The 144,179-nt window shown below is 39.4% G+C and overlaps 4 protein-coding genes across 11 annotated transcripts; all 4 read left to right on the top strand.

The window, feature by feature from the left end:
* Positions 1 to 14,652: 14,652 nt before the first annotated feature.
* On the top strand, positions 14,653 to 42,680 carry myo9b (myosin IXb). Of its 5 annotated transcripts, XM_051398710.1 has the most exons (42): positions 14,656 to 14,793; positions 15,210 to 15,258; positions 15,570 to 16,412; positions 23,103 to 23,197; positions 23,347 to 23,409; positions 23,835 to 23,934; positions 24,548 to 24,645; positions 26,081 to 26,204; positions 26,526 to 26,615; positions 26,764 to 26,880; positions 27,304 to 27,438; positions 27,765 to 27,886; positions 28,601 to 28,742; positions 29,072 to 29,261; positions 29,346 to 29,421; positions 30,208 to 30,300; positions 30,421 to 30,460; positions 30,660 to 30,782; positions 31,653 to 31,733; positions 31,841 to 31,951; positions 32,329 to 32,451; positions 32,773 to 32,922; positions 33,154 to 33,293; positions 33,962 to 34,285; positions 34,435 to 34,513; positions 34,746 to 34,943; positions 35,786 to 35,892; positions 36,016 to 36,092; positions 36,476 to 36,660; positions 37,180 to 37,287; positions 37,432 to 37,602; positions 37,693 to 37,734; positions 37,836 to 37,947; positions 38,054 to 38,127; positions 38,228 to 38,420; positions 38,867 to 38,995; positions 39,430 to 39,535; positions 39,701 to 39,832; positions 39,959 to 40,082; positions 40,440 to 40,540; positions 40,628 to 40,752; positions 41,549 to 42,680. In XM_051398710.1, the coding sequence occupies exons 3-42, from the start codon at positions 15,636 to 15,638 to the stop codon at positions 41,830 to 41,832; spliced, it is 5,661 nt and encodes a 1,886-aa protein (XP_051254670.1). In that variant the 5' UTR covers positions 14,656 to 14,793; positions 15,210 to 15,258; positions 15,570 to 15,635; the 3' UTR covers positions 41,833 to 42,680. The 5 variants fall into 5 exon arrangements, with proteins under 5 accessions (XP_051254659.1, XP_051254670.1, XP_051254687.1 ...); XM_051398699.1 differs by lacking the exon at positions 15,210 to 15,258 and having other exon boundaries at positions 14,653 to 14,793; XM_051398727.1 differs by lacking the exon at positions 14,656 to 14,793 and having other exon boundaries at positions 14,814 to 15,258; positions 40,628 to 40,764; positions 41,549 to 41,639.
* A 1,864-nt stretch (positions 42,681 to 44,544) lies between these two features.
* mfsd14a2 (major facilitator superfamily domain containing 14A2) lies at positions 44,545 to 64,270 on the top strand. The gene is made up of 12 exons (XM_051397538.1): positions 44,545 to 44,790; positions 48,074 to 48,169; positions 51,130 to 51,192; positions 52,450 to 52,577; positions 52,809 to 52,923; positions 53,109 to 53,327; positions 54,915 to 55,028; positions 57,293 to 57,364; positions 58,018 to 58,130; positions 60,212 to 60,309; positions 60,461 to 60,618; positions 60,706 to 64,270. The coding sequence occupies exons 1-12, from the start codon at positions 44,707 to 44,709 to the stop codon at positions 60,916 to 60,918; spliced, it is 1,473 nt and encodes a 490-aa protein (XP_051253498.1). The 5' UTR covers positions 44,545 to 44,706; the 3' UTR covers positions 60,919 to 64,270.
* Positions 64,271 to 72,794: 8,524 nt separating this feature from the next.
* Positions 72,795 to 123,141, top strand: insra (insulin receptor a). 2 transcript variants are annotated; one of them, XM_051399138.1, is made up of 23 exons: positions 72,795 to 73,213; positions 74,126 to 74,288; positions 83,095 to 83,643; positions 99,750 to 100,086; positions 103,954 to 104,093; positions 104,678 to 104,822; positions 105,134 to 105,348; positions 106,281 to 106,407; positions 106,947 to 107,200; positions 111,036 to 111,203; positions 112,450 to 112,648; positions 113,571 to 113,857; positions 114,033 to 114,059; positions 115,384 to 115,523; positions 116,119 to 116,278; positions 117,070 to 117,169; positions 117,272 to 117,339; positions 118,384 to 118,613; positions 118,934 to 119,044; positions 119,910 to 120,069; positions 120,501 to 120,630; positions 121,057 to 121,191; positions 121,573 to 123,141. In XM_051399138.1, exons 2-23 carry the CDS (start codon positions 74,183 to 74,185, stop codon positions 121,928 to 121,930), a joined length of 4,146 nt encoding a protein of 1,381 aa, XP_051255098.1. In that variant the 5' UTR covers positions 72,795 to 73,213; positions 74,126 to 74,182; the 3' UTR covers positions 121,931 to 123,141. The 2 variants fall into 2 exon arrangements, with proteins under 2 accessions (XP_051255098.1, XP_051255105.1); XM_051399145.1 differs by lacking the exons at positions 72,795 to 73,213; positions 114,033 to 114,059 and having other exon boundaries at positions 73,254 to 74,288.
* Positions 123,142 to 126,102: 2,961 nt separating this feature from the next.
* On the top strand, positions 126,103 to 143,544 carry arhgef18a (rho/rac guanine nucleotide exchange factor (GEF) 18a). Of its 3 annotated transcripts, none has more exons than XM_051399170.1 (21): positions 126,104 to 126,386; positions 131,354 to 131,419; positions 132,164 to 132,292; positions 132,558 to 132,664; positions 133,500 to 133,640; positions 134,047 to 134,297; positions 135,725 to 135,850; positions 136,154 to 136,271; positions 136,417 to 136,668; positions 137,540 to 137,616; positions 137,814 to 137,995; positions 138,501 to 138,556; positions 138,991 to 139,170; positions 139,432 to 139,575; positions 140,000 to 140,112; positions 140,208 to 140,270; positions 140,368 to 140,415; positions 140,592 to 141,044; positions 141,361 to 141,667; positions 141,813 to 141,917; positions 142,544 to 143,544. In XM_051399170.1, exons 3-21 carry the CDS (start codon positions 132,228 to 132,230, stop codon positions 142,696 to 142,698), a joined length of 2,943 nt encoding a protein of 980 aa, XP_051255130.1. In that variant the 5' UTR covers positions 126,104 to 126,386; positions 131,354 to 131,419; positions 132,164 to 132,227; the 3' UTR covers positions 142,699 to 143,544. The 3 variants fall into 3 exon arrangements, with proteins under 3 accessions (XP_051255148.1, XP_051255130.1, XP_051255139.1); XM_051399179.1 differs by lacking the exon at positions 126,104 to 126,386 and adding an exon at positions 126,668 to 126,694; XM_051399188.1 differs by lacking the exon at positions 140,208 to 140,270 and having other exon boundaries at positions 126,103 to 126,386; positions 140,000 to 140,157.
* Positions 143,545 to 144,179: the final 635 nt, after the last annotated feature.

Raw genomic sequence — 144,179 nt, 5'->3', positions numbered from 1 at the left:
TACGAACAAAGAACATTGATAACAGCATAATGGTACATTTTCTACATTTACACTAAGTTGAAGTAGTTTGCATTATTTTCCTTTATTTATTCCAGGCACAGTGAAGAAAAGGAATAATAAAGCAAAGATTTATAATGTCTGCAACCTGCAGAACAGTTACAGTTACAGCTAACAAGCTACAATTACACTTCTTGGCATATTAGCCTATAATTTTGGGGACAACATAAATAAATCAGCATCATCCTTTATGTTGTTATATACTATGAGGCCATGGCTCCAACCTCAGATAAGTCACTAGATAAACTTTGAGAGGCAATTAAAGCAAAACTAATAAACTAGTGGTTCTGTGAGGCTGTACTTATTTTGTTTTTGTTGTTGTTCTTGTTTTGCACAAATAATTAAGTCTTGATAAATTAAGATAACAGGTTTGAGGACCATAAATGTAACAACAAAATTGCTTGTAGGGCTGAGGAGGAATATACAGAATAGACAGACCAAGACCTGGCAACATGCTTGTGGAAGACCAAATTTCATGGCAATCTATTCAATAGCTGCCGAGCTATTTCACTTCAAAACCAAAAATATCAACCTCATGGTGGCGCAAGAGGAAAAGTCAGACGACCACAGGAGACATCAGGGTTCATCGCCTGGGAACCATGAATGTTTGTGCAAAATACTATGTTCTTGAGGTAAAGACCGACCAGTTCACAGTGCCACCAATATTTTATTAGACTTTACTTTTTTCTTTGTGAAGGTAGTTTTACTTCTAAGTTCCTAAAACCAGCAAAATCCCTATTTTGTTATTCATTTTTTATTTGTTCGCAAAGGTTTGGGAGCCACTAATGTAAAGCATCCACACAGTTACATGCTAAGAAATCCAAATATTTAAAACTGATCACGTAACATGAGGGGAATTAGAGGCTCCGCTCATTAAACTCAGTAGACCTAACTTATTTAGATTTGATTGAGTCATTCTCAGATGCGGGCGAGATATAATTACATCCTTGCTGTAATACATATTAAGCAGAAGGTATTATTCTTGCCTTTTTTTTCCCAAGCCTCTTGCAGTTTTAATATTTGCTTTCAAACCAGACAGAGCAAGTGTTGCTATAAACATTCAGTTTTGCCATTCCCCTGACCTTCAGGTTCACGGCCGTCCACTTGTTCAAAGTAATCTCTCATGTTTACCTACAAACAACAGCTGAATCATTCATTCTCCACCACTGCCTTTTAACACAAACCGTGAAGCCTCCAGCCTTCGTCTTTTCCCATTTTAGATTTAAAAGCGATGCTCTTAAGCAGTGCACCGAGAGAGGAATCAAAGCCGGCCTCAACTTGACAGCCGCTCACTATCTATTGTGTTTAATTTCACATCCGGTATGATAATATGCAAAACCCTCCAAGGTAACCAGTTAACGTCAAAATCATCCTTATCTTCTCACTATTTCACATCTCCCTCAAACAAATTACTTCAAACCAGCCTGAAACAAAAGCTCTCCTTTGAAAATATATAAGTGCTGTTCTTTTGTGGGTGTTTCAAGTAGCTCTTAGTGTCTTTTATTATGTAGATAATGAAAATGTACAGCAGATGGCAAAGACTAATCTTCTTCTGATATACTGTAGAGACGCTTTAGAGCAATAGTTCCTTGCTGCTGAGACCATTACTTGTTTCACGTATAATCTGAGGAGAAATGTGCCAACATAGATCAGCCATCATTAATTGGGCCTTGTGACCTCATTTATGGAAAGTTTCCAAAGACTTCCTTATGTAGCCTTTGCGTGGGAAGAGCTACCGATGGTCTGTGAAGGTGTTTAGAGGAGGTTTTATGCTTCGTAAAGTGCCATTAAAGAAAGATGGGCAGTCCTGCAAGCCCTTGGTTGAACCAACTCCAGAAACAGCCAAGCCTTGGAGTGTGGTTTAACACACTGTGCTGACACAACGTTCAATCTTGGCTGCCGCTATGCGACCTCTCTTATTTTCCTAAGTGGCAGTGTCTTATTTAGTGCCGCAGCTCTCATATAGCATTGTCTGCGAGAGCTGGGTCTTTTTTTGCTCTTTAAATCCTTGTTGTTTGAAACTGTAGCAAAGACCTTCTGAGGCAGCTTTCAAGCTCAGGTTCAGTCCAGTTCAAGTAGAGACTGGGGCCCTTATACATCAGACTTCTAAAAAATTACACATAAGAGGGAACACTCTTCAGTAAAGTAAAGATTAAGAAACATTTGTCCTCTGAATTATTGCTACAGTACTCACAGGGAAGTGTCTTTAAAGAGCATTTATCATGTAGGAACCGAGGACCATGAAATCAGAGATAAGAATTTACCCTACAACTGCCCCATTTATTCTCTTTGTAAAAAACAATAGTTACATTTTCTCAGTGATACTGGTTGTTAAATGCAGATTGATGATTTAAATATTGTGATCTTGTATGTGCAATCTTTAATATCTTCAGTCAACAACACTCTAATAATACAGGGATGAAATGATAGGAAACAAGCTGGAATGGAAGAAAAAACAAACGAAACCAGGAGAGACGTTCTGCTTCTTAAATAAAACATATAATAATGGGAAATTAGTTCCGCAGTGGAAAGTGCAGACAATTAAAAAAAAAAAAGGCAAAACTCAAATAACCCAAATAATATGCGTTGTTATGGAGACATGGTGATAAGTAGAGTAATATAAAAGAAGGGAGACGGGGGAAAAGAGCACGATAGTGTGTTTGTGTGCCATCTGAGGGCATCATTTCACTGCCATCTACAACAACAGGCAAATCTCGCTGTGTGTCTGAAAAATAAATGAAATCCTCTCTTTTTCTGCCATTGTCCACCAGCAGCTGGCCTCAGTCAGAACAATGATTTCCCTAAAAGAGCTTTTGGAGGATGAACATCAGAGTGAGTGAACACTTTGGATGAAAGCAGTTTGTTGTTGGAGCCATTTTGAGACACTTTGAGAGATGTTTTGACTTTTTGTGATTTGGGGCACTATTTCTTTGAAAACAGAAACTTTGAGTGCTGAAATTATTATAATTGAAAATATCATAATCTGTGGAACCTTTTGGGCATTCATGCAAGTAAATGTAACACAATTAAGTATACTTAAAAGGTTGAGTATAAATACTAAAAACACTTATATTAATCCAATGCATAAAGGAAATGGAGGTCAGGTGTGGAGGTGGTATTCACAGCTGCAAAACATTAAAATAACAAAACATATGTTGACATATTGAATACTATTAATAATAATAATATAATAATAACAGTAATAATAATAAACCATTTTGCTTGTGAAGATGAATTGTTAGAGACATTTTGCACCATTTCCTGTATGTGGTAAATAATAAAATGTTGATTTCTTATGCACTAACTACAATAACAGTATTCTATAAAGATTGGTATAAATTATACAGTTAGCATGTAGTATGGACTTGGACTATGGATTAGCCGATTAGTCAATTCACAGAAAATGTATCAGCAACTGTTTTTTTTTTATTATTATTTGAGTCATTTTTCAAGCAGCATAAATTCCAGCTTCTCAAATATGAATATTTGCTGCCCTAACATTATAGTAAACTCAGTATGTTTGAATTTTGAAATATTTGAATTGTTGAACTGACAAAACAAGACTAGAAAACAGTGACATTTTACACTTTTTACTGATGTTTCAGAAAGCAAACAATTAACCGATTAATTGAAAAAGTAATTGACAGATTGACTAATTATGAAAATAGTGAATGGAACTGGGAAACTATGATACACAGTATTTATGAGAATATTGTTGTTTCTTTTAGATTTGTCAGAGAAATACAGGAAATTTTCTTAAAGCCTCAACAAGGGACTCTCATGTTAATTTTGGCGGCCCCTGTGGACAAAAGCAGTAGTGTTTCTACCTCCTCATTTCATTGATTTCAAGGGGAAATGCAACCTGGTGGCAGGCATTAATAATAACTACATAGAAAAAGCCAATCTTCTCGTTGATGGTCTTGTTTATTATGTTACGTAGAGGCATCAGCATTAAACTGAGGCTGTAAAAACTGAAGATCAAGATACCCACCCTTTGAAAAACAACATAGTGTGACCTAATTTCCTGATGATCATTTATATCCTTTCAAAGTGAAACACTTTTCTTTGTAGCGAGACACTTCAAACTTACTCATATCGTATAATTAGCTCCTCTGCGTTTCCTGTGTGAAACCACTTGCACCACAGAGGCTGAGGGAGAGGCCGTGCAGCAGACCTGACAGCTTGGTATGCACAAGTGTCACTGACTCCCGCCAACCACTGGGAGGGGTCAAAGGTCGCAAGGCCATTTTCACAGATGTTGTTTTCCTTTTCCGTAAGCAACTAGATATCTACTGATCCCTCCGAGGGTCCAGGACATCGGGGTAAATGTGTTACACGTTCTGCAGCTGCTCACAAAGTAAATGATCCTTTCATGAGAAACATTGTTAAATTGTTGTGCTTCTCCTTCATTATTTAACCAAGCAGGCATGAAATTGATTGAAATGATCTCTTGTGCCTCTGAAATACATTAAAATTCTCATCATGATCAATAGGTGGCACTCATGGTCCTTGACAGTTTTGCAAAGTCATCTGTTTACAGCAATAATTTATTGCTGCAAACAGCAACTCATTTTTTTTATTCACCAGTTTTCACATTTTTGACCCTTTTTATTTAAAAATATGGATTTTTTTTTTTAAATCTTGCAATGGAATCTGTTATATCCTATATAATTCAACATAACTTAAATCAAATATAGAAATTATGTTTCTCAGCTTTTTCATCCATGGATGTTTTTCTGAATAATCCTGTTGAGTAAAACAACCTTTTCTGCCACTAAAACACTGCCCATCCCTGTCCTTCATTCTCATTCTTGGCTGCTGAAGCTCTTATTCAGGCATTTATCACCTCCAGATTTGATTAATGCAACAGCACCCTCTATGGCACATCCTCCAAAGTCCTGCAGTGCATCCAAAAAACCTGCTGCCTGAGTGCTCTCTCTCTCTCTCTCTCTCTCTCTCTCTCTCTCTCTCTCTTCTGATCTATTACATTACTCACTCCCTCCAAAACGCCTGTTGGCTTTGCATGCAGCAAAGGATACAGATCAATCCACTTCTCTCTACTCAAAGAGCTGTTCATCACATGGCTCTTTCCCATCTCTGTGGCCTTTTTAAATATCTTACACTTTACTCTAGAGCTGATGCCAGGTGACCTGTACCTCACTGCAAGGACAGAAAACCTTCAAGTCCCTCATTATCCACCTTCAATCAAACTATTAACGGTCACCTTTTCAGTGAAGCAGGGAACATTTCACTCTCTCGCAGGCCATGTCTGATTTGTCTCGCCATTTTTTGTGAATGTCAAATGACATACAAATGACAGATTGGATGGAAATGATTTATAGTAGGCTACTTTTCTGGTTCTTTTCCTCTTAAATTGCATTGCATTTTACACTAGTTATAGGCCTATTTGTTATGATAGATAGATAGATAGATAGATAGATAGATAGATAGATAGATAGATAGATAGATAGATAGATAGATAGATAGATAGATAGATAGATAGATAGATAGATAGAATAATAATAATATTTGCTAATTAACACTAAGCACAGAGTACAGCTGAGCCTGATGGGAGTGTTATTAGTTTTGCAGGTATTTGATCATAAGCTGTAGTTTTAGAGAATATAAAATGTACCTGATGATGGCACTAGTTGACAAAGTTAAGGTATCAACTAAGTTTCCATGTCTGTACAAAATGTATTGAAAATTCATCCCATAATTGTTGAGATATTTCAGTAAAAGTGGTGGACAGACAGACTCACACTGCCATCCCTACAGGCATGCATGCATGGCTGGAAAGCCAAATAGAAATTAGTGGAGAAATAGAAACAATATAATAAAGAATAATAAAGAAACAATAAACAATGTTTGTGTCCAGTAGAAATTATACATTTGTTATAAATTCAAACCTCACAGACATCTGTATCACATAATTATATGAGAGTTAAGGGGCTCGTTGGACATCAGAGCAGTTTACCTTCAGAGTCTTCCAGCCATAGCCGCACATAATGGACAGTCAGGCCTCTCGGAGCCAGCTAGCCCATTAGCCCGGGCTAATGCATCCAGGACTCCCCGCCATGCACTGCCCATCACTCCAGACTGGATCTGGTTTCACACAGAAGCCGCTTCATCTCTTTGTGCTCGGGGAAACTCTCGCTCCAAAATAATGACCCCTGAGAAACAGTTGCAGAGAAAATGTGTGTTTTCTCTCTCATACTAATACGTTTGTGTGTTTAGTAGCTGAGGTTAGAAGGTCAATGACAGGATATGAGGTATTTGGCAGAATAATAAACTTTTCTGAGGTTTTGCAGACAGATATAGTGGGACTGGTTACAGGTGTAGTGAATAACGTTACAATAACAGAACGCAGAACCTGTGTATTATACATGTACAGTAACACATATCAGATTTCCTGTTTCTCTTCAAAATGTTAAGTGGTTATTGGCTCAATCAGAGGGTGAAATTGTTTTTGACCATGCCTGTGATCTTGGGTTTCACAGCTCTGCTTTGCTAAATGGACCGGGTGCATTAGGGGCCAGAGAGCAGCGCGCTGCAGAGTGCTCTTAAAAGGCGAGGGGAGAAAAACAACTCGAGACAGCCTCCCTGTTTTTTTTCAGGACCGCTGCCCTGCTGTAGAGGGACAGTGACATGTACCAACCATGTATGGAAGCGCTGCGTATCGGGTTGCAGCCGTCAAATCAAAACAATCACCCTGATTGAGAGGGGGCAGAATGTACATGGAGGGTATGGTGACTGACATGCAGGCCCTCGTGTGATGGACGGTGAAAGTTTTCCATTTCTTCTGCTTTGTTACAAATGTTTTGCTAAAGAGAAAAAAAAAAGTTGCCACACAGGAAACAAAAAGGCAAACATCTCTCGTCTGGCATCCCAGGGAGGAACAAAGACAAGTAACTTTTTATTTTCTTATGAAAACATGAATCTTACTAGGTACACCTTCTTAAAAAGAGTAAAACCAACTATGTGTCTGTCTGTCTCAGCTCTGTCTGTGGTACTCAAGTCCACTGGTTTTCTAAATTGTTTCCCAAAAGAGTTCTTCAGATCACGTTCCCAAAACACAAGTCAATGTTGCACTCACTGGGGGCTGTTTTCTGCTGCGGATTGATACACATTTGGTTCTCTAGTGAGCATTTCTGGCAGCAAGAAAGTGTATCAACTCAAAATAAACTGTGGCCATGTTCATTAAACATTCATTAAACTGAAGGACAGAGGAGGAGTACAATATACCAGGCTTTAGCATATTATTTCGTAGTACAACATGTTAAAAAATACTTTAAATTCAGTTTTATTTATTAGTTTTGTCATAAGGTACATGAAGAATATATTTGACATTACATTTTGTTCCCAATGTCAAGAATAAATATCTATGCTTTTGTTTGAAAGGAGGTCATGAATAAGACCTGTTGGGGTTCTTTTATTTCTGCTCTTCCTGCACATTTCTTTCTATTATAACTTTATCTCATTTGTTTGATTTAACTTGCATGCTTTATACATACTTAAATCTTGACATATACTACTTTATTATTAAGTGTTTTAATACTATTTACTTCTCAGTTAGTTCTCAGTTTGACATTAAAAGAAAAAAACATAATGAAGAGTTGATTTACAAAAGATAAAGGCAGAAGACAGTCATTCTTAAAATGAATAAAACATCACCAGTTTGATTGATATTCCCTGGAGTGCATAAAAACACATGAAAAAATAAAATGAAAATGTGAATGAATTTGAACCCTTTTGTTGTTTCAAATGTTGTCAAACTAGTTTTTATCAATATAACTGAATTGGAATCAATATAATAATATCAATTGAATTGGTTTGCTTCTTTTTTTAACTTAAAACTAAAATCCTGGGCTGTTCCTGACTGAAACAATAAACGCACCCTCCAGGCAACATATTCCTTTATATTTCAGTCTGTGTCTCCCTCTCACTCAGAAACCCACATTTTCTCCCCCTTCCACCATAAGACGGTGACTCATCACGCTGAGGCAAATATGCCAATAGTCCACGTTACCAGCACGGTGTGTAAATTCCACACCTGTCCCATCATCCTCCCTCCCTTCCCTCCGCCTCCCCTCCCCTTTTGTGCCTTCTCTCTTTTCACACATGCTCCCCCCCTTCGCTCACCCACACCTCACACTGAACAGCTTGAGGAGCAGAAAGCAGCACTGCCTTGCTAAGAACATGCAACAGAAACCAGAGGAACCAGCAGAGAGTGGTCGGGTTTGACAACGCAGAAGGCCTCTCTCTCTGTCTTGTCATCCCGTTTTCTTCTTTACAAACAGGTAAGATGAGATTCTTAAACCTTTACAGGCACTTTTATGACTAGGTGCATGAAGGCTGGTTTCTATACTCTTTGCTCAACAAGGGAGGAATCAATAGCATTAGTTGGAATTATACTCATATACACATTTAAGTGGATCTTTTCTTATTTGGAATAGTTATGCTGAATAAGTTGCTGACAAATTGCTTGTATAGACTGTTTTACTGTTTTAGTCTGTGCCGCACTTTCCCAAGCTTTTCAGCTGTGTGTTCAGCTATTATTCTGCCTCTCTCCTCCCTCCTACACCCACTTTTTTCTTCTAACAACTTCCACCATCTCTGAAATGTTTTGCTTGCTTCTCCTTCCTAGAAGAGACCATTAACCTGAGCAGAACAAGCCTCAAGAAGTTGAATAAAGTCATGTTTGAAGGTGATGGCAGAGGCTTTGTTATCCTGCTTGTTTAATCCCAAAGATGGATCATCACACTTCTTCTCCACAGGGAAGAAGGAGGTGGCGGGATGACAAAGGCTGCAGCTGCCTTTTCTTCTCCTGAAGCAGGGTGAAAAATGACATAATGGCAGTCGAGCTCAGGTAACTTCACTTGGACACCGATACCCTTGAAACTAATCCAACTCTTGGGTTGTGTTGACAAGATTTGTGCCCGCTGCAAGGCTGTGAAATCCAAGTGAATCCAAATGGGTAACAACAAAATAGAAGTGATGAGGAAATTACAGAATACTCTAATTAACACTGTGAATAAGTGTTATTATTTTAACATCAGTGCTTGTTTATGAATACTAATATGACCCTTAAAGTCAATTACTTCCATTTCAATGACTGAGGAAATTATAAAACATCATGACACAATTGATGCATGTGTGTGCTGCAAGTTTGCTCATAAGGCTGCAGATCGAGGTGGCGTGAACGTGAGAGCGAGTTGTTTTCCGTCAAGCGGTGATGTCATGACACCTCTGTTTGGGTGGACTAACAGTTTATTCTGAAAACTGAGCCTGTGTCCTGAGGCTCAGACAAACCATCTGAGAACAAATGATGAAGGTAGAGTCGGGAAGGGGAGAATATACCCACTGTGTGAAAAGAGAAAGCTGATATCTGTGTTTAAAGTCTGTAAAAGACCCAGTGATCATGTAATTAATGTATCATCATGTATTTAATAAACCATCTAGCAACGGTCTCCGTCTGGGCCGGGTTTGACCCACCACTGTTTTCTTCTTCAGAACTAACTAAAAACATTTACTCTAGTTCTGTACTTAATATAGAAGTACTTTACTTAAGTATTTCCACTTTCTCCCTCCCTTTATATTTCTAATACTGAACTTTTTAGTCAAGTACTGTTATATGAAAGCTATAGTTTCTTTTTACTTAGGTTTACTTACAAAACATAGGAGGATTTAATAAAATATAATGAATTTTTAACCTTCCCAAAAGTGTAAAAATTTGATTCGCCTTGAGCAGCTGCAACAAAATCATCCAGTAATATCTTATATAATAATACAACACTGACAGTTGTCTGTTGCATAATGAGCAAATTTACTTTTCATACTTTAAAAACATTTTGCCATTAAAACTTCCGGACTTTACTTAAAGGACCAGAGTTTAGGATTTAGTGTCATCTAGTGGTTTAGTTGCAAATTGCAACCCAATCGTTTCACCCTCCCTTTCCAAGCATGAGGAAGAAAGTAGTGTCCAGTGTGTGTCTGTAGATAAAAACGTCTCATTCTAAGGAAACCAAAACACACACATTATTATATTATACACTAATGAAAACATACCTTCAGTTTTATATATAGAGAGAGAGTATTATATTCATTTCTGACAATAGATCCTCCTAAATGTTGCACACTGGACCTTTAAGTACAGTTTTGAATATCAGTTTTTACTGCATTGGAGTAAAAGTAAATAATATAACTTCTCCCATCGCTGGATTTGAGGAGTGATGTGGCACAATTAATTTTATTTCCATGCATGTCATAAAAAGAGGTATTAATTTAAAAGTAATAAACTATGGTCTAACTCTTTGGCCAACCTCTCATCTTGTGTCTCCACACATCCTGCATTCATATTAGTGGCCAGTGTAATATATTAGACTAATACAGTTTGTTTTTTATGAGCAAATTTCCTCTGTTGTGTTTTTTTCCATATTTAATGACTTCTTTGCCTGCAGTGGACCTGGATTTCTCATTTGGATAAGTCACAGCATGAAAGCAGCAGACATTATTACTTTTACAGGACTGAGCATGACTGCAACATCAATTAAATCCACAATCTCATTCAAAAACCGTGTAATTTTACGAGTTGTGTAAAGATTTTTTTGCCTTGCAGAATGAGACACAAAAAGCTCAGATTTCCTGCTGCGAATGCCACTCTAGGATGACTTTTCTGAAGATGCAGAACTTAGCTCATTAGTGAGCATTGAACCAAACAGGAATTGTTCACAGTGGCTAAGTTCAGTGTCTGACATGAAAGAATGAGTTCTTGCACACCTGAGAGGCCACGGCCGTCCCTAAACAGAGAGGTGAGGGACGGAGGATGCACGGGAAAGAAAAAGACTGGGACACCTGTTCTATAAAACAAAGAGGAATGCTGTAAAAGTCTTTGCATGTCTCGACACACTGTAAAGTAGTCAGCTTCCCCTGAGTTATGGGGCGTTTGTTAAGAAGAAGAGGAAAGGTCAATGATGGATGACAGAGGTCAGTGTGATTTGTGAAGCATACTAATTTTTCAACACTGTTTTTGGAAGAAGATTACTACATAAATTCAGTCAATATGAGCAATATCAGTGTGTCGACCATGGACTTACTTTGCCTCTCATAGTTTAAAATAGAACCATAGCTTGTTAAATTTTCTACTCTCAATAATTTCGGGATTGAGTTGTGTACTCCTGTGCCTACTGAACTGGATTCAGTGTGTCTTTGCAGAACTGGCTCAGTCCAGCAGGAACAAGAGTGACACCTAATGTGACACCAGCAGTGCTAACGAGGCCGCCGTCATCGTCCCAATTAAAATAATCAGAAGGAACACATTGGAAAATGACCACAAACATGTTTATCACAGCACCTAGCAGCGGGTATTTTGTCAGGGGTGATGAATTTGCAATTCTGACACAAAGTGTGTGTGTGTGTGTGTGTGTATGTGTGTGTGTGTGTGTGTGTGTGTGTGTGTGTGTGTGTGTGTGTGTGTGTGTGTGTGTGCGCGTGCATGCGTGCGTGCGTGCGTGCGTGCGTGCGTGTGTGTGTGTGTGTGTGTCTCTGTGTGTGTGTGTGTGTGTCTCTGTGTGTGTGTGTCTGTGTGTGTGTGTGTGTGTGTGTGTGTGTGTGTGTGTGTGTGTGTGTGTGTGTGTGTGTGTGTGTGTGTCCTCTGCGGGTGAATCTGGCTGCCTCTGCAGGTAGTCGTTATCAACAGCAGCTGATTTGTGCTGAGTAACACTTTATGTTGCCTCTCTTCATTCCTCACACTATAATAAGCTGTCAGTGTGTCTGCGAGCCTCCTCACTAAATTGGGACACACCGGCTCAACACCTCTGCAGTCATTATATAGCTGAATGGACAGGCACCGCATTAGCATAAGCAAAACTGATCATCATAAGAAATGTTATTGATTTTGGATGTCGTGTGAACAATTACTTTTCACCTTGGGCCTCCTTCCTGTGGACAAAAATCTGCAGACCTGCAAAAATGAATATAATAATAAAAGATATAAAATATTGTTGAATCGCTATAAGATGTCACATTGATTTCTTTCTTTTCTTTACACTGCATTTACATATCTGTGGCAGCTAACTAAATCCATGTTGAGGAAGCATAAAATACAGACCGTACTGTGCTGCTTCCATTATTATTATTCTTACCTGAAGGTATAGAGTGCACATCTAGAAAGTGCACAGATTCTTCTTTCTTATTCTATTTTTATGGTTTGAATAATTCAAAAAATTAAGACATTTCTCCAAAACTTGTTTTGTGTGATTTACTTTAGCTCGATTAGTTTTGGTTTCCACCTTGCACTTTTATTTATTTATTACTTACTTACATCTTTATTTCTGTGTTTTTTAATTTTATTGAATGTAATTGTTTCTCCCCCTTTCATATGCAATTGAATATTATATGCTGTATTTCCTCTGTAATGTTTGTGTAAATCACTTTAAATTTTCTAAAGAAAAGACTTTGTTGTTGTTAATGGCAGGGGTTAAATTATAAGAATATTGTTCCAGGAAGAAAAGGGGGAAAAAAATGTGTTCACATGTGAAGGTGAGATAATAAAACTGGCAGACCTTATGTGACCTTTATGTTCACTATAAAGCTATTCGTTTGCATGATGCTGCCACTGCTGCACCAACAACAACACAATACGCTTCACAAAATGTTCACTGCAGATTTGCATTATATTGCACAGGATTGGACAATAAAAGCATCACCTGTGCAAAATAAACTAAATAAAGTATCCAGTGAGAACAGTAAGGCCAAATTATAATGAAACCCGGGCATAATAAGTCATTATAGACTCAATATTCACGGCCACATGCACATTTTCGGTCCGTGTTGAGCATTATAATGGATCATTTATATCATTTACAAATATGTTATTGAGATTTATCATCATGAGGAGCAGCTCTACAGGACACATTCTGTAAACATAAGCATAAAATAACCTCACATAACCCCTCAATGCTGCTGCAACATTCACAACATTTACACTCTCTCTACTCTCTACTCACTCTGTTGTTAACACTGACCATCTTCTCCACTCCGAATTTGGTACTTCTGGACAACACGATGGATCTCCAGGGGCAAACAAAAAGAAAAATAAGGGGTCCTTTGTACCGTGTGCAATCAATATAAAGAACAAACAGCATTAAAATATCTCCATGACAGGACACTTCAATAATTTGCATCAACTTCTGTTCACGTATTTCTGTTTTGTTTTTTATGAGGCAAAGACTCATTTCCTGCCCTGGTAGAACAATAAAGTTCTAGTTAATCTTGGTCTATTTTTTCTATTCCATTCTGTTCTTTGCCAGTCTTAATTTAAACTTAGTAGGAAATACTCAACACTAGTGGAAAGTACATTTAGTACAGAGAAATATTGTACTTCTTATTTTATACCTTCAGTTACTAAACTCTTTGTAGATTTAGATTCATATTACAAAATATAATCAACAAATAAATTATGATATATTATTATTATTGGTTAAGAAAACTGATCCCTTGGAGGGAAATTCAGAAGCTCTCCTATTAATAATTAGTAATTCAAATTAGCTCCAACTTTACCAGCTACACCATTAAAGCACATTAATGCATCAATAATTATAACATACATTATTCTGAAATGAGCAATTATGCATATTATGTACTTTTACTCACGGTACTTAAAGAACATTTTGATGATTATTTGTATTTTTACTCAAGTAAAATTTTGAATGAGAAGGAAAAGTATTTCAAGTATAAAAAAAGCATAATACAGACAGAGAATTGTGTAAAAGGTTCCTAAAAATATAAGGAAAACTAATCTATTCACTGTAAATAATCTGCACAAAATTCATCAAAATTACTCAATTTACACAAACTTCCTGCAGTTTTGAGTTCATTGTACTGTTATTATAATGCATTGAGTATAATATGAAATATCTGTAACATACGTCACTTAGTCTGAGATTGTCAGTATACTCAATGATAGTGGTTCCTAACCTGGGGGTCAGGACCCTCACTAGGGGTCGCCAAAGCCTGAAAAATATACACTGTAGGCTAATATCTCAGCATGTGGTTCACTTCTGTGAAGAAAAGTAAATTGTTAATCAAATTGTCTTAAAGAACAATGGCCAAGTATCAGTCACAAGAAAAGACTGAATTTGCCAAAAAGAAGCCTATTAAGTCTGAATTATTGTTTTAAAAATACATAGTTCAAACAGAAAATTGTATAAAAAGTTCCCAAAAAATTCCTCCAAATCAGAACTATGGCCCTTTGCTGTGTGTCCACCTCCCCATTTCCTGTCACTATCCATTAAAGTCAATAAAAGCACAGAAAATACAGTCAATTAATACAGTTAATTGTACAGTTTATTTTATTATATTATTTTAATATAATATGAAATATCCATAACTTTATTAACAAGTTGTCAGCTGTGTGTGTGTGTGTGTGTGTGTGTGTGTGTGTGTGTGTGTGTGTGTGTGATGTGATATTGACTGTAATACCTCAAACGTCCACTGGGTGGTGCTCAAACCACACAGCTCGACCATAATGACAGATGAAGTGAATTAAACTGCTCACTCGTATCTCTCTCTGCATTAACTTCTCCTCCTCGGTCCTGTGAAAGTCTATCTCTCTCTCTCTCTCTCTCTCTCTCTCTCTCTCTCTCTCTCTCTCTCTCTGTTATAAAGTCCAGTGATGTTTTTGAGTTTTCTCTCAGCAGTTTTATCTCCTGTTGGCTAAAGAGTGACATCTCTCAGGTCAGTGAAGGGAAACGCATCTATTTATTATCGACGAGTGTGTGTGTGTGTGTGTGTGTGTGTGTGTGTGTGTGTGTGTGTGTGTGTGTGTGTGTGTGTGTGTGTGTGTGTGTGTGTGTGTGTGGAGAAAATAATCTAGGAAGTAACATTAGCCTGAAGTTTTTCGCCCAGGACGCCGAGGAGACGCTGCACCTCCTCAAGAAAAGAAACAAAGTCATTTTATTTACGAGCAACAACGTCGCCGAAGTGCTGGAGAAAAGTTTCTGTTTCGCCATTTAAAACCCGTGAATAAGCTTTTATTTGTGGTTTCCTTTGGTTCACCTGTTTGTTGGGAAGCTCTGGTGAAGAAAGTTTATTTTCTTCTTTAAATTGTGTGTTTGGAGTCCGTCAACGCTTCCTCTCCTCTTCGCTTTCAGAAGTTTTTCGGCTCTTTAGAGATGAAATTTGTGGTTTTTTCCTGGAAAGGTGAGACTTATTTTGACATTTTTAATACCGCTGGAAGTTTGTTGCTGTTATTCATTTGTCACCTGGACGGAAGTGTATGTGGGAATTTTGATTAAGAAGAGGAAATGTTGGTTAATGATCGACTTGTTGTGGGAAACGAGGCAAACAAAGAGGTTGTTATAAGAAGAAATTATTCTTTTTTTTATTTTACTGTAAAAATGTTTGTAAAAGTGTCCAGGGTGTGTGAGATTAACCTGTACTTTTACCTTTATTTCTACTCTGCTTTTCTTCATTTTGAGACATTTGGTGACATTATGTGTGTGTTTCTGCAGTGGGAGCTGGCAGAGAGTGTGTGCAGTGAGGTATGCTGAAGCCTCCCAGTATATCTGTAAATCAGGATGAGCACTACAGATGGAGCCGGGGCCCCTGAGCAGGAAGAAGAGTCCCGTGTTGTGCAGATCTACCCCAGGCTGCCCCTGGACACAGCCGCCTACTGTCCCCTGCAGGTCTGCAGTGGGGACACTGCGAGGACAGTCATCCACAATGCCGTGGTCACTCTGGGCCTGGACACCAACCAGACGTACGGCCTGCTGGAGGTCAGGGAGAGTGGCGGAGAGGAGAGGTTGCTGGAGCCTGGGGACTGCCTTTTGGAGCGAGTGCTGCAGTGGCCACCAAAGACACAGAAGTGGCACCCTCAGAGCCAGGGGTACTACTTCATCCTGCAGCAGCAGCAGAGCAAGAATGGAGGCAACCACGTAGAAAGCAGCCAGGACTACGATGACCTCTGTAACCTCCAAACTGTGAGCGAGGAGAGTATCCTGGAGGCTTTACGCCAGCGCTTCTACAAACTTAAAATCTACACCTACGCCAGTAACATCCTCATCGCCATGAACCCCAATAAGTTCCTTCCTGTTTACTACAATCCCAAGTACGTCAAGATGTACGAGAACCAGCCGCTGGGCAAACTAAGCCCTCATATATTCGCCATAGCAGACGTGGCCTTCCATGCCATGCTGAACAGGAAGGTCAACCAGTGTATTGTCATATCTGGCGAGAGTGGCTCAGGGAAGACTGAAAGCAGCAGTTATCTCATCCACTGCCTGACCGCCCTCAGCCAGAAGATGTACTCCTGCGGGTTAATACGCCCCATCCTCGGGGCCGGCCCGGTGCTAGAGGTAGGTTACTGTGAAGCTGGACACCCCCCACACATCTGTTGTAGCGCTCCAAATCATTATTTTTGTTGAGGCAAAAAGAGTTTGGAGACAGTTTGTGCCATCAGACATCTAATGCTAATGTTAGGATTCATCACTTAAAGGTCCAGTTTGTAACATTTAGGAAGATCTATTGGCAGAAATGGGATATAATAACTATGTTTTCATTAGTGTATAATCACCTTTAAATAGGAATTATTTAGTTGTTGTTACCTTTTTAGGATGAGCCTTTTTATATATACTGACACTGCAGAGTCCACCATGTTCTTACAGTAGCCCAGAAAGGATAAACCAAACATTGGCTCTAGTTAGAGGTGTTTCCCAGCCACTGTAGTTTCTCCTTCGTGTTTGGAAGGGGAGGGTAAACTACTAGATGCCACAAAATCCTACAGACTGGCAAAGACAAGGAATGGGAAGATGTTGCACTGGTTCTGGGAAATATATTTATTTATTCTAATCTTTACTTCTTATAGAGGTCAAGCCGTCCCTTTTATTATGAAGAGTATTTTTGCACATTCCTCAGCTGCAAAACCAGTCGATTAAAGGTGGGGTCAGTCAGTCATTCTGGAGAAAGCTAGTTGATTAGTGTAATTCCCTGGGTGTCATATACAGACACTTTAGCAATCCAAAGTGTCTGTATTTGACAACCTGGGGGCACGAATGTCAATTGTTGTGTTTTGTGGTTCTCTCCCAGCCACTTTGTATGTTTCTCACTCACAATAACACAAAGTGTTGCTATGTGACGACCTGGAAATGAGACTTAATCAACTGTCTTTCTCCAGAATGACTGACCCCACTTTTTAATCTGATTATTATTTATCATGATTGAATCTCATGATTCATAGTTTCCAAGAGCCCAACATGACAATTTCACATTTTGTTTGTTCCCACAAACAGTTTCAAAACCCAAAGAAATGTAGTTTACAGTGATCTAAGACAGAGAAAGCTGGAACCAGAGAATGGAAAATGTCATTCATGAAGCTAAACTGCCAAAATGTTATGGCTGTAGCCTCTCAAATGTGAGTATTTACTGCCTAATATTACTGTAAATTCTATTTTTATGTTTCTTTTGGACTGTTGGTTGGACAAAACAAGCTATTTGAAGTTACCAATATGGCCCCTGAGAAATTGTGATAGATATTCTTCACTATTTTCTGACAGACACCTCCGGTAATCAACAAACTAATGATATGAAATATAACTCGATGAAGTTTGAGCCATGGAGAGCACATCAGTCTGACTGTAAACGTCCCTCACTGTTGCTAACTTTCACCCTACCAGAAACCAACTCGTGTGCATGGTTTAAGAAACCCAAAATGATGCTGCGGCTTTTTTTCAGTTGATATAGAGATCGATTATCTTACTGGCACAGCGTGATGTGTCACGAACCAACACTCTGCCATCCTCACTTAGTGATATGAGTTTGCTGATCACCAGATTAATGTGAACGTGTTCTTGTTTTGTGTCTTTGCATTTGCATTATACAAAGTGCCCACTCTTGTTTCATTATTTATTTTTAGTCATGTTGATCACTTCTATTTTAAAGCAGAAAGTAAAAAAAACAAAAACCACTCCCTTTTATACAGAAAGTATGTATCATATTTGTATGTTTTTCACTTCCTGCATTGGAAAAATTGGTGTAATCAGCAATAACCACAAAACAGCTGCGTAATCTAAACCATGAGGGGCTTTGTGGGATTTATTAGTCATTCATTTGTAAGAGGAAATGTAACAAATTACAGAACATAAAGGATCACAGACATTTACCAGCTTGAATAAGAAAGGCAGAAAACTCTGTACAGTTCACACTGAACTTGTAGTATATTTAAATAATCTGAAACTTCCTCAAATCAAAAAGCACCAAAAACAGTTAAAGAGTGTCTGTGAACTGGGAATTTACCACATAACCTCAGTTTCACTCTCACACATGTAGGTTAAAAGACTTCTTTGTTGGCTGTCACACTGGTGTTGTGCTACAGTAAGCGTGTCAATGAGTAACAGGACGACACATTTGCCCCACACTTCCCTGCGATGTGCGCTTTCTGTTTCAGACGTCTGTTACGTTACACAATGTGCAAACGGCAACTGCCATGAAACTAGGCCAAACGTGTTTTTTTATGGAAATACCCGCCTCATTGGGACAGCACAAACCTTGAGCTTTTACTGTTATTTAGTTTTTTCTAGGAGCCTGTTTTCAGTGCTCAGAACCTGAGGACAAATCAGGAAGTTTCAAATCCACTATTGTGAAACCAAATGAGTTGATTTATTCACATTCTCAGAAACTTGTGGCTCTGTGCACCATTTCAATCTTGTTCCTGCAGCAATATGTAGAAATTCTGTTGGAACAGAAGGCACACAAGTGGACGGTTTATCTGTCGTATCTACAGACCAATACCCTTTTTGCACAAAGGACCCTCGCCTGCTGTGTTAGTTACTTTTCACACACCCACGGGGACACACAATCCCATGGGGGCAAGCCTTTCGTTAGAATATCTCTAAATATGGATTCTTCCTCTCTCCCTCTGAACAAGTCCAACAAGTTCCTCCTTGAAATAATAAGCAACAGCTTAAGTATTTTTCCTGTTAACTGATCTTTCTGGCATTCAGTTGTGCACTTGTCTTAATAGGCGTTAAAAGAGGCAGAGATTTAGTTTGAGGAGGAAATGTGATTTTTTTTTTTTTTTTTTAAACGGATAAATAAGGAACAAGCTCAGTGAAGACAAAGGTCATGCCCGGCAGTTAGCCTTAGGTTAAACCAGAGGAGAACTTGAACAAGTGTTTACACCAAAGCTGAATATCAATAGAGGCCGAGTGGAGACGTACTGACAAGATAGCGACTGTAGCAATGAGAATCAGTGGATGTATTAATCTGTTGCATGGGGGTTGTTTGGCTGCTTTCCTAAATGCCTTTTGTCATCTTGGGTTTTCCTTAACATACATGAGTCACACCTCTACATACAAGTTCCTTTTTGTCTAAAACCAGCAAAGCGTGAATTCTTTTTCTTTGCTAACTTTTAATTCAATGTTATCTCATTTCACATCAGTATGTAGCAGGAAATGGACATGGCTTTAATCTCCCTAATGCAAAAATGCCGCCACTGACTCATGTATTCAGTGCCCCCTTTTTAAAATGTTGTAAGCAGTTCATATTTTAAGGTTGTAGGTTTTTTATTATTATTTTAAAATCAGGAAAAGATCTGCATCCAGTAGCCAGCAGGTGATGGCACCTTGCTCTCATTAAGTATGGCGGGAACCTGACAGACTGAGTGTGTTGCTCAAGGGTTTTTTTTTGTTGGGTGTTGGTGATCAGGAAGCTGAGAGCCAGGCTCCACAGGGGGAATGTGCAGGGCGTTGTCTTTGAGGGAACACCAGAGAAAGGGGAGGAGAGTAGGAACGTGTCAGAACAGGCTCAGCCAGGTCTGCTGTAACCTACACAACAAAGTAAAAAATCACCTCAGTTCGCCCTCTTTCTTTCTCTTTGCTGAAACCCTGTTCACACAAATGCACTCTTGCTCCCTTCCCCTCTCTCCCCTTTGTTCAGTTGCGTTTTAAGTCAGGGATCGTGGATTCTCTGAGGTCTGCATTTCAAGGTGGAATTTAGTCCCATTTTTCATATTTTAAACTGTTTTCTATCTCAGTTTCCGGGTCTTTTGTCTGAATTTTTTAGGACACAGCTGTTGCATATTGTTTGCAGCGTCCATTATCACACCATCCATTTTGATGTTTAATGTAATGTTCAGGTGAGTCAGGAAGTCAGGAAAGTCAGAAAATATCACATGATCACATCAATGGTCATCTATCCCTGAGAAATGTATTACATAAACTAGACCAGTAGTTCCCAACCTGACTATTGCAAAACATTTAGTTTTTGAAATATAAAAGGGTAAAAATCCCTCTTCGTTTTATCTGGTTAAAATCCATAATCATATGCAACAAGTGATAATGAGTCACAGATAGATAGTGCTTAAGTGTTACGAGCCAAACAAATTGGTAACCACCAAACCTGATTGACCCAGGTGGTTCGTTACACAGAACCATCTGGGAAGTTGTTGTTGGAAACTGTTTGGAAAAGGGCAGGCATATTTAAAATAACTTTGCAGGTGATTGGATAAACCAACTGTCTATCACCGTTTATCATGAGCGATCTTCAGCCAATCAGATCACAGAACCATATAACATCTTATCAAGGCCAGTCGGGAGAAGAGCAAAAACATCCGTTCCAGCCTTCAGTGTCGTTCTTTTATCTTCCTTCCATTAAGAAATACTCACCACTACAGTGTCTTCTCACTGCGTATGACCTAGTGTCCACCCCCCTGTGGCTGCCAGTAGTTCTTAAAGGTCACTGATTGATCCAGTAAACACATAGATTGAAGCCTGGCAAGTCCAGCTGTCTCACACTGTTACAAACTAGATGAATGAAAGAGCCTACGCAGGATGCTGGGCATAAACTCTATTGTTTGTTCTTTTTAGCAGCCTGGCTGATTTTCATTGTCAATGACGATATAGAGTATTTGTTTGATTAATTACCACAACTCTCAACAGTCCAAAACGCAAGGGTATTTCATTTTATTCATGATGTAAATAAAACCGAGCATAGAAGCAAATCCTAACATTTGAGAAACTGGAATCAGAGAATATTTGACACTTTTTCTTAATAAACCAGTTTCCAAAATAAACGGTTCGTCACTGATCAAGGAAGTAACATTCGCCAACAGGTATCCCAAACCTTTCCTAGTGGTACTTTGTCGGCTCTTTGAGACCAAATTCCTTGTAATAAACTTGGAATCTTTTGACTTTACGAGCAGACTGGGTCTACCTGAATACATCAATAGTTTTTGTCTCTGTTGGGAAAGAGGAGCAAGTTCAGCCTGGCCCTCTTCCTGATAGTGTCCTTCAGAAGGATCCAACCCCAAAACTGGGACATTCGCAAACACCTGTTTCTCTCCCTGTTCCACATACCATATTCACTCTTCTCTCCACGTGCCTTTCATTCTTTTCACGTTGCATTCAGCTTATCTATAAAAGTTTGATCCATCTGGCTGTAAACGAAAACCGTGTGTGTTTCGCCTACTGTATTTACATAGGTGCACTGGAGAGGAACATTCCAGCAAATCAGAGCCTTACCTGCCTGCGTGTGATCAGTACAGCATGCTCGCTGTCTGCGTAGGCATTGCTCTGGCCTGTTCAGACAGGACCCCTCAGCATAGCTCACACTGGAATGAGGGGGAACATACCTTTTTATAAAACGCTGACATAGGATCAGTTTGGATTTTTCTTTCCCTGTGCCAAAGGTTCAAGCCTGGGAAGTAGGAGCTGATCCAGAGTCAGCTGCAGCTAATGAGCGTCATTATACCTACTGACTTTGCCTGGGTGGAGTCTTTTGTGTTATTGATAGTGAACCATAGTTACTGTCTCCAGTCACAGAATAACAATCCATGCAACTGTGAGATTATTTAGGTTTCCAACTAATGATTACCTTTGTCTGTTTATTTCTCTGTTGTTTAGGCTCATTATTTAAATTAATTTGTCTGAACAACAGTTGAAAAATTAAAGTATTTAATATATAATGATATGAAACAGATAAGGACATTTTTGAGTTGCAGGAACCAGCTAACGGTGGCCGTTTTTTACTTGATGAATTATTTAGAATAATAAATAAATCAGTTGTTAAGATAGCTGTCAGTTTTCTATGGTTGGTCTCACCAACTGATTAATTTATTGTTTACCCAATCGCAATATTTAGGGCAACAGTAGCAGTTTTCTTGCTCTGCTCTGTTGGCCGTGTAGAAGAGAAATAAATCTTTTATTGAAATGTAATAATGTAAGGTACACAGATAAAAAGAGCACTTGCATAAGCAGAGCAGAAAACATCAGCCACTAAAGAAGAAACTGTGTTTTTAAATGAGAGTAAAACTCCACTCAGTTTATTCAGAAGCTTTATTAACAAACTTAACAAAAGGCTGCCTGATGGTGCTTTTATTTTCAGTGCCTGTGGCCACTCAACTATGTGCATAACGGATGTGAGTCTCCAGGTTTTAACTGCATTATTGATGAAAACACTGAGAATGCATTGCAGATTACAACATCAAAAATCAATTTATATTTCAGAAGAGCAAAGCTAACCCTAACCCATCAGTCAGGCAGTAGATACTAATATGGTTTTCAATTATTGTCTAATTTGTCTTAATGTTGATTCATTCACAGATGTTGTTGAAAAAAGGTCTAAAATTCTCAGGTTCCAGCTTCTTAAATGTTAATACTCTGGTTTCTTTCTCTTTTTAGCCTGCTGCTCAGACCAAACAAGCAGTTTGAATTTAATACCTCGGGCTCTGGGGAGTTGTGATGAACATTTTTCACCATTTGCTGACATTTTATAGACCAAATATTGATTAATGAACCCAGACAGATTAACTGATAAAGAAAATAACTATTAGTTGTAGCCCTAGTTCAGCGTTCGACCAACTTGCTCTTCAATGAAAATAAGGTTGCTGATGGAAACAGTCCCATGCATCAACAAGTAAAACTGATTTATTTGGTATCTGCTCTGCAAACATTTAAAGTGTTTGGGTCTGGGTGCCAGTGTCTGTGAGAAACGTGCCCACAAATTTGTCTGTTTATTTTAGTGAAAATGTATGTACCTTATGCTTTAAACAGGCCTTTGGCAATGCCAGGACTGCAGAGAATAACAACTCCAGTCGCTTTGGGAAGTTCATCCAGCTCAACTATCTGGAGAGTGGTGTCATCAGAGGGTAAGGCATCAAAACAGTTTATCTTGGTTGATATGTTTGTTTCATTTAACAGCTAATTTTTCTTCCTATGTCATCCTTGAACAATGTTGGCAACCCCGCCAACGCTTCAAAGGTTCTGTTGACATTCTGTGCTTGTGTGTTTCTTGCAGGGCAGTTATTGAGAAGTACCTCCTAGAAAAGTCCCGCCTGGTGTCCAGAGATAAGAGTGAGAGGTATAATGAAGACATTTTAAATCCTCACAGAAACTTTCTTAATTCACATTTTATTGTCAAACTCTGGGCATTGTAAGGGCGCCCTGGTAGCTCACCTGATCATGCATCGACCAGGGGCCATGGGTTCGAATGCAACCTGTGGCCCTTTGCTGTCTATCTTCAGCTGTCCTGTCTGATAAAGTAATAACAAAACCCCACAAAAGGTTTAGGGTTATCTGTCTGGGCATGGAAATTAATACTTCACGGATACAAACTTTGTATGACAAAGTTCAGGTACAAAGTTTGTACTAGTATAAGCAGACAACACTCACTCACTTTGGATGAGAATTAACCTAACCACCTTTTACAGTGCTGTGTGCAGTGAAATGTTGAGTAAACAGCCCTGATTGACTGTATTGGCCCTCTGTGACCTCTGTGACCTGCAGGAACTACCACGTGTTCTACTATCTGCTGATGGGTGCGTCCAAAGACGAGCAGGAGGAGTTTCATCTATTAAAGCCTCAAGATTATCTCTACCTCAAGCAGGTACCTTTGATCTGCACATTTACAGCAGCACTCACAGAGAAAAGAGAGTGTGTCTTTTACTGTTATCAAATGGGGAAAACCGGTGGTAGATGTTTTATAGAAACAGACCCACAATATCTAGAAACTTCTCAACAGTAAATTATAGCGTGTCAAAGTTTCCCCTCTGTTGGGAATAAACACACTCTCATATAACTGTAAAACTGCACTTTAACTTGGCTAACAACTGCTGCTGTCACCCAATTTCACCCATCAGTTTCTGATTCAAAATCCAGTTTTTAGTAGCTCTTGATTTTTTTTTTATGATACATTCCAGCTGCAGTCTCAACTAAATCTCATAACTAACTACTCCATGTTTTTGTTGTTATTGCTTTTCTTTTTTTTTATTGCACAATAAAAGTGTTTTATTGATAGAAGACAACTGAAATTACATAAAAAATGAACACAACAAACACAAGAGTTGTGTTTCATTTTTCAGAGAGGGTTCAGTTTATCTTGTTTCTACATTATTGACTATGTGTTTAGATCAACAGTGTTATCTGTATCCATGCACACGCCTCTGTGGCTGTCCTTAATATTTACCCCCTCTTTCTCTCCATATGTTATTGTTCCGCAGGAAGACCTCAGCTTAGATGAGGAGAAACTTGAGCAGGAGTACAAGAGGCTCCATCAAGCTATGGAGATGGTTGGCTTCCTGGCTTCCACCAAGAAACAGTATGTAACACAACCAGAATGCTGCAGGGTCTCAAACTAACCAGTGTACCTGTATCTACCTTTTATGGATAGTCAACAGAAGGAAAAAACAATGTGAAATATGACTTCAAGGACATAAAAGTGCCAAGAGTGTCTCAGGAATGTATGTTATAATAGTAGAGCACTTGGTCTTCTGAGAGGGGGAAAGAAAACCAGGAATTACAGAAATATTTGCTGGACATGGGCCAGTGACATTTCACTGTTTTCAGACAGTGTTTACAGTGTTTAAAGTGACGCTGCACAGCTCTCGGTTAGCTGTGCCAATCTAAAAACAACGTATGTAGACAAAGCAATTTGTAATTCTACTGAACGCTATCGAAGAGTTTCTGCTTTCTATACTGGTGTCAGTAACAGGTCAGAGCTTGTCAAGTCAAGCAGGAGAAACTATGCAGCAAGCATGACGATGAGCCTCGGGACAAAGCGTGGACATAAAAGCGACAGCAGCATAGTTTCTAACCTGGTTCCCTGTTGAATAACCACACTAAAGACACAGTAACTGTTAAAGTCTACAGAGCAATGTATGGTAATGTTGCATCTTTAATAAAGGTGTTCAAACATTCCTTAGCAAACGCCTCTAATGCAGTCACAGAGATCCAGGGGAGAATCAGTTGTGCACGGAGTAAAGTGCATGAAATAATACAAATAGTGTGTTAAGGCATATTTTTTATTACATTTACAGTTGGTTGAACTAACTCAGTAACTCTTGTACTGCATGTTTCTGTAGCTGATGAGTTACATGAATGTAGAAAAACAGATAGTACTGTTTCCTTCTACAGTACTAGATGTGCTTTGTAGAAGGCAACACTGATATGTTTACACAGCAGTGTTTAGCCTACCAGATACTGTTGTCAGTTACAAATGCACTAACTGGCGAACTGCTCATAAGGTTGAAAGAAACCGAAAAAGAGAGTTAATAGAGATAAGAAAAGATACAAATGTGCAGTATTCAGTATGTATGACAGTGAGTTATCAGTCAGAATAGATGATAAACTGCTAAACTGAAGCCTGGTTTGAAGTATGTTAGTCAGATTTGTTGTTGAAATTGACATTGTTGTCTTTCACTAAATATACTCAACAGTGCAACTAAAGATACACAGCAAGTAAAAATTCAGTCTATGCATTTCAGACGGAAATAATTGGGGTTGATGGTTTCCTGTGTCTGCCCCAATCTACTTCATTCCTGTAGCAGATGAACACACAGTGAAAAAACATTGCAGTCAGTTGTTACATCACCTGTTATCACCTCCATTATAGCTTGTTAATTGAATTCCACCTAAAAAAAAACACACGTATGCCATCTGTTTATGTTTATGTATGCCATTTGTGTGTGTGTGTGTGTGTGTGTGTGTGTGTGTGTGTGTGTGTGTGTGTGTGTGTGTGTATTTCTACTATGCAGCATATTCTCCATCCTGTCTGCCATCCTGCACCTGGGCAATGTGACGTACACACTGTCAGAGGACACTGAAGTCCTGGAGGTCGGACCTGCTGAAGTTTTGTCCACACTGTCTAACCTGCTCAAAGTACGTACCTAAAGTGCAACAGCGGATTATGTTAGCTAACCGGTGATACACTTATACACACTGCTAAAAAATCATCTTGATTTATTATCTAGAATCTCCTGTTGAGTTCCAGTTCAACAAAACTGTGTACTTCCGATAAAGTCACATTACCTTCACTCAGTGAGCAGAGATTAAATACGTCATTGCTACACCTAAAATAGCTCTCTGTATTGTTTAAGAGCGAACATGTTTCAACCCGTTCTGTTTGTTAAATACAGTAGTCAGGAGTGATTTTATGGTGGACTAATAATGCATCACTGTGAACTGTCTGTTTATTTCTAGGTAAAAAAAGAGCTACTGGTGAAGACTTTGACCAAGAGAAGAGTAGTGACTGCCAACGCTAGCGTGGATTCACAATACACGCTACAAGAGGTACTGAGTTTTAAATTTAATATTCATCCTACGTAACACTCAGTTGTGTCTGGTATTTTGGTTTGCATTAAATTTAAAGTTATTACCACTGTATTTTAATTTCCGTTGAAGTTGTAATTTGCTTTGTTTGATGTTTCTGCACGTTTAGGCCCCCACAGTGCGGGACTCCATGGCCAAGTCTTTATACAGTGCTCTGTTTGACTGGATCCTCCTTCACATCAACCATGCAATGCTCAATAGAAAAGACATGGAGGAGTCAGTCTCTGTAAGTCACATGATGCACTATTAACACTAAGTGCAAAAAACTGCTATATTGACCGCAGGAGGCCTAAATTGTAAGTTAACTTTTAAGTGTACTTTTAAGTCAAAATGATTTTGACTTAAAAGTGAATTTAAATGTAAAACTTAAATTATATTTAAATTTAACAAATTATCAAATTTTTCCACCACTAGTTTTTAAATGCATTTCTGAAGCACTGAAATGTATGGTAACAGTTAACTGTCTGTTAAGACATGTATCTGAAGTCGTATTAAAGTTCCATTATTCATCAAAAATACACTGTAGGTTCAGCAGTAAATCTGCAGCCTTAAAATAGCCAATTAATTACATAATCCTGTTTGCTGCCTGTTGTATGTTCGTTATGAATTGTCCTGTTTGTTGTTGTTGTTTGGTTTTCTTTTTTTTTAGTGTTTGACCATTGGTGTCCTGGATATGTTTGGATTCGAGAACCTCGAGACAAACAGCTTTGAGCAGCTGTGCATCAACTACACAAATGAGAAACTGCAGTATTACATCAACCAGCATATCTTTAAACTTGAGCAAGTAGGTGTTTTTCATTTAGACACTCAGAGGCGGTTTGTGTTCATTCTTTATTTGGACTCGACATGGCCGGCACTTTTTTCAGTTCCTCTCAAAAAGTCTTAAAATATCTAGAATTTAAATCAAATTTAAAAGTCAAAATTCATGCCTTACAGACAGATATACTTTAGTGTTTCTTGGCTTTAAGTAATCCTATAACTTGCAGGCACTATGGTTACTATTTTAGCTTGCACTCGTACATCTCTTCATCGGTGCCACTGAGACAAATTGATTTACATTTATTCACCTGAGTAACCTGATTATATATTTGTCAATAAAATGTATTCCAGGAAGTTTATGTGTCAGAAGGCATCAACTGGCAAAACATCAGCTACACTGACAACAGTGGCTGCATTCAGCTGATCAGGGAGAATTCAACTGGGCTCCTTGACCTGCTGGATAAGGAGAGCAAGTAGGTGAACTTTGTTTTTCCTGCTGTCATTTCTCACATTAAACATGCAATGGTATATGTGGAAATATATACTGTACTGTATGGAAATCAAGATGTGAAAAGAGAGGAATAATTCCTTTCTTGAACAATAAATAATCATCACTCACAAGAAATCTAGCTGAGCTTAAATTAAAGAGTCTGTCCTAGGTTTCCTTAAAGGTCCAGTGTGTAACATTTAGGAGGATTTAATGGAAGAAATATAATATAATATGCATAACTATGTTATTATTAAATTAAAATTATTAAATAAAAAAATTGTTGTGTTTTGTTACCCTTGAATGAGCCATTTTTATCTACATATGCATGTCGCCTTTTGTTTCTACAGTAGCCCAAACCAGACAAATCAAACATTGCCACTAGATCGGGCATTTTTCACACCAAAGTAGTTTCTCCTTTGCACTTGGAAGAGGAGGGTAAAGCAAGGGAGTTGTAATCTGCAATTATACTGCTAGATGCCATTAAATCCTACACACTGGACCTTAAAGCAAAACTACAGCATTATCAAATATAAATGTATATCGAACAAAACTATAACATAATATATATATATATATTATAACAAACAAATTAATATTGTCCTTAAAAGTTTTTTCAGCTAAAAAAGTCGGTCTTGTTTCTTTCCCAGATATTACATTACTACATGTGTTGATATTGATATTCTGTCCTTCTCTTCAGCCTCCCTCAGGCCACAGATGAAACCCTGTTGGACAAGTTGAAGGAGCAGCATCAGGAAAACCCATTCTTTGTGTCCTCTTCAAAAACAGAGCTTACTTTTGTCATTCAACACTTTGCTGGGAGGGTCAAATATCACATTAAGGTGGAGTATATTTCCCACACTGCAAACGTCTTTATTCTATAAAGTCGATCATGTTTGTACTTTCCACCATTGAGCTCGACTACTACAACGTAGTGAGGCTCTGCAGTAGCAGTAGCTATAGTGAGGGAAAATCCTTGAAAATCTCTGTGAGCAAAGTGAATGATTAATGCTGCTCCCTCCACAAGAAGACTAGTGTTGCACTGTGAAGTTTAAAGTGGTGAATAAATGTAACAAAGATCTGTAGCGCAACAGATTTCTCTCCTGTATGGCTACAGAAAGAATAAAAGTAAGCAGCATGTTAATCATAATTCTTTTCCTTTGCTCTTCAGGATTTCCGGCAGAAAAACACAGAGCACATGCGTCCTGAAGTCGTGTCACTTCTACGGAGCAGTGGACGGTCGTTCCTGCATCATTTGGTTGCTTCCAGCCCAGAAGCACTGTTCAGATGGGGAGTCCTCCGAGCCACTATTCGCATTCTCACAGTATTCAAGAACATGGGACGCCACCGGGCAGAATTGAGTAGGTATCTTTAGCTTTGGTTACTAATCAAACTGCATTTTTAGCTGCATCCAGAAATGTTCTAATGATTGTATGTCACCACAGTTGCTGGCAGAAAAGGCCCCCGCAAGTCCCTCAAAGACATGAGAATGAGCAGCAGTGCTGTGAACAGACTGTCCAGGTAAATTTACTATACTGGTACATAGTCGACATATCTCTCTTATGTCAGTCCACTTCTACTTGATTTTCATTGTGATACAACCAAATATATTCAAACTGACCAATGAATCAGGTAGACATTTTCTGTTTCATAGCATTAACAACTGTCCAGGTATTATTACATAAATTCTGTATTAATGTACCATTTATTATTTCTTTTACATTTATGCATTCATTGTTCATTTATTGATTCTTCATCAGTTAGTGAGGTAGTTAGGTAGTTAAGAGAGACCTCTGAACACATAACATATAAACTTAATCACAACAATTCACAAAAACATCACACTAACTAATTAGAACAATCACAAAATAAAGAAATTTAAGCTTGTAAAGCTGTAAGAGGAGTGTTTAAACATCAAGCTGTGTTGGAGCTCATTCCAGTAGTGAGATATATATATGGTAGTGGAAACCAGTCTTCCCCAGTTCAGTATGAGGAATGAGGAACTCAACTAAGGATGTTAGATATCTCGACACTTTATAAAGCAAGGCCTTTATAAAAAAGAGGCACAGGTATGTTGATGCTGTCTAGATGCCAGTGATAACTAGAGATTTCATAGAACCCATAGTTGACAGACATAAAGTGTTTCCTGAAACATGAATAATATTGTTTGTGTACATCTTTCAAAGACAAAATGGTGACCAAGAGTGAACAACATGAACACCTGTAAACATGCTTCTCAAAAAGCAAATTCACATTAAAAATGTATTCTTTGCTGATGAAGTTAAAGTAAGACTCTGACGTTTACAGCACCAGCCTGACTCTGGATTTCTCCTTTGATCGCTCTGATGAACTGCCCCTTGACGTATTTGAGGACATCTTTGTCAGTTATGAACAGAGAAAGTAAGTGGGCCATATGGTTTTAGTTTAAACATAACATCATCTGTCATGCTTCGCCATCTCACATTGTATTTGTAGAGCTGTATGTTAAATGGAGCCTCATTTTGTCTGTATTTTCTGCAGGAAAAGTAGAAGCGGTCGACAGAAGCAGCTCATTCCAAAGGTGAAGTGTTAGTAATGGGTGCAGTATTGATTTAGCACAGTGCCTCTGTTTCTACATAGGTGTTTGTACATCTTAAAAGTGAATGCACATCCATTCTGTTAACCTATGTATCTCTCTCCATTCATCCATGTGTCCATCCAAAGGGCTTTTGTTTTAGGAGTCCGAAAGCTCACAGACTTATTTCTGCTTTATTAAACAGAACCTCATGGATCTGCACTCACTCCAGCATACTGTCGGTCTCACCGCGCATGACCGAACCAGCAAATTCATCTTCCATCCTCATCGGAAGACAAAGCCCCCTACAATCAGCTCTCAGTTTCAGGTTTGTCCTCTCTGTACCTTTTGTTTACTCTTATATATTGCTGTGTCTTATAAAGTGTAAACAGAGATTATCACAGCCATCAAGATGCAGCTTAACAGATTTTTTACTTTTTAAATTCAAGTGTTCAGTGCAAAAATACCTTTTTATACACGGTGGCAATTGAATGGAATAAACTTCCAGGATCTCTGAAACTCACTGAAGCAAAGAGGCATTTTAAGCAGACTATAAAGAAATACTCCCTCACAATAAGGGACCTTGCACACATTTTGTGTTATTAAATGGATATAACATTTTTAAATCTTACTGTATGTTTAGTCCTTGACAGCTTGTAAATGTGTGTGATAACCCTCTTAAAAGCACTGTTATGTGCATTTTATGCTTGTCAAATAAAACTAACCAAAGTCCAACTTAAATCATGAGATACATGTGGAAGGGAAAGTTTGGATTCGTTTTAAAATGAGATATCCATTATATGAAAGTGAAAGTAAAAGTTATCAGCTTCTTACTTAGATAAACGTAAGGCATGATATTTTTTCCAATAGTGGCATTTTCAAATGAAACCTTTACCAATAATTTTTTTTAAGATATTTATAATGGAATGTGTACTCACTGTAGTACATAAGTAGGTTTCAGACTCAGGTATCCGAGTTTTGACATGTTTGCTTAAGAAATTGAGCTATTTAACAAAAATTAGACAACATGTATTGAGGTAAAGCTGTACTCTCTGGTATCCACGTTACAAACTGTAATTTTTGGACAATATTGCCAACCACCAGTGCATGCTCTCTAACTTGTTAACTGCCTGTTTTTAATCTGATATCATAATGATTCAGCACCAAACATCACTCACTGAGCGTATGTATCTCACAGGCCTCACTCAGGAAGCTGATGGAGACGATTGAAAAAGCCAAGCCTCTCTTTATCTTCTGCGTTCGCTCCAACGCTGAAAAGGTAACATCATCTGTGAATCTGTACCATCATCCTGAGTAAATGTAGTCCTACATGTTTGAGTGTGTAACACAGTACACGTCACTTCAGGAAATGTTCTGTTTCTACAGAGGGAGCTGCACTTTGATGATGAACTTGTGCTACAACAGCTCAAGCACACAGGCCTCCTGCAGATGGTTCATATTCAGAAGTCTGGCTACAGTGCCAAATACACATTTAAGGTGGGTAATTGATGATTAAAGAAAAACTCTCCGGTCAACAGTTATATGAATTTATTTTATTAAAAGTACTAGTGCTAGGAACCAAAACTCTACACACAGATTCAGCTTGGGAACCAGTTTTCACAACAAATGTATTTGAAAAAAGTGAGGTCTTCTGATTAACACAGCTCATCAGTCTGAACCTCCTCTGGAGTCAAACGTCATAAAGGTTGCAGAGACCCTTTGGAGTTATTGAATAGATGATTTATCAGTGATTCAGCAATTTACATATACATTTCAGTAATTTCCTAACACAGAAATCATTTGATAATGTGTGTGTATATAAATATTCCCTTTCTGTACCTGTCAATGAGAAGAAAGTTGATCTGCACTTACAGGAATTCGTTGAGAAGTTCCGTACGTTGCTTCCTAAAGGAGCTACAGGAACGCCGGAGTACATAACGGAACTGTTTGATAGGATGAAGCTGGATAAGACCACCTATCAAATAGGAAAAACACAGGTAAATATTCTGTATCATACCTGCAATTTGTTCATTAACAAATCAGACTTAAACTTGGAGTTAAAATCAATTCTAAGCCTACAAGTACATTATATGACTGTTTGTGAGCAAGTGCTGTCCTAAATTATCAAGAAAAGTCCTGGAAACTGCTTTATTTTCACTTTTTGGAGAACATGTCGTAAATCACAGAACTCTGTCACTTACTAAAAGGTCATTGCAGATTTCATGCTCTACAAAAAGTCACATAACCAGTAATGCATGTACTGAAATATACTGCAGATTACACATCATCATTTGTATATCTCTCTTTCAACTACTCAGGTGTTTCTCAAGGAGAAGCAGAGGCAACTGCTCCAAGACACTCTTAACAAAGAAGTGATGCGTCACATCATCATCCTGCAGCGCTGGTTCCGCACCTGTCTGATAAGGTTGCACTTCCAGCAGAAGAGAGATGCCACCATGATTATACAGGTACCATTTATAATATAAAATACTATAACATGGAGTAAAAACCTCCTCATGGACACTGCCAGACAATAAAAACATTCATCTCATCACAGATTTCCAAGAATGTTGTAGAAAGTCAGTCTGTGCTGTGCCTCCTAAGTATCGCAGCAAAAATAAGAAATTAAATATTCCAAAGAAGAAATAAAGAACATGACAACAAACTGAAGTTGACAGAGGATTTCTGATGTTTTTCAGAGGAGCTGGCGTGAGTTTTATGAGAACCAAAACCGAGCTGCTACAGTGATCCAGACAGCCTGGAGGAGTTCCCTGAAGAGGCCACAGAATGAGAAAGAGGATGACGAGAAGACATCCAAAACCCGGCCTGGACGGGACAGGTACACATACCACTAAACCTATAGTGCCCTTTCACTGTAGGAATACAATGTCACTTTAGTAGAGTTTAACTTGTTTTTAAAGGATGTAAAAAGGCAACATGATTTTAGAATAGAAGCTAACTCATACCCTGTATTATAGCAGGTTCCCAGAGCCACCTGGAAATTAAATTCCAAATTAAATATAGGGTCTATTTTGTTAACATAAAATGGTATGTGTACTGGGCTAATGTGCAAAGTTCAAGTGCACCACCCTACTAAAATACAGCACCTACCTATTCCACACTCTCAATAGCATATTTTGCATTAGGCGTGTCTATCTAGCAGTGAATGTTGTCTTCAGGGGCCTGTGTGCAGGTAGAATATTATTCAAAGACAATATTATGAGCCAATAAAACAAACGCATAACGTTAACATACATTTTTGATGAAGGATCCCTTAAATTTTAGATAAGATGAGCACTGCACTGCATACATTTTACTATTGACATATTTATTGACAGTGCTCTCTGGTGGCCAATTATTATATAGCACAGACATTTCTTGTTACCAATGTACATATCAATAGCAGTATGTGTGTGATAAGAATTAAAACCGAGTAAACCATCACCACTTGTATTATGGATACAGTTGCTGTCATGTCGGTCTGATTTCATCGTTTTTACATAACAGCTTGTCAAAAAAAGAGTTAAAGAGGCAGAGCAAAGTGGAGCTCAGCCCCAGCAGGAAACAGCAGGACCAACCGAGGTCCAGGAGCAGGGAGAAACTAGAGGGCAGAGGATCCCCTCCCCCTCTCAACAGACCCCTCTCCCTCCCACTGGACCCAAAAGTTGGCAGTGATAATGACTCAACCAGCAACTCGAAGAGCAGCCCGCTTCAGCGCTACAAACATGTGGGGGGCATCAAGGAGAAGGCAGAGAGGTGGAGGGAAAGACAGAGCGATGATTCAAGTCCAGAATTGCGGCGACGAATAGACAATAAGAAAGATGACTTTCAGTAAGCATCCTAAACTCTCTATTTTTCTATCTAATACAGCAATAATTTCTGAAAATATGGATGTCAGTGCTGTTACCAGTAATTGCAAGTGAGTTTTATTTTACTGCCGCAGTCATCCACAGTTCTGCTCCTTTGCTTCTACAACACAGGTTCAAAAAGTCCATGTCTGTTGACGAACTGTCCAGGATCAGCTCATCAGGCTCTGATAGCTCACCCTCTACCAATGAGGTAAACTTTGTTATTAGATAATCCAAAACACTGTCATTCAATCCATTCATTGCCTCTCATATGGTTGTTGTTCGTGTCGTGTACAACAATAAATGTTGCCAATAGCTTTTTGTAGTACTGTAGCGACAGTATGTGTGTTGTAACCTGACAAACACGTGAATGGAGGCCCCTTACACATGAATCAAAGAAGGTCTCCCAGTCTGTGCCTCATCACCTTTCCTGGCCCAATTAGGTCAGGGTACGTTTCCGCAAGCTGCCCAAACGCAAGCGGCGTTTAGCCTACGCCCGCAGCGGTTTGATGATTAACTTTGGGGGCTCCAAGGAGAGCGAGTACTGGAGCTTTCCGCTGCCTCCCATCAGCCCCCATATGCCTAGCCTGAAGAGCTCAGCCAGTAGCGTGGATGTCCGGGCCCACAAATCCCAGGTCAAGGTACTGACCAAAGAGACCTTTTGACCGACCGTGGCTGCCATCTGCATGCAAGCCTTGCATGTGTATGCCCCAGATCTACTGACGGTTGCATTGCTCTGGGACTTCTTATTGCTGCCCCGCAAACCCAGGACAACAAAAAATGAGCTAAAAAAGAAATGTCAAAGCCACTTTTCCAAAGCTCATTTCTGATCTTTTTTGTCTTTTCAACCAAAGTAGTCTTAAGGCAACAGGTATAGTTCAGACTCACTACAGAATATCATGAATTTCTTGTGTTTTTTGTCACTTTGAAATTAAGACAAGGATTGTTATTTTAGCTTATTGGCCTCATTTTCGTTCATTTAGATTATATTTTATTGAACAAAAATACTAAATACAATGTTACAAATTCATTATACATTATTTAACCCTAACTATATTATATAGTTATACAATTAGTGTTAATCACATCTAATAATGAACATATAATAATGGGAATAAGATTCAGAATCTGCAGATTTGTCGATTAAATCTCACTTGTGTGTAAATAATAAGTGTTCATTACACACTGCCACAATGTTAATAATATATGAACTAACTTTGTTCAAACTAACTAAAGCAAAAAAGGTCAAAGCTCAGTTGGTGGCAGGTGATAGTGTGGTTTTGCATGATGAGTAAAAATGTACTATTGCGCTGATAATATACCACGTATACTGTCTGTGGTCTGGTTTGGTGGTGGGAGCTGTGGTGCAGCTGCTGCAGGGGGACGTGGTGGGTAAGGAGGACTAACTCTGTGTACCTAGCTTGTGCACAAGTTTTATACTTAAATAAATATAGAGCACGTTCATGTTTTTATACTGTTGCAGATACCAGCAGAACCTGATGGATCGAGGTTCAGTCTTCCAGCCAGGAACAACCATGAGAACTCAGGACAACAGGGGTCTAACCAATCACAACTCACATCCCCTGAGAGGTAAAACCCTTCACTCAGTTCAAAGGAAATTGCTCAAGTTTTTTGCTTTTTCAGGACCTAGGTTTGCTGTTTTTAACAATACTTAATGTATTTGATGTTACTGATACAGACTCTTTTCTACAGGATTTGGTTTCTCAGTAAATTCCTGAAAAAGCGGGCACCTAAATATTCCCCGAACACTGACTCTACATCACTGGCCGGTAACCAAAAGACTTATTCCCCATAACGACAACTTTAATGTACTTATTTCTACAATGCAGGTATTTTGAATTTACACATACTTTAGATGGGCAGCAGATTGTAAGTACTGTGAGGGAAAAAGTGGAATGATTGTAAATGAATGTTTGTTTACAAGTGGAGGTCACAGTTTACTATCATAAATCACTGGTTTACACACTTCCTGTATTCACTGCCATCTAAGGGGTCTGCATAGCATGCCTATATTATTCTGGGGGTTTGAAGAGACTCATATAGAAACATTATTTTAAATCTGATTTTTATTTAAAGTACCATCACCAATATCACCAGTAGATATGGTAGATAGTGTTTAAACCTAACGCCACTTCTCCCTTGTCTGACTCAGTCACCCTGCCCAGCTACAGCCCACATCCCTACCACAGGCCAAACCAGGACAGCGGGAGAGTCAGTCGAAACCCGACCATTCGAATCAGTCGCGCCACGCGGGTGACGCAGTGGGACGCGTCTCTGGACCGTGAGATCACTGACCCCAAAGAGCTGCGAAACCTGGACGAATTCCTCGGCAATCAGGTGAGATAGGAGGGGAATTTATGGCTCTCATATGTTTGTACTGTAGTGTTGTTACATACTAATAGCTCAGTTATTACAGTTTTTAACTCTGCACATACTGTACATAGATTTTTGAAAATTACATTTTGAAATATATAAATCATTTCACAAAATAAAAGGTAATTCCAGTAAAACATTTCATGAGTTGAGTTTGATAATTTATTATATTATTCAACCATTTTCACTTTTGATCTAACTGTTTATATAGATATTTTGTAATACATCATTTACAAGCTTTATCTTGTTTCATTCTTGTTTCATAGTTGAATAGTTGTGTGTTTTCTCCAAGATAGAAATTGTTTTATTATTTTCCAATTTCTTTTAGCATTTTGGAAACAACCTCAAGCAAGCTATACAAAATGGACAATAAATACTGTACATATTTTAAAATAATCCGGGGAACTTTTATTGCATGTAATAACCCCCTCTCTCCCTATCCAATTAAAAAAATCCTGTGTTCTGCGTCGTCTTTGTCTTCAGGTGAATGAGCTGCGAAGTAGAATAATAGAGCTGTCACAAACAGAGAGCATCTTCCTCACAGCCACCATGCAGTTCAGAGAGACCATCAAAGGCATGTACTCTGTCCAGGTCAGTTAAGCTTCCTCTGTACAACATAAAGTTTAATCGAGTGGGAAAGAAAGTAAAGGGAACAGTCTTTTACTAGCACATTAATGTAGGAGCATTTTTATACATGTTAGAAAGTTGTCACTAACTTTACTTTTCATATAACAGAAGCCCCAGATTGGCTACAAAGATCTGATGAAGGGCTACCAAAACAAAGTGAACACACTAGCTGGGTCCAAAAAGAAGGCAGAAGTCTCGCTGGTGGTCAACCTGTTCCAGTCTGTGCTGGACGGCTTTATTAGGGGCGAGATAAAACGAGTAGAGTCTGAGCCAGCCAAGGTAAGTTTTAATTGTAATCAGTCTGTAAAATATTTGATGAGGATAAACTATCACATCACACACTCATCTCTCACTTCTGTTTTTTCTCAGACCACCAAGACAGCGAAGAAGAGGAGGAAAAAAGACAAATGTGTACGCTGAATATCTTTACTGGCACTGTGAACTTTTTCCATTATACAGCCACATTAATCATCCTAATGCATTGTCTGTACGTCTTCTCTCTCACGTTATAGCCTTACAGTCCTCTGGATCACCTGTTCAGCACGTACCAGGTGAACATTATGCAGTCATGTGACTTGTGTGGATCCTACATCTGGGGAATGGAGAAAGCCTACATGTGCAGCGGTGCGTTCAAAGAGATGCAAGACCTCATAATGTAACAGCAATCACAAATAAATGAGAGATATGAGAGGGACACAGTTAAATTTAACTCTTTTTTTTTTCATTTTAGCTTGCAAGTTAATATGTCACAAGAAATGCCTGAACAAAATCATCACAGACTGCTCGACACGATGCGCCAGGCAGGTAGGAACTCACATTTTAAATGATGAACGATTGTAAGTCAAAAAAATATACACATCACTTTCTTTAAATCTCTGACCCCTCTTGTCGTTGCTTGTGATAGGACAACAGTGTACCAGGCTCCCTTCACTTCGGGGTACAGGTGTGTGTCCTCACCAGTAAAGCCAACCCTGTTCCTAAAGTGGTGGAGTTGCTGCTGATGCATGTGGAGCTGAACGGCCTCTACACGGAGGGCATTTACCGCAAGTCAGGCTCGGCCTGTCGAGCAAGGGAGCTCCACCAGATTCTGGAGACTGGTGAGACATTCTTTGAGCAGCTGAAACTTGAAATGCAAAACATTTTGTATTAGGAATCTGACAAATCCTGTCAGTTACAGTCTGCTTCACAGGTTAGAGATCCACATAACATTGTGTACCTTGAATTATTAATTGGTATCATTGGTGTGGAGAACAAGAACAGCTATAGTCAATGTAATTTTAAGTTCACAGGAACCTTTTTTATTATCTACCAGGGAGAAATGATATGACATGATGAATTATCTCTCTTAATTTCCCATATTATCTCTGTTTTCTTTTCTTTTTATTTCCTTTTTGTCATTCTTGGTCTTATCACTTCTGTTAATTTGTAGGTTTACTTATTTATTTTCTAATAGTTCACATTCAAATTAAGGAAAATAATAACTTAAAACTGTATAACAATAATAAATATTTTTGGTGCATTTTGTTCTTTCCTGTGGAATCAGATCCTGAGGGAACATCTTTAGACAACTACCCCATCCACACCATCACAGGTCTGGTTAAACGTTGGCTCAGAGAGCTGCCGGACCCCCTCATGACCTTTTCCCTCTACAATGACTTTCTGCATGCTGTTGGTGAGTATATAATGATTGTATTTTAACTTTAAACCAGTCTCATTACTATGTTTCAGTCCTTATTTGAAATGAGTGTATTCATCATGTAATAAGAGATAATGATACACACACAGAATTAGTGGGGTTTTTATGTTATCTTTGCAAACTAAATGGAGTTCTGGAGTTCTGTTTTTTGTCCAACCAACAGTCCAAAACCCAAATATGTTCAGTTCAATCATATAAAAATAATACAATATATAGAATAACACAATAATATAATATAAAAGTTTACAATAAAATAATATAAAACACAGCAAATCGCTTCATTAAAGAAGCTGCAACTTTTAATCGTTTCTGCCCTATTTGTAATCTTCTTGTCCTAAATTCCTTGATATGTATGTTTACTCATGTTTGTTTTTGTAGTTTATTGATCTCCATGTTTGTTTTTCCCCCAGAGCTGCCAGAGAGAGCTGAGAGAGTGAGAGCTGTATACCAAAAGGTTGATGAACTTCCTCCTGCTAATTACAACACGTTAGAACGACTCATCTTTCACCTTGTCAGGTAGGATGATGTTTATTATCCACTTCTACAGCTTCTGCTCTTTGACTGTAATACTCATGTCTTAAAATGATTTCCACTATATTCTGAAATATAGGTAGCACAGAATCATCCACTCCTCGTGGTGATTATTTGACCCTTTTTTTGGTTTGTGTGTGTCTTTTTTAGGGTTTCAAAGGAGGAAGAGCACAATAAGATGTCACCAAGCTCTCTTTCTATTGTGTTTGCCCCCTGCATCCTGCGTTCACCTGATGTTGATGACCCCTTCCTTGGTATGAAGGATGTGTCAAAGACTACAATGTGAGTCATACAGCACGCTTTCATAACTTTTCTTGCATAATGAAAAAATCATAATACAGTACTGTAGTGTACTATACTGTATGTATTTCTAGAGATGAACATTGTTGTTGACTGTGTTACGTGCAGGTGTGTGGAGATCCTGATCACTGAGCAGCTGAGACGATACAATGAGAAGATGCAGAATATCCAGAAGCTGGAATATGCAGAGGCCCTGGCTGTCAATCAGCTCAAACTGAGGAGACAAAACACGGTATTAAATTCACTCTCAAGCACTTTCTTGATTATCTACATCTGCCAGCAGTTATCGTTTAACTTACTATGAATCTGAGGAAAGTAACGTTCAGAAAATTATTTTAATTATTTTTAAAATTATTATTATTAATCCAAACATTAATACCTGGCAGTAGTCTAGCATAAGCCAGAGTTAATGCACAGTTTAAACAAAGAAAAGCTCCAACTTTTATGCATCTAAATGACACTGTAGAAAGTAGATTACATTAGTTGAATAGTAGTTAATTTTTGGAATGAAGTTGGAATAACATCTGATTTGGGGCCAGTTTGTTTTTATTTACCCACTGACAGCCAACCGCTACTCTGATCTCTGCAGATTGTTGAAAAGCCCTCAGAGCTGGACATTCCAGAGCCAATGCATACGGATGAAACAGAGAGGACCCTCATCGATAGGATCAAATCCATCAAGCAAGAAAAGTGAGCTGAGATTTTTTTTTTTTCATTACAGCTAAATGCACCGTTTAAATGAGTTTGAATAATGATATCTTGTTTTGTTTATTTCAGGGTGGACTTGGCCTGCAGGTTACCCGACCTGGAGCAGGAGAATTCTGACAATGAAATCCTTGACGACTCGTCGTCGATAAGTTCAGAGAGCCTAGATGAGCGCCTGGGGAGCATAGATTCGGAAGGTCAGTAGGGAGGTAAGGTACCTTCACCTTCCTCTGGGGTTTAACAAGACAACTCACTCATAAACTTCATGTGTTTTTTTTTTTTGTTGCATGCCCCCACAATGGCAAATGGTAAATTGAATAATATCTCCTCATGATAGAAGATAAGAAACCAACGATGACCAAAACATCATAGTCAAGGGTTCAGTATGCTTCAGACATACTGTCCAACATGTCATTCAACCTTGTCCAAAGGCAAAAGTATATGAATGGCCAGACTCTAAGCCTGCTTTCAGCTTTCATAGTTGTCAAAAAACTATGATCCAGGAAGCCCGGTTCAAAACTGTGTAAAGTTTTCATGGTGGCAATTATTTCATCTCTTATAATAATGATTATGAGGTTAACCGTAGAAACACGCCGTTAGAAAGTAACCTATGTGCCAGGAATGTGTGCTTGATTGGTCATCGCAGCATCGTGTCGGATGGCAATGTGTACAAAATGCTTCGTTTAGAGCATACTGGCACCTTAGACTATTCAACAAGCACTTTATTTGAGGCCCTTACAAAGGAGTTACAGCATAAATGATCTAATTAGATGTTAAGCATCGAAGCTACTCTAGCTACATATCCTCTTCAACCCTACAGGCATGTGCCGTCATGAGAATACCAGCTTCTTTTTATATCTTATTCATCTTCTGTTTATTGTTTCCTTTAGTAAGCTACAATATCAAACCAATGCAGGAACTTAGGGTTGAAAGTAAGTGTGTACTAAAATTTCATAGCAGATATTTTTACTAGTCTTATTTTTCTATTTCCAGGAAAGGTGACCATGCGATTGAAAACCCAGAAACCCAACTGTCCGCCTAAACCTCCTGACCTGGGGCAGAGAGTCAGAAGTTTAATGGCTCAGACAGATGACGGACAGAGAGAGTTCGCACTAGGACAAAAGACAGATGCTACCCAGTCCATGTGCTTCCTTCCCAGTGAAGACTACTCCCCCCCAACCGACAAGCCCCAAATCACCAGTAAGACTTTAAGCGGGAGCTTCGACGATCTGGACATCCCTTACATTGATGAGGATGACGATCTACCTGCAGCATAAACGCCAGTTGTAATAACTGCAATATTCTCAGATATGTGTTAATAGAAGACAAAAAAGTAACTGTGCACTTTGTTTTATGGACATTTCCATTTGTCGCTGCTGCTATGGAAACAAAGTGATTTGAGAATTTATATATATATTTAAAGGGAGATCATACATGGGACAGTCTATTCAGGGTTTTTATAACAAATCAGGAGAAAGACCCAACAGCCAGGACTGCTCAGGCTCTTTATACCACTACACTGTATGCAATTTTAAACATATTTCAGAATTGTACAGTACACGTTTTATAAAAGGTAGGTATTTTGGGACCAGTTCTGTGAAGCTGTGTTTCATCTGTAGAGAAAAACAGGACATGATGAGGAGCAACAAGGGCCTCTTTTACTAATGGACATTATTCTGAGCTCAATTACTGTGGTACTAATGGGAGTTTATCATGTTTTGTGGGGGGGGGGGGACAGAGTGTCTTATATTTGTACCAGAAAGTTCCGTAAGATTGTACATAGTGACATTGTATTTTGGGCTCTCGTTGAGTGTATTGTTTTGTATCTGAAATGTTTCAGTTGTGTTTTTCTGCTTTTCGTTTTGCTCTGTTATATAAGTGTTGTGACTGAGCACTGATGGTCATATTGCTGCCTTTTTAGACTGACTGAAATACTTTCCTCTGTCACTTTTCTTGGTACTGCAAAGCCGTGCCGTTTCACCAAGTAACAACATTTTGTCTATACGTGTAGGTTTTTAAAAAAAAATATGCATGCCTGTACATTTTATAAGGGGTAGGAATAATGCATATCCTCTGAGTTTGACCTTTGTCACCAACAGAAATAAACTGACCGTTTTCAGATGTCTCCTGCTGTAATACAAATGATTAGAGCCAATAATGCAGCATTGAAGTGTCTTAACAGTATATGGCATATTATAGTTTAAAAAAAAAAGACCTAGACAAAAAATACTACACATGATAGAGAAAGCTTATGGAAGAATGCAGCTAATAAAAAAAATAAAGAACATAAACCATCATTTGAATAGATGTATCTCTCAGTTATTTTAGAAAAGGCCAGGTTTTATATTAGTATTTTGAATGCTGATGATTACATCGGTTCTATTATTGATGCTACACTTTTGGACAAGCAGGGGAGATTTAATAACAAAACATAATAATCCTAATATTTATTTTGAATAACTCATTAGATATCACTATATATATAATATATATATAAATATCACATCTGGGATCACCGTCAACTTCTTTACTGTTATATGTGAGGACAGTTCATGAGGGCAGTTTTAAAGAGAAAAAGATACTCTTATGTGTCAATGAGATTATAAATTAAAATAATACTTATAGCAGATCATTCTGGGCAAAATGTTGATTTTCTACTGACATGTTATTCTGAAGAGAAATGTGGAACTTGTCAATGTTCATTTTGAGTCATGAATCTTACTTAAAAGTGAACTCTGAACTAACTATTACGAAATCTTTTTACTGGTAAGAAACGCCTTCTGCTCTCCAGAGAAAGAACATTTTGAAATTAATACTTCCATATAAATTTGTTATATTACATCTTAGTTTGATCTTCACCAAGTGTGCATTTCAGAACTCCAAACTTCCAGGTCTTTTTAGTGACTCTGTATACATTTCTTGCAGCTGCACACATCCTGTGGTAGGTTTCCAGCACAAAAGGTTTCGTTTTGAATCATTTCCCTTCACTTTCTGTTTCCTATAATCTTAAAATGTAGTAATAGTAAACACTCCCATTCAGGCATGTGTTTTATGGACCATAGTTCTTTGTTATCCTGTAAAATGATGGATATTGTGCTTCAGAATCCAGTGACGTGCTCTTTTTACATGGATTAATTACAGGTGATTGCCTTTGGGTAAAGCCTAATATGTGTAAATGGCAAGAGAGCATACTTAACTTCAGATATTTCAAATCTCTTATAACAGTAACAATGTAAACAAAGCAGATCATTTCAATCAATATTTTAGTGTTTTCCTGCATTGTATTTTATTGTATTGTATGGACAAGGGACAACTTGATAAAATGTTTTCAACCTAACAAAATACTCAAAAAGAGAAGAAAGAGGAAAAAGAGTGACTGGCAAGATAAAACAATATAATAACATAATAAGGAGCTATCAAAACCATTAAATTCACATATATAATAGAGTAGAGTGGACAGAAAAAGCTAGGCAGCCGACTTTATCTATTCTCTGTCAGGGATTTTAGATTTTTATAAGTTTGCTAGAATTTTGCTAGAATTAATACTAATATTAAAACAGAGATTAATTAAATTGGTTATGTTTGTTTTTACTTTATTGATTGATTTAATTTGAATTCTGGAGGATTATCAAGCCTTAAAGACTTTTGAATTAATTTTTTTTCCTTTGTATTATCTCTATGTCTAAGCTATTAGTTAATTGGTTTCAATAGGGTCCGGGAAGTAATTGAACATCTTGTACACTTTCTTGGTAAACACAGCAAGTCACCATATAAGGGATTTCCTCTTTGCACCCCGAACCCGCGGTGTAATGTTCACATTCACCATTTGAGGATCAATAACACAACGTTTTTTGTTTTTTTGTTTTTTCAACCAATCAGAGGCACAGTTTTGACATGCTTGGTCTGTCAGGCAGCCAATCGCTGAGCGGCGTTGCACTGGGAGGGCGGGACTACATCTTTGTTCAGGAAGAAGGGTTGAAGTGAGGCGGGGATGAGAAATCATCATCATTTACCGTAGTTAGCTCGCTGCTAGCTGCCCGGAGCCGACTGCCGAGGTCCTGTGAGCGTACTGGCCGAAATCAGTACATTATTTTTACTTTCGACAGGCGCAACGATGACCCTCTGACACCAAGGATGGACATAAGTTAACAATGACGGGGGAGAAAAAGAAGAAAAAGCGGCTGAACCGCAGCATTCTTCTTGCAAAGAAAATTATAATAAAAGATGGAGGAAGTGTGAGTTAAATATTTATTTATCTTCGTTAACTCAGCTTCGCCCCCCTTTGAGCCACAGCTGAAGTTAGTTAGCCGGTTGGTGTGTTTGTTTAATTTAAAATAAAAAATAAAAAAAACGGGGGTTAGTCGTGGCGTCCTCGACGGTTGGCCCCAACGGTTAGAACGTTGACCGTTAGTCCGCCTCGCGAACTGTGCTAACGTTAGCTCTGAAGTAGCACAACGTTAGCGGGCCTACGTTTACACGTCAGCTCAGGTAACGCTAGCTGGCTGATGTCAACGCTAGCTGTGGGTTTTTTTTTCCCTTTTTATCTCACTAAAGGTAATTCAGGTACTCCCGATTGATGCCTTTATTTAACTTACACCAGCAGTTGGTTTTAACGCTGATGTTAACCGGGCCACCTCGTTGTTAAAACATCTTGTTGGAAATTACGTGTGACAGTGCATGCGGCTAGGTTACCATCAGTTAGCCCGCTAGCATATTGTGTTTAATTGGATATATTTGTGCCCTGCTGCAGTTCAACAAGATGCTGTGTTTATTTTCGCTTTAAGCCACCGTTTGTACCACCCGAGTTAAGTGTTTAAGAGACAAAGAAAGGTAACCTGTCAGACGACGTGAGACACCCTGAGTCGATAATGCGGTTTACAAATGGACGTTTCAACTCTGGGTTTGTTAACGTTGGTTGTAAACAAGCATCCACAGTCAGCTTACATGGACTGCTTTTAAACATAACATCCGCGGTGTAACTCAGCTTATAAATTACACGATGACTGTTCAGACTGTGTTGTTAATGATTGGTTGAAATGTCACCCAGAGGTTGTTGGTTGTTGGTTTTGTGTCACATTTACTCCTTTCTCTGTGTCACTGACACCTGTAGACCAGGTGTGATGATGCCCTCCTATAATGTGATATGATGCCCTTAAATGGAAACACAACAAACTTCCTCAATAGGCAGGTGAAACACTCAGCTCTCTATCATCACATCAGGTGTTGTAGTCATTTGGATCATGTAGTTGGTGGAAGTGATGATTGTCCCAAATTAGGCTGCTGGCAAAGAGCGAGTATGGTAGGATTGTTATAAATACAGTGAGGCATCAGTGCTGGTTATGTAATCAGTTGGACAGCAATGGCAAACATGCTGGATGTCCATATGAAGACACACACAGTTGTAATCACAGTGAAGAGAAGTAGAAACATGCCCCCCCCCCCAGTACGTACGGTCCTTAGTTTGTTGTTATTGCCTTACTGTATTACTGCGGCGAGGTCTGACCACTCAGCCATTAAGATTTCACTCTCCACATTCAGCCATAGCGTCTAATAGGCTTAGAAGATTAGTCAATAACAAAATTGTGAGCCATAGATGGTCATAATTTCATAGACGGGAAGTTGCAACATCCGTCCTATGAGACTGTTACAGATTGTTCCTCATTTTCTTAGTAAGACAGGTGGTGTGATCGTAGACTTGTCGTGGAACAAAAGTGGTGGGAGTTACCTCTGAATTGCTTCTTGCACCCTCGTCGGCCATACCCAGACCTATATACTGGTGTTCTGTGACGCGCATAGGGAAATTACAAACCACAGGAGCGAGACAACTAGCAGCAAGTGTCTTTAAGTTGGTCTTGGCCTCTTTTACAGTCTCCACAATTATCCCTCCTCGCTGTGTTTCCTACCACAGCTCAGCATCCATGTTCACTCTAGCACACTTTCTCTTCACCTTACAGACTTGTATAGATTTTACTGTGCTGCGGTGTAGTGACTTATTCTCCAGGGAGTGGGTTTTATGTACGTAAGAAGGATGTCTATTTGTGTTTTACTCATTACAAATAGAGGTCTGTATTTAGAGTGACCCAGGAAACTATAGCGCAGATTATTTTTGTTATTTTACCTGTTAGAATAAACCGTTTGGTTCCTGGCTGTGGAATTTAAATGAAGAAATGTTTGACTAAAGCATTTTTTAATGATGGATTTTAGATTTAATTTAAGTAATTTTGTGCCAGTAAATAGGCTACACAATCACAGATGACACTGTACCATAGATTAATGTGAAATTAAATGAGTCTTCTCTTGATTCACAGTCTGTGCATTTACTTGACTTACTTGTAATCAGAGTAAGGCAATATAACTAATACTGCAGATGTCACATAAACAGCTTAACCGCGTTGTCTCATTCACATTAATGTCGTAATTAGCGTAAGTACGACTGGATTAATAGACCCACACTGCTTGCCTGCTTTTAAATTAGTCTTGGTTTGTATGCAGCTTAGTCACTTTCTGTTTTGGGATTTTCGATTTTGTCCCTGCGCGGGCTCTCCGAGGCTCATCTTGTAGCGGTGGGTTGGAGAAAAAATAGCTTGTGGCAGGGGAAAAAATTAAACGGCTTAATTTTGGCAGCAGATAAACAGCTTTTTTAAAAAAAATTATAGTCAGTTATAGTTAGAAATAAAGTTCATCAGTGTAAAAAAATAACAGATGCCATATTAATGTTCTCGTGTCCTGTTCGTCTGCAGGATACAGCTATTTTTATTAGGCAACGTGTAAACTCAGTTTAAGGAATTTACCATGAATTAATCTTTTTATTTACAGCAATCAAATTAATTGCGTGGATTAGGGCTCCACAATAACGAAGTATATAACCATGTGCAATATTCAAATAGCAGAAGCTGCAATTTTTTGATACAGATAAAATGTAAGTACTGTAGTGCTGCCAGATGACCGGGCCTACAAATCTTGTTCTCTCGATGTTTGTGTGGTACGGACCCCAACAAATGTGACACGGTGTGAAAAAAAAAAAAAAAATCCCAGACTAATGAATCCTATCGCAATTATAATATATGTCAAAATTATTGATTAAATTAATGATATCATATATACCCCTAACGTAAATCCAGTGATTGTAGTGTATTGTGTCCAGTAAGCAGATTTCAGTAGTTACATGAAGGAAATATACATTTAAATTTCACTTAAAGGGAAAAAAAAAGGACAAGTCACAGTACTTCTAATAGGATTGGTTGCTTGTTTAATTCAGCATTCACTTCTGTATTGGCTAAGTCAAAATTCCTTGCAATTGGGTGAAAGAAATTACCCAACTACCAACCTTTCAACAGGATCAGGTGATGTAGAGTCCTTGTATCACTAGACAAATGATGCCTTGAAATAGATTCCAGCTTAAGGTTGGATCAGTTAATGTGTTACCATTAACACGCACTTTGAAGCACGCTAAAATGTTTGTAGCCTGTTCGCTGATCACCTCTCTATTTGTATGTGTTTCTCTCTGTCTCCCTCCAGCCTCAGGGAATCGGTGAGCCCAGTGTTTACCACGCTGTGGTGGTCATCTTCCTGGAGTTTTTTGCATGGGGTCTCCTTACCACCCCGATGCTCACGGTAAGCCAGGATTTACACACACACACACACACAGACGCACTGTTTTGTAAACTGGCATAACGGTTTGCAATGTATTCATACGCCTACACCTCTGTTTTCTGGAAATGTTGCCAAAGAGTGGCCTTTTCCCATTGACTGGAATCACACAAGGCCCATCAGTGTCCATAAATGATTGAATTCCTAATCAAATGAGCGAGGCCCTGTGTGACGCAGTTTTGTTTTTTTGTGTGCATGTGTTGGCAGATGTTTTGCCAAGCGCTAATGGACTGAGAAATATGAAAAGGGCATCAAACAATTGTATTGTCTAAGCACCAGTTCTTTGTTGGAAAGGCTTATCAGGGGGGTTACTGGTTTGTTTTGTTGTCAGGCCACAGCACAGATGCCTGCCCCGGTGCACCGCGGTGTAGCGTGGTCTGCTACTGGCAACTCAAACAGCGTTATTTAGTAGATTTCCAGAAGGCAACCTGTGTTTCTGAAAAATTCTGGCACCACAAAATTACAGGTCAATAATTAAAAAAACACAGATGATCATTTCCTCAAAAAACAGATCTAATTTGTAAGCAAAGTGCTAAGATGACTCATAATGATGATGTGCTTCATTTCATACCAGCAGGGATCATGTATTAATAGTTTTTTCCTTTAGCTTTCAATAGTTCAGCCAAGCTCTGTATTCATTCAGTTCCTGTCTGTTTTTTTATGTGTTTTCTCTACCTACGTAAATTACTTTGGGTAGAAACTAGTATCCCAAACAAATGATGAGCAAACATCTGTGAGCCACATGATGTAAACCAGACAGGCTTATGCAATGCATGCTTTTCAGCAGTCTCTTGTTTGAAGAGGTGGTTGTGTGTGTAACTGTTAAGCATTAATTACTGGGGGTTTGTTGCCCTCAAGATCCTGGGGCGGAGGCAGGATTTGCATTTTGGACTAATCAGAGGGCGCCTGAAGATGAGAGGGACTGCTTCACTGCTCCCAATGAGCGCACTGCTTCATTAGTATCCAGCAGCAACAGTCTTCACTGAGCATTCACAGGCTGTATGTGTTGGGTAACTGACTCCCAGAGGAAGAGAAGGGATTCTTAGCCATGCCATGAGCTTTCCCTCCATACCCCTAAACAATAACTAGATCCTGTTGTTCAGTCTTTGTCAAGCTCCACGTGCCCTAAATTAAACTGAAGTTTCATGTTCCCACACCAGTGTCAATGACACTTGCACTCCGTACTTGCTACTTACGGGCGTTATGGACTTTGAACTGAACATCCCTTGGATTTTAACTGTGCGAACACTCCTTTCACCTACATTTCCACAAAGATAAAGTATTTTAGGAATACTGTGTCTGGCTGTATCCAGAAATACTTTAAGGCGGTTCTTTTTTATTTGTGGGACAGCGGCAGTAAACCAAGCATGCTCAAAAATAGAAAGCTTCTCCAAATCGTTATTTATTGTTATTTATTAAAGGCATCAATACACAAAGTAAACCTTTTTATGTTAATCAAAGTATTGTTGAGGCCTCTGCGGGGTATAGACTCTCTGAGTCCTTCGTAGTCTGTAATGAAAGTTCGATAGCAGAGCAGTTTACCAGAAGTTTGTCATCTAAGAACCATCGAACGGATGTCACTGAAAGTCAAATGTAGTGACAGAGATTTCACAAAGAGATTAGATTATTGTGCTCCTCGATATTACACAACTTTTTTTTAACCCGGTCTCACAATCATATTCACTAAAAGTAAAAATTCTCACCCTTAACAGAGCAAATGGAAACAGTTTGTAACAGGTAGTAGTTTTCATCCTGTCTATAAATAATCATGAATGTGACCTGTAGCCATGACAACACTTAGTACAGACCAAAAAGTGGAAACTGCAAACCACAACTGGAACTGGAAACTATTGAGGTCAAACCAACTAACCAAACTGCTCAAACAAGTGAGCCAGGTATAAACAAAACTTATTCTGTACAAATGTGTTTACAATACAAACTCAGATTTGACAATGCTAACCTTTTTTTTTTTTTTAAAAGGTTGATTTATGGCTAAAGTGCATTAAACAGGATTTAGCGCTCACTTAAGGAACGACAATACTTTTTCTCTGCCGGGTGATCCTACCAGCAATGAATTTGTATGAATGCCTAAATCTCTATTTACAGGTGTAGACCAGCATACCAATGAGGCACAATCGAAATTCAAACATCTGGTAATCCTTTGAATGTGTGGGGGGCAACAATTTGGAACAACTTACCAGATAAAGTCAGATGTTCAGAATCTAGTACATTTAGTAAAAACAAGTTTAAAAACATTTTATGAAATGGAAAGACGAGAGATGAGTCAGTGTATTAAGTATTTTCGTAAATATGTACAGTTTGTATAAGGAGTAATTCTGCTATCAGTAATATAGTAGGAGCACAGCCTTCTGGTGTGTTATGATTTGGGTCACCCTGGGCCACTATGGAAATAAGCTATTTTAACTTTTAGTGTTTTTATCTGTCATGTTTAAATTTGATGCATAACACTTTGTCTGTTTTGTGTGATATTACAGTTTCATTTTGTTGTTCTGCATGTCTGTGTTTTTGGTTTGTCATTGATTTGAATCAGTGTGTTTTTGTTGGTGTTTTCCTGCCAAACCAGTTTAATGATCCTCAACGTGACGGTCAAAGTCCTGTAGAAAGTGTCCGAAAACACACACGTAAAAGATAGAATATTTATGTTTTAATGTTGATGTGTGCAATATTCTGTTTTATTTCAGGGAAAATGTGCAACATGATTGGATTCATGGTTTTATTTTTTTAATTGTAGCCCTCCCTCATTTGGTACATTTTCTGGATCTCCCGTGGCGTCACAGTTCTCTAGCTTAGTATAAGTTTAACTTTGGAAAGTACATAAACCACTGTACGTCACTGTTTGTAATGTGATGCAGGTTATGTGGATAACATGGTTTCATCTGGTGTTATCTGTGTTTGTTCTCCAGGTATTACACCAGACATTCCCCCAACACACATTCCTGATGAATGGTCTTATTCATGGTGTCAAGGTAAGACATCAGTAAACACAAACACAATAGCTTGGTTCTAAACAACATCAATATAACGGTGAGACACACAGACTGACAACAACGGCACGTAACGCCATACATTAATGTGCTTTTTGTGTTTTTAAGTACTACAGCTGCTGTTAAGTAACATCCTTCTTCAGCACTGCAAGTTTGTCTTGCTTTTGGAAGATTTGCTGAACATGTGCGCTCTTGTTCAGCGGTGCTCTGTTTGACACTCAGTGACATGTTAACACCTGCAAGCTGTCCAGCAACCATAGCAGGTTCCCCAGATGGCCACAGAATAGCTCGTGGAAGCACCGTCGAGGGTGAAGTGCCTCAAGTGCACATTGACGGTCTTAATTCAAGGAAAGAAAGTGTCTAAAGATAGTTACACCAGAGGACATGCTAGTAATTATTTTAGATTTTCTTGTCGTTATGGCTGTTGTGATGTCCACAGAAAACATTTGTTATTCTCTGTTTGAGAAATAATCACCCCGAAACTAAATTGAGTTGACAAATCTATTATTGTCCACCATAAACCACTTATGACAGTCTGTCAAACATAATGGATTGATTGATTGTTTTGGCAAGACAAAAAAGAAACGAATGCAAACAAATGTTTTCATGATGACAAAAATTAACCATTATTAAGTATTAACCATATTTTAGATTAAATAATTGACTGTTATTAGCAAGATGAGACAGTTTTAAAGATTGTCTATGTGCTCAGGCTCTTCTCTTCAGCATGTGTCAATCAGTATGTCCCCCACTTCAAACCAGACCGCACACCAGCAGGCCTTAGGTGCTTTGTTATTGTCTTGTTTTCTCTGGCTTCATGTCTTTATTTAGAGCAGGAAAACCCTTTCTTTCCAGCCTGCGAGCTACAACAGCTCAGTGATACCAGACTTCACAGTCCATATAGAGGACTTTAAATTGTCTAACCCTAAATAATAGAAATAATTGTAAACATTGTGGCTGCCTTTGTGCCAGAATGACTATGTAAAGTACAGACTAAAGCTATGTTGGCGTGTTTGGTGTTAAGTTTCCACTGGAGAGTTGGCTGTAAGGACAGTTTCATGTATAGATTATACTTACATTTTGTACATTGCCCTCTACCAAATATGCAAGTTTAAAAAAGGTCTTTGTTGTTGTATCAAAGTCCCTGCGAATTTATGAGTGGTAACTTCACTCAAGTTATCCATTTACAGCACTTTTCTGATACATCCACCCCACTCTCTGTTTCTCTATACTTTCCAGGGCCTATTATCATTTCTCAGTGCTCCCCTGATTGGAGCATTGTCAGACGTATGGGGACGCAAGTCATTCTTGCTGCTTACGGTCTTCTTCACGTGTGCGCCCATTCCACTGATGAAGATCAGCCCATGGTGAGTGCAAACACAGACAGCTATATAAACTTATTCAGCCTTGTTTTAAGGGAGAAGGTGAAGTCTTGTCCTGTGCTGGCTGAAATACACTATAATGCAATCTAATACAAAAATAGAATAAACTGGCCTATTTAACAACAATTTAAACTTCACAGAAGTAGGCTTTACAGTGTAAAATGGTTTAGTATCCAGTAGCCTGTGCTGACAAGCTAAACTCCTTCCTTCTTTCAGGTGGTACTTTGCAGTCATCTCCATGTCCGGCGTCTTTGCCGTCACCTTCTCTGTGATCTTTGCCTATGTGGCGGATATCACGCAGGAGCATGAGAGGAGCACAGCATACGGTTTGGTAAGGAGATAGTTCACCAAGACAGAATCCTCTTAAAATGTTTGTCTTTAAACACCTCCAGAATGATTATGTAATCCATGGAGGATTTATCCGTTAAGAATCATGCTTGTATTCAGCTTCACACAAAAAGATAACAAAGAAAGATCAATCCCTTCTCATTTTGCTCTGCTTCTCCTTCCCTCCAGGTATCAGCCACATTTGCAGCCAGCCTGGTTACCAGCCCGGCCATCGGCGCCTACCTATCTGTAGCCTATGGTGACACCTTGGTGGTGATCCTGGCCACAGCCATTGCCCTGCTCGACATCTGCTTCATCTTGGTGGCTGTACCAGAATCATTGCCAGAGAAGATGAGGCCAGCATCATGGGGAGCACCCATCTCCTGGGAACAGGCAGACCCTTTCGCTGTGAGTAACAACATAATACATAATGATAATTACTAGTCAATTACTCAATTGCACAGTTTTTCAACCAACCAGCAGGTGACTGCAGTGAGTTTTATCTGCTTTTTTATTTGAATAAAACAAGCTATCTAGTTGAAGCTTTTACTTCATAGTGAAATGGATCTATGTAATTGAATGTGTTTCCGTCAAAGAGCCTCTTGCTGGGAAGGCACTTGATAATGCTGCAAACTGTGTGCAAGGGAAGGTAGCAGTCAAATTCTTAACATATTGTTTCATTCAGTCATTAATTCTTGTATAGCTACACAATGATGCATAACCAGATTCCCTTATTATAAATAAATAGGTTTTTTTATAAGTGAATAATGCTGTACCATTAGGGATGACTTAAGGAAAGGCAACTGTAGTTTATCTTTAGTTTTGTTTGTTATGGTAGCATTTGTGTGTCTGTCAGTCTGTGTGTGTCGATCTGTTCAGATTTGGGTCCTCCTTGCTGTCTGCATTTTGCATATTTGGCAGGAAAATTGGATTTACATGAAAAAAGCAACTTATCACAAGGCTGTAAAGCAGTGTTCTGCAGCCCTCTCTGGCTGAGAGTTTCAAGCCTTTCACGTCTGACCACACCCAGCTTCCCTGATAGTAGCTCAGGTAGAGTGTGGGCCCCCCCTAAGGCTTTGGACTGGGCTCTCTGTCTCTGTACCTGTAACCTGTAACCACACCCAACAGGGTCCTGGAGTGTACCGTTACACTGCAGGAAGGTGAAAAGTTAACTATTGGAGGACAGATAGTCAGGGTGTGATTAAGTTCACAGTTTTCAAATCTGCTTTAAAAACTACAGTCAGGTACCCAGACAGTATGTACACTGAATACTTCCTATTCATATTGATCATTAAAAGATGCCTTCATAATTTGCTTCCAATGTAATTGATGGGAGGGCAAATCTCGTCTTATGTTTTAAAAAATATACCAAACTTTATCTTAAGATAATAGTCAGCAGTCTGATTGTGATAAATCAAGTTACAGCCTTTTTAGGACACATTTCCCTCTTGCGACTGTCCTTCCATGACAGCTCAGCACAGTTACACCATCCAGAGAAAGTGAAAGACACTAACATGATTGACTGCTCTCATTAACTTCAGATAAACTTTGCAATCATTCACAGAATGAGGACTGTGGATTTTGTTCCTCGTCTCTTCAGTTGGATACATGTTAAGTTTTTTAATGGCTAGTATGGACAAGAGGAAGGCTTACAGGAAGCAACAAAACCTGTTCCACTGTACACATGGGCATGTGAATGTTGTGTTTCATGGCAGATTTAAAGAAATGTGAACCTATCCTTCATATCAGTACCACCTGTATGTGTGTAGAATATATGCAAATTAAAACTTTCTTTCATAACCTCATCAGCATGAAAATATTCATTGTGATTATGTCAGGACATTGGGCAGCAGCGGTGTCTTTTATTACTTAAAGCTTATTAAATTGTCAGATACTGGTGAGTCAACATGTATAAAATGCCGCTGACTTTGCACATGTTTTAAAATATTTAGCTTTGCAACAAGTTAAATCATTTCTTGCTGTTCTTTTGGCCAGTCTCTGCGTAAGGTGGGCCAGGACTCCACGGTGCTCCTCATCTGCATCACAGTGTTTCTCTCCTACCTCCCCGAGGCCGGCCAGTACTCCAGTTTCTTCCTCTATCTCAAACAGGTAACACTTTGTTCTCCCTGCTCAAACATTAATGACTGGATTATACACACACATGACATTCAGGCACATCATGTACACTTAGTAACACATGTAATAGCACCTACTCATCCAAGTTAAGTTAATAGTTACTTATTAATAATAACTATTAAATAGTTATTTAAGGATTCTTTTTCACAGTCAACACAGCAGCAGCATTAGACAAATGTTTGTGGAGTGTAAAAAGGATTAAAAATATTCTTAATATGTGGAATCTACAAGTTATTTACGTGAAGTTGTGGTTTGTTAAGAAGGACAATACAATTTTGTATAAATTTCAGTATGTTGTGTAGGCATGGGACAAAATTAAATGTTGGTAATATTGTATATCGTCTCATCCCTAATGTTGTGTGTCTCCAGGGCTCTGCAATATGGAACAAATATCAGTAATTCATTTATTAAAATCGATATTTGTCACAGTATATAATTCGATAATGCTGCCATTTTGAAGAGTATCCTGATAAAGACTAAAGGCTGAAGAAACCAGAGGGTACAGTAGTTACATCTAAGAGTAACCTGTATTAAACCTATCATAAAAAAAATAATAATAACAGTGTAAACACTTAAATGTGCAAACATGACTTGGTTTAGAATATATTACATCTAAATGTTAACCTTTAACTTTGCAAACATGCTTTATCTGCCTTAATAAAACAATACAAATTAGCTTGTAACTTATTAAGGTAATGGTGTGGTCTCTGGGATTGTACCTTTTTTAGATGATGGTCCAAACAGCTTTCATATCATTGAAGTCGTGTTACCTTTTCTCGTCAACACTGTCCTCAGCTATGGAGGATAAAGCAAGCGCACTTATAACGAGCTCCATATGGCTGTGTAAAACAGACCGGGTGTGTTTTAAGACCGGGCAGCAAGTTACTGTGAGCAGTGGCCCAGGTTTATGTTCTGCTTGTTCAACAGTTGTTTGATAAATTGATCATGCTGTCTCCCCTTTGTTGCACTTAAGGATAATGAGCATTGTCGATGTTGACTCGAGTAAAATAGATCCTTGAGTCTGTTTCATTCCCTCCACTTTGGGCTCTGCTCTGAAGTTACACTGCGTGTGTGGAAGAGCTCAGGCCCGCCCTCGTGCAAACCACAGACGCAGAAAGGAAGAAGAAGTTGGTTTTGTGCCCCTCGGTTCCACTCATTTTCTTTCCCTAGAGGAACATCCACTTTCTTCACCGGTTGCTCAAACAATTCTTTGCATTTAGAAATGGGCATGTACTGTGACTCGCAAGCCAAAAAATGCAGACTGACTGGCTGTAAAAAGAAAAATGAACATTTTACACTCGATATGGAAAGACCTAACAGCCAGCAAGTCTGCAGCTTTTATCAAAGTTTATCATTGTTATCGACATACATTTTTTCATAATCCCATATTGAGGTCATTTTGTCCTCCAGCCGCTAACAGCATCATACTTTATCCATTTGTGCTCCTAATTAAAGGCTGGAATTACTACTGGAAAGCTCAGGGAATAATCTCAGTACAACTGGGGGAAAATTTGCCCAACACACAGTTTCACCTACATTGCTTTAAGATCAGCACGTTTGCTGAGCGGCCTATTTCAGAATGTCTCTGCAAAATGCTAACGCAGGAAACCTAATGTATTTTAAAACACAAGCAGACAGAAATGGACAGCTTCAGCTGTTATGCACTCGCACAGTAACATCTGGAAGCAGTTGGCAGCTTCGACATAAAATGACAAGGCGTAATCTCCTTTCTCAAAGTGCTTGAGGAGGCAAATGAAGATTGTTTAGTTGGTGTAAACAGTGTCAGATGAACCAGTCGGGCAAGTCTGGCACTCACACACACGTCTCATGCCTCTCTGCGACCAGCTTGAAAAAGACAGCAAAGTAGGTCTGGAGAGTCGGGGCTCACATTATTCTATACGCCTTCCTCTCTCCTTTTATGCAGAAGTTACTTTATCATATATCTCTCCACCTTTATTGTTATAAATTACACACACCTTGCACCAGCTGCTCTACTCCTGATGCTGCATATTTGACCCAAATACACCAGAGAAAACAAGAGGAGTTAAAAGATAAGCACTTTTCGTTGCTTTAAGGTGTAGTAGTAAACAGTATGTGTTTACAAAAGGCCACAAACAAAACCCCTTCTTCTTTTGTGCTTGGTAAAAAATGGGTGAAGGCTTTTTGTTTGAGATACGGGTTTGTCTCTGACTGTGCTTGTCATGTCCTGACCTGTGTTATCTCTCTCTCACCCTCAGGTCATAGGCTTCACTTCAGAGACAGTTGCTGCCTTTATTGCTGTGGTGGGGATCCTCTCAATACTAGCTCAGGTACTGAAAAAATACCCTTTTAGTATTGTTTTATTGTTGTGTTTTGTCTATAAAATGACAGAAATTAGTGAGAAATGTCTTTCTTTATTTCCCAGAGCCCAAGTTGGCCACTTGAAGTTCAAGTCAAATTGTATTTGTATATGCCAAAATCACAAATTTGCATCAAAGTGCTCTACAATCTGTACAACATGCCACACCCTTTGATCCTTAGATCCACTGTTTGGATAAGGGGAAAAAAACAGGGACAAAAGGAAGAAACTTCAAGAAGAGCAACAGAGCATTGATCCTTCTTCCAGGATGGACAAACACGCAATTACATTTGTTAGCAGAGTAGTTAAAAGTAACAATAGGGTCTTCACATTTTTTTCTTTTGGCCAGAAAAACTGCCTACAACCCAAAGTTATTCAGTTAACTATCAGAGGACAGAAAAGTAGCAATTCTTAACATTTGAGGGAGTGGAACTAGTGAAACAATTACATTTGGTTTAAATATGGTTGCAGATACATTTTCTGTCTGTTGATTAATCAACAAATTGTTTCAGATCCATGTCAGAGTCAAAATTTAAGAGCAATATGACCATTTCTAAAACTTTGCCACAATGTTTAATGCCTCCTTAGAGCTGTCTTATGACCTGTGTGCTGTGTTTTTTGCAGACGGTGGTGTTGGGGATCCTGATGCGTTCTATAGGGAATAAGAACACAATCCTGCTTGGCCTCGGCTTCCAGATCCTCCAGCTGGCGTGGTACGGCTTTGGCTCTCAGCCCTGGTCAGTAACCTCCACACCTTGTTTCTTACACACATACACACACCTTACCCCACACACCAGGAACCAGAGGTGGATTAAGAAATGTGCTTTTCAATTCCACTTATTGATTCCTGCAAGAAGTTTGGACCTTCCGTGCTTTACTTGTTATCACTTGTCATTAGCTCAGGTTCAAATATAATGATCATATAATTCAAGCAAGCAAGGAAGGAAGCAGGTTTGGTTAACATGACTTATCATTTCCTGCAGCATGGTGCAAAACCACAGTCGTAGTCTCAGTGCTTCTGAATTACTTAATAGTGGCTCATTCAACCCCAGTAAAACGGCAAATAATTAACTTGTTTAATTTAACTTCTTCATTTAATCTTTCAAGTCAAATGAATCACAAAATACTGAGACATTTATGACAAATGTTCATAATGTACTCATAATGTGCTTTTAGTCTACTAGTTTGTTTCACTTAATAACTCAAATAATATTCAAAGAAGCTGAATTATGGCCAGATAACAACCAGAATCTATAGTCAAAATAAATAAAATCTAAATGATACCCCCATACCCAGTGAACACCACACACATACAGGCACTATTGTCTTTGTCTTCTCTTTTTTTACCTTTTTAGAATTTCTTGTTGTTGTAATGCATTGATAAACCACCAGAGGGGAGTAGAGCCTTATTCTATAGCACTGTCACCAGATAGGCTGTGACACTGTAATCTGATAACTAAGACTCAGGCACCAATGTATTGTTGTAACTAGATTTTGTTTGACTAATGTAAATGCTAAAATGATTTCTTGAGAGCTTTCAGAACATATACAGAGGCATTTTACTGTCATGGAAATCACAGTTTGAGATTAAGTGCTTTTCAAAACATGTACAAACAAGTACAACTTGTGTTCATTCACTTTGCACCTGTAAATTTGAAGAAAGGTGTAAACAACCACCGCCATATACACAGCTCTCACTATCAGTTTACGGTAGGTCATAACCAGTTTCTCTTGTTGTTTTTGCCTGGAGGGGGAAGGTAGGCCGAGCATAATATCTATTGATTTGAAAGAAAACATTCACAACATGTCTCCTTGTTGCTTCTCACTGCTTTGGTCAATACCCAGGAAATTAAGTTAAATAAAGGTCAAGTTGGCCTTATTATCGGGGAGCCCTATAGCTCTCCTGGTAGAGCTGGTGCCCCATGTACCAAAAGACTGAGTCCTTGCTACAGCAGCCATGGGTTTGAGTCCCACCTGTGTCCCTTTGCTGTGTGTCAACCCCTCTCTTTCCCCCCTCTTTCCTGTCAACCTTCAGCTGGTCCTATCTAATAAAGGCAAAAAGCCTAACAAAAAAATTAAATTGGCCTTATTATATATTGAGATTAGTGTCTTTATCATGTTCACTAAAAAACAAACCGTATCGATTGTATCTCAGTGCTTCATCTGTTATAGTACAGGTTGGTTTTTTAAAAATCTTTGTTTGTAAAATAACAATATATCGATTATTTCAGAAAACAATGCATTTGTGGACGTGTGTCAGTGCAGGGCTGTTCTGAAACGTCATCACCCTTAGTACCTACCTCATACACAGTACTTGAGTAAATGTACTTTCCACTACTGGAACTGGCAAAACACTGGTTTGAACTGTGAACATGATTTCTTCTTGATAAACACGTTAAAGCTCAAACAATGATTTAATAATTGCTTTTAATTGCAGTATAAATGTATCCATACATTTAAGAACTGAAATTTAGAAGTTTCTTAACTTGCTAAACAGATCTCAGGAACAGGCTGGCAAAATGTCCATTTCATGATGCCATGGTGACATTTTTCTCTAAGCAAAGGAGGATAAAGTGCAGCAATGAATGTGTTTATGATGTGCTAATGTTTTGTTAAGTTCGAAGGTTACACAGGTTTTATGCGATCCTCTCTTTGTCATAACTTTCCTGAATAAATATATGTTTTATAGCTGCAGTTTGGTTTTAGTCTTAACAACCTTTAACTCTCATTCAAGTACATGTACCAATCCAATTTTTGAAAGGTTAAATAGCATTTATTTCTATTTGTATCCTTAACAAGTGTGTGTTGTTGGTTACAGGATGATGTGGGCTGCTGGAGCTGTTGCAGCCATGTCCAGCATCACCTTCCCTGCCATCAGCGCCATCGTGTCCCGTAACGCCGACCCCGACCAACAAGGTAACTGTCTCAAAAGCATCTCTCACCTTGTTTAATGAAGTATGTCATAAAATGGATGTCTTTCTTCTAGCTAGACAAGATATTTGACACGTTCAGGCATGTTGTGTGCTTTGCTGTGTATATGCCAATAAGAAAATCTGTCTGCCTAAAGGTGTTGTCCAGGGAATGATTACTGGGATCCGGGGCCTCTGTAACGGTTTGGGCCCTGCTCTCTACGGTTTCGTCTTCTACTTGTTCCACGTGGAGCTGACCGACACAGACAGCTCTGGGAAAGGTGCAAAGTCCAACATGGCCAACCCCACTGATGAGGTGAGCATGAATGAAAATGTACGCAAGTTGCACAATACATATAAGATGGTAGGTGTACTTAAAGTATTTCTCCTGTCATCTCTTCAGAGTGCCATTATTCCCGGTCCTCCCTTCCTGTTTGGTGCATGCTCAGTGCTGCTGTCTCTGCTGGTGGCCCTGTTTATCCCGGAGCACACGGGGCCCGGCATGAGGCCTGGCGCCTATAAGAAGCACAGCAACGGGGCACAGAGTCACTCCCACAGCCCTCAAGGCAGCGGGGCCGAGGGCAAGGAGCCGCTGCTGGAGGACAGCAGTGTATAACCTCAGCTAAGGGGGGCAGACACCCTTGCTCCATCCCAACATCCCCCCCGCACATATGGACAGATAACACACATTTTACCACATGGACACACTCTCACCTCAAGCACACATCAGACTTAAGTGCTATGAAGAGGTGTTTGTGTCCACAGCACAAATGTGGGCACTCCTTCCTAAGCAGTCCTTTTTCCTTTTTTAAAGCAGGGTATTGTGAGGACTCTCTAAAGACCCTGTGTAAGGAGAGTGTCTTGAGTATTTTTCAGGCTGCAGTGGAACGGTGTGTGTGACTTGGCTGCACTGGACTCTAATCCTTGATTTCTATAAAGCAGTAACAGAGTGGAGTACACAACAGCAACACCTGGTGCAAAACAGAAGTGATTTGGTTTAGAGTGTGAGTGGTGTATATCTCAAATGCTACTAAATCCCTGTGTGATTCTTCATATTCCTATGTAGCCAGTGAAGTGGCAACGTTGTCTGTTTGTCCAACAAGAGTGTAACAAACAGATAGTTGAGCACTTGTCTAGTGGTCTTTCACAAGCTAACATCTGTTCGGATGCTTTTCGTTGGGACTGCAGCTCTGTGAAAGAAGAAGGGAACACAGTTCTTCCTCTGTATGCTCGGCGGGGAAGCACAGCAACTGTATACCTGTGCGGGGAGTCGTTGCAGACCAGTGTTGGAGAGGCGCTGCCTAATCTAGGTTAAGATGGGTCAAACAGTTCCGATATTTAAAAAGGAGGAAAAAAAAAGAAAAAAGCTTCATAAGACCACACTTTGTTTAAACATCACACTTCTTACAGAGAGAAGTGTGAGAGAGAGAGAGACCACTTTATTAGCGGTAACTGTTTTTCAATGTTTACTTGCCATTCTCTAGATATGTAGTACAGTTTGGGTTGTATATTTTTCTCTGTTCAAACTGAAGGCTAGTTGTGCTTCAAATTCTTATTCAACAAACAAATGTTGCCTCGAAGTGACTTAATATATATATGTACATATATATATTAATTACGTAACCTGTATGAAGACCGAGGTCTGAGAAGGCTCTGTAATCTTACGCTATCGCTCCCATCGGAGCAGTTACACATTTTTTTTTATTCCTTTTTTGTTTTCATGCCCTTCCTGTTGCTTTGTTTCCTGACATTTATCACCATCAGGGTTAAGGCTTACAGAACCATGGTTTTATTTTGAAAGCCTCTGGACCACTCGGAGCTAGAGCGTTGCTATCAGCATGTCAGTGTTGGCACTGACTGTTAATACGGAGTCTTTGAATTAATATCATTAGGTTAAACAGAATATCACTCGTGCTGCTGCAGTAGATAATTCAAAGTAAGTGTGATGTAATGTTGTGGATGAATATTTCTACAGTGGTAATTGGATATGAACTCTGAAACGGTTTCACTGAATCCTTGATATTTAAGCTTCCAGTACAGTTATTAACAGGCACGGCACATTTCTCAAACAGTAACCAACAACAGATGGTAGAAATCTTAGATGTGAAGCACCTCATGGAACTGGCTTGTAACTCACAAACTCACATTTTACAGATTCTCCACAAGGGGAAGCTGTTTGCTCATTGTCAGACTCCTTCTATACATGCCAACCTGCGCCACCTGAAGGAACAAGGGTAGCTGCAACAGTAGTTCAGATGTGTGTCGCCTCCTACAGGCAAGGAAGGTAAAAAGCTGCTCCCATTTTTAGTAGATTTTCTTGTAAAAGCTGATATATTTGGGTGTTTAAAGTTTTACATTTTCCACAAACAACTGTTAGCTACGATAAAGTAAACACATCGCATCACTGAGTGTCACTCAAAGTTCAAGATTCAAGTCATTAATTTATAAAAACATGTCCTTATCAACCAGTGCTGACTACCAAAGCATAGAAAGTAAATGTCCATTAAAAAAAAGAAACTACCTTCCAGTGGATATTAAATATTGAAATTAATTGATTTAAGTAACCAGCATGGTGCTTGAGGTCAGAAATGACATGATGACATTGAGAGCATTGTGAAATATGGTCCAGTTAACTAATTCAATGTTAAACCTCAACATGCAGACATACTACAAACAAAAAGCATTAAAACTGCAGCTTTGTTACACGTCTTTGCCTGTAGATGGTGCCCATCAGTGTGTCTCTCTGCAGGTCTAAATGCTGCTGTTACTTTTCTTGCCAATAGGTGGCGCTGGTTGAACATGAAATGCAGATCTGACACTGCTAATATGGACTGTGCCTGGTTTTGGGGCTCCGCATCAGTGACACTGTGTTCCCTTTACTGTGTTAGCAACTGGTCAATTACCCTTTTTTTTTGTGTGTGTGTGTAAATTTTAACAGTTAATTTATAAATGCCACAAGTGCATTTGGATAGCCAAATTACAACCTGATGGGGAAATAGTATCTAACAGTGAGTTTCATCTATCTGAAGAGAAATGTATGTCATATATTTTGTGCCAAATTTGTTTTCTTTTGTTTGCTATTTCATACTGTGTGTGTATATGTGTGCTTGTGCACTTGAGTGATTTGGATTATTTTCTTTTTCTCTTGTCTTAATTTCTTTGGTTGAAGATTTAAGTTTTAATGCTATTTTTTTTATATATATATAGCTTTTTAAATCTTCATTTAGGAATCTTTTCAATATTGTGGCTAGATGGTAAATTATCGAATGTCCATCTGTCTGTTTTTCAGTCTCGGTCTTCATTTGATAACAAGCATTTCACCGCGGTTAGTTGCATTTGATAAGCTTATTTTTCTCCCAGATTTATCAGTAGATCATAACAAAAGTCACTGAATGTTCCAAGCCAAGCTGTACATGTTGACCACACTATATCCTCAACATTTTTGACTTAACCTGTCATAGTTTGTTTTTTTATTATTATTTCAGAGGGGGTGTTACTAGACAGGGGGCCATTGGTGTTGATTTAAACTCTAAATATCACACAGTTTCTTTTTTTATTTTTCATTTATTGGACCAACACATTGGTAAACCCATAAATTCAGATCCTACTTAAATTGGTAAGATTCTGCACCAGCCCCATGTGCACTCGTACAACTTTCAAGCAGACGACTGTAAATGTACGAAAATCACCTGTACGTACAGCAAATGTATATATTTATTGCTCAAGGAGACGGCCGCCTCTTGGTCTATTTGGTTGTATGGTGCAATTATTATTATTATATATTTCTCAAGACTTACCTGCTAGCCACTCCTGTTTTTAGTACGACGTGGTTTGTGGCCTGAACCCCCTCTCTGTGTGCCTAAAATTAGCCAAGAAATGAGTATGGCAACATAAGTAAATGGTGGTTATTATGTAAATATGGGAAACTAATGACAAACTATTTATTAAAGGTTTATTGTACAATGAAATGTTTGAGTTTGCCTCTGTGTGTGTGTGTGTTTCTGTTTCGTTTCACCTTTTATGCCAAAGCTAATTGAGTGATCAGGATGTTTCTCTCTGCAAGATATTAACTAATAATTCCTCCTCGTTTTATATTTAAAACAAGGATCCTGATGTTTTCCTAATGCCAGACTTTCTGTTTAATGTTCTAACTTTGTTCGTTGTTTGTTTAGTAATCCTGCAGCTCAGAGTTTTATTGCGGCTCTAATGCTTTCCCTCCACCTACACACTTTATATACTCAACTGGTATTAATGCACAGACTTAAGCTCATTTGTTTTCTACAGTCTGAGCCTTTCTTTATTAAAGCCACATGGAGGCAGTAGTAGAGTCTGGCAGAAACACGCCCCCCCGAGTGTTCACTGTAACACAAAAGTTGGTTTCTGTCCAAATATCGAGTAATTCCATTTTTTTATTATTAAAAGCAGCGTGTAATATCTGTAATGTGTAAGGGAAAGACGTGTTCCTCAGTAATAGTTCTGTATTATTTTTATGGGAAATAAATATATTAATGTGTGAATGCTCTGAACTAACAAGGTGTTCATGTGCCCAAAATGTAATGTAATATGAGAAGTGTGATGGACGGTTGGTTATTGATCCTATTCACAATAGTATCAGTAATAGAGATACTTTGGGCACCAGCATGTAATACAACCCACAACCACAAATATGCATCATAAACCTTTACTTGTATATCAGGACTTATATTAAATAGACTTGTATTTATAGACTATTACTTGTTGATTGAAATGATGTTAATGAGGGTGAACTATGGACTGATTTTAAAAGGAGGAAGGAGTCTCTATAAATCCCGGTACATTACTTGCTGCCGTCGCACTTTTCACTTGTGCTAACATGATCTTACATGATGATTGATGGTGCTTTCACATCACCCTCACTCTCGCCTTTGAGAGATTAGCCTACCTCGATAAACGATGAAGACCTGTCAGCCAGTGTCTCTATAATGGGACATTTACCTCCACATTTACAGTGCAATCTCTCTGCGTGCCATGAGCTGACTGACTTCCATCTGCAGGAATATGATGATGTAGGCAAAGTGTCCACGTGGAGCAGCAGGTGTTCTGTGGTCTTAACCTCGGATAGAGGAGATAATAATAAGACTCTTAACTGTAATCCATGCTCATTGTTTCTTGATGAGCCCTCTAACAGCACTGAGGCACAGAGGTGGATTTAGTTACGATGCACTCATCAGCACAATGGGGGTCTCTTATCACCAACTACTGTACATACTGCGTGGAAATCCAGTGGATAGTGTAAGAAAGATGACCACCTTGTGTTAAAGCGCACTTTGATTTTAGTTTCCTCTGTACTTGAAGGCTTGCAGACACATGTTTGACATAAAAAACATTTTTGTCTTGTGGTGCTGAAAGGAACGGGGGGGCGCTTTAACTTGCGGCCTCCAGTGCTTGTAGCTACACAACACATCAACAAACGGCAGGTTCCAGCTTTTCAGGAATTAGGGGCACACAGCCTTGTCAGGATTAACAGCTCTCTGGCAGGGAAAAGACTCAGGCATGTTTTAACAAGAGCAACTTCACTGAGCGCTTTAGAGAAGGTAGCTGCTCAGATCACTTCCAAGGCGTAAGTGAGCACAAGAGCCCCTCTAGTGTTTCCCCGCCAGCGTTTATTTGTCCTTGTGTTAGGGATGGAAAAGGGGGCCATGTGACTATTTGGGAGAGCTGCTGGAATGTATTGTGATGCAGAGTCGCTGTCATAGCACATTTACTTTCCAGGCTTCAATTAGGTGCATGAGAGTGGAAGAGTGCTTACATGTTTGAAAACTGGCCTCCAGGGCTTGGCTAGAGGCCATACACAGGCCACAGCACAGTGACTATAAATGTGAGTGTCCATTAACCTCAAGAGAGGGGCAGTGCATCCATCAAGCCCTGCCTCAAAACTTAAAGTATTGTCTTTGAAAACACTGTAAATGCCAGCAGGAAGAAATCTTTCTTTAGAGCTGTACACCTTGAGCCCCGCAGACGCACTGGGAAGGGGAAGTGGGGCCCAGTGGTGGATGTCCCACTCGGCCCTGACATACGGCAGCATCTTTTCCTGTGGTGGAGAAGTGTAGCGTACTGGCGTCTAGGAAGAGCCCGGGGATGAATCATGTGTGAACCTCATTGTTCTTCCAGTCAAATAGGTCTGTGTGAACCTGGGTTTGTCACTAACCTCTGCCACAATGCCTGCTTTTCCCATGTTCTATATGCAGATCGCCCCTTGTTTCCTCATACGACTTCCTAGCACATGCGGTTAACGATTACCTCAGGCGATAGGTGTGGGTCTCCGGGTACTGGACGTTTCACACACAAGGCCCCAGCGTTTTCCTCCAAGGCCAAAACGTCTTTGAATTTACCTCTCAGATATCTCCCACACCTCTTATAGATACTGTCAAAAAATAACCCCAGTATGTCACAGCGTGTTCATAATAACAGAGTGAGTCAGCCTTATCATGCTGAACCCTGACCCTGTTATTTTATGCTGTCACATCCAAACAGGGTGCTACATACATAAGGTAAAGGTTACGCGGTAATGTGTGGCTGTTGTTCATGCGGTGGCAGGCAGCACACACCTAAAGAGTGGCAGAAAGTGCAGCTTCAGACTTTTATGTAAGAGCACTTTAATCTCTCCCTGCAGTGAGCTGATCATTTCAAGCAGATTTATGTCATTACAGAGAGAGACAGCATAAACTAATACACCTGTGCTGTGAGTGACAGTTAAATTACCACAAGGTCTGAGTCTGAGGCTAGTTAACACAAATAACGTCTGCTCTATATTGCGCTGCTTTAAACTCCCTGTGAGACTCATTATAGCCTCTCGCCTGACTTTTAGCTACACCCAAGTCAAGGACTTTAGGGCAGCGGTTCATCACATTTTTCCTTAAGGGACTATCATTTAGTAAACTGATGACTAAGTGACATATTTTATGCATATTTTTCATTTTATATATTAAGAACAGTACAATTAACCCAAATAGTGAACTCAGTAACTGCAAGTAGTTTGTGTGAAATTTTTAGATTATTTCCTGCTTAGAACTTTTTAGCCAATTATCTGTAGTATGTAAAATAATAACATATAATAACAATCATACAGACTTAATAGGCTTCTTTTCTGACAAATTCATTGTTTTCTTGTCCATGTTTGGCCATTGTTCTATTAGACAATTCACTTTGCAATTTACTTTTCTTCACAGAAGTGAACCAAATGTTGAGATACAGTATCTACTGTGTATATTTTCATTTAGTTTTTTTTACACCCTTTAAGATCAAGAAGGCCTCATGACCATAACCCATCAAGCTTTCCCCAGGTGGGGAACCACGGCTTTAGGGTTACCACACCTGTAGCTCCAAAAGCTCTAAAATCAAACTTATATCCTCACAAACATCTGAATTTCTGTAGCCTATTTTTTTTATACATTTACATACAATTATGATGTCTTTTTTGCTTGTTTTACCTTATTGTTTTTGTTTTGTTGCACATTTACAAAGAAAACTTCTAATAAACCTGCAGTAGCAAATAGAAAATGGCCACTAGTTGCTGTGGAAAGTTGAGAATCTTGCAACTAAATACACAGCTGGAGGAGACCAAACCAGAACTAAAAATGCAGTGAATACTGGTTTAACATTTGTTAGGTGACCAGAAACACGACTTGGGATTATAATGTTGTTCTGTGTTTGTCAGATAAATAAGAATATATATGTTAGGGCTTGTTTTGGAGTTCTTCTGTCTCCAAGTGGCCACAAAATCAATAAAAAAATAAACATTTTCTTAACATATTTAATATGTAAATTATATTTAAACATGTCTGTGATTCAATATTCTAAACTCAAGGTTCATTTATTATCTTTTTCTGCAGCTTTCAACCATATCCTTCAGCCATTCTTCAGTAAACAGAACTTACTCAGGTGTAGTGGAGATCCAAGAACTAAATTTTAAACAAGTATTAAAACAGTTTAAATGTTTCTTATTTTCCGTTTAATACATTTTGTCATTTTTTGTTGTTGTTCTGCTATGTTTCTGTTGTCATGTCCGTTTTTTTCACATTTTCTTTTGCCCTCTAAACCACTTAAGAATCTGCTGCCAAGCAGTAACCTTTTTGATGCCTGTGCCAAATTCCTTGTCCTTTCCAGGACATCCATGTTTGCTTATTGTTCGTCTCCCGAGTTTAATTTCCTGACAACATGCTTTTTGACAGCCAACACGTAAATATTGGAAGATGGAGCTTCCTTGAAGGCACCACAAAGGAAGAGTTCCTGCTCCAAGCGACATTACCGCACAACATGACGTCGCTTTGACAGTAAAAACCAAATGGTTTAGGCAAGATTGAACATAAACTGTTTTAGTGGAATTTAATGGAAAACAATTCCTGCTGGAATAGATCTGCTTTGGAAACCAGTGATTTAAAGCATTCAGTGTGTAATTTGTTGAAGTGTTGATGGATGCAAGACCAAACTCCTTAACTACTTCTTTCTAATGTAGAGATGTAGTTTTTATTGGTTTACATTGAAGATCTATTAAAAGATTGTTGACACTTGGCTGAGCTCTGTAACCCATCACAGTAAACATCATTATTGATAAGTGGTGATGCAGTTTTAATGTAGATTGTTTCTAACAGCCTGCTCTGCATTAACAATTAACAATAATTTCACTGCGACAAAATAAACACAGACTGGATTTATTAAAATGTGGATTTATTTATTTATTTTTTATAACCACAAAGTCTTGAGATACAGTATCTTGAGCTTAAATGTATCATCTATCATCCATAAAAATGGATGGAAAGTGCTCCTATCCAATCAACCAGCTCTGGTTAACAAAATGTAATAAATAAATAAAACTACATTAAAAACAACTGTTCTGTTGAAACAACAAATTAAATGAACACAACAAATTAAATCTAAATCAATCAAAGTGTGTGTTTTCTTTCCTGGGATAAAAATAACCTTCAATGAATCTGCTAAATTATTGTCATATGGTAGGAAAAGTATATAAAAACTTTTAAAATGCAAAACCACTGATGAGGTCCTTTAAGAGATTAAAAACCGTCCCAAAATCAGATCTAATAAACCCTTGATGTGTAGCTCAAGTTGATTTTAAACACCTGCTCTTTCTGCTCGAGCAGCCATACACAAGAGGCCATGTTGTGCAGCAAAGGAGGACTGCTCCACCATCAACAGTCCAACACGACCCCAGCAGAGGTCAGGATTAGGGGGTCATCAGGATTAGGAGTCACAACTCCAGCAACAGGTTTTCAGCATTCACAATCATGTGTTTATGAGTCATTGGTTGTTGTTGTTTTTTTCTTCATCTCAGCCTCAATAACACATCAATAGTTCTGAGCTGTAATGACCCTAATCTGGTCAAAATAACACAGTAGGGAACGTACTCTGCTTTGGCTACACCGGCTGTATTAGAGTTGTACTAAAAATGACTTAATCCTGCATTAGTTTGATGGTTAATGGACATTCACCAACATTTTAAACAGATTTTTAAACAATGTTTGTTTTTAAAAGAAGGAAGCATAAATGGACACACAACACATTACACATATGGAAAACAATTCTGATGTGTTTATCTATTTCAGGATTCAGATTGCAACTCCCTCGTTTCACCCTCGGTTTGTACCTTTGTTTTGATTAGTGGCTTATAAATAAAGATACATTACATCATTATTATAATATTTTTTTATTTTCAGAAAATGTCCATTACGGGCACAAAATACCGACGAAAATGAGATAAAACGTGAACATCTCACTACTAATATTTGTTGTGAGAGTCCAGAATAAAACCGTTTGTATAAAACAGGGGACAGCTTATGAATGGGAAGTGGGACATGGCTTTATTCAGTCACTCACCAGGCTTTAATCTCATTACGGCACCTCACTCCTACAGACTGCACACTCAATATGGGATTATGTTCAAGATATAGAATTCACAGCGGTGCAATTTAGTTCTGCTTCCTATATAATGCGAGATGTTGCTGCATTGCTTTTGGCAGCCCAGTCGGCTCAGTAGCTAATGACCCTTGTGCTGTTGGTAACCTTCTTGTCGCCCCTCCATTTAAAGTGGCGTTTGTTGAGAAGCGTTAGCGAGCGTCACCTCTTGACCCCCACCTTCAGTTTTTTCCTTTCCACCATTTCAGACGTGATGTTGTGAACATGTGAGAGCCTCCAGTTTTTTCCTCCCGTGGTAAATAACTCTGATTACCAAGTGCTGATATTACTAACGAGCAGCTCCCCTGTCTCACGTTACTCTTAAGTGGTCACTTCCCACTGTATCAATGCTCTGCGTCAACAGAGGATAGTGTTCATTCACGCCACCTGCCCTTGCTCTACAGATAAATCTCAGCCACACAGAGAGAGAACATTTCACAATGAACTCGTGATTAAAAAGTCTCACAGCTGCCACAGAAAATCCCGTAAAAGTGCAGCTTTTATTCCAGTAAAAAAAATCTATTTCAGTACAATAAAACAACAGGACATGATTATCTTTGATGGAGGGTGTAAACAGGTAGGGAATTAGCAGCGGTGATGGAGACTGTGACACAATTGCAGCTCACACAAAACATGGATGCCAGGAAAGAGGAGAGATATTTCCAGCCTTATGAACAACACTGTGAATGAAGTCTGTCTGAGTGTGAGAACATTACAAGATCAAAAGGAGAATCGAGTTCTGTTTTTTTAAAACAATGGTTGAATCACACAAGGATTTTCCTTCCTCATCTCTTTTTTTCCCCCTTGGCTTCCTAAAATAGCTTTCTTCAATTTCAAACACGTACAGAAGAAAATCGGACCGGATAACGTCACTCTCTCTCTCTCGGCTCTTTACAAGGATGAAGATTAAGAGTTGATTTTTAGAAACTTTCCTCAGTAGAATGAGATCTTGAGTTAAATTACATTTGATAACAGTCAAATTAGTTTATAAAGTTAGACCTTTTCTCAGATATTTTCACCCTTAATCACCTTCTCTTATCCATCCTAGACATAGAAAATGAAAAACATTTGACAGAAAGCTCATATTACAGTTCTTTTCGGTTGCCTAGATTTGGTTTTCGCATCAGTTAAAATGACAGAAACTTCATATTTTTACCTTTAAAACACAAAACACTGAGAGAACCTTTAAATACAAAGTGCAGAACAATTGATCAAAATGCTCAGTTTTCAGATTAACAGTGTTTTTTATTGGACAAACACGTCACTAAATCAACATCTGTTTGCAGACTTGTTGTCATGGTTACCTCTTCAGGTGAGACCACTGACTGTATTTATAGGGTGAGGTGCATAATTATATCCTCATAACTTTAAGATGAGCAGTTTATAACTCATTAGTTTATTATTCTATTTAATGTTAATAACAGCAAGGTAAGAGTGTTTTCAGGCTGCAACTAAGATTATCTTCATTATTTATTAATTTCTCGGTTAATCTACTTATTGATTAATCGACTAATTGTTTAATTTCTACTATTTTAATTGAAACAACCTTCTGAAACTGATGTGTCGAGTAATTTATTCAATTATTTGTACTTAACTAAAATTTTTAGGTACTTGTACTCGGGTATTTCCATTTTCTGCTACTTTTTACTTTTTACTCTACAGAGGGAAATATTGTACTTTTTACTCCACTACATTCATTTGATATAATAATTTTCCATATTCAGATTAATATAGAATCAACTAATAAATGATGATAGTATTAAATCAATAACACTTTATTCTCTACTTGATTTCGATAATATTGTGATTAATTGTGCAGCCCTACAAGCTACCCAGCAGTATATAAATCAGGCTTGTGGAGTAATGGATTACATGTAACTTGGTTATGTAATCGGGATACAAAAGAAGGTAACTGCAACCCCTTACAGTTACAGAACCAAAATATTGTAATCAGATTACAGTAACATTTAGTTAAAAATGGGATTATTTAGCAGGATTACAATTGTTAAATACATTAATGTAAAAATAAACTGAGAATTAATTTTCTTTTTAAAGGTTACATTGTTCTGTTGTCTTATAAAATACAAATATTGCATCAATGCTTCTTATTGTTATTTATTTTCTCTTGTTTTTGTTTACATATTTGATGTTAAAGTAATCCAAAAGTAACGGAAAGTAATCAAGTTACTTTAATAGTGTGATTCTTAGATTAGGTTATTGACTAAATCCTTTTTTAAAAACAGGTAATTAGTGATTGTATCTGACCACATGACCCCGAAAACAATATATAAAATATAAACATAATATAAATTATCTGCACATTTATCAGCTTTATTTTCGGCTGTTTTTTTAAAAAAAAATTAATATATTTTAATGATTCCAAGTAAAATCTGAACATGGCTTTTACATTGTACTAGCATTGTTGTTTTTAACGCGTTAGCAGCTGACAGTCGGATCAGTTTGTTGTGTAATCCAATAAGATCCAGTCCGTATTTCCCCTGAAGCCCATCTGGCTCATTGGCAGGGTTTGTTTACTGGCGAGAGAGGGCTGGGAAGAAGAGAGGGGATCCTACAGGACCTGGGAGACTGTACAATCTACCTCTCTGTGTGTGTGTGGAAGAAAGACAAGGAGGAAGAAAAAAAAAAGAATAAGAAAACTTTATTTCAACCCCACTTTTTTTTCTTGTTTTTAAATCTCATTTAGACACAAGTTGTTGTGTGGGGTCGCAGTCGGCTTGTGCGCAGCATAAAACCTTGGAGCATTATTATTATTTTTTAAAATATATATATATATATATATACACAAATATATATATATATATATTTCCACACACACAAAACCAGGAGAGAGCTGCGGAGCCACAACGGAGTGCGTGTATCAGCCCTGAGAGAGCGGAGGTCCTCACTGAAATCTCTGCACTGACTGGAGTTTGTGTCGCGGTGGATCCAGGCAGCTACCCACTGTGTGTGTGTGTGTGTGTGTGTGTGTGCGCGTGTGCGTGCGTGTGTGCGTGCGGAAAAACAATAACAACACCTTTTTTTTTAATCCACAAGAAAAAAAAAACAAAACAAGTCAAGTAATGTTTTATGCTCGCTGGAGGACTTGAGGATTTTTTTATTTTTTTTTCCTGTTTTATTTTTATTTTTTATATAAAAGCGATACGCCACGCATCCTGCAACCATCGAGTCAGAGCAGCAAACGGATCTAAAAAAAAATCCTCTAAAAAAAAAAAAAAAAAAGAAATGTTTAAGTTGAGCTGTGTCTTGCTGAGAGCGTGCAGCCAGTCTGGTATTTTTATTTAATTTTATTTTTTGTAGAAGAGATTGTCCTGCTGCGGTTTTTTTTTTTTTTTTTTTTTTTTTTTTGGGGGGTTTGTTGTGAGCTTTTTATTTTTTTTTTTGAAGTTAAAAATTAAATTGTTAAAAAAAAAAAAAAAAAAAAGAAGCAACGCAAACTTCACTTGTGGCCTGGACCGGAGCGAGCTAGGCTAGGCAGCTTAGCCGTAGCTTAGCATTGACGTTAGCTCGGCCAACTAAAGTCTGGGGAGGCTTTTTGTTGTTGTTGTTGTTGTTGTTTTTCTCCTCCTTCCCTTCCACCCCGACGCGGACAACCCCAACCGGGCTGGTTTAACCAACTAATTCGGTTAAATCCACAAATAGAGCACTTATTGTTCAGTGTTTTGTTAGCGGGGCTTTTTTTTTCCCCCATGAGGTGGCTAACTGTAGCAGCAGCAGCACGGTTAGCTTGTGTTTGACTGAACACGTTGGACTCGTTCCTCCGCCCATCTTCCGGGATGTCTTTTATTTATTTTTGTTTACCTGTTGGCCCACGCCGCAAAACAAAACCAGTTTCCTGAAGGGTGTTTCTCCTCCAGGTTGAAGTGTCCTCCGCACCAGGGATTATTCTCTCTTTGACCCGGGATACGTGCTGGATGGTGTCTTATCCCGAGTCAGTTATGTGGCTCCGGACTTTGTGTTGGTGTTTTGTTTTGACCGCTTGCTGCTTTGTGATGAGCTGTCATCGGGCGAGCGGAGAGGGTGAGTAACACTAATTATCACATTTTCTATCATGGTTATTATTTAGTGTTTTAATCGTGTGAAATTGTCTGAATAAGTGTCTGTTTTGTTGCAGTGTACGACTGTCCGTCTGTGTGTGCACACATAATGCAATGTACCAAGGCACTCAGAGAGGAGACAGCTGCAGGTTCAGATTCACATTTAATGTAAAAACAAACAAAAAAATTGACCGAGTTTGTCAAAATATTGCGCAACTTTCTGTTTGTTACAGGTGAGAGGATTAACACTGACATCTAAAAAATCATCACACACGCTTTAATTGTGCCAATATAGTGAAGAAAATTGATTAAAATAATTTTATATTAATAGATAAAGACATTTAGGACCCAGATAGCTGTGTCATTAATTATTATGAGGCACTACATACATGTATATGCTTTTAAATGGACAAAAACATGCAGAGAAATACTGTAAACATTCCCAGCTGCAATGTTGTCGTACAGATTTTTTTTTGTTTTGTTAGTGATGGTGATTTGATAAAGGCAGGTAGGCAGCAACAGTGGGGTTTTATAGACAGTCACTGCATGAAGGGGACAAAGGTTAACACTTATTGGGCTGTTTGAGTCTGCAGGAACTGTAAACAAAATGCTTTGTCCCAAATAAGTAAAGTAGTCTGAGGATTTATAAGAATTAATTGGCTGTTATTGTAGATAGGAAAGCCTTGGCTTGTTGCTGCGGTCAGTGCAGGAATGTAACAATAAGCCCTCTTTACAGCTCCTGACAATCCCTTTATATTCACCAGCCGACGAGCCCGGGTGATAAGAATGAATGAACACATTTGCAATCACCCGGAGACATTTTCACATTTCTCAAACACCACAAAGACGGCACACACTCGCTGTTTTACTCTGTTGTGATCTGTTTTAAAATATTGGTTGGTAATATTGGTACTTTTGAGGAAATGTGTGTAGCAAACCTGTGGGACTACTTTCTGCTTTTAACTACTGCACAGTAAGTGCAGTAGTAGTGACAACAGAGAGCAGTCTAGTAAACGTGACATTACACAGTTCACTCCTTGTTTTTTTTTTTTTTTTTTTTATCCAAGCAGATGTTTCAGTGAAGGTTACTGGTGATTTATAGGTGAGAGTAAAAATGTTCAAACTCAGTCTGTTGGCAGCTCTTCGTGTGGTTTCTCTACTGTTGAGAATAAACGTAGCTGTTCTTTTGACACGTGGCTTTGGATGGTTGTTCAGTCCTTGTTTCATTACTTTGTTTTGTAATGAACTCAGAAAAATGTTTTAACAGGCAGTTAAATGAAAGAAACATGAATTCAAAATCTAAATAATGCTTAAAAAGCTCCACTTCAAAATGTGTTTGACGACATCAATTAACCCTCTGTAGTGTGACTGACATGTATACAAAAGACAGATTTGTATTAATGTCACTACTTTACTTCAAATCTCACTTTAGAGAGTGAATGTTCAGATATATTGCTTTAAGTTCTGGTGCACAATTGGAAAAAGATATCAGTCTTTGACGCTTTTATTAAGATTATCTACTAAACAGCTCTAATGTGTTAATTCATTTTTTTCTTTTTTTGCTCTTTGAGGAAAAAATGCTTCAAGTTTTGTGTGTTACAGTAATCTGGACACAAGCATATATCAGTAATACAGACACACACACCTCCTTTGTTCAGTATAAGAAGTTTGTCCACTGTGTGTTCGCACGGTGAAACTCATACTAGTTTTATTTCCGAGGCACTCTGAAGGAAAAAGCAACGCAGCGGAGAGACTCTCACCTTTCATCAGATTTTAGCGAGGGGCGAATGGAGCGATGTCATCAAACCAGTTTGAGCAAGAATTTTAAGACATAAATCAAAAGCAAGTTGTGTAATTGCACTGCAGCCCACCCCCCCTTCCTCTCCTCCTCCTCCTCCTCCTCCTCCTCCTCCCACTCCTCTCAGACTTGAGAGTGAACCACAGAAGGGAAGAGTGGAACCGGGGCCTCACACTGGCCGATTTCATAAGCTGGACTGAGCAGTGTTGAAGTCAGGAAATCTTCTGAGCTACTTGTTGGTAGCTGTCCAGCTCAGCTTGATGGAAAAATTCACTTAATAATGGAAGCTTATATTTAGTGGCAGTGTGAATTGATTTAATTTATTTTGCATCGGCTGGCAGTTGAAAATTGGAGTTGCCAGTTTGTCCATGTGGCTGCGAATGTGGCGTATGTCATGTTTCATATTTCTTACTTTTTCAGATAGCCCCATCTGGACTCTTATGTAGTAACATTACATGTGAGTCACGTAGTTAAGTACCCGTTTTCTGATCTTTAAAAAAAACAGTAGGTTGTTTAAGGGTGCTTACTGTGCTGTTATGAAGGTGTCTCCAAAACCTGCAAACAATCTGAATGATAAAGAGATTCTATTTTAACCCTAAACAATGTTTGTATTGGCAATAAAGTTTGATCGTCAGTTAGTCTATATTGATGCTCATTATTCTTTATTTTCATAGAAAATGATGCACTTTTATGGAATTATGTCAGATCTGACTGCCTGGATAGGAAGTAGGTTAAACTTATTTTTCATCCACATGGTTACATGGAGAATTCTGGAAATACCTTTAATGGTAAATGTTGTTTAAAGACTTTCTGCAGAGTTCAATGATAAAATATATATATATATATTTTTTTTTTACTTTACTTGCACAAATTGTTTTATTTATTAGCTTTTTTCGAATGACAACAAAGACCTGTGAGCTGCCAGTCAAGCGAGATGCTGTCGGCACTCCAGCAGTATTTTTCATTAACTTCACTAAACCTTTTGAAAAACTTTTTTTTTGCCTTGGTCTTAAACTTGTGGTAAACTGTGCAATGCATAGTTCATCATCTAACACGTCTTTCCAGGATAATTGAAATGCTCGCTTGAGATTCAGCGTGTAAACTTTGTCTTTACCCGCTGCCATTTTGTCACAATTGTCTGATTGTCTGACTACGCATGTGCAACAGGAGTGTAAGGGTTAATTCCTTAACTACTTCCATCATCACCTTCAGAAAAAAAAAAGTTTTATTCTTTATTACTAGGCAAGTCACTGGCCAGATTTACTTGCCCTGGGAAAGCGGGCAGTCCTTGTTGAGCCCTTCCTTCCACTTATTTATTTATTATTCCAAAAACAAATTCATAGTCCTGAATGTAATGGCAGTGCATAAGAGGCTCAAACTGAGGTTAACTTCCAGCTTGGTTCACTTCGGGTTATGTGTTAAGGTCTCAGGTGGTCGGCTTGTCATACTGCAGTGTATTGTTGTGCCATGATAACACATCACTTTGTCAAGAGTGTCAAACAGCAGGAGCTTGCCATGAAGCCACTGGCAGCCTGTTGTTGAGAACCAGTCTGGTGCAGAGCAGCAGCTCTCGTAAGGGGGGGGGGGGGAGGGGGGGGGCGGGGGGCAGCAATCAGCGACCTGGCACCCTTGATTTAAGCTTCCTGACGAGAGCAATTGTAAGGTGATGAAACGGTTATCCACCCCACCGCCTCTTTTAAAAACACAGACAAAAACACTCCACACACACTGCCACTACTGTCTCAAGTACCAGTCATGAGTTGTTTGACAAGAATACAATAGAACGATTTCTGCATTTGTCACCATCAGTAATGACTGTCTAATCCAGGTTGACAGGTTCACATTTGTAAATTATACACAGGTTGAGAATGGAGTAATCTGGCACTCCTGCAATCGCTCACTTTGACCGCACGGGCGTCTGACAAAGAAGTTGTTGTGTCAGATCTTTACCCTTGACATTGTCACCCTGGTAAAAGGAAATGTGCTTGTTATTGTTCTCTCGCACTGCCAACTTTGGCAGAGAGAATCATTTGTAAGCGAGTGCAGCTGGTGGGCAACCAAATCACCAAATGATGTTTGGTCCAGAGCCATTTCTCTACACAGGATACACATCAAACAATCCCAAGAGGGAACTTTGTGGTTTTATAGGCTCACTCTTTCACTCCATTCCACTCTATTTAAAGACCAGGGCCCTGAATTACTTTGGTTTCATTTTATTCCCTCGACTGAGATGTATTGTCACCGTGCTGCACTTGCCATGTCACCCCTACCAAAACAGCTGGCACATGTGATACCCCGCTCTGCCCCCCCCAGCCCTGCTTATGAGACATTTATAGGAGAGCGTGTGCTGTTTAGGATGACTCTGGAGCAATTTTGCAAGAGAGTGTAGTGTCTCTCTTTGAGTTGTAGTAATGTCACCTTTTACCTGCTGTAATATCTAATCCTGTGCAGTTGGAGAGATGACAAACCTTTCTTAATTAACTGTAATGGCAGCCAGGAGCCTTTCAAAGTTAAGTGGTTGTATGCTGACTTATTAAACATCACCTTGAGCTCAAACGGTTGTCAGAATTTAAGCTTGTTGGCCGTGGATGTTACATTCAGAACAGGAGTATTTTTTGTATTATAAGTCATTATTTCACCAAGAGAGAATGAAGGCAAAGTTATAGAAAGTAGTTTTCTGTGTTTACGTTATACCTTTTAAAAACTGACGGATGATTAGGTTTTACAACCCTTCTTAAAGTGGATTACATCACATGTCAGTTTGGACACGGTGAACATGTATCTCGGTGACCTCGGCATTTTGTGGTTAGTTTTAGCCTAGGTTGGAAAACAACTGAACAGCGAAACCTTGAAAAGGGAAGTGTCGCAATCACTGAGTGTTTGTGTTTCTGCATGCTTACTGAGGCCTCAGTTCTCTCCGAGGCCCAGCGATAATATATGCCATCACTCTAACAACCTGTTGCCCTCCCCCTCCCTCCCTCTACCTCTTTCTCTATCCACCTCCTTCACGAGATCAGAAGTGCCAGTGCCTGTTGATGCTTGCCGATGCAGTGAAAGGCTTGTGGGTTTGTACGTTGTGCCACTGAGCACACAGTGGACAGACTATGTAGAGCCTTTTGGTGTAGATATGTGCAGTATTTGTGTTCACACTTCAGATTTATACTTCAGTACATGTTGATTTAAATTTAGGACCGTTCTTGGTGACCTAGATGCAATTCATGCCAGGCATTCACAGTGGATTTATTACGAGAACAATGATATCATCGTCATCTGCATTGCATTTATACTCGCTATTAATTATCTGGTCTTGTTTTGCCGCCTGTTTGCATTAATGTACAGAATTGTAAACATGGAAATTGTGCAAGTAGGGTCACAGAAGTCAGCAGTCAGATATCGACTAATTGACAGTTTCTTCTCGTGGGTGGATTTTCTCTCATGTGATCAAGCGCTATGGATTTCCTTTACGTCTGGCCGACTTTGATGGTGGTCTGATCGCAATGTGAATCAGACTAAACCACGTTCAGATGTGGTCCAGTGGATCTGAATACAGTCTTATTTACTTCATTGTTTCACTGCATCTTCATCTGCTGATTATTTTCCGATTAATCGCATCTATGAAACGGAAATTTGGGGATATCTATTGTATTACTGAACTGGAACAGTATTGTTTGTCTGTTCTTATTTTGTTTAAAATCTAATTAATGATGCTTAAATTGATTGTCTTTTTAACTATATCATGCAGGCTTTAATCAGTGGTTTGCTAAGTTAAAGATGATCTGTTGACCTCAGTAGCTGTTACGATTTCATCCATTGCACTTGTAGGACTGTGTATCTGTGTTGGCTTTAAGTTAAGCATTACAGCTAATGAGGACTGTGTGATACAGTTGAGAGTTATGGGAAGCGAACAGGTGGACCTTGGATTGGATGAACTGGGTTTGGTTTGCCAAACTACTATTTCCAATGACAAGAATTAATTGTTGTACTTAAATTGATTTTATTTTCCTCTACTGCGTTTCTTCCCCCAGGTAAGGCACTTTGATTTGCCTCGGCGTGCTATATAAGTGCTTGATAAATCACTGTTGCCTTGTTTTGTTAGTTGAATAAATGAATTGTAGGTATTTTCTTTGGATTTATTAATAATGACAACAAGATAAACCTTTAAACTTTTAAGATTTCTCCAGTGTGGCTGTAATCCCTGTTATTATTAACAGGTTTTTCCCTTGCTCTCAGTGTTGCTGAAATAAGAAACCATCATACCACTCCCTTTTAATTACCCTTAAAAGTTCATCTGTCTCAGAGGTGCGGGCAGTGAGAGCCCTGATGGCATCGGTCGATGAAAATCTGCCTCTGTAATTGACGATTCGGAGTACCACGGCAGTGTTTTCAGTCTTGTTTTGGCTGGAGTAGTTGATGTATGGATAGCTGGAGCTGGCCTTGTCACCATAGTAACCTTTGTGATGTCTCCCAGTTTTTTTCCTCTTTCCCAACAATACAGAGAGCATTTAAATTCTGGGATGCACCTGGTGTGTTTTTTTGCTTGAGTTATGTCGTCACGGACTGATTTCAGAGCCTTACTCGTAAAAACAACAAAAAAAATTCCTACTTCTGCCAAAGTTTTGTTTCTAAACTAAGTGTTCACACATGGAGAAGTCGGTTCGGCCAGTTCTTTCTCTTCTGCCGCTCTAAAATTCCTCACTTACACACCAGGGCTGCCGTGTTCCAGTTTCCAATGTGAGCCACTATCGGTACGGCCGGAGTGTATTAGATTCTCTATTGGGAATGTGGTGCTAAAAATACTGGCCTGGCTGAAAGTGTACACTGATAGGAGCCTGGAATCGCCACCCTGTGATGATTCGCCTTTTGCACAGGGTCACTCGGTACTCTGTAGGCTGACTTAACTGTGACTACAGGACCCCTGTCCCCACTTGTTGTAGGCTGCCAGCGTCTTTGTCTATTAAACTGTTTTGTTTGAGTGTGTGTGGGGTCTTGTGTGAGAAAGAGGGGAGACTCTTTGAAGTGGTAAACGTGTTCCTTGATGGACACTACACTAAGCTACATTTGCTGCTGACTCCTGGCAGTTACCATCAGTTTGATAGGAAATGTTTCATTTGGAGGTAGATGTGTTGAAATTACAGGCTTGTGGCATGCCATTCATGCTTACAGTTGGGCTATACTCCCAAGACCACAAAGAGAACTGCAGATTTAAATGCAGTTTAAAAAGAGAAATGTACTTTTCTAACATGCCAAGTTGCTTTTAATAGCTCGCAGTTTAAACCCATGTTAGGACATTTTGTGTGTACTTTAAACAAGCCTCAACGTTGTAGGCTGAACTCTAGATAATTTAGATCATTGCTGTAGAGTGTGCATGCTGGTTAAGGTCATGGAGTGAAAAGCTTGTTGTTTGGACACTGTGTGTGTGTGTGTGCTGGTTGTCTTGTACTGTTATGCAACACAAGGTGTAAAATGAGCTGCTGCCATAAAGAGGTGCACGCCTAGCTGTTATACCGCTTCCCCACATGGCTGACCAGTTGGCCTGACGTGGCCAGCTCAATGGTGGGTCAGTTGGTAAACAAATACAGTCCTCTCACCAGGCAGCACTACTCCAGCTGCGCTAATGACTTGTGAACTGTAAAATTGGGCCTGGAATGTCCCACCTGCACCTGCAAAGGAAAACGTCTTTATGACCACCATTACTTGTGTTATGTCACACGAAGCATATGGTTGTGAGTTTGGCTGATTTCCAGAGTTGAGAGTTGAGGAAATCCTCATTACTGTGAGCTCCCTCCATACAGAGCCCCCTGAGTCTAATAGTGTTTGATATCTTTTGCAGAAGGTTTCAAGATCACTGTATCTGGAGGTGAAGTACAGTTAACATTCCTCTAGAGCTGAAATAGCTAGTTGATGTCTCTATTAGTTGATTGAACGAAAACGATCAAGTATGTTGATAATTGATTGGGTGTTTAAGTAATTTCCTCAAGCAAAAAGGCCAAAAAATTGCTGAATTTAGCTTCCCAGATGTAGAGATTTGCTGCTACTCTCATTTAAAAATGGACTATTATTGTTTTGGACTGTTGGTTGAATATAAACAACAGTAATTAGAAGACGTCACCTTTGGGATCTGACAAATTATTCTAGACTTTTTTTTACTTTTATCTGATATACAATATGCTAAATGATTCACTGAAAAGACAATTGACACATACGTTGCAGCCCTACATTCATCTTGTGTCATTGTGATACAGCAGAATTTTAAATAGGTGAGACAGTAAAAATGTAACCCGTCTGCGCAATAGCATAGTTAAGGAATTTCTCATCAAACAGGATCATGTGTCTGGATGATGACTGACAAAGCCACAAATCTGCAATTGGCGCAATACGTAATCATTAGTGCTACAGTTCCCCTCACAGACAAATATTTTTAATGCATTAGCTAATGTTTTTTATAGTCTTGAGTTACAGAAGCAACTCCACAAATCAACTCAGTGTAACCAAGGATGAGCACAGCCTCACTCTGATGACAGCACTCCATATTTGACAGTGGCTCTCAGCCAGATATGTGGTTGCCTAACAAAATGTCAGTGAAGATCGTCTGGTCTTCATCAAAGCCAGACACATAACCGCATATTTTTCAGTAAAATATCCCCTCTAATTACCAAGAGAGCTATTTTTTTCCTCCTTGAGACCGTGTCTGACTTCTTCAACCCTGTTTTTCCAGTTAGCAGAGCAGACGTCTTGCATCAGTCACGTTCAGCAGTTGTAATCCGCCGACAACTGCACAAGATAAATTGTCTGTGGGAATTTTGTTTTGTTGTCCGAGAGTCATAACATTTCCTATTCATGAGGCAATTATCGTTCAGTTACCCATAAGACCTTACTGTACATGGCGGCCTATCTACGCAGTATTGTTTTTAGCTTTGTTTTTGCTTGAATTGAATCATAAGAAGGTATCTAGTTTCTAAAGAACCTGTGTCTTTCCTTTTGTCTCTTTTAGTTTGTCCAAGCAAGGACATCCGGAACAATGTGACCAACCTGCAGACGCTTGAGAACTGCACTGTGATTGAAGGCCACCTGAAGATCTTACTCATGTTCAGGACCAAGCCAGAGGATTTCCGAGGCCTCAGTTTTCCCAAACTGATAGTGGTCACCGACTACCTGTTGCTCTTCAGGGTTTATGGCCTGGAGAGCCTCAGCGATCTCTTCCCCAACCTAACAGTCATCAGAGGCAACAACCTGTTCTTCAACTACGCTCTGGTGATGTTTGAGATGCTCCAGCTGCGAGAGATCGGCCTCCATAGCTTGATGAACATCACCCGAGGAGCCGTGAGGATTGAGAAGAACCCAGATCTCTGCTATCTCTCCACTCTGGACTGGTCCAAAATCCTGGACTCTGTGGAGGACAACTACATCATGGCCAACAAGAACGACAGAGAGTGTGGCGACGTGTGCCCGGGGGCGGCAATCGGAAAGACCACCTGTCAGACGACCACCATCAACGGACACTTCAGTGAACGCTGCTGGACTCAGAACCACTGTCAAAGAAGTAAGCAGTCTTTTGTTATAATTGTCTCATATTCTAGGTTTTTTTCTGGTGGTAACGAAGAGCGCTGTCAATGATTTTACTTGCTTTTTTTCCTTAATACAAGTCGCCCCATCTTTGTTGAAGTAAATCTACTTTTTTTTGTTACTATACTGCTGCCTTACATCATTATTAATCTTATAAGTTGCTAGTAAGATTGCCTTCTGATTCCTTCTGATAGCCATTGTGAAACGTAGTAGGACAGTCCTGGATCATGGTGAAATACTACAGAGCTAAAACAGTTGCTTACAATTTTGATAATTGATTAACTCATTTATGCCAAAACAGCATTTGCTGCTTTTATCTGTTTGATACGATTGCTGGTCTGATAAAATAAGTAATTTCCAACGACTTCATCTTTGGCTCTGAATATTTTTATCATTTTGTTGACTAAATGCTAAATGCTTAACAGATTAACCGGTAAGGAAGATAGTTGTTTTATCATTTTCATTAAACATTAAAAAGAATATGTTCTGTGAAGTAAGAAGGTCATAATCTGCCTATCTTACATCAGTGTCCTCTCACTAGCTGTTTCCGGACCTTAATCTATAGATGGCGGTTGCTCAGTTTTGTCCCATATTTCTTACAGTTTGGTTTCTACATCAGTTGAGGTTGTAATGCTGAAAATGAATTACACCTAAAACTTTTACACTAAGCATGTTTTACATGAGAAACTGTATCAAACACTTATGATTAGATTATTACTTTATAATTCCCTACTCTTTCATTCAACAACCAGTAGCCCCTTTATCATTATTTCCATTCCCTTTTGCTACACGTCCAACCAGTCTAACATTTCCAGAATTCACCTCCCCATTTGGACCAAATAAAAGTACATGAGGGTCACTGTTTGAATGTGTCCCTTTTTTTATTGTAAGTGTTCAAATGTCAGAACTGTGTCATTTGCTTAGGTTTAGTTAAGTAGGCCAAGTTCTGTGTCAACGTAGCTTGAACTGCACACTGATGTGATGCAACACCTCACCAGTTAGTCTTTGAATGTTTACTCTCAGTAGACTGTAGTGTTGTCATTGCTCATTTTGTGTGTGTGTGTGTGTGTGTGGGAGGTAAAGTAGATCTTTATTAAACATTGTGGCACGTTTCTCACCGTGCCCTTTAAGCACAGCACCTGTGACATGGGCCGTTCCCTCTGTGTCCTGGCTTTTACTTTAAAATGACAAGCCCACCCATTTCACACTGCCAAAGAGTTCAAGTTCGAGTGCTGAGAAGAATTTTGCGCATGGGTGCTGTCTGACACCTTGGCTCGCACCATTACGCAACACATTGGTTTAACAGCTCTTTTGAACAAGTTTCTCTGCACATGTCTTGTGTCTTTTCAGGCTCTTATTAATGTTGTTTGGTGTGGTGGCTACATGCTGTTCCTGTTGAGTTGAGTAAAGTCCCTTATTATCCTCTTCATCCCCCTTGCCACTGAAAAGTGTTGTTTAAAGGTTTTCCACTAATGACTTTGTGCTTGAGGTGATTGCTCATAGTCATCACAAAGACATTTGCTGAAGAGGCTCAGTAGGTCTGTTGTCAAATTGTGGTGATGTGGTGAAAGTACAGGTGGAAGGGTTATATAAAAAGTCTCAAAACAGAGATAATTTCCTAATTGTGTGCAATGACGATGAATCAAGACCAGGCGATGACTGGCAAGCTCTGATCACCAGTCATTGGTCTGCATCGGCAGGGGCAGGGCCTGTGGTCTTGTGGTCTGGGACCTGCGGTTTTTTGCCTACTTTCACTAAAGCATGAAAAGATCCGTTAAGCCCTAGCTAGAACCGCAGGACAGAGTACAAGGCATTCGGTGTCCTCTTCAGATGTACCGTGTTATGGCTTTTTATAGACTTTCTGTAGTTCTTAAAGTGAGCTACTTTCCCCCAAATTGTTGCATCCTTCATTTCTGTCCTCTTCTGACCTCAGGTCGGCTGTTTTTACACAATAACTAGCAGGTATAAACTAACTTAGATGCTGGATCTGATAACCAACAGCATTTATAAAGTAAAAGTAAAATTACTATTTTTTTCATGCAGAAAAAAATGCTATTTTGTTCTCTTAATATTTGAAAAATGTTTAAATGCGTTTAAATGCACAATATAGGCAACGGTTAAGTACTTTAAGTGCCAGAGGTGACTGCAGGTCACACACACTTTCTGTAGTCTGTACACCAACAGAAAACAAAGCTGCAGGACCACGAGTTTTGGCTTAGCTCCTATGTTTGGAGTCACAACCCATTTCCCTTCCCTGCCTCTATAACAGGGGTAACTTGAGAAGCCACTGCTGATTTCCGCCTCTTTTTTATACTAAACTGGGTGCGTGTGTTCAGCAAAGTGGCAAAGCAAGGTTGCAGGAGATGCTCATTACCAAAGCTGATTAGATTTAGCTACAGGCACACACAAACACACACCATGTCAACAGCTGTAATCGTGGCAAATACAAGACATCGTCCTGTGAAGCACCTTTCTCATCTTGGCAATTAACTCAACTTAATTTTGTTTAGATTTGGGTTGAATTTTGTTTGATATGTTATGGAGTTTTAGTAAAGATAAATGCCAGACAAACACAGGGACACGTCAGACATTAATGCTACTCACAGAGCTTGAACACTTACATATTACTGTGAATTTTAGAGGTTGTTTCTGTTGTTTTAACATCCCACAAATTATTCTAATATTATTATTCTTATTATTGGACAGTATAGCTTATTCAGGGTTTTGACTACTTAAACCACTAGTAGCCAACTGGTCAGGGATATTACGACCAGAGTTAAAAGTAAGCAGAGGTGCTTTTTATTTCAGGAAAAGGGGGAGTGCCTCCAGTATAAAACATCTCACTTCTCAGTGTTATTCTCAAATTTAAATGTCCATGTAGCAGCGAGAGTCAGAGTCATTTTGGTCAGCGGGCCATGTATGAACTGTATTCATAGAGCTTACACACTAACATGTTTGGTGATTTCAGTGTATCCAAACACATACTGTTGTATAAACAAAAAATCATGTGTGCTACGTCATCCATCCTGTTGTTCATGTCTGTATTTGTTTTGGAGAACATCGGGGCGTCCTAGTGTTAATCCAGAAAACTATTTTGAAAACTGGCAATATTCAGTAGTTGTGAAAGCCCTAATTCTGTGTCCAGTTTTTAATAGGTCTCCCTCTCTCTCTCTGTGTCATAAACACAGTTTTTGTTTTTATTTAATCGGTTGCAAAACAAAGGAGGCCTTTATTTCCTTTTTAAAAATTGAATTGAAATTATGAGCTGGCGTGAACGGAAATATTAGTGTTGAGTCTATTTACTTGTAATGAATTACTATTTCTTGCCAACACTCATTTGAAGATAATGGGCATTTGATTACGTTTTGGTAATGGCTATTATGTGGCACAGCTTGCTTGGCCGTTAGGACGTCAGCTTAGCCTGAGCCCTGAAAGGGGCCGGCAGCTGAAAACATTGGCTCTGACTCAATAAAAAATCGGGGGGCTTCCTGTTGGGTTATTATTGATTTTCACTGTTGAACTGCACTGACAGAATGTCCATCTGTCAATTTTGTCTTTAATTTTGCAAGTTTGTTTGGGCATTTTATGTCTTTATTAGGGAGACAACAGTAGAGAGATGACAGGAAATAAGGGGAGAGAGAGAGATGGCAAATTAAATGAATAAACAATGGTGCCTGAGTCAAACCGGGGAAGTAACAAAATAAAAAGCCCCTAGGCCCTAAGGGTGCCCTGATCTTGCATATCTAATGTTCTTCTTTTATTCAAATTTGAGGGAAAATGCCAGTCAAGTATGAAGTTGTTTCTGAGTCATATCAGTGCACATAAGATTACTGTGAATAGAAATCCAATGGCGTTTCCTCTCTCATTCTTATGTGTATAAGAAATTCTGTGAACACGACATCTGTTAAGATAGGCAACAGTGCATTGTGCACACAGGAGGCTGTTCAGTCCTTTTTTGTGGAGTTTTAAGATCGTCTGATTTAACATCAGACCTGTATTAACACTGTTACTACTGCTAGCTACAGTAGCTATAGGAGTCATATTTTCAAGGCAAGTTTTCAAAAACTTGAATTAACTTAATCAGTTTACATTGGTTTATTCTTAAAATTCCAATAAAGTAATAATGTATAATGTTCATTAATAATAATGTTCATAAAAAAAGCTTTGGTTAATGTCCATTTTCTATATCATTGTTAAGAATTATTATATTTTTCATTAAATTAATTGAATGCACGTTGGATTTGCTGAACTGTTTTCTGTTGCAGTAAAAGTGTCATCTTCACTAAAATAGGTATTTTTAAAGGTCCAGTGTGTAACATTTAATCACCTGAAATCAAGAGTCATTGTGTTTTTGTTACTGTAGCTGAGCCTCTTCTATCTACAGATACGTTCCCATGGACGCTGCAGTGTTGAACTGAATCTTTTTACAGTAGCACAGAACGGACAAATCAAACACTGGCGCTAGATAGGGCGGTTCATATTTGTTTGTTTTTTCATTTCGTGGCCTCCGTAGTTTCTCCTTTGTGCTTCAAAGTGGAGGGTGAGGCAGGGGCCTTGTAATCTGCAACTACACCGCTAGATGCCAACAAAATCCTGCACACTGGTCTTTTTAATATCTTTTGTTGTTTTTTGTAATCAAATGCAGCTTATGTTTGATCTCTTTACAGAGCAGTTTCTGTTGCAGGCCTTTTCACCAAAGCCAAGAGAGATACGAAAAAAGAATGTATTTCCCAGGTGGCTCGTATTTTACACACATTATTAAAAGTGATCTTAATTATGTACTACTGTGCTGGAGATGAGACACCCAGGGGTGGGTCCTCCTCCTCCTCCTCCTCCTCCTCAGCCGCTGCAGCCAGTGTTTGTGTTTGTAAGATCTGTTACATATTTAATAAGCTCCCATAAGGTGGAGAGCAGCTCTTAGCAGACGCCTCAGCCTCTGATTGGTTTGGCATATTGCACTCTTGTAGCATGTGTAGCCCTGTGGGTAGAGGTGTGTGTGTGGGGGGGGGGTTGGCTGTCACAATTGGAGTATTGCTATGAATCACATTTGAGTCAGGTCAGGTGAGGACCCGTTGCCGGACCTTTCTTGATATGGGTGTTCCAAATTTAATCCTGGCTCACATCACATATGTCTGTCCACCAATCACAAGAAGGACTTGGAGATTTGTCAGGGTCAGTGTGTGTGTCTGTGTGTGTAACGGCAACACAGACATGGCTTATAAATCACACAGGGACATAACCTCTGTCTACATACACACACACACACACAAACACACACAGAGTGGATGGCTATTGTTTAGTCTTGCTGCTAGGAAACAGGAGAGTAACACTGTGGTGTAATCGTGGATATGAACACATCAGTCATTCACCCAGCCTGTATCAGAAGGAAAAGCGAGATCACTACGGGAGTGTGTGTATGTGTATGTGTGTGTATATGTGTGTGTGTGTGTGTGTGTGTCTGTGTGCATGTTGACCTTCAGCTCTCCTCTCGGCTGACCTTGTCACAGCTCCCACACGCAATGATCAGCGTTGGCGCCACGATCCTTTTCCACTCTGGACAATGGTGGTCGTAGAAGTTCACGGAGCGTTCTTCCCAATTGTTTCCTGTCTTTGTTGGTCTGCTTCCTCTCTGAGGTTATGAATGGACACAGGGACCTAGGGTGCCGCCTCGGTAGCGGCGGACACATTTATGAGACCAAAATACTGATGGGTGACCCGTGGAGGTCAGCAAGGCAGGAAAGAGGACAAACTTAGCTACTAGTAAAGCTGTCTTTGGGGAAATGGGAGGATATTGTTACTAAGCTTTATTATTTTGAGATGGAAGTGACCCCTGGTTTGACAAAACCTGAAGGAACTCTGGATTTATTATATTGTCTTCACTGTTCATTATTGGCACTGAAAATTCACATTGTATGTCACTTTATACCTGCCATTGGTGTAAGGACAGACACTGCTCTTTGATGTCTCTCTGACATGTTGAAGTCTGATGTAAGACAATTTCAATAGCATTGTGGGGCTTTTTGTCTGCAGCACTGCCTTAAAAAACATTAACTGTTTGAAAGCAACCGTGTTCATTTCCCATCGTATGAATCTTTCCTCTATATAATGTTAAAGCTTAAATCTGTAGCTTTCTGCTCGTTGTTGCCCTTTTACTATAGCAAGACGTAAATTAAATTGTGTTCAGACTAAAACAGTGAAAGACGTTAACAGTTATTCCACTGAACGAAAATGTCCTCAATTCACCCGCGAGGGCAAACTTATTTTACCTTTCGTCACAATGTGTAAAACATATTTGCCGTCACAACTTCTAAATACTGCTGTGATTATATTATTGCAACCTCTGTTCAGATAGATTCACATAGCTTTGTACCAAATGTCATCCAAATACAATATATACTGTACGTGCACATTTGGCCTGCGAGTATACAGGGGGCCATAGATTTTTGATTAGTTGTCCAAAAGAAACATTACAACCCGAGCTTCATGTTTGAATTCCATTTTATGTGCTTCCACTGCGCAAAAGTATCTAAACCAATATTCATCTTGTCTGCGAGTTATGGCTGGACCTGAATATTCAACTTTTTTTTGCATATTAGTTTGTTGCGTATGTATTACTGCACACACACACTGACTAGCCCTGCCCAGCCTCTTTCTGTTTCTCTCCCTCTATAATACAGGGGCACATACAGGCTGTATCTCCTGACTTACTTTGTCAGCGGTGTGTTTTATCAAGTCCCCCCACCCCCAAAAAAAAAAAAAAAAACACAACTCACGTTTTTGATTTTTTTGGTTTCCACTGCAGCAGGTGAGCCACATGTGGAGGAGGCTTACGTCTCTCTGTGTGTTTCTCAGCAGAACATGTGAGATTGTTCGTACACCGTACAGGAGGAGGCGAACAAGGGCAGGTTGTGAATGGCATCTGTCTCTTGGATAAATAATTATAAATATAGCCTTGCCTCGGATAAATGCGTCTTCCTTTTTATGTTTGGTGCAGTTAATTATAAGTAAGTAAAACTTAAGTTAGCAGCTTTTTTCATAAATAATGTCACAATGTGCTTTAGAAATCAAAAATGTAATATAGGTTTAAAACAAAGACAAACAAGCATTATTAGAGAAAATCCTGATGGTAAAAAGCTCTAAAGACGAGATTTAAAACACTCAACAGAGTTGTGCAGAAGCCAAAAAAAGAAAAGAAAAGAAAGCCGCTGTGTTTGTTTGACTTGGCCGTGGCAAAACTTGAAATCCACACCAGCTACGTGTATTACCCTCTACTCGTGTGATTCAGTAGATTACAATGCATGAAACAACAAATGTCAGAAAATGCTTCACTTGATCTGCTGTACCAGGGCCTTTTTATAACCCAATTAGTAAACGCACGTTGCGCTATAACTTCTGGCTTATTTTGATCTGATTTCTATCGCAAAACTTGTAACCAGCCATGAAAAGAGAGGAAGGAATCGCACAAGATCAGACAGATAAGTCATGAAAATCCTACCGTTTCTTTTAACCCAGTCTACTCTTTTTACTCTTTTAATGGTTCAATATGCAGAGTGTAGTCTACTAGCCTACTGAATCCAGAATGCTCTGAGACCCCCCCTACACACACACACACACACACACACACACCATGAGTGCTCTCCTTTGAGCTGACTTAACTGCTTTGGCACTCAGTCTGGTGGAGCTGCACCCTGCGAACCCTCGCCGTTCAGCTACTGGAGCCATTCCCATGGAATCCCAGACATTTCAGGCATTTGTTAAAGCTGGGCCGACAGGCGTTTCTTCAGCGCTGTGCGCACTGACACTCACCATAGCCGTTCGATTTACAACAGCTCACTGCTGTTTTACTGCTGTTTCTTTTTTTAATCTACTCTCACAAGTTGCTTGCAACCTTGATCCAGATGTTTTATTAGTTTATCTTGTCATTTTTCTAATAAATAGGAAGGTTTTTATTATTTGGGGAAATAATTGTCATCACAAGTGCCAAATAGTTATTTTGTGTGCAGTACGGCAAAATATCACTATTGTCTAATATCACAACATCTGTCCCTGTCAGAGCCAAGCCTTAATATTTTGTTTTGTGTGTACTCAAGGCTGCAAATGAATGAAGAAATTAAAAAAAACATCTTATAATGGTTCTCTTGAAAACTGTGGTTTGTGAAAGGGACCTGGATGTATTCGATTTTAGCTTCTTAAAGGTTTTGTGTGATTGATTTTTTTTTCTTTTTTTGTTCCACACAATCTGTTGTTGCCACTTTAAGAAAACATAAAATATAAGCACTCAAAGTCTCATAAATAAAGACCATCTTCACCCAAATGGCAGCACTAATTACGCCTTCCTCAGTGTCCTAATAAATAAATAAATAAATAAATAAATAAATAAATAAATAAATAAATAAATAAATGAACCAATAGTAAAGTTAATGCAGAGAACAGAACAGCTTTGCACTCTAAACCTACAGCTAGATTGAAGAAACAAATTACTTATCGACTCTTATTTCTGCTGTGGACTGCTGCACTCTCCGGTAGATCCACTGCGTTTGTTAAAATTAAAATATTAAACAAGACAAAGGGGTTGTGTGACGTCGCATTAATGACATTAATGTGACATAAATGCCTTTGATGTCATAACAGGTAGCCAGAGTCAACGTAAGGGGGTATTCATTATTTCAGCCTGACACTGAACCCTGGAAGGAAATGAAGATTCAAGGCCGTGGCGTGCGTCATTTGCCTGTCAAGCAGGCAGTGTAATTGCCCATCAATGAGTGCACAGTGCTTATCATTTCTATTCCAGTCACGCACAAACTGGATATCCTGCCTTCAGATGACCGGGCCGGCAGGGCGACATTAAAAACAAAAAGTGCTTTTCCATGTTGTTTGTGTGTTTTTGTTCTATTAACGGAGGCCGGGGCTGCTTAATGAAATTGTTTACGGTTCCTGTTGCTACCAGTCGTCTCAAATGAGCCCTGCTGCTGCTGAGTCAGACCAGCCGACAAGTGGTTACCAAGAAAAAAATGAGACACATAAACCAACGTGATTAGCAATTTCTTTTTATGAAGTCACGTTAACGCAACAACTTAAATCTCTTTCAGTGATGTACGTAGTTTTGCCTTAATTTGAATTAGATTGATCGCAGGTTGTTTCTCAGTCTTAATCTTTCTCGTCTGTGTTTTGATACATGACTGAATAGTTATACGTCAGAAGGACAATTGTTAACATTCCTGACTGATGCTTGTCTTCGTTTTTCTATGTCCAACAAGACCAACATCTGTCTGAAGGTATCACTAGTTGATTCAGACGAGGTAAATCTCAGCTCCTGTTAATCCGTCTTTAAGGGATGCAACTTGCAGGTTTGTTGTTTTGTTTGTTTGGGTTTTCTGATTAATAGATTCATTGTTAAGTAAATACAATGTCCCAAGTTGATATCTTCAGATTGCTTCCTTTATCCGACCAACAGTTTAAAACCCAAAGACATTCAGTTTACAATGATTTAGGGTTGCGAATTTCCATTATGAATTAATTGTTTTGTCTATAAAATGTCAGACAATTATAATAAATGCTTGTTATAATTTCCCAGAGCCGAAAGTAACATATTTAATGTCTTGTATTGGCCATCCAACAGTCCTTTGCAGCAAATACTCACATTAAAGAAGCTGAATCAAGCAAATGTATGGATTTTTTTGCTTGAAAAATGACTCAAACAATAAATTATTAAAATAGTTGCAAGTTAATTTCCTGTTGGTTGACTTATGGATCAATTGACTAATCGTGTCAGCTCTACAAAGATCTAAAACAAACAATGAGCAAACCTTCACACAATCAACTAATAGACTAATTGTTTCAGCTCTACTTCGTAATTTTTCATTTTCACCTCTTAATAAATGCTTTTCCTTTATGTCTGGAGGCCCCCCAAACATCCGCACAGCTTTGTTCTGATCGTCTGCACTACTTTGTTACTTTAACTGATAAATATATTATTGGTAATTCCCCTCAACTCATAAAGCCTAAACTCAGATATGTGAGATGTAAATTTGGATTGTCCTCAGTCAACAAAACCTGGGGCTGCTTGAGTCATAATCTAAATAAAGTAATTCATAAATTGTCAAATTAAATGTCAATGGGCACTGTAAACGATTTGCCTTAATAGAGAATTTATTATTGTAGCATTTGCCCGATGTTCCTGTCTGTACAGGACTACAAAGTCAACATCTCGACTCAAATGTCATCCGCGCGATGAATTGATTCATTGTTGATTTTATGTCCTGCCACCCATCCGTCTTCATTCACTGCCATCTCATTCTTATTAAAGGTACACAGGGAGCTGCAGTAGGCAGAGACATGTTTGGAAATAGAAGTGGGGACTATATAACATCTGTTCCTCACTAGTTGAAAGGAAACCAGGCAACTCTTTATTAATGACAGACGTTAGTGCATATCAGGGCAGACACAGCAGTCATCCTTCCATCTGAAAGTACCATGCAGTCAGAGACAACATCCACCACCATCAACTGTGATTTTGAGCAATTGCTTCTGATTTTACTGAATGTGTTTAAAAAAATATTGTTGTAGTGAATGAAGCTCAGCCCTGCATATAGTTTGGTGAACTTGCACAAGCAAGTCTGTTCTAATGAAAACCCCTTTGTAATGAATGAGCTGGTAGGGAAAGGTCTTTAGAAAGCACAGACTTCAAAATGTTTTATTTATTATACAAGCTTGAATTGGTACCTTGGTTAGAAAAGGTTCCCCAAGTTGGCATACCAGCTACATGTAGATTGGATTACTGAGCAATGACCTTTTAGTTGTAATAATTGGATGCTACATATGCATTTCATGCTGTAAAAATGAGTTTATAAAGCAATTACTTGCTTGACAGAAAGTTTAGTGTCTTAAATTATTATTTGTTGTTACTGCAAATGTAATTTTGTTTTTTGTTGCCTTTTCTATATTTCTGGCATGGCCTCATCTTCCCTAAATATCTAGTCAGCTGTTCTGCTGTAGCAGTGAGTGATTGTCATATTTGAAACATGAATCAATCTTCAGTGTTCAATTTTGGCAGTTTATTCAGTACTCAAGTTACCACACTGTTATTCTGTCAGTTTGTTTTAAATAGTCAGTGTGGAAAGATCACCATTTTCAAAAGCAATTTATTTGTTCTTCTTTAGATGGTTCTCTTCTGGGCCCTCAGCAAAAACCTTCTTTCATAAGAAACTAAATACTACCCTCGTCATGGACGTGGAATTTTAATTACCAACCAGCGCACCACTGCATTCCCGTTTGGCATTTTCTGGGGTCTAATATGATCTCAATGCAAAAAAGCCTGAATAAGCTGCTGTTTCATCGCTGCCATAAAAAGAAACTTGGAAAAACTCACCACAAAATGATTTTAGGGACAAATTGTGGTTAATGACAAGTACCGAGGCTCTTAATTTTAGGAAGAAATCCCAGCGTTTAGGGTACGGAGAAGTGTGTGGTGTGCATTTTGATGTTGGTAGAAACAAAAAGACTTGATGCACTCTTCATACAGAGTGTGTGCATTGGTTGCAGACAGCAGACAAGGAACTGTTATGAACCATATGAGTCATTCCTTGCAAGCAATGTGGATTCTTTCTGCCTTTTCGACACCCCACGCTGTTGAAGCTTGCCATTCGCTGGCAAGCTGTGCAAATCTTTTTCTTCACCTCCCGTTTCCAAGTTGGCATCGCCCTGACAGGGTGTATTCATCTCTGTCACACAGGGGCCTGGAGTTGTGTTGGTTTGTTGTTGTAGGCCGAGTTCGAGGATTGAGCATCGCATTGTGTCGCTCCCCCCCCTCCCTCGAGTGAGATAAAGAGCCGCATTTCTGCAGCATTATTCCACCGGCTTTCATGTGATCCTGCTGTACTTTGCACATACCGCATGACAAGAAATCAGACAGGCCCTGACCAGCGTGCCAGAGGAACCAGAGTAATAAGGATAAGGAGTTCAGAGACAGGAGGCGATACATTCATTCAGCCTCAAGACTTAAAAAAACCCCAAAAAAGATGTTGCCAGTCGTAAACAGACCAAAGTCCAACTGCCGACCCAGCACTTGTCTCCCAAAAAACCCCCATTGATTTATTGTTGTCGAGTGATTTTACTCTGTCCAAATGGAAGATAAGTAGCGGAGATGCTGACAAGACCAAACTCAAGCTGAGCAGAACTAATTGACACAGAGACCAAACTGAGAAAAAGACCTCTGCTCTTCTTGAATGGCGCTAGCTGCAGGGTTTATAATGATAATTAGGAAACTGGGCCTGTATTAAGAGATTTGCATGTTTTAAGGAAAAGAATGACAAACTCCCCCAAACGGTCTCCCCAGCGTCCTTCTTGCTCTGGGAGATCAAAGATGGCTTGGGGTGGCCCCACTCTCAAAGGTCCTCAGGGTCTCGACCTTGAAAGCATTTTTGACAGGCACACAAGAAACAAGTCTATCTCCTTCAGTGTGGTCACTGTTGTTGATATTATAAAAGCCTCTGTGATGTCTGATAGTGAATAATGCCGCTAATTTAGGATCTGCAAACGGGCGCCAAGTCAGCTGCTGGTAAAAGTGAACTGTACAAATCTTTTGGACAGTGAGTGGTTTGTTTTGGTGCTTCATGAAAGTGGTTGCCCTGCTTGTTCTCTCAGGTGGCACTCAGTGCATGTCTGGAGCTTGACATCAGTTACTGAAATTGACTGACTCACATTAACCCCTTGTTATTTGCACTCACCGGTGCCTCTGTTAAAAAACATCAGACGTGTGACAGTCGCATTGCACATTCAGTGTAGGGCTGCAATTGACAAGTATGTTAATCTTATGTTATTATCTACTCAGGTTGAAACTGTTCAAATTGTAAAGATTTCAATTAAAAATTCCATTTAAAATAATATGAAACAGAAAAAGCAGAAAATTCTCACATTGGAAACCAATTAATGTTTCGCATTTATACTTCAATAAATTATCAAAATACCTGCCAACAAATGTTCTCCCTGTTTACTAACTGATTAATAGACAAATAATTTCAGCTCTAATGTAAAACTGAACAAGATGCAATGTAGGGCTGCAACTAAGTTATTTTCATTATCTTTTGAGCTATAATTGTTTTTGATTCATCGATATAATTGTTTAGTCCTTTTTAAAATTTCAAAAAGTTGTAAAACAGAAGTTCTGAGAGTTGATATTTTCTTTTGTCCAATGGTGTTGGTATAATTTATAATGAAAAAAAAAATACTGTATTTGATTATACACCTTAATGATTAAAATTCAAAAGATTCAACATCATTACTGACTAATAATTAAAAGGCCTGCTGCAACATTTAATGGACCTCACTCAAAAACAGCACACAAATGTATTTAGAGATTAAGATTAACAGAAAGTGTCTGTAGTACTTTAATCTTTAACCGATTTCAGTTTGTAAAAGCAGGCAATCAGTTGTTCAAACAGAGATCTCGAGCTGGATGGAATTTGTTCGGTTGTTCCAGGCCCTTTTAAGTCTGTAAAAACTCCTAATGAGTTGAGGACATGATGAGACATGATGCGTCACCCGAGGCACCGAGTTGTCCAACACCATACTAACATAACATGATTGTCTCAGCACGAATTTGAACCCATTTACGACAGAAAGCACCACGTTTCTTTCAACAAGGACTTCTTAATAGACGGATTTAGCTGCAGCGCTGTGTTTTTCCTTCTGCAGATTTATGTGCATGACAAAATCCTAAAGTCCTTACTAAGAAATACTTGTGCTTTTGATTAGTATAAAAGCAGCACATACGTAGCTGTGTGGAGCTCTGCAGCTCTTTTTTTTTTTTCTCTCTTCAGCTCCAGCGTGTTACTGTGTGGCTCTCGTGTCAGTTTTTTTGCGTACCTCCCATTGCTGCTGCTGTCTGACTGGCTGGGAGGGAAGGCAGAGGGACACAAATGGTTAAACTGTGTGCCTGTCTTCCTTGGAGATGGGAGAGGCCATTTGAATGGCTAGCTTCTACAGCTAGCCAACACATTGGCTAAGGCTGAGGGTGGATCTGTTGCTGTGCCTGTGCTCCGACATGGATCCCTGCTGGAGGATCAGGAGTCAGTGTGAGCAGACAGCAAAGCTTTTGTGTATATGAGAGTGTGTGTGTGTGTGTGTGTGCGCGTGTGCGAACAGTGCATGCATTTCAGAAAAAAGTTAAAGGGGCAGCTTTTCAAATAAACTGTGGAAACAGAAGAAAAACATCATATCAAAAGGGACCATTTTGTTTTTCAGTGTGGAAATTATCTCCAGTGTTCTTTTGTAAATCCCACCGTCGAGTAGATTATTTAGACTAGCAGACTGACGTAGATAAAAGGTGGTTATATCATTTGTTTTTCTAGCAGCGTGCCCCCTTTAGCTTCCCCCTCACATTGCCATTCTCATATTGCTGCCGCCCACCCCAAGCACACGCTCTTCGTGCACTTGAAGAGCTTACCTCTGTGAATGTTTTGTTCGTTTAAGGCCTGACCTCATGACACTAATGAAGCTAAGCAGTTTAGGACACAATGACTAAGAAAGACAGATTATTGAGGTTAATTGTCTCCGGTAATTCGAAGTGAAGCACCTAAATATGCATTTTCCCTTCCTGGTTTTATGTGGCTGAATATTTAGTTCAGACCCATAAAAGACACACATACTCACAACGACTTTTATAGCGTGACCTGTGACCCTGCCCCTAACCTCTATGACACATTATCAACCTTGCTGTTGAACGGTCTTAATCTGGCGCTTGTGGGTGAGAAGCTAATCTCAGCAGGCAGGTCAGTCAGCTGTATTTACTCCTGAGAAGCCTCCTTCCATCCCTGCACACTTGTCCTCATTCCTTACGCTGAGACAACAACACTCACAAACTTTGGTACACTTACTCTCTCTCACACACACACACACACACACACACACCTGCCAGTCCAGATCCTAATGTTTAATGTTATGTAACAGACTATTTACACACACACACACACACACACACACACACACACACACACACACACACACACACACACACACACACAGGCAGATGTATGCACGAACAGCCAACCAACAGACTTGAGTCTCCGTCCTTAGTTGATCATTTTTATGCCCCAGAAACATCTCTGAACTTCAGTGTGTGTGTGTGACTGTCTGCATACTGTATCTGTCAGTGTTTATTTCTCCTGCTTGCTCACAAAAAGCTTGTAGGTCATGTTGCTAGAAAGAGGCCTGTGCTTAAGTTTAGTTCAGCTACTTTATTTGATTTAGGGCTTGTTTTTACTATAGCCGCTGCAGCCAAGGGCTTAGCAATACATGGATGTTTATCATTTATCTTGTGTTACTGTTAATGATGTTGTGAGATTATTTCGATATTGTGAATTGTGACACGGTGAGCCCATAGTGAAAAATGTCCTGATGAAGATGTTGTGACTATCTATATATGTCTATATGTATCTACCTATGCACTATTCAGAAATAGTCAAAGCATGCAGATGGTCAGTAGACCTTGCTGATACATGTCGAGCCTTAACACAGAAGAGGGATACAGGATGCATCTTTTTTATAAAGTTTGGAAACCCTTCCTTGTCATATTTTTCTCCATTTCCCAGCACTTGTTAAGCTCAGTTTACTGTTGTAGTCACTCATAAAATGAGTTCTTTTGTTTTTAGAAGAACAAAAAAGGAACCGAGCAAAGACATCTTGCACGTGTCTCGCTTGCAAAATAGTGAATAGTGCTTCAAATGCCAGTTTTTTTCCCCCCTCTGCCTCACTTTCACCAAGCCTTCTGGATAAGTGTCTGTCTTTTGTCAACTTGTGTTGGAGCCCTGCTGTTTGTATTCAATATGCTTGTTGGACAATGGCAGATGGTCCTCTGGGCTGCTGGCGCGTGCAGTGAGGAGGGATTTCACTCCTGCTGACAGAGATCTGACCATATGAGATTTCTTTGGCGTTAGAGATATAAAGACGCAACGTCATTGGAGACTGTTTAAAATCATCTGTGCCACTTAAGGAACTGAAATAATATGACGGCGTTAGAATGATGATGAGCTCCTGTTTCCTGAAGCTCACATTCAGTTCATAATACTGTTCCTCTCTAACCTGCAGTGTGCCCAGTTCAGTGTAAACATCGAGCCTGCACCAAGGACGACCAGTGCTGCCACGACCAGTGTCTGGGCGGCTGCCTGAAGCCCAACTCAGCCAGTCACTGCGTGGCCTGCCGCGGCCTCCAGCATGAGAAAAACTGCGTGGAGCGCTGCCCCGAAAACCACTTCACCTACAAGGGCTGGCGCTGCGTCTCCTTCGCCTTCTGCCAGGATCTCCACAACAGATGCAAGCGGGAGAAGGAGCACAGCAAGAGCCCTGACTGCCACGAGTACGTCATCCACAACGGTGCCTGCATCCCTGAGTGTCCCTCCGGCTACACGACCGTCAACTCCTCCGCGTAAGTGGACACTCATGTCAGTCCGATGGCCTTGATGGTTTCTGATGGAGCGGTGTGTGTGATCAGAAAAGCTGGCTTGATAATGTGCATGCACACACACGAACACACATTCACACAGAGGTCAAGCTTTAATCCTCGGTCTGTACATAGGAGACGTGTTGATTCCCCTACACATGTGTAATTTCCCTAAAAATTAATTCTGCCACATTGCTTAAAATAAAAACAATGCCTTCATTTGCAAATGCATTTTTGCTTGCTACTTGCTATTATTAAAAGACTGTCAGGTATTATGAAGGTACTCATTTGATTTATTGATCAATTTAAAATGGGTAAGTAAATTGTTTCAGGGTTGTGATGAGTCCAAAACAGCAAAAATAAGTAAATAAATGTAATGTCAAATTAAAAATATCCTGAGATCTTGCTTAGATTTCTGCTTTGGTTTAGCTCTTGTCACTGTGTTTGCTGCACAGTGTGAACAGGAACTGAAGGTCCTGCTGAGCTCAGACTACACACACCTCTCTCTGTCTGTGTGTGTGTGTGTGTGAGAGTGTGTGTGTGTGTGTGTGTGTGTGTGTGTGTGTGTGTGTGTGTGTGTGTGTGTGTGTGTGTGTGTGTGTGTGACTGCAGACAGCTAGGTCAAAGGGGTGCAACGCAGTAGGAAAGCTGGCACATCTGTCTTTCTGCTTTTGACTCACTATCCGTCCGCTACATTTTTTTTTGTGGCTGACACGCTGCACAAAATTGATGGTTGTTTACCATTCACTGGTGTCTGCATTGCGGTGTTATAAGCTATAAGCAAATTCAGAAGTGAAGTGTTTTTTCCCCTGTTCTCTACATATGTAATTTACAACCTGTTGTGCCTGTATCTTTGTAGCTGCATCTGAACAGACTTCCCTTTCTAAAGAAGGGCGTCGTACTTGTGCTGACCTGCCAGTGACCTTTATTGCCTCCCTTTCTGACACCTTCATTGACCATGACAGGGCTGTTGATTAGTGTGGGCGTGCCTGCAAGCACAGTCACTCCAGACAGCTCTTATCATTCTGCTGTGGCAGAGGTTGAAAACGCAGCTGGATCTTTTAAGACTTGTTGTCTTTTGTTCCAACGTGACTGGCTAGTTGACCGGGGAGCAGTTAAACCCTAGCAGAGTCAGAGAGGCATTCTGGACAGTCAGTGCCCCGGGGTTGCTGAGCCTCGACTACCCTGGCTCACTGCAGTAAGATAGAGGGTCCGTCTGGCATGCGACTGCAGCAGCACAGTCCAGGCAGTCTGTCACTGACAACGGCGATGACAAGGAAAAGTGGTTGTGCTACTGCTCCGGTGCATCGCCATGTGTATTTAACCTTTATTTATCCACAGAGGATTTGCCAAGCACCTAATCTTGGTTTGAACAGCATGCAGCTTCACATTCACGGAGTAACATACTGTACAGTCAACACCTGAGAGGTTTCTAGTGGGACTCTCTGAGCCACTGGAGCAGATGAGGGTGAAGTGCCTTGCTCAAGTGCACCCCGACCATTTTTCTGGTCGGTCAATCTAAGAAACAGAAAGGGAGGAATAACACATTCATATAGGCGCAGGTGCTGGGCAAAAATAGTGACATAAACTGAGAAGGTTTTTATCAGTTCAGTAAAATTAACTCTTCCTCCGACACTGAAAACATACATTATTATCATATTATATTATTCATAAATACATCATTGACATAGTTTGGTGTTTTTTTTGTTTTTTTTTAAATATACCTTTTATTTAATCAGGTAATGTCATTGAAATCACGATATCTTTCATTCAGCACAAGAAATGAAACAGAGAAAATGAAAATTAAACACAGCCAGTTACACAAATGCAGCACGAGGTGTTTTATCATTATCAGCTGATCAATTGTGTGGTTAACGTCTGGTTTATAAGAAGGCTGAATAATATTCATGACATAAAGAGGCATACAGATTTAACATATTGTCCTCAGAGATATAGACATAAAGTTGCACATGTTGGCATCAATAGAATTTGTGGTAATAACCAAATAAGATAAAAATATATTAGTTAGAATATAGTTTTGTTACAAGTGATCACATCAATGTATTTCAATAGAAAGATAATTACTGTCAGTTACTGTTATATCTTCTTTACATGCTTGTATAATTTTCATTTCCACACATTTGTACAGGTGTAGCTTAAGTGGAAGTGTGTGTATCGTGTGATGAAGAGCTCAACACACAGCTTCAGAATAATGCCTGAACAAATTAAGTTGAAATGAGCCTTTCAATGTGCAGATTTTATCACTTCTTACCAGATCATTGCACCAACAGTCCTCAAGGCCACTGTTGACCCGTGGTGAACCCTGCCATACTCCTATCTCAGCCTTTTTTTATTTCGACTCCCTCTCTGTTCCCCTTATGGCCCATCTCTTCTCTTTGGCATCTCTCTCCCGTCGTTGGCTTTAAACTAAGCTGTGGAAATGAAAGTGCTTTGAAGATAAGCGGTGTACTCTGAGGCGTTATGAGCATCTCGGGGACGAAAGAGCAAATGTGGCACGAGAGAGGGGAAAAGGTCAACATGGATCAGGAAAGTTATGAGCCAGATAAAGAAACAATGCACATTTTATCTGCAAGACAGAGACACACTATTTAGCTTAGGCTTTTGAAGCTCATATGGGTGGTTTGTTTTGTTGTTGAAAAGCTGTCATTAATCTCATTTACAAGTGCAACATGACTAGAGACCACAATGCAAACTCTTGTTTTGTATTTCTCATTTATTTATACTTTTCAGATTAGACATGCAGTGTCATGAAACCCGTAGCACATGAGCTGCCACCCGCTCCCACTATTTGGCATTCACAAAAGAAATGCCACATTCTTCTGTAATTGTCCTGCCAGCTTACTCAACTGTAGCCAAACAAAGGCATTCTCATCAATCAGCCAGCAGCAAAAAATGCTTTAACACACTCAGAACAATGGCCTCTAGCAAACAGTCCATGGTTGTCTAATCATGCCTTAATCCTCTTCAAAAAAACGTTCTCCGCAACACGTGTCTCCACTAAAAGATGTTCGCTTTTCGCTTAGTGAAACTGAGAACCTGCAGAGATTGCTGTGTATTTTGGATTTTACCTCATCAAAGTTTGCACTTGCGCCATTATGAGTGTGGGGATTGTACAGGAGGGCTTTTCAGGAAATAGGTTAATATGGTTGGCACACAAAGCCGTGGCTATATATCTATTATGAGAAGAGACTTGTTATGACAATATTATGTAAGCCAGGTTGTTAAGGTGAAGGGTTGGGGTCAGTTCCTTTTTAATTAATTCGCAACCAAAGTTGAGTGAGGAAGTGAGCTTCATTTTTTAAAATGTTACACATACAGTGCAGCTGAAGATCTATTTAAAACGGCTAAAATTACACATCACATGACGACTTGTTTGTGAAAGGTGTCGGCCATCTACAGATTGATCCCTCGACTCTGTAGTTCCCCTCAGCTCTACAGAGGATTTTAGCAGCCTTCAGCTCACTAAAAGTGTCTCTTTGCTTCAGTCTCACCAGTGTATACACCCCAAGCAGGCAGCTGTTTTTAGTAAAAAAAAAAAAAAAACATGTATGCTAACTGCCCAGCACCACACAACAGACAAACACAGCTAAGAAGTAGCTGGTGAACATAGTGGGACATTTAGCAGATATAAAGCCAGATGTTTCCCTCAGGAGATGGTGAAGGGTAAAACCGGGCTTCATCTTGTGGACACATCTTTACTCAAAATGAATGCTAATGTTGCTCTCTAACTGGCAGATCATACATGTGTAACACCAACATGCTTTGTTCTGCACACATTTTCTTAAAAAGGTTTTCTAATGACTATTTTTTCCCTTTCTCCCTGTTCTATAGGCTCAACTGCACTCCCTGTGCTGGGCTTTGTCCCAAGGTATGTATGGGTCTGAAAACTGTGGACTCTGTCATGGCTGCTCAGGCTTTGAGAGGCTGCACTGTTCTCAATGGGAGCCTGGTCATCAACCTGCGTGGAGGAAGTGAGTATCTGTGGTTTGTTTTGGATCAGATAAAAGTATAAGAGGTTGACTGGGGGGAAAAAACGGAAATTACCTTTAAAAAGAATGTACAGACGACAACATAGATTCAAAATGCAAATGAGATCGATAGTGCAAACAAATAGTTGTCGTGAGACTAAAAGAAAGCATCAGATGAATGTAAAAAGGCAGCAGACTTATTGTAGATCTACAGAATGTACTTTTTTAACACACCACCACACAATAGGCACACACATATTCCCAATCATTCTGCCTAAAGAAAAATAAAATAGCAGTGCATGATTTCCAAATTATCAGAAAATAAGACTTGTATGCTTGTTGATTGATGAAATTCAGCCATGAAGTTTGCAGCATAATGCAAACTATTATTTTTTTGTGTGAACGGCCTAATTAGGGGAATCATATTATGTAGTTTTTACTTATAAAAGAAAACTGATTTAAAAGAAAAAAGATGAAACCAAAATTGAAGACAGCCGAGAATAAGCAGCTGCCTGGGAGATTTTTTTATCAAGCATCCTGTGGAATCAGAAGTCACTTCAAGGTTTGTGTCTTTTCATTTTCTGTAGACAACATAGCAGCTGAACTGGAGGCCAGCCTGGGCCAGCTGGAGGAGATCACTGGCTACCTGACAGTGCGACGTTCCTACGCCCTCGTATCCCTCTCGTTTTTCCGCAAACTCCGTGTTATTCGTGGAGAGGAACAGGAAATCGGGTGAGACTCCGTCCTCTGAGCCCATCTCATCCTCGCCATGTCAGAGCCTCCTCCTGTAATTATGAGTTAAAAGCGGAAGCACTGACCTTTTCAAAATGTCTTTCTGTGGTAACTGTTTTTGGTTAGACTTTTCCCAAATCACTATAAGGCTTCATTCAGACGAGGAGGAAGATGCTTGTAGCACAATGGGCTACACTTACAGTAGAAACGGCAAACAATAGGCGTATGATGCAAATTGTAGGCTCACCATGCATTTCTACTCATGTTACCCAGAAAAGTATGCTCATGCAGTCTTGCGTGTTCTTTTCCAGGAATTACTCGTTCTATGCCCTAGACAACCAGAACCTGCGGCAGCTCTGGGATTGGTCCAAACACAAGCTGGCCATCCTGCAGGGACGCATGTTTTTTCACTACAACTCCAAACTCTGCATGTCTGAGATCCGCAAGATGGAGGAGGTGACGGGGACCAAAGATCGGCAAGTCAAGAACGACATCGCCTCCAAGACCAACGGAGACCAGGCCTCATGTAAGAACCTCTGCTCTGAAGACGAGACAGTTGTTGCAGGGGTTACTATGGCAACAGAAAACACAGGGTCGGCCTTGGTACAGATGCAAACACAGCCATAGTTATTGTTATGATGGTCATTTCCTGTCTCTCTCTGTTTGCAAATGCCTTCCTGCAGACCTTTTACTGACACTGTTTAACTAGGAACAACCAACAGAGCAAAGCACAAATGACCGTTAAACGTGGTAACACGGTGTTCGTTGTGCTTTTATATACACAAAAGACAGGGGCATAATCTCTCTTTTATGTTTTTTGATATGTTTCCTTAATAAGATGGAGATAAGAGGCAGTAAAGAGAGGAATAGAGGGATGCTTGGGACGCCTTGGTAGCTGACTTTGTAGACGCCCCCATGTACAAAGAGACCTTACTGCAGTGGCTCCTGTCGAATAAAGGCAATATAAACCCAAATAATAATCTTTAAAAACTATGGGTGCTTCAGTTTTTAGGAACCAATACCTGAACTAGGATCGGAGTCTGTATGCAGTCTAATTGGGTCGGCTATGGTTCCTGTTCTATTGTAAGTGCTGTACTTAGGGGGTTAAGAGTCCAACAATGTTATCCTAAAACATACAGACGAAAAAGTCAACAATATGAAATTGCGCCTCAGAGTTTTGCAGTGTGTGGGGGGGGTGCAGTTGTCTCCGTTTTGGATGAGGGGGGGGCCCCTGGTCTCATCTATATTTAGTCTACTTAAAATGATTGAGTAGGTGAAATAGGGCGGCTGCTCCAGGACATCAGGATGTTTCCATACTAAATCAACAAAAGCAGATGTTTCTTCTTCACTAATATCTCCCTACAACAGATATCTTAATCTTATCTTACATAATTTCTTGCTTTACTTTGAACTTTTAAACCTGTTCATTTCTTTTAATTGATCTATGCCTTTTCTCAGGTGAGAACCATGTGTTAAGGTTCACCCAGATACGAACCATGAGCGATAAAATAATGGTGAAGTGGGAACCCTTCTGGCCTCCAGACTTCAGAGACTTGCTGGGCTTCATGGTGCTCTACAAAGAAGCGTAAGTTTATCTTCAATCATCAGTCACAATCGGACTTGGATCTCTTCCAGACAAATGCTTCATAAGCATGTTACATAATAAAAAAAACTGAACATAAACATATAGATAAGTGAGATCTAGTGGATATAAATCTACTGCTTCACTGACTCATTTAAAACACTTTTTAGAAATTGTGATAAAATATAAACCATGTTTCTTCAAGTTTACGTTATGTTTGTACTGATCCATCAGTCGTTACAACCAGGGGTCATCTTCATTGATGTTGCTGATTTTCTCGACAGCCCTACAAAATACTAAAATCAGCAAAATAACCTGGAATATCCTTTCTTTGAAGCAGCATCACTTTGAGGCTCTTTCTGGTCTCACTGATCTTTTGCAGTGCTCTTTTCCTCTTCTGGCTGTCAGATAAATACAATGATAAATTGCTGTGAAACACCAAACTGAAATTCAATATCCTTTCCCTAGTGAAATACAATTTAGGCCTACATGTAACATTTTTTTCTTTATCGTACACTGTTATTGTTTTTCCCCCACAATAGACCTTTTCAGAACGTAACTGAGTTTGACGGGCAGGACGCCTGCGGCTCCAACAGCTGGGTGATAGCTGATGTGGACCCTCCACGTCGAGCCACCGAGGGCGACAAAGAGCAGTTTGAACCAGGTCATCTCATCCTGCCTCTGAAGCCCTGGACGCAGTACGCCATAATGGTGAAAACCCAGCTCTCAGCCTCTGACGAACACCAGGTCCACGGAGCCAAGAGCGAGATCATCTACGTTCGCACCAACGCCACCAGTAAGACTGATTAGATTTGTGCTGAATCACTTGTTCTTAAGTAAAAAAATCACTTTGATATACTTCAAATTTCTGGATTAGCGTTATGTTAACTTTAAAAATATGATTACTTTTTTCACTATGGGAACTTAACAACCTGCAAATTAATGTGAAGCCATTGTTGCTGGTTCTGCTTTTGTTCCTTAACTTAAATTTCAACACTTCTCATTAAGGTGGAACTAAATCCAAGTTCCAGGTACTGTCAGGGGTCATGTAGTGCAAATAATTAATGTTAGCAAAAAAGCTATGCACTATATGGAAGTGTGTTTTAGTATACAGTTGGTATTTAGATTAAAAATATCACGACATTTTCCAATAGTGAGCTTTTTCCCCCTCTAAATGGAATTGTGCTTTTGCGAAATACACGTAAACGTACGTCGATGAAAGTGTTTTGAGTGACTGCAGAGCCTTTCAGAGTAGCTGAACCGGAGAAGAAAAACATGTTTAACACGATACAAGTTGTATGTACAAGTATAAAAGAAACTGTTCTACAGTTCGTTCTCCACCACATTTTCATCACCTCCACCCCCCTGTCTTCTGATTCAAGAGTGAATCAAGCACCAGCCCTTTCCATTAAATGCATTAATATTGACTTACATGTAAACATAAAAGAAAATCGATAGAAGCCCACATTTATTCCATTATTGTCTCTTCCCACAACAACACTCACGTACCGAACAGCGGATGAAAATGCAGACGTGTTCTGAAATGTTGCCTTTTCAGTGACGTATTTAAAAATGTTCTGGTTTGTAAAGCTCAGTGGAACCACAAGGTAGAACCTCAAACCCTTACAGGTTATTAAATGTTCAAGTATAGGAAGCTCTAGGTTACGGGGCACTATCTTAGTGGAAAAGGCCTTTTTTTTTCCTCCTACACTGGAGTTCATCTATTTTTAGGGCCGTCTTGAATCCACATTTCTTGTGGTGTTACTATCATTGACTGGTGGATTCAGTGTTGTGTGTATGACAGTCTGGCTGCTGCCAAAATGTCCTTGGCACAAGAACTAGGAAGAGGAAGACAGATGGGACGATTCGCCTGGGGGGCCCCCGACCGACAGGGCACCGCCTCGTGCAAGGTGTCTGCATGAGTCGGTCACGCAGCAATCATAAATCTCTTTCCCCAGTACTTAATTGTACTCTGCCACCCACAGTGTGGTCCGTGTGCAGTTTGGGTTAGTCATAGTCATGGTGTCCTGTCTAACTGGCTTCCTTTTACACAATGTGCGTTTCCTTCCTGATAAACCGCATCAAACATGACATCCCTCGCTCACACGAAACAGGCCTCCAGCAGAGACGCATCATCCAGTCAGACAGCCGTGTCAAGGGAGGGTTGTTTTCTATCCGTCTGGCAACCGCTCCAGGTTCTTGGTCTGCGTCGCGTCTAACCAGCATACCTCGTCGGAAGGGCAAAGCTGTCATTACAAATGAGCTGTTGCTGATGAAACTTAGACTGACAATGTGGTCGGACCAGTGTGTTGCAGCGTCATGAAGCGGGGACAACATAATCACACTGTGACAACAAGGCTCTCGTTTCTCTGTCTCCGTAGGGTTGAGTCTGACATCCCCGTGCACCCTACCTCCTATTTATTCTCCTTATCACACACTCCTCTTTTGAATTATAAATCAGCACGTAAAACCTTTTGTTCAATTCTTCTCAGAGCTCCTTCTACACTTAAGGCCAGGACAAAGTGTCTCTTCCATCCTCCCACTCGAAAATCTGATTCATATGTCTACTCAAAAGACGACTCACCGCCAATCAGATATACGTTGATGCCAGTCAGTGTTCAATGCCGCATGTAGCTGGTAACCTCATTTTGTACTCGCAGTGCACTTTGTTATCAGCTGGCCACAGTTAATGCAAATCAAACATCACATTCAGATGTATAATAGGCTAGAAAATACAATCTGTCCTGAAACAATGATTCTTTGGCTGCCAAAGACATTTTTAGCTTTATTTTAATCTCACCAACAACAAGCACTTGTGGCTGGTGCCAGAGCGAGTCCCCATCCTGCTTTTGCAAATCACACACTGACTCATGTTTATTACGCCTCTTGCGTTAGTTAATCTGTGTTCACTAAGCAGGATCGAATTAGGAATAGAAAAATGTGCGTCACAATGCAGTTTGTTTTGCAACGCTAAAAATTTTTAATACACATAACTCTACAGTCATGTTGTGTTTTACATGAATTAACCCTTTCATATCTTCCGCCCTTTCCAAAAGACACGTAGGATGTCTAGATCTATGACTACTGTCGTCTAACTCCACCCAAATGCATAAACTCAATTGATTGATTGGTCTATAAGCCAATCACAGTGTTCCACATCATTTAACGTGGACTGTAGGAGAGCAACACATCCTTTTTCAGCGAGCATGGCAGACTTTGGGGCAAGGAGGAGGCGTACAGCATATTTTATTCTATTAATTATATCATTAAAGTACATAATTTGTGTTTAAACTCTGTTTTCGTAAACATGAGATGTTATAATGCTTACAACTGTCAAAATATCTCATGTCACATCATCTTGAAGGAAATGCTGTTTTGATTTATTCTCACTGTTCTGATTTGATTTTCTAATGATAAAGTCATCTTATACTGTATCCTATAGATTATGTACACAGAATAATAAACTCAGGAGACTACTGTGGTTTTTAAAAAAATAATACAAAATATATATGCAATGTGTTTTAAAGCATCTCTTTATTTATTGATATGAGTTAACCATTCATGAAAAATGGATATACTCTTATATGTTAAAGATAACAATGTATTTTAATCCATTTTTCATTGCTAATGATTTGTGACCCCCATTACAATACCACACATTGTACCACGTAGGATGTGTGTCATGAAAAGTTTGTCATCACAAACTGATTTGTTGTTATTGCAGTAAACTAGAACCAAAACTAAAACTACATGTTACATAAACATTGTTGACCTAGTACAGCTACAGGTAAAAATAAATAAAACCAAAAAAAATGAGGTAAAACTAAATAAATCAATCTAAAATAAAATCAAAAAATATATAAAATAAGGGTAAGAGGAGGCAGTATAATTGTTTTTAGTTACACTTTTCTATGAAAATGTAATATAAAATACAGCACCTGCCAGAACTTCTGAAAACTGGAACTGAAACAAAACATTGAAACCACAAGTTAACACTTAAAAAAGAACCAAACTAAAACTACCAAAGCCACACTGGAAACCACGATATACACCAGTGAGTCGAGAAGTTGTTAAAACTTACAATCAGTATTAAAAATGGTATTTAAATATCTTCCAAAATGTGCAAATACAACAACAAAACAAGACTCTTTCCTGTGCTGTGAGTTTAGAAAGTACTACTAAAATTGTTTATTTGAGCTTTAAAAACTTTCAAAATCTGGACATCTAATAAAACACCCAGCGCTCATTGCAATCCCTCAGATGTACAAGTATCGAAGATGTTAACATTACAAGTGGCTAATATGAGCAAAACACACATTCAGTTGTGTAATAAACCAAAACTGCAAGTACGCAGAGCAGGCAGCTGTTAGTCACAGAGCAACGCCCTGCCAGTTTCATTACTTATCTGTGACATGAAATGCAAATTACATTGAAACAGCACTTCTCCTCTGCTATCTTTTGATAAATCCCAATGATTCATTTGTAGAAATTCACTGAAACGTGCATTTACTGCATGTCTTTTACTGAATGTCATCGAGACTAACAGTTGTTTTCTTTTGTTAAAATCTTAATGAGAATCTCATTCCTACTTAATAAACCTCCTCTTCTGTATTTCTGTGATGTCTCTCCAGAACCCTCAGTCCCGTTGGACCCCATTTCCTCGTCCAACTCTTCCTCCCAGATCATCCTCAAGTGGAAACCTCCCAATGACCCCAACGGCAACATCACTCACTATCTGGTGTTCTGCCAGCGCCAGCCCGAAGCCAGCGAGCTCTACAAGTTTGACTACTGTCAGAAGGGTGAGCCACATTGTTTGTGGTTGTCCTGTTCTTGTGTCTGCTTCTGTGTTAGTGGTTTTGTCTGCGTCTGAGAGCACGAGAGAGAGGCAGCGAGAAAGAATGTCTTTTGCCATCTTTTCATTAGTAGAACAGCTCTTCTCACTCGAAGGCTCTTGACTATTTCAGGTCTGCTGCCAACACACTGGTGAGTGTGATCTGATTCTCCCTGATGGGTAGATTATATTTTGATGATCCGAATATATCAAGCCACATTATGTACAAATCAGCGAAACAGAAAGGACACAGTCTTGCCAACGATTACCACAGCGAACATTCAAAACAACAAAAAAAGGCATATCAAATGAACGACCTAAACAGACTCAACCTCATTGTCTAGGACCAGGAAAAAATAATGTATTTTTATATATGTGCCATGCCTTGCTGTTAGCTTGACGACAACACATCTTTCACACTTTCCAAAAAAGGTTTCAGTAGCTGTAGAAGCACTGGCAGGATGTCTTCAACCCACAGAGTTGCATGTCATGTTTCATTACATGAAAACGCACTAAAGATTTTCCACATGACGGCAGCACTATATCGAAGGCACAGCGTTCATGTCGCCTCAGCTGGGTGAGATTTTAGACATAAAGCCATTTGTAGAACAATTTTAGGTTTGAGTGCATTTTAAACATAGTGACCCTTTTGTGAATTGAACCGTTGTCCTTCACAGAGGAAATGCTACTCTCTACCCACTGAGTAAGAAAATCAAGTGCAGTAAAGGTGATTGTCTTATTTGGGTGCTCTTATGCAGCTTAAACTATATGAAACTTACACCGGGACAGTCAGGATCGTCCTCTCGCTCTGGCTCGGGTTCAGGCAAAGTTCAGACATTTATCTTGGTTTAATTATTCCCGTCACAGCCTGACCCACGTCGACGCTCTCTCGTCAGTGCCCTTCCATGTTAGCACACAACCAAGCCCAAACTTTCCTCTTTTGAATTCTCATAACTCCCACATATCCAGAGAGATGGGAGTCTGCGGGGAGGTCGTGTCACTGGTAATTTATCTACACTACATGGGGTGAGGACCTGGGGATGACAATGACAGACATGCCCCTCAGGCATGTGTGTGGGAGGATGTGTATGTGAATATTTGTGATAGACTGATTCGTGTCTGTGTTTATTGCACCTGTCATCCAACTCTGTCTAATTGTACGTTGTTGTTTTTTTTGTCCTCTCTGGATGTCTTGTCGGACTCCATTTCACTAGGGATGAAGTTGCCGTCAAGGGTGCCCACTCAGGTGGACAGTGACGAGGAGCAGAAGTGGAACCAGACGGAGGAGCAGGGCCAGGCGACGCGATGCTGCGCCTGCCCCAAAACCGACAAGGAGCTAAAAAAGGAGAAAGAGGACTCGGAGTACCGCAAAACATTTGAGAATTACCTCCACAATGAAGTCTTTGAGATCAAGTAAGATAACAGACAACAGAGTGGTCCCTTTTATTAATAATAAAGGAAACCATCAAGAGAAGAAGGGTTCAGTCAATTCGGAGTAAATCAGAAAAGCTTTTCTTTGTCTTCATATTATCAAACTCAGCACAGATCAACATTGCTTTCAGTTTAACTTCCCACACAACAAATAAAAGTTCTCCTGTGTTTTGTATTTAGATTATGATAAACACTCTGAGAAAAGAAAAGTATGAGTCTTGGGACTAAATCAAATAGTGTTATTACATTCTGCCCAATAACGTTAAAGTGTTTCTGGACTACTAAGATTCTTTCAGATTGAAGACAAGAAAAATATATATGTAAATGTGACACTCGGAATGGGACACTGTATAAAGGGGTTACAACATAAGAGAAGAGGTCCGTACGACGTGTTGTCCAACCGCATCGGTCATCAAAAGCCACACTGGAAGGCCGGGCCGATATAGAGAGAGGGGAGACGCGATATCAGTCAAATATGAGAATAACAACACACATCTTCAGACAGTCATAGTGTTGACTCTGTATTACGCACTAAAAATGACAGAAATAGAAAAGAAAGAGAGCTAGAGAAAGAAGTTTAAACACTGGCTCCTTTCTCACCGCCGCATAGCCGGCCAATCACATCGTGAAGTAAGTGTAATGTTGGATAATCAGATTCGTAAAGTTACAGAAATTGTCAGACACAGTTGGGGGTTTCTGAAGCTATCCAACAGGCTGGATGTACTGGCAGTTTAACTCTTTGTATCATTGTGACTTCAACTGCTGTTCCCTGTAACCTCCCCTACTTAATTCTGTGTTTTAATCTGTTTAATTTCTTTAAAATGTTCTTTTTTTGTTTCTTTTTCAAATGTTACCTCTTTTGTGCATTATGTCAACCAGTTTAAACTTGCTTCGCCTTGTCTAGACGCTCAAGACAGCGACGCTCTGTGATGGGCATCGCCAACCGAACACACCCCTTCCTTACAACTGCCCCCAGCCCGCCCCACGGCACAGGCATCCCCGATGACGAAGACGAGGAGACCTTCGAGAGCACAAAGACTGTGGTCACCGTCCACGCCAAGGAGTCCACTGTCATCTCTAACCTGCGCCACTTCACCAGCTACCAGATCGAGATCCACGCCTGCAACCACGCGACCGACCCGGGCCGCTGCAGCATGGCAGCGTACGTCAGCGCACGCACAATGCCCGAAGGTGAGGAGACACTGATAGCTCTTCTTTTGTTACTGTTACTAATGAGGGGAAGAGAGTGGGTCTGTGTAATTAAAATCACATCATCATCCAGAAGGTGCCTTCAGCCTGGAGATGTTGTTGATTTGAATCTACTGTAGCTCTGAACATTTGTGGCTTCTCATCCCCTCTCTCACAGATTTTTCCTCCATTGGGCTCAATCTTGGTAAAGAAAGAAAACGTTTTCAGTTTAAAGATTCTCATCTGTTTGTTTGGCAACAAACAAATTGATTATTTTGGCAACATCTTTGGTTCTGATGCGTTCGTTACTGAGGTGCTTTTGTGCAGTGGGTTGCAATTCCTCAAATCTTTTGTTGAAAATCACAATAAAATGGGCTCTAGAGTTTCCGGGAAAGCAGTTACTTCTTGGAAAAGTGAGTTTTAGAAGGTCGAATGAAGACTTTTAACTCTTTCTGCTTTCTGCTCATCCTATCAAATAAAACAACCTTTCTTGCCACAAGTAGTCCATTGGTTTATACTAAACATAGCATTGTCTGACTCACAATGGACAGTTTAAAAAAGAAAAAGAAAAAAAAAAGGATCACATTCGACGCAGCAGAACCAAAGATATCGTCTTTTTTGTTCCACACATCCTTCCTTCTTGTCAAAAAACCCTACAATGCAACTCAACCACCGACAATTCGGTCTGAGATTTGGGTGTGTTATGCTAGTAGCAGATAATGTAGCTTCGAGCAGAGATGAGCAGTGTGCTACAGAGATCTGGTAAGCTCATTTCTTTCTAGCTGCACACTCACAGATTCTTTTCATTTTCAAACGTATAGTCTTCAGCCCCGATCCTATCAGACTCTGCACAGCTCCCTCTGGATCCAGCCCTTTTCACATACGCAGCAGTACTCTCCAGGACCTGTAAACAGATGTTTTGATGTTTAAAATCCATTTAACTGTTTCAAGGTTTAAACTTAAAGGTGCTCTAAGCTATATTTTTTTGTCACACATTAAATAGCTCTACCTCGGACAGCGATCGCTGATGTAAGAGCGTTCAGGCGGTAACAGTCCCTCCTTTCTGCACTAAATGGAGAATATATTTTCTGGTATCCCGTTCCACAAAGAGGTAGTCCTCAAGAGCAAGCAGCAGGATGTCAGTGTGGTGACGTGGGAAGGAGGGAGGGGGACTGGTAACTGCAAGAACGTACACGAAGTTAGCCAAAAATGCCGATTTCACTTACAGCACCTTTAAAAATTGATCCCTCACCGTCATCCTTCCTGTAAATGTCTCAAAGTCCTCATCCCAACATCCTGTGTCAAAAAGAATTGCATCAAATTATGGTGTTAATGATACAATTTCATGGGACTTTTAATAGTGATGTCTGTCGCTTTTTGGGTTTGTTTGACAGAAGTTAGTATATTAAACAGACAGGAGGCCCCATGCCATTAGGACGCGCCAGCATCTCATCTTCTATTTACTCCAAACAAACCTGTGTGTTAATAGAAATATGATTCATGAAACCATGTGACTTTGTTTTCCACAGACAAAGCCGATGACATTGTGGGTCCCATCAGTTACGACGTGTCAGAAAATACAGTGCGCATCGCATGGCGGGAACCGCTTGCCCCTAATGGCATGATCATCCTGTACGAGGTCAACTACAAGAGGCTGGGAGACACTGAGGTGAAGAAACACACCACACACACACACACATCTGCCACGCCTTTATTGCTTGATTGTCTGTAGTGATTCAAGTTGTTGGGTCAGTGAGTGCATGAGTTTACTCGAAGTTCAGCACAACACGTAAACACATGCAGTCATTTTTACTCAGAAAGCCCTTTTTATATTCCTTTTTCTCATTAAACATAATGGCTCAGGCTACTAATGAGAGACAATTTAACTGAGAATCTAATTAAATTGATCCATCTTAAAACTAGTCATGCAGCACAGACAAATAAGAGAGGCAATACTTATTATTGGTGTTTTGAAATTTGGTCTTGCGGTCTTGCTCATGTCATTTGGTTGATTAACTTAATGGAGAAGTAATTCTAGCTTTAGTTGCTAAGGAGACAGCTCTACAAAACATCTGGCTCGTGCTGCAGACTATTATTTGCTGTGGAAAACAATAAAAAGAAAACTTTTCCACAGTGGAAACATAAAAAAACATGAGAGAGGAAACAATATATCCTCTAAAATGAGTCAAAATGTTATTTTAAGCTTGGAAATTATGAAGCAGTTTGTTGTCCACTGCCTGAACCTCTGCGTTGTTCTTCTGCAGGAGCTGCACTACTGCGTGTCGAGGAACATGTACAAAGTTACCCGTGGCTGCAAGCTGAAAGTGATGCATCCTGGGAACTACACAGTGAGGATCCGCGCCACCTCCCTGGCTGGTAACGGATCCTGGACCGAGCCCACTTACTTCTACGTCCAGGACGCAAGTGAGTCTCCATCTACTGTGAAGACGAACGAGGCCACAACACACAACATTTTAATTCTATACATACATACTAATCACTAATCCTATACTGTTTTAACAGATAGATACAACAATATAATTTTATAAGCAACAGCAAGAGATACATTACGTGTTTAATAAACTAAAGAGAAATCAAAATGTTTTCCCTAAGATTTAACACTTTTTTTAAAAAAAAATTTATTTCAGCTATATTGCAAATTTGGCAGAATAGTGTCCAACAGCACACTCAAAAACCAAAAGTATTTAGCATGCATACTGTTTGGATTGAGGATATAGTTTGATTTGTCATCTGCTACTGTAGAGACACTACGTACTCAAAACCTGCTCACATTCAGACGTATGGAATTGGCATAATAAGTTTATACATTTCAAAAACAAGGCAGGAATATTAGTTTTGAGTCCCAGTGCAAAGACGATTAATCTATCATTTAACCTAATAATATATGATGTCCTCTTATCTAGGATCTATAGTGATCAGCTGCTGTCAAAAGCCTTTTTAATCTGTCCAAGAAATAAAATGTATAAATAAAGAATGTATGTACAAGCAAAATATAAACATGAAAAACATGCAAAACCTTGAATGACTCAGCCCTCTTAACCATTATCAAAAGATCAAAAGATGCTACTGAAAGCAGATTATGTTCAGAGCCGCGTATTGATCCCAGCAGCAGTTTAATGAGTGGGTTTCATAAGAGCTTGTTTTTGTTCTTCACCTGAAATGTGACTCACTGTCTGCGCGGATGTTTTGAACAGGTGATCCGCTCTACATAGTAAAGATCGTCATCGGACCGGTCATCTGCTTTGTCCTGCTGCTGTTTGTGGCCGTGGCAGGATTCGTCGTGTTCAAGAAGAAGTACGCAATTATCACGTTCTGTCCAATGCTGTCAGTCATTTTCTTATTATTTCATGTTTTGTCAGTGTTATTAAATGCTTTTCTCCTTTTTTTTGCTTTTAGTCAAACTCAAGGGCCGAGTGGTCCCATCTACGCCTCTTCAAACCCAGAGTATCTCAGTGCTAATGACGGTAAGCAAAAGGGTTTAAGCTATTAGATTAATAATATAGAAACTTTTCTTTCATTACTAATACTGGATTTGGTTGAAATAAATCCTTAATTCACTGACGTAGATGAGAAAAACAGCAGTTTCAGTCGCTCTGCTCAGCTGCACGAGGAACAGACTGACTGTATAAACAAACCATAGAGAGGCTGCACAGGCGTCATTCTCAGCTCAGGATACCATGACTCTGCTATATCTTTCCATAGCAAACTGTTGTTTGCTGCTATATTAATGTTTTAAATCTCATATATATGTAACATTTAACAGTTTAAGATGTGTGTGTATGAGCAGGAAATGTAACATCACAACTAGTTTGGAAGCAAATCAGTTACGAGTGTGATCAGCAAACTAGTGGAACAACCATATGCGACATATTGTTTGTCTCTATATTGTAATATTCTTTATTTTTATGTCTTAAAACATCTAACGTCTGGAATAGATCTTGAAATAATTAGCTGTTAAGAATGACCACTACATACAAATGAGTTCAAAAGCAAAGAATTATGAATAGTCTTGAATCACTTTATTGTATTTTAACACAGGTAATTGGTTATTATAAGGTCCATGATATCACATCTCTGTTTTTAATTCCTTTACATGCATTTATGTGCTCTGATTATTCACAGATTTCAGCAATAACTGGATTTCTGAAACTTTGTAAATGAAAAATGCAGTTTCCTCTAACAGGTCAAAGGATTCAGAGAAATCCTGGTAGATTTCTCTCAGTAGAAACCTTATTATTTAGCACATGATTTGTGCATGTGTACATGACAAAGCCTGATTGGATAGTAAGGAAAACCTTCGCACTACTCCGTGCTTGCTCATTCATTTAACTCAAATGCTCCAAAGCATCAATAAAAGAAACCCTTTTTAGAGTTTAACATATAATCCACCCTTCTTGGAAAGATTCTAGGGAATTAAGAAATACAAATCAAACTACTGCATAATCATATTATCCAATTTCTTAGTATAAAGCTGCATGTGTGACATATTGCTGGAAATGTGCCTGCAGTGTATGAGGAGGACGAGTGGGAGGTGCCCAGAGACAAGATCAACATTTTGAGGGAACTGGGTCAGGGCTCCTTCGGCATGGTCTATGAGGGCATCGCCAAGGACATCATCAAGGGCGAGGGAGACACATATGTGGCTGTAAAGACGGTCAACGAGTCCGCCAGCCTGAGAGAGAGAATCGAGTTCCTGAATGAGGCCTCGGTCATGAAGGCCTTCAGCTGCCACCATGTGGTAAGGAGAGACAACATCCTCTGAAAGACTTAACACAAGGCATTGTGGTAAAAGTTTTGGTTGTTTGACGATGTGTAAAAGTGGGGTAGAGTGTGAATCAATAAACCCTGCTGGTACGTTTTTAACCGTCAATAATTAGACACAGTACCGATCTAGAATAGTAAGTACTAAATGTCCCATCATGTGCAAATACCAGACCTCTCCTACATTTAGCTGTGTGAAGGGCAGCAGTATCACCTTGCTGTTACCAGACCAGTTGTCCTAATGCATAATGTAATCACCACACTGCATTGAAATGAACCGCCTCGTCCTTCTCCCAGGTGCGTCTGCTGGGTGTTGTGTCTAAAGGCCAACCCACACTGGTGGTGATGGAGCTGATGACCCACGGAGACCTGAAGAGCTACCTGCGCTCTCTGCGACCTGACGCTGAGGTAATGAGATTGCGACACATTGTTTTTGAATTTTCTCTTGAATTTGCAACAGTTTACATGTAGAAATGCTTCTGTTATTGCGCTTCTTCTTTTCACTTCTGCATTTTATGTAGATAAGTGGTTGCATTTCTTTTATCAGTATGCAAATTTCTGATGCTTTTACAATAGTGGTTCACACACAGTGTTACACTGTACTAGTTGTCACTCTGCTGCTCTTATTGACAAAAGTTAACATCTACTTTGGCACAGCGTGACGGCTGATCTTGAAAGGTGCTATACATATACACTTAACCTACTTTACATGTACTGTGGTTTCCAGTTTGCAGCGGGCTGAAGGCTCAGATGTACAAATACAGAACAGTTTCAATCCATCAGTGTTTAAATTAAGAGGCAGTTAACACACTAAATAGAGAGGCTTTCCCGACAACACATTTGACTCCATCTCCCTAAATGTTGTAGATTCTGGATCACATCTACCAAATGTAATTTAATTAGACAAGGGGCTGAAACTGCTGTACCTTTTCAGTTACCGTTGCACTATAATATTAAATCCCACATTGAATTTACTTTTGATATGATGACTTGTAGTGTGTCCCCTTCTGAAGTGTGTTAACATACGGGTGGCACTTGGATTGGAATAGGAGGATAGGTGTTGACAGAGGATTTGAGCAGTTGGCACTAAAGTCTGCTGAAATCAAAAAGGACTTAAAAAACAGTTGCTACTAAGCTCTTGAAGTCAAGTGTGATGACAAAAGTATCAAAACTTGGGCTCCAAATCAGCCCGAAATCACGAGTTGTTGACATGAAGGAAAAAAAGTGTGAATCTGTGTGTTAGCTATTATAAAATCTGCCTTGTGTCCCTCAGAACAACCCCGGGCGTCCGCCGCCAACTCTGAAGGAGATGATTCAAATGGCAGCTGAGATCGCAGACGGCATGGCTTACCTTAACGCCAAGAAGTTTGTCCACAGAGACCTGGCGGCCAGAAACTGCATGGTAGCTCACGATCTCACCGTCAAAATAGGAGGTACGACCAATGAATAACACTCAATGAGCTTTTTGGTTAAATTTGTTGACAGCTATGAAGGATTCCTGCATCAGTAATTGACGATGCTTATATAAATAAATGAGCAATAAAATATGCCACATAAAGCGGAAGAATTTAGGTTTGAACTGTTTATTTTAGTGGACATGTTGAACGTGTGTTTATCAGATGCATTAGTTTCTGTCCTGTCTATGCAGCCCCTAAAGTGGCTTTAAGTTTGGACATAGCCATTATAACCCATTTGTTTATTCTGCATTTGTAGTGAAAACAAAAGACGTTATATATATTTAAAGCAGATAAAATGCACCAGTAACACTGAGAAGCTGTAGGAAAAATACTTAAATGACACATTGGAATTTATGAAGCCCCTTACAAACATATAATACCTAATGAAAATCATCTGTTCTTCCCAGACTTTGGTATGACCAGAGACATCTACGAGACCGACTACTACAGGAAGGGAGGGAAGGGACTGTTGCCCGTCAGGTGGATGGCACCCGAGTCTCTGAAGGACGGAGTCTTCACTGCAAATTCAGACTGCTGGTCAGTGACACCTCTGCCATATTAGAGAAAGTCCTCAGTCAGAGTGTTTAGGGACTGGGTTGTGAGTCTAGCTCATCAGTAGCAGCTTCATAAAATACCATTTTCCCTACTTTCTATATATATATATCTTCCAAAGGCTTATCATTTCCTTTTGAGTCCATTTTTTTCACCACAGAGCAACACAAGTCATAAAACCAGACAATAATAACAAATAATACATGTTTTTAAATGTGAGATCAGAACAGAAGAGTGTGTAGCGAACCTGTTTTCATCCGTTGTTCACCGGTGTTTCAGCCGCCACCTCTGTCCTCGGTCTGCCTGTTCAAGTGTTTACAGACAGATTTACTTTGTCAGGTCTCTTAACCGGCCTGTCCTCATTTTCCCTTTGTCGCTGTTGTTGTCTCTCGTCCACCTCCTGTTTGCCAGGTCGTTTGGGGTTGTGCTGTGGGAGATCAGCACGCTGGCCGAGCAGCCGTACCAGGGCCTGTCCAACGAGCAGGTCCTCAAGTTTGTCATGGACGGAGGCTACCTGGACCGGCCGGACAACTGCGCTGACAGATTGTGAGTACAAGAGCAGGGACTAAGGTTAGATAAGGGCTGAGAGATGGTTGGATTTTAATTATTTAGTTATTTTAGACTCCCTGAGACAATTTATTAACTACATTGATCGCATACTCTCATGTGAGAATTAGCTGCTCCTCTCTGTTTTGTATCATATTATATTATAATCTATTATACCATATCATTGTAAACTGAATGTCTTGCAATGGACATTTGTCACTGTTTTCTGGCATTTTATAGGCCAAATGAATAACTGATTGATGAAGAGAGAAAAATGCAGTACTAATTTGTACAACAGGAATAGCTATAGTGAACAAATTAAAATTCCCACATCAGTATCATTTAACCATGACCCCACTCCCCCTCTGCCCCCCCCCGCAGACACAACCTGATGCAGATGTGTTGGCAGTACAACCCCAAGATGCGTCCCGCCTTCCAGGAGATCATCGAGATGCTACGCGAGGACCTGCATCCGACCTTCCAGGAGGTCTCCTTCTTCTACAGTGAGGAGAACAAGCCGCCGGAGAGCGAAGACTTTGACCTAGACATGGAAAACATGGAAAGCATCCCGCTGGACCCGTCGTCCTACTCCCAAAGGGAACAGTGTTTGGACAGGGACGAGGCCTCCTCCATGGGCCTGAGGGGCAGTTACGAGGAGCACCACATCCCGTTCACACACATGAACGGGGGAAAGACCAACGGACGAATACTGGCCCTACCGCGGTCCAGCCCCTCCTAACATACTGTGCACACCCCCCACCCACCCCACCCCGCAAACATGTCAATGCGATAGAGTTAAATATATTTTTGTTTTTTGTTGTCATTTTATATAGATCACACTTTTATCACTCTCTCTTCAGAAGCCCATCAGTGCATATCTCAGGACCTTTATTTTTCTCCTCAGATGCCACAAACACACACTACAGCAAAGTCCACACACGGACGCCAGAAGACACTTTTTGTATTTAAGGATGAACCTCCCACGTCTATCTTGTTCATGATTGTAGTTTATATACTGTATATATATATTGCCAAGTTTGTGCTAGACTGGGTGGTTAATAATTCAACTGTGAAACAAACTCTTGACAAACAAGAAGGCTGCTAAAACCCCACTGTCCCTTCCCGAGTCCAGACTGTGTCCCCCCTCCCGCCCTCCTCTCTCTCTAATCCAACAAAAGCGTTCATCCCCGGGTTGCTACGTTTTGAAAGTGCCCTTCTATTTTGTCTGTGGCCTATATCAGTTGTCATGGAACTGTGTCCAAATCTTTGTACGCAAAGTGGATGACGAACTGAGAATGAAAAAAACTTTTGGGAACTCTTCGTTGGACGGTCAAAGACGGTCCATCCTCGAACAAAACTCTTGTCCACTGGAGAAGCTGGTTGAAGTGGCTTACCTCCTCACACTCTGCAGTATTCCAAGATGGCACACAGGATGAACACAGGACTTTTGTCGGGTTATATTTTTAAATTTTATTTACGTGTCTTTTCTTTTTTTTTCTTCCTTTTTTTTGAGTTTTCACATTTACAGCTGAAGGATATTTAAACCGTTTTCAAAAACATGTTGGTGAACGAGTTCCTCAAATTGACCAATAGCTGCTTCTTTGATATATTTTAGTGGGTATAGAAGATAAAAAAATATATAAATATATATATATAAATATATTATTGATGTTTTTGTACATAGCTGATATGTTGTCATTCTTGAGGTATTTCCGGTCATAGAAAATGTTTTTACATGTTAGTCTCTTATGTTTATTTTTTCTAATCCAGGAAATCATACTAATTAGCTTCTTTTTTTTGGACTCATGATCAACCAACAGCACTTGGTCTTCTTGCTATGCGATGCCCGGGATAAAGAGTGTTTGGCGTCTTCAGCTTAAGCTGTCTGCCCATCATATCAAGATCAAATAAAATAGTGCTGTAAATAATGCAGCAAGGTGCATTCATGAAGAGGCTCTGGCAGTGCTTCTGTTACTTTACATTCTCTCAATTCATGTGTGTTTCCAGACAGTGACGTGTTTCTTTGTCGTGTGTGTGTGTATGTATGTATGTATGTATGTATGTATATGTATGTATGTATATATATATATATATATATGTATATATATGTATATATGTATGTATGTATATATATATATGTATATATGTATGTATGTATGTATATATATATGTATGTATGTATATATATGTGTGTATATACATATAAAGGGAAGTGGTGTTTTTATCTCAGTGAACAGAGTAAGGAAAGGTAGTTTCCAATATGCAACAATATGTGCACACACTCACACTTTATGAAGCCAAATGCAGACATTTATATTTAAAAATGATTAGATTATATTCCTTTTTTACAGACATACTTAACATTAATTACATTAAATTCAGAATAAACTTTACTAGAACTGCAATCATATGATATTTAAACTATCAATTAAAACACAAATCCAACAAAGCTTTCATTTAAGATAAGTCTAAATACATTAAAATGCAGCCTATAAAATGTATATGTACAGCAACTTTCCTGTGTATGTCTGCTAATATATAAATCACATATGTGACTTATCACATATCTATGGAGCATTAATCCAATTGCATATTTTAAATGTTATGTGGGTAATGAAGGTATCATCTGTTAGTGGTTACAGTGCCACAGTTCAAGATCCTGTGTGTATCAGGTTTGACTCAACTGCTGCTCAACACCTCTAGTGCAACGCTGCCACCTGCTGGACAGCAATGAGAACTACAATCTATGTGAAGACGTACTGCGCAAGTCTTCTGCACAATATTAATAATATATACATTCTGATGTGAAAGCCAAATAAGCTTTCAAGGTCTTTTATCTTCATACTGTCATGTAACGGCAGTGTGGATGAGCTAATCCATCACTAAAACTACTGTATGTGTAACTGACGCTCTGAGTATCTCCCATAAAGCTGCAGGAGCTTTTAAATGGTATTAAAGGGCAGGCTCATATTTTAATACAATACTCAAATGTTCATATGTAAACTGAAAGAGTCTCCTATAATCTGTGATGAGATCCCTTCCTGATGTGACTGCTGTAAGTAACAGGGGACTTTACGTAGACTGCTGAATCTTCGTATTGTCTGTGGCTGGATTTTTGTGCCACCATCTCTTACATTAGAGCTGCATTAGAAAGAGATCTTTTTGGAACAGGTATCAACAGGAGAAACGATTGCAGACACCAATAATGCTTTCTAATGAGTCTTACGAGTATTGTTAAAAGGCATATTTGAAATAATAATATTCCTTTAACTGATCACAAACACATCCAAGTGTTTAAATGTACATTTTAGAGACTTTCTTTTTGGTTTCTGTCCAAATGTTCTGAGGGAAGAGAGGGTTGTTTAAGAGGATTTGTGACTTTGTGTTTCTAAAATCCTGGTCCACTGTTGTCCAGGTAAAGTTAAGGCCTCATTTCCACATCTCTACTCAGCTCTGTGCATCTCTGCTAACTTTATCAAAAGCCCCAGCTCCTTTCTGTTTCTGAGGATCAACCACCGCTGTTGCAAATATAATAATAGTTTTAGATGCTTCACAGCACCTGTTGCTCTCATCTCAGTCTGTCTGGGGATCACTAAACCCAACCTAAAGTACGTACCTGTCTGGTTTAATGTCTGGACAACAGGGACTTATACAACACTTCATATCGACCCAGAGATCTGACAAAAGAGAAAGTGAAGGAGGTTGAAGTCAGTCAGAGTGAACTCATTCTGAGCACAAGGCCGGTAGCCTTTTGACTGTAACACACAATCTTCCCCAGCAGATGGAGTCACACAGTTGTTTCACCTTTCTGGTCACTTCTCATCTATGTTGGCTTAAGAAAATGAAAGCTGGAAACAAAACCTTCACACCAAAAAGCTCCATTTAGTTATAGTGACTTTCTCCTTCTGAGGGTCACCAGTTGTCCTCTAATAAGTACTTCCTCTCAACCGGCCTGGATCACAACATACACCCTGAATCAGAGAAATCAAAGTGAAACAGGCAACTTTCAGTATAACAACACATAGTAATAATATAATTAACAATTTAACAGTTTCATTATTTTTCAAACAGGACTATCTCTGACTAATAGCCTACCAAATACAAACCCCTCAGGCCAGTTCAATTGGCGCAATCACACTGAGCTGCTGCCTGCATTTGTTGTTGTTGTCTAAATAAATAAAAACTTTATTTTTACCAAAATAAAAAAGCATCTCAGTTTCCACCCTGCTGAACAGTGTTTAAAAATAGATCTGGTAATTTATATCAATGCCAGAATAATAACCACAGCATTACTGCTAGCAGGGTCATACTGGTAGAGACAGGTCACGAATGCCTCATGTCTGCATTAAAGCTGCAGTAATAAAAAATAACTTTGTCATATATTCTGTAACTTTTACTATATCCTGACAGCATTACATGAGACAGATAATCTGCGAAAAAATCCGGTTCCTCTGGCTCGTTCTAGGGCTCCTAATGTGCATTTGGAAGAATCCACCGGGCCCGAACGACAACAACCAATCAGAGCACAGAAAGATTCAAGAACATACCCAGAGCGTCAAATATATACGCTTTTAGACCTAGGAATTAGAGTCAACAAATCAACCATTTTCACACCTCTAACCCTAAAGCGTGTTTATATCTTTCTCCGCTCTGATTGGTCGCTTTCGTTCGGGCCCGGTGGATTCTTCCAAATGCGCATTCGGAGCCCTAGAACGAGCCAGAAGAACCTGATTATCTGTCTCATGTAATGCTGTCAGGATATAGTGAAAGTTTTTTTAAAAAAAACAACTTAAAAAAAAAAAAAAAGTTTTTTGTGTTAAATTCGACCTCTGCAGCTTTAAATCTAAAGCAGTGTGTCGTTGAATGAGCTCGCGGAATGCGGTCGCACTGAAGGCAAACGGTTCCCACAATGCTTCGGGAGTGGAAGGAAGGAGGGCTCATCCAGAGGACGGATTTCATTTTAAAAACACCCCCTGCCTCCTAAACAACTCGGCTCCCATGTTTTTATGGTGCACTTGTTCTTCCTCCCGAGGCATCCCCTCCCCGGTCTCTTCTTTTAACTGGAAGCTGTTGAGACACACACACACACCTCCCTCCCTCCCTCCCTCCCTCCCTCCTTTCTCTCTCGCGTTCATTAAGCCTGGAAATAAACGGACGGTTGTTGGACTTGCTGCTGCTTGAGTTCACCACCGCGGGTAAGATGAAACTGTTGCTGGTCATTGTTCGTGTTTAAGCAGGGCGGCGGAGGAACCAGTTGATAATGGTTGCATACATAACGTTACTGGGTTAAAATTAGCTAAAAATAAAAATTAAAAATTAAAAAAAAGTAAGCTAAGTAACTTTATACGTCATGAAAACGGCAGTTGGCTTCCAAAGCGCCGACATCTTGCTTTTTTTTTTTTTTTATTAACATTCTAACTGACACGAACTACTTTTTTCATGTTAATTTGTGTTGCCAAACTATCGTTGTGTCTCCATATGCCAACCAGAAGCAAACGTACAGGTAGGAAGCTAATACGTTGTCATCTCTTGACTTTACACCTGTTTGTTGTACCTCCCTGAAACTCCTTAAGCACCTGTCTCTGTTGTTTTAATCCGACATTTTCAGTGGTTAACGTTATAAATCCAGGTCTGTTTCTCTCACCTGTTACAGCCCCTTGGCATTCCTCACATTCCCCTTCCGCCGGATAACGCACAAAGTTATCAAACGTACTTTATTATTATTATTGTTTTTTTTTTAATTAATGGCTTGCAAATCTCCTGCAAGTGAGATATTACAATATGAAAGAAACTTTACATTTTTATGGCAGATTTTCATTTTTAAAGCGAAATAGAGCGTCATGCCATAACGCGGAATGATATGAAAACATTCCGTTAAAATATAATTCCAAACATTCAGCCTGCGCGGAGTGATACAACCGTTAAAACTGCAGTTGAAACGTTAAAATAGGACGTTTGAGAAAGGAAAAAGTATTAAAAACTAGTTACAAGTGGTCGTTGTTTAAACATTTTTAAAGAGCTAAAATGTTTAGTTAGTTGAAGTAGTAATTACTATAAGGAGTTGAAGTGCTCAAGTAAAGATGAGCACTGCCAGTTTAAAATCATGTATGTATTGAGATTTAAAAATGTATAAACTAAAAGCAGATGACATTTTAATTTAAACTACTGAAAGCAGTATATGAGCAGTGGAGGTTGTGGCACCTAGAAGATCTGAAGAAGGTGAAGATGTGAGACTTTTAAAGGGTCAGTTGAAGTGTTGGCATTAAAAGGAATCACTAAAGGAACATTATCTTTTATTTTTAGGAATGTCTGAGCAGTGAACCTGTCCTGTTTATCTATTACTATAGTAGCTCAATTAACCTGAAGTTGTTGCATACTGTATAACATAACAGTGATACATTATACATCTACACCACCAGGACTAATGTTAATGTTCAGATTGGTAAAAACAAACCAAACACTGGAGGTATGTTTTGTAAGAAATCATATAGGTTTCAGTCCCGCCTCACAACGACAGTATTAGGAGACTGTATTTAACAGTTGACGTTTAAAGCAATACAAATGACACAAGAATGCAATGGGCACTATTTTATTGTTTGTAAAGAACATTTGTCTTAGTTGGAAGTGATCACAAGTTGTTGAACCGCCATGTGTCTACAGTAGCCTAGAAGGGGGTGAAGCGAGGAACTTGCAATCTGCAATTACACTGCAAGATGCCACTAAATCCTCCACACTGGACCTTTTTAACTATATAAATAAAAATATTACACTTAACAAGTCTCTCTGCTAACCTTAGGACTCAATCTGGTGCTGCTGACCCCCTAAGCATGAGAAAATGTAATATAATGCATTGATATTTATTTTATTATATGTATACTGAATCTCTTTCGGGTAACCAGAGGATATCATGCTACACCAATAGCAATGCCACATCTAACCATTTTACAAACCATGCTGTTATTTAGACATTTTTCTGTTCCTTACCGCCATTGGTTTCCATTTTTTCCCCATTCAATGTGGCAGCAAACTCCTAAAACTTTCTCTTTCTATAATCAATCACAGTGAACATGCATGTTCTTATGGTAAATTAACATTACGGTTGTGAGGCAGTTAAGACTGCTCAAATCAATCTGTACTTAAACTGCATTACTCAGTGATAATGCAAGAGCAAAACACAATGCAGACTCGATATTCAGTGGGATTTAAAGTTTAAAGACTGTGCAGTATGAAGGGTAAAGGCCCTGAGGCTGGCCAGGCATTACTCACTGCATTACATACACACATACGTCACTCTTCTCTCAGACTGAGAACTAAAGGTAGGATTCACCTGTTCATACTGACAGAAACACATTGGCATGCGTTTACAGCACGTTACACTAAAGATAACACAGTATCGAGAAGTTAATGAGTAAACGGTGTGTCAAGGCTGGTGGATGTGATAGGCGGCATTAAAAGTGCACGCCGGTGTAAAGGAAGGTGTGAAATGAAATAGTCGTCTGGTGTTCCTATTTTTTTGACAAATTATACCTGTGTGATGATGTGAAACACATACAAGCCTCCAGGGTTTATTAGGAACAAGAGCGACACGGATCACTGGTTTCTTTGTATCTGTCAGCTCTTATGTTCTCCTCAGGCTAATGGGTATAGTTTCACAGCTGGTAACCCTCAACGCCCCGGTTTCACAGTCAGAATATCAGCAACTCTCACTTGTTGTTGATGTGATTAGGACCCACTTCTTTCTAAGTGACACAACTTTCCACACACGCAGCATTTAGCCTTTTTCCGTCTTTCCTTTCTCTGCAGGATACTTGGCAGACTTGCTGGTCTTGTTTTTGTTTCTTGCAGGGAATGACCTGTATTTCATGCTCCTCCGTTCGCTTTCCGCCTAGTGTGGGTGAATCATTTGAGGTGTGGCTGTCACTCACAACGAGGGGCTGAGCCATACAACCACAGTATAGCTAATAACATACCATAAGGCTTAGAAATAAGTCTTTTAAAGAAAGTAATATGATACAAGCGCCTGATAAAAATCACAAAACAATCACGTATAGAAAATACTCAGCATAGAGTTTCAGCTGTTTTTATCCTGAAGAACGGACACAGAAAAGAGTAATGGGAGTATTGTGGGTCTCTTAATTTTGATTTCAGGACACAACAAGAAGCAGAGAGATCTAAACAGTATTAAGATCTGAGTTTAGACTAGTCCTGCCTGTAATTAGTTAATTGACTAGTTGATGGTTTGAGAACAGTAATGTGGATTCTTTGGCTGAATATTATAAGATACATTTTGACATAGTTACTTAACTTTCGCTATATTTTTGTGTTTAGGCGTCAACAAAAAAATAGATCTAAGAAGTGTTTGAGTTAGAGTCCAGACAGCGTAACGGAGCTTGACCTTTATATCATTATGATCATATATCATTATAAATGTCATTTTCTAGTATCGCAGGCTGCATTATGGCAGCTAATAAAATTGTTTAAATCAATCTTCAGCCAGGTGAGATTAAAAAAAATGCTTCCACCTGCAAAACAATGGTCCCTAATTACAACATACTTTTTTTCTATTAGCTGTACTTACTGTTTTTTTCTCACAAGCCATGTTATTCTCTATATAAATTAAATAAGTTAAAAAACAATCAGATAAATCTTTAAAATGACGCCCAGTCGCCCACCTTTAGCAGCACTGGGAGTTCAACCTGAATTGAAGCCCTCATGAATGTGAGCTGTTTTTAAGTAGTGTGCTGCAAACACTGATATTAAGGTTTCTACAGTGTGTGTCAAACAGGTGAGCCAGAGGCTAACAGCAGGTGAGCTCCTGTGTGTGTGTTTGTGTCATAACTCCTTTAGTCAAACAGTGATGTGTATGTTTTAGGTGTGTCTCCTGCTGCTTTTTCTTTTCTAAACACTCTCTGTTTTAACTAATAAGCTTGCATACGGTGCAGTTTGTAGCTGGAACAAAATGTGATGTTTCTTCTGCAGCTGTGGCAGTTTTCAGTGTTTAGGCCTCTTGTTCCTTTTTAAACATTTATTTTATGCATTGTTTAAGTTTATTTGTTCAGTATGATTTATATTACCACGTATTAGAAAGTGGCCTTTGTGAACAACAGTGGATCTCGCTCATTGACCCTCAAGGGCCAAAAGATGTGCACACATACAGAGAGTGTGTTTACAAGAGTGTAGTGCTGCAAATGGTTACTGTCATCGTTAGTTAATCTGCAGATTCTTTTCTAGATTAATCCAGTGATCTTTTGGTCTATAAAATGTCAGAAAATAGTGAAAAATGTTCAAGGTGATTGTTTTCTCAGTCCAAAACCGAAACCCAAAGGGAGTTTAATATGATATAAAACAGAGAAAAGCTGTAAATCTACATATTCTATACTCTATGCTCGGAGTGCAACAGTACACAAAATGTAGGGTTCTGTTTGTACCATGGTTTTGGGGTCACGGTTCGGTAGTATTTTCAGTACAGCAGGGAAACTAAAAAGGTGGAAAATTGTCTTACCGTAACAGTTAATGAACTCAAATACTGGCATATTGTCAATAAGAACAAATAACACACATTTCTGTGTCTGACCTGTTCCTAAACAACCGCAGCTTGTGCTCGTTTATACAGCCCAGGTCCAGCAGACTGATTTGGTGGTGATAAGCTGTAAACGCCATATCCTGAATATGGTCAAAACCGGGTTAAGCTATGAAAGCTGTTTCATCTTTTCCCAAATTCCACGTTTTTCAAATCTGTGTTTTTATAGTCCAGTTCCATCTGTCCTGTTCTTGTGAACGCGACATCTCAGGAACACTTCTGGGGAATTTCTACAAACGTTTCTGCTCATTTGGCTTTGAAAATTTTGAATTTATTTTAATTAATTGCATCCACATTTTGGCGAATTCCACAAATTGTACAGTTTATTCAACATTTCTTATCACATTCCACAATTCAGTGTTTCTTTCCACATCACAGAAATCATAAGGTCCTAGATAAGCCTCATAGCCGAGATACTCCTTTAAACATATAAACACACTCATAGACACAAGTGGGGTCACTGAGGGCTGCTGCTCTAAAACTGGGACACATTTTGGCCCCAAATTCAGTCAGATTGTGACACAAAAGCCTCTGCATGTCCACTGCTTTAACCCGATTTGTTTCCCTTTATGTTTTTTCCAGTGTCATAAGGAAACCGTGGAAGACAACACACAGAAAACAATAAGCAGAAGTACACATGAACTGAAGGTGAGTCATTCTCAGTCACAGACAGAGATGATTGACTTTTAAAGTCCTTTAACAATAGAAATGCCAAACACTTTCATTTCAAAGGTAGATTTGAGAGGATGTGTCAGTGATAGGATTATTATTGGGTCTATTAAATTTTCACACCTCCATCCTGCAGACACGTCTATCATGAAGCCAAGAGGAAGATAAGAGAGTGACTCAAGCAATATCTCTGTAAAGTAGAATAGGAAATGTCGATCCATGTACGTGCAACTGCAAACACTTACTGTACCTGGAACACTTTAATATACAACATTTGTAGCCGCTGTGTTTTCTTTTGTTGTTGTCTCTTTGCCTGAGAGCTGGTCTGACCTGAGCTGTGCTGTTGCAATCTGTCAAACCAGTTCCCTCTCTACAGGACTAGATTAGTTTTGCAACAACCTGTTTGGATTCAGCACCATGATATGCACTCTCCATTCACAGTCCTCTTCCTGTTGTAGGTAGCCTGCCTCTTTAAAGGCTTGTCAAAAAAATAAAGGTACATTTATCTGCATTTACTATTGAATTAAAAACTCTTAGACGTCCTGGACCTCACCTGATAGTTTGCACCATGTACTAAAAGCCCTGGGCCCTTTGCTGCATGTCATTCTCCTCTCGCCCCCCCATCCTTTCCTGTCTCTCTTCAGCTGTTCCTATCCAATAAAATAAGCAAAAAAGCCCCCAAAAATAATCAATATCTCCCATTTTGCTCTTGCTCTCTCTCAGCTCTGGGGAGAGACTTTCTCCCCCAGCCTCTTATGGCCTCCCTGCCTGCTTCCTCAGTCCAGGCATGACCGTCACCCCTAAAAAGGACAGTGCTCAGTCTGGTTCCTCCTCTTACGACACAAGCTCCAGGTTGGTGAACATGTATTTTAAGAACTCATTTCCATCATGCACCCCGTGTCTTAGGCCACATACACAGTACAACTGGCAGTGTCTTAATTTAGTTTTTCCTCATACTCTACATGACCGAGTGATTTCCAGTCAAGAGTTAGCAGCTGAAATAAAAATCTATGTTTATTGTTGGCCTGTTAGTGTGTGTTGTTTGTTTGTTTGTTTGTTTGTGCACTGAAATCACTTTTACCCATTGAGCTTTATCTCATCATCACATACCAACTAGATCTGGTCCTGTGCAGATGGATGAGGTCGAAGGTCTTCGTTTTAAGCCCACCACTGAGGACTCTGTGTCTCTGGCTTCCTCCTTGGCTGAGCCCATCAACCTAGAAGGTCAGCTGGTCGCCATCAGCAGGATGAGAAACTGCTGAAAGCTCCCTGTACCTTTGTCACAACAGCAGGATCAGGAAACTTTGTAGTTTTAATTTGGATGGCCTAGTCTTTATTCATTTTAAGTTTAATTATCTCTTATGAAATTTATGTGACACCGTACAAAGGAACCAAGGAATCTCGCACACTGTTGACCACTTTATCTCACTTTATAATGATATTTTGGTCCTCTGGTAATCTGGTTAAATTCATATAGTTAAAGTCAGTACAAGTGATCAGCAGTGTGTAAAATGTATTTCTTCCCAGTGAAGAGTTTTCATCCTATCTACCTCTGTAACACCTTATGGTGTGCAAAAAAAGCTTTTGTAATCTGAGCTTTTTTCAGTTTGGTATTGAAAGGGATTTGATAAATGTCATCTTAGGCAGGGAATTAAAAAGAATTGACAATATTAAACATAAATAAAATTCTCTAACACAAGGATATTAATACATAATGCTGTTTATTTCATCATATTTTTTCTTAATAATGGGCTTATAGAAAGGTCAATAATATGTGTAATGTGTAATTCAACAGTTTTAAATTGAAAATCCAGTTAAGCAGCTACAATACTTATATTGTCTTTGAATAGATTTATGTTTGTTCCTGTATTTTGGAACAACTAAACTTGTTCCCATATGTAAAGAAAATTATGTTGCAGAAGTAAGACATTTAAAAATCATTAAAAATAACCTGTAACCTGACCAGTAATGAATCACTGAGATACACACTCATATGACCACAAAGCACAAGAGTTTTGGGCGATAAAAGTCCTAGTGTGACTTTCTATGTGTCATCCAGATTCCCATTATACTTTGCTGCGAGGCGAGCTCGAGACTAACGCCCAGAGCCTGGAGGCGGAGTCATGGAGTGTAGCGGTGGACCAGAACTACTTGAAGGCCCTGAACAAAGAGGCTGGTAAAAGACAGGACGTCATCTATGGTAAATTTAATCCGCTGACTCTGTAAATGGATAATCTGTTAAAGAATGAGCCCCGCATCCAAAAAAAACTTATTTTCAGTAATTGCCTATCATCTCTTAAATTGTGTGTGTCTTTCTTATGTCGATCACCCATTAAAAAAGATGAATCTTTGATCACTGATGGCAGAGAACATAGTATTGCACTGTATAATTCTTTAACTCAGAGGACCTTTTAATGGTTCACATCTTTTTCTTTTTGTGTTCACTAGTTTAGAGCTAAATGCCTTGCTCAAGCACACAAGTTGTTGAGTGTCCAGATGTTATTGTTATTTTATCTCACATATGTTTTCCTACATGTTTCAGGCATTGAACCTTGAACCTCTTTCAAACATACTAATCAAGGTATCCCTCTTTATCAATTTCCTAGAGTTGATCCAGACAGAGATGCACCATGTACGCACCTTAAAAATCCTTCTCCAGGTTTACATGCACGAGTTGAGGCAGTCTTTGCTGATAGAAGAGACCAGACTGGAGCGACTCTTTAGTGGAGTGGAGCCTCTGCTCAGCCTCCACCAGCACTTCCTTGACTGCCTCAAAGTACGCCAAAATGAAAGTCAAGAGGAAGGAAGCCCAAACAACTACCAGATCAACCAACTGGGGGATATTCTCATCTCTCAGGTAGCATAGATTCATTTTAAAGCCACAGCTGGCTACATTTCCGTGCAAATCATTGTCAGTCGGCTCAAATCAACGTGTTGCAACAGAGAGGAGAGGAGAGGCATCATCGGTTCTTCTGAGAGAAAGTTTGTTTGCAAACAAACAAAGTTGTATGGAACATGTTTTCAAGAAATAGTCCTTTTTAAATGGAAGTGTCATTATTTACTCACCTTCAGGTTAAAATGGCAGTAAAGTTTGTATGTCAACATCACAGCAGGGTAGAGGTACCTTTCCATGCATGTCTTCAGCAAAACAACTGAAGGGAGAGGGATGTTCTTTAAAAGGATCATGAATTTACTTTAAACAGATCAACATTATCCAAATGTTCTTGATCCAAATGATTACATAATTCCCAATTACACGTTATGTCATCCATTTTATATCTTGCACAACTAAATCTTACGCTCACATTCACCTACAAATTGGGTGAACAGGTTCACAGTTTACTCAATGCTATGTTTACATCTCTACACAGAGGGAGGCAACAAACAGTCTGCTAGCTTAACCAGCTATTCAGTTGTCAGAAATTGAATTAAGTGACAACGTTTTCATATGTGGGCGACCTCTATTTTAAATATAAGGTGTACATACGTTGCAATCATTGCTCCCAAGTGTCATTACAACCCAACACACAACACTGACATTGTTTAATATTGTGACAACCACAAATACAGGAACTGGTTTGAGGTTTTCATCATCAATTATCTAAAATTGAGGCTATATTTAGGAATAAATAATTGTGTTTATAGTAAAGCCCTGTTTTTCCTGCTAAGCTGGACCTTGCTCATTATTTAGTATGTTCATCCACCCACCCAACCACTCTCTCTGCGTGTGCTGAGTCTACAGGTGTCCATAGGAGTAGTTGGTATGTCTGAAACGCACTATAAGAGACCGCAGACGGGTGTGTCTTTGCTCTGTAAGCACAGGAATTATGTTTTGTCACTGGGGTTTGTCACTTTCCTGGAGAAGCATTTTTGCTCCTGTGGTAATAGTGATTTTCCTTACTGAGCAGTTAGAATAACAGATAAAAGCACAGATACACCAGAGCTTTCTGTTCTAATTTATAGCCTTTGTAGCACTGCAGTTAAAAAGAGGATTTCATTTAACATTTGCTGAATTAAACATTCACACTCTGATGAAGGCTCTGTGCCGAAATGTGCAAGCCAGGTGTTTTTTTGTTGTTATGTGAGCCAAAAAAAACCAGTAAAATGATTATTTTGTCCTCGATTTGATTAGTTTGAGAGACCCTACCTTTTCATGGATTTTGATACATTGGCAGTAACTTCAATGCAACATTGTTCCTTTACTATTAAATCGGATCCTCCTTACAAATATCTTACTTGATTTATTATTTATATCTTAATATCTTTTTTCCTCCTTTGTGTTAGTTTTCAGGTGAGCTGGGAGAAGGAATGATAGTGTATTACAGTCTTTTCTGCAGTCGTCACAATGAAGCCATCAGCTTCTATAAAGAGCAGCTGCAGAACAACAAGAAACTGCAGATCCTTATGAGGGTAAGCAGTCTTCACTCATTGGTCAATGTATGTAATTAATTTTCTACGAGACACAGTAAGGCCTGTGGTTGTTTGCAGAGAGGCTCTGGAATTGGCAAAAACAAGAAATTGAATTGAATTAGGTGCATGGACCACCAGTAGCAGAATCTAATAGACGGGACTCAACAGTGACATTTCCACCAACAATGTTGAAACCAACAAAAGGAAAATAGTCTGTGCTGCTTCACCTAAGACCGTTTACAACTCGGAGGAGAAAGGCAGGAATGATGCAAGTTTTGAAAAACCTTTTCTTTTTAACGACAGAAAATAGGTCAGCTGCCCCTCGTGCGAAGGTTGGGAATCCCTGAGTGTTTTATGTTGGTGACTCAACGCATCACGAAATATCCCATCCTGGTGGAGCGGCTCATACAGAACACGGAAGGTAAACTCTCACCCCTCATCACTTACCTACAGCTCAACAAGTCATTATAGTTACACGTCTATGCTCAAGTTTTCATTGTTAAACTCATCAGTAGACCTTTAGGAAATCCAGTTGGGTTACCTAAATTATATCATTTTCCTTTCAGCTGACACAGAAGAGTACAAATCTCTGGTTCAGGGTTTGGCACTGATCAAAGACACCATCTCCCAGGTGAACGATCAGGTCAGTGAATATGAGAAAGCAGCTCGTCTGAGAGAGATAAGCCTGCGTCTGGAGCCAAAATCTCAGGGCCGGATGAAGGACGGACAGCTGTTCCGCAGGGAGGATCTGATCCAGGGAGACAGGATGCTGCTGCATGAAGGCACCGTCACATGGAAGTCCTCTGGTAGACAAAAAGGTTTGTGAAGAGTTTATTGACTCTGTGGCTGTTTGTCTTAGTCAATGACGATTAAAGTAAAGCGATATTCTTAATGTAAGGATTTGTGAATGTGTGTGGTTCCCTGCACTGCAAAGGAAATAAATCTTCTTTGAAAATACTTTTTAAAAGGCTAATCAGACTTGAAGAATCTCCCAACAACATAGTTCATTCACAGCTTCCTAGATCATCAAACAGTTCTATTTCCTTGTGCAAGAGATGATGATTAAATGACAGAATAATTTACAGCGGTATCTTTGTAAGAAGACGGAACAAGCATTTAATAACTGCATATTATTCCAACAAGGAAAAAGTACAAAGCTTGTTTTATACATTTCAAAATGACTGAATTGTATTCTGCGATACATCCACTGTATATGGACCTGCATTGTACTCTACTCATTCAGATTCTTGTCAATCTTTTGCACATAACACAAAACTTTTACATGTTTCCAGCTACTGTTTTGGATTTCCCTAATGGGGTCACCAAAGGTCAAATTGTAAACCAAAGTGTGTCTTTGTGTGTACGTACATAGATATACGTACACACTGGACTGATTTAGATTAAACTCAGTGGATTACTGCAGTGTTACAGGGCAGACATTTGTTATTTTTTTCTTGTCATTTATCGTAATAAGAGGTTCAACTTTTGTGTCAAATTGCTTTTGTGAAAACCGAAAGATTCAGAGAAACCAGTATGTCAACATATTTTTATGTCATTACTTGAGCTTCAAAGATTAACTGTCACACATGATGGAAAGGTTGCGTCATGTCTCCATCTTCTGTAGCAGCTTGAGTCAAACATCAAGCGTTTGTGTTGTTTTGATGCTGAGAAGCATTTGTGTCCCTGCAGACGTCCAAGCTGTGCTGCTGTCAGACGTACTCCTCCTCTTACAAGAGAAAGATCAGAAGCTTGTGTTTGCTGCTGTGGTGAGTTCTGCCCAAACACTGAGTGAAGTCAGTCACTACCTACATAAATATTTTATACCGTTTCCTTGTCAGACACAGCTTCTTTCCTTTAAACCATTACATCCAGATATGATCATATCTTTCATAATATAAATAATCCAGCACTGATTGTGATAAGAATAATAATAACACCTGCTATATTATTGTGGCTCATGCAGGATAACAAACCACCAGTGATCTCCCTTCAAAGGCTGATAGTTAGGGAAGTGGCTCATGACGACAAAGCCATGTTCCTTATCTGCGCGTGCACCACCAGCATGCCGGAAATGTACGAGATCCACACAGGCTCCAGGGAGGAACGCATCACATGGACGGCGATGATACGGGAAGCCGTGAACTGGTAAGCAGGGAAGACTGGGAAGAGAGCAGAGTGAGTTCTGTTGAGGAAAATCTACTCAACAGTTTTTGTTAATAGCATTGATACCTGATAGATGAGAGAGACAGAAACCATGGACCATAATTTAGGTCTATGTTAGGTCAGTTCTTCAAATAGCAATCAATAAAATCCTTTATCTTTATTAGTAGTGGTCATGTGGTTCATGGCATTTTATCTTGAAGGTGAAGTAAAGAAAAATCTTGTTTTAATAATGAAAAGGATTTTTTCTCTATGGAACATAAATAAGATGTGCATTGCATTTAACATTTCTTATTGATAATGGCACTTTATGAAAGCTCAGGAAGTCATGAGGATTGATACAATGTGAGGGGCATGGGCACATTTCACGGAAATCTTGTCCGTATTGTTTTTGTTGAGAAGGACTGAGCATGAAAACTCAATTTAAAAATAAATGAATAATGTTTTTAAAAAGTATGACCTAAAAGATAATACTGTCGATGTGATTCAGTTATCCAGATGAGGAGCTGTATCGAGAGCTGACTGCTAAACTGCAACAATTTCAAGGTAAGACAGTCGAGATGATCGGTCACTCAGTAAATCACACAGAGCATCCTCTCAGTTTGTGGTGGTTCAAGAATGTTATAGGAAAATGATTGAATCAATGTGTGTCACATTCAATGAAACACACTGCCACTAAATCGTACACACTTCTCCTTTTAAAGGCAAACTGAGTAGGATTAGTTGGTTACTGCTTGTAAACACAATTTAATTTAATTAAAATGTGGTATTGTTCTGCTTGTTGGAGCTTGTTGCATTTCTAGATTGTTTTAGAAAATGTTAGTGTGCCTACAACTTCTACTTTTTCTTTGTATGCTGTTTTCTTGTTTATGTGCACGCATATAAAGCAGGAATCACTGGAAAGGGGCAGCCATGCTCAGTCAAATTGCCTCTACATTTCCACTGCATTTACTAGTTTATTTTATGCTGTTGTTCTTTAGATATTCTAAAGATGAGGGATGACCTTATAAAGCAAAATCTGACAGAGAAACAGCAGATCTTTGCTGCTCTCTACGAGACAGTGACGGAGAAGGAAACCCCTCACAAAGGGCTGCTGCTCCGAGGAGACACCTCCGACCTCCAGCAGGGGGAGACGCTGCTTAAAGGAGCCATCGATGAGGGTGAGAGCTGAGACATCTGTTAGCCTCTGTTGTGTCAACCAGTCTTGTTTGTTAATCATTTTTTAAAGGAGTACGGTCTAGACCTGCTGTAAAGTGTCCGGAGAGGATTTCTGTTGTTCCAATTGACCGTGACCCAACAATTCCCACCATGAGCAAGCACTATCTTATATACTCTGTTTCTTATACAGCCAAGTCATGACTCAGAGCACTGATAATGTTTTTTAAGGTGGAGATTAAGGAGTTTTTTTCTTTTGTCTGCAGTGGAAAACCTGCAGAACCTGCTCTTGTTGAGGATAAAAGACCCAAACTGTCCCGTGGATGAGAGTAAGATGCAGGGCGGGCTGATCAGGAGGGCCAAGACGTTTGGAGTGGCAGATAGCAACCCTGCTGCTAGCATCGTGAAAAGTAAGCTGACATAAGGCTAACGTGGTAGTGACATGATCTCTCTTTAATGTTTCAAAAGGAGTCAGATTGAAGACAGAAGTATGCGTTTTATTTAGTATTTATTAATGTAAGCAGGATCTATTGACGTGCATTTTATGCTGGGAATCTGGGAATTTGACTGAGCTTTCTTAGGAACTCTTGCATCATACATCAGCGTCACAGAAGTATGCATATGAGTCTCTTTTGGTATATTATTGCTGTATTTTAATATTTGTTTTAATTGCATTGGTTTTCCTCACATTACTCAACTTTTTTAAAAATAAATCTGACAAATAAGCCATCCTGCTGTTTGTGCCTGTACAGTAAATATTATCAACTCTACTCCATATTGAATAAGTGAAGGTGTTTATTGACTTTGGATGTGTATGATTTCATTTCCTCTCAGCCGGAGATGCAACTGAGAGGCAAGGTGGCAGCGAGGGCAGTCCGGTGTACAGCAGTCGCCCCATTAGTGACCCTCTGCTGCAGGAAACGTACTGTGAAGGCCTGGAACAGTCTGTGAGTGACGCACATGAAGAGGATCCAAACCTTACTTCCATTCTGGTGATAAAATATAAAAAGATTTTCAATTATTTATGCTATTTTGCTTCAAGGCTGATGATGACACTCAGATGCCAAACCACAATTTAACCTTCAGTCATTACCTTGAGGGAGAGGTAAACCTTCTATTACTTATTATGTTAACTATTTTCCTCGTTTTTCCATCAGTATTCATACAAAAATGTCTGTCTCTGCTGTTCTTGTTCTCCGTAGGTGTGTGACAAAGTGATAATGCTCGCACAGAGGCTCTACAGCTTACAAGTAAGACAGTGAAATCATCTTTTTGGAAGCTTCTTACAGATGTTTCTTTTTGCTTTTGGCTATAATTGTAAAGCTAAATGTGTATTTTGAGAGAAGAATGCCTTTAATTTTCTACCCCAGTAGTAAATTGTGTGTTTGCCTGTGGTAGATTTCATATGTTTGTTATATTGTTGCAGGCAATCATCGCCCAGCAGGACAGCCAGATTGAACTGCAGAACATTTTACAGACAAAGAGCAAGCAGCCCACTCGTCATTATAGCAGCGTGCTGCTCGAGCAGGAGAAGCAGCGCAACTTGGAAAAGCACAAGGAGGAACTGGCCCATTTGCACAAGCTGCAGGCTCAGCATCGAGAGGAGCAGCAGCGCTGGGAGAAGGAGAAGGAGCGGCAGAGGATGCAGATCGAGGCTCTGGAGGCTCAGCTGCAACAGAGGGAGGACAACTGTCGAAAGCGGGAGGAGAAGCTCAGTGAGGAGAAGGCCGAGCTGGAGGAGCAGAGGGAAAGCTATCAGCAGGACCTGGAGAGGCTGAGGGAAAGCACAAAGTCAGTAGACAAGGAAAAGGAGCGTCTCGATCAGGAGAAGGAGCGTCTAGAGAAAATAAAGAAGTCCAACTATGAGGATCCTGCAAAAGTAAGAGAATAGGACAGGAATCAGATTGATTGAATGTTTATTAACATTATTGCCTTCATCTGTCCATAGTTTGTCTGTGCTCTATAATCTAGTCAGGGAACATTAAGTCAGCACAATCTATATAACAATAGTGGTTTAAAATCCTCTGAAACAAGTTAATCAGAACTAACTTGAGTCTTGATTTAATTCTTAATAGTAAAGTACATAATCAGAAAGAAGCTCTAGAGTTTGTAGTTAATCATCACAGGTAGAAATCAGAGAGTTGTAACTCTAAAATAATAAAGTTTGAGTCACGCATTGTCCTCTTTCTCCTTAGTACTGGAGTTACCAGTCGTTCAGGGGAAGCGTAGTGAACGGAGGCGGGAATCTGACCTTACACCCGAAGCTCTTGGCCGCCGCCTCAGACCCGATGGAAACTCCTCCGAAGGTTCCGCCGCGCAGGGAGAGCATCAGCCCCATGCTGCCCAAACCCGAGCTGCCCATCCAGCTGATCAGCACTACCAACCAGGTGCTCAAGCCCGCCGTGGTGCAGCAGCAGATCCCCACCAAGCTGGCTGGTCTGTCCAAGGGAAAGGAGAAAGGCACCAAGACGAAGGGGTCCCACCAGAGAACGCACAGTGCAGGTAAACAGATAATGTTGAGTTTTAGATAAAGCTGAAACCTCAATCAGCCTTCAAATTCAACTAGCTTAAAGATTTGGTTAGTGTGTCACCTTGAAATTATTTTAAACTAAGAACACTAACCCCAGTCCTGTCTTTCTACATCCAGCCTCTATAGACGTGAACCAGGTGCTGCCCATCCGAGTGACGGGGAAAGAAGGAGGCAGTCTGAGATCCAAAAGGAACGCCAGTCCTCAAAGCATCTACCAGTCAGGTGCAGTCGGTCAAAGAGAAATGTCTTCTCACTCAGTCATTAAGAGAAAGTCAGATAGTCTATCCAAACACTCACCACATCCTGTTAATATTTTATCTATAAACTTTATTTCTAATAATCTGTTGTTTATTGTCGAGACATTAACTCTTTAAAGAGTTAAAGAGAGAGACGACTTGCACTTGTCTGATGGTCAAGATGTTTAAAAGAGGGAACTAATTTACAAAACTTTAACAAAAAGTGAATATTTTTTCTGCATTAAGAAAAGTTAGTGTGACAATTATTTTTAATTGGAACTAATTATGGTATTTTAGCAAAGAGGCGATACAAGTGTTAAATGTAAAACCTCAAAACAAACAATAGCTGTAACACTCATCGCCTGCAGGTGGCACAAGGATTAAAACTCCAGCTACTTTCGATGCCTGTAGGTGGCAACATCAACACATTCTGCTATTGGTTTCCTCTCCTGTATGTGGTGCAGGTTGGCTTTTCTAGTGCTGGTTAGTGACTGAACAGCTCCCCCTTGTGGAGAAAACTCCTACTTTGATGAGGAGAGCAGTGTCTCATATTGTCAGATATCTACTGTGGCTCCATTTATTTATTCATTATTATTTACATTCTTCCTTCAGGAGTCTTCAACCCGCCAGGATCTGTCCGCAATGTGAAAATGTCTCAGTCCTTCAGCACGTACAAGAGGGGCAGCGGCGAGGATCCACCACCTGTACCACCTCCTTTTCCCAAAGATGTTCATGAAACTGGTAAAGAGAAAGTAATATTCCTTTAATCCTGAGCTACACACTGGAGTTTGGATGAGGCCTGGTCCAGACTTATTAACACTTATAAGACTGATGGAGCTGTTAAAACATTGGACATGATCTCAAGACATCCACGTGTGTCCAGAACGAAGAGGAGTGGCACGATTATGGAATTTTATTACTGGCTGTTTTTATGTAGTATTTATGGTATTGGTTGGTCAAAAAATGTAAAAAGCAACGTTTGTACATTAGGAAAGATAATATTTTAAATGAAGATGATGCGAAAGCAAAAGACTTTGCCAAAGACTTTTATGAGAAGTTTTTTTTTATTTTTAATTTTAATGAAAGCAGGTTGTCTTTAACTATTAAGCACTCATGTCTTCACTTTTAGGCTTTCTTTGTAATTTAATGAATGATGAATTCGGTACGAGGAGGTACTGTGGATTTGAAAGTTTACATCTGTTTTAGATATGAGGTGCCAAGCACGAAGGGTTTATTTCAGGTTGAATCAGATTACAATGTGTACTGTGGTCCTGCTCCTCAGCGTGTGCTGCAATCGAATCATACATTAATGGGGTTTGTGGAAGAAACTACATTTTGTAAAGTTGTTGTTTGTAAATACTATGAGCTGCTTTGTGCACTTTGGTGATTTCAGCAGGGTTGTTTCAGACAGAAAGCTGCTGGAAACATGTTTAAGAATGTAACACAATGATTGTAATTTAAATAACGTTCTGGCACAATTTAACATTTAACATTATGTTGGTGATTTTCTCTGGTAGAGACACATCGGCCACCGTCACCTTTTGTTTCCATGTAAAATTTCTTCCAAATCCCAACTAAAGGGTCGTGGAATAAAAAGATGGTTGACTTGACAATTGACTGTTTTTGTGCCTGAAAGAAAACCTGAAGTTGTTTTTAAAGATGCTGAACTGGAGGTGGCTCAAAACAAAGATAACATTCAGGTCTTTGTTTTCGATTCCACAGCTTTGTATACTTGTAGACTTGATCCAGTGTGAGACATCTAAATGTAACTCATGGTTTTACATTCTGAATAATTTTACTTTGGCTGATAGAAGTAAAAAAATCTAACTAACTTTTAAAGGGCAAGTTCACAAGTCTGTCCTAAAACAGTAGTCAGGTGCCCATATGTACCATATGTGTGTCATTCCTCCTGTTCATACCGGCCATTAAGAGATCACTTCTTAATATTCTTCCAATTTAAGTTCTTGTTCTGTGTAAAAAAATATTCCAAAGTTCATCTAATGCTAATATGAGGCTTTAGCAGTGTGACAAATCATGTGAGTATCTTCCTAAATTAGTGTCCTTTTTTTTAATTTTTATTGCCTGGTTTTGATTTCTCTCAACTGCAGTTCAGCACCAGAAAAAGAAAAACAGTACATTTTGTACAAATGATTACGGCAACAAAAGCTGAGCGTGCGTTTTAACACCACAATCCTCTTTATTTGGTAAAGCTGACATCACTCTGGCTGCTCTCACTGGGTGTTTATTA

This window comes from Dicentrarchus labrax, unplaced genomic scaffold (genome assembly GCF_905237075.1).
Source record: "Dicentrarchus labrax unplaced genomic scaffold, dlabrax2021, whole genome shotgun sequence".
Classification (NCBI taxonomy): Eukaryota; Metazoa; Chordata; class Actinopteri; family Moronidae; genus Dicentrarchus; species Dicentrarchus labrax.
The sequence above is the reverse complement of the archived record's forward strand: the minus strand, read 5'-3'. Positions and strand labels throughout refer to the sequence as shown.

Bases quoted from the DNA above. Each gene is read 5' to 3' on its own strand.
- myo9b (XM_051398699.1), top strand. From the start codon at position 15,636: ATGAGCACTACAGATGGAGCCGGGGCCCCTGAGCAGGAAGAAGAGTCC. The intron at 23,935-24,547 runs GTACCTTTGATC...ATTGTTCCGCAG, and splicing joins ATTATCTCTACCTCAAGCAG to GAAGACCTCAGCTTAGATGA. The intron at 35,893-36,015 runs GTAAAACCCTTC...TCTTTTCTACAG, and splicing joins CAACTCACATCCCCTGAGAG to GATTTGGTTTCTCAGTAAAT.
- mfsd14a2 (XM_051397538.1), top strand. From the start codon at position 44,707: ATGACGGGGGAGAAAAAGAAGAAAAAGCGGCTGAACCGCAGCATTCTT. The intron at 58,131-60,211 runs GTCAGTAACCTC...TGTTGGTTACAG, and splicing joins GGCTTTGGCTCTCAGCCCTG to GATGATGTGGGCTGCTGGAG. The intron at 60,619-60,705 runs GTGAGCATGAAT...TCATCTCTTCAG, and splicing joins TGGCCAACCCCACTGATGAG to AGTGCCATTATTCCCGGTCC.
- insra (XM_051399138.1), top strand. From the start codon at position 74,183: ATGGTGTCTTATCCCGAGTCAGTTATGTGGCTCCGGACTTTGTGTTGG. The intron at 104,094-104,677 runs GTGAGTATCTGT...CATTTTCTGTAG, and splicing joins CATCAACCTGCGTGGAGGAA to ACAACATAGCAGCTGAACTG. The intron at 106,408-106,946 runs GTAAGTTTATCT...CCCCCACAATAG, and splicing joins ATGGTGCTCTACAAAGAAGC to ACCTTTTCAGAACGTAACTG.
- arhgef18a (XM_051399170.1), top strand. From the start codon at position 132,228: ATGACCGTCACCCCTAAAAAGGACAGTGCTCAGTCTGGTTCCTCCTCT. The intron at 137,617-137,813 runs GTGAGTTCTGCC...TGGCTCATGCAG, and splicing joins AGCTTGTGTTTGCTGCTGTG to GATAACAAACCACCAGTGAT. The intron at 141,668-141,812 runs GTAAACAGATAA...TTCTACATCCAG, and splicing joins CCAGAGAACGCACAGTGCAG to CCTCTATAGACGTGAACCAG.